Genomic DNA, 144,179 nt, shown 5'->3' with positions numbered 1-144,179 from the left:
GCTTCCTGCATTGAATTTTTTAACTGAAATACCCCCTTAGTGCTTAATCCATGTCCATTCTTACTAGTTTGGCTTACAGTTGTTGCAATATTTAGTTCAATTATTAGGGTGGGCAATTGTGTAGTAAATAGGCAGTAATATTTGAAATATTGTGCATACTATACCATTCAAGAGACAAAGAAAAATAGCATGTTTTCATCCAGTGTTGAGCTATTGGATCTGGGCTTTAGAAAATTAGGATGACTTCTATATGTGTTCTCCATATTTCTTTGATTCCATACAGTAGATGTGTGGATTTTTGTAGGTCAGATTTGTTAGATCTCATCAAGTGGGAAAATAACCCAGTAGACAAAGAATGTGTGGATTTAGTGGGCTCTTGGTAGACTTAAAGGATGAATGAATGGCTGAGCTAAGAATCAATAAACAACTTAATTCCTTTCCAAAGTGATGTCACTCATAAGCTAAGCACTGGCTTGTAAGGGAAAAAAAGCAATAGATAAAATGATGCCAGGAGATCTGAAGAAAGAAGCAGCATAGGCAAGTCAGCAATTTCCCACCTTCTTTATCCCATCATTCTGGTGGAAATTCAAATTTTTTCCCTACTGGTTCTATTAGCGTGGCTTGGTGGGCGTGGCAGGGGAAAGATACTGCAAAATCTTCATTCCCACTCCACTCTGGGGCCAGTCAGAGGTGGTATTTGCCAGTTCTCCGAATTACTCAAAATTTCCGCTACCGGTTTTCCAGAACCTGTCAGAACCTTCTGAATTTCACCTCTGGTGGAAACTTATGGTTTTTGAAAAGATGAGTGGTTTTCCAAACAAGGATTGAGTGCAATTACAATTTAAACATTACATTTATTGAATTGATTTAGTTTATTCCTAATAGTAACAATGATGCAGAAAAATGATATTTTGCTTAAAGGCTTTCCAAGTTCTAATTTTTTAATACCTGAAAAGTTAGCGATAATGACTGGTGATTTGAGAGTTGAGCTCAGGAGAATACTTGGAATGAAAGAGTTTGATCTGTACATAAATCTCAACAGTTTTTTTTTAATCTTATTTATTATTCTGAATAAAATCATTGTGATAATATCTCACAGCCCAGGATTGTGAATATCATGTAGTCACCCAAACATACATACTGTTCTTTTTAGATGATATTAGCAAGAACTATTATCTATTTAGGCACCCCAAGAACTTGAATATGGCCACCTAAGAAAATTTCTTCCAAACACAGTTGGCTAACATGGGAAAACTGAAGAAATCCTCATTGCTCTAGACCAGGGTTGTCAAACTCGTGGCCCATATGCCAGATGCACCATGTGCTGGCCATGCCCACCCCTAGTTTAACAAAGTCACAATACATCACATGATGACAATGTGACGCCACGAATTTGACATTCCTGTTTTGATCAAGAGAGGTTACCAACCACGGTCATTAACCTCATTACTTAGCTCTAAGTAGGAGGGAAACCTAGAAATAGCATTGCACATATTTAGTCAACACTATAGGCTGCACATATATCCTGTAGGAGGATTGTTAATTTTTAAATGATTGGGTAAATATTGGGCAGACACAAAGAAACCTTTGTAGTATTTGTGTACCATCACTTAACAGAAATCTAGAGAGACAGGAAAGTGGAGGAATTCAGCTTGATTAATTGCCTGAATTATCTCATATGACTCAAAATGAAAGTAGTAACTTGGCTTATTTCCTATTAAGAAAAGAAAATCACAAGAAGGCACTGACTGTTGTCAGTTGAATCATTTCCTTTGAACACCCAAAATCATCATGACAACCATCTTTTGCTCAATCCTATCAATTTTGTCTTAGATTGCTCCATCCTTATCCATATATCTACTAACACAATACCCAGCAGCTAAGAAAAAGGAAATTAATATAAGGATGAAGTAGAAAATATTGACTTTTAAATTAAAAGCAAGCCCGATCCCCTAGGATAGTTTCAAAAATATCCAGCCCGGCAGAGTAACATATGTTGGGCATGGAAAATCAGAAGTAATTACTTTATTGTTCCATGTACGGTATTTCTTGAATGCATGTCAAATGTCAAATGAAGACTAAAAACTGAGCATTAAACATATTCTAGATATAGCCCGTCATTTCTCATGACCGTCATTTTATAGCACGACTTCTTTAAATTAAACTCACTGCTTCAGTACAATTTCTACAAAGGAAAAACTCTCGGGTTTCTTACTTTCACTCTCACTCCAGTGTATTCTGCTGATTAAGTTGACTATTAACAGAATTGTTGGCTTTGTCTACTCCAACCTTTCCCCACCTGGTACTGGCTGGGGAATATTGTTACAGTCCAAATTATCTGAAGAGTATTAAGTTGTGGAAGGCTGTTTTATTCCTGATTTCTTAGAAAGTACCTTGATATATCATTTTACCAGAGTGTCACTTGAGAGGTTTGTTCTCCTGCAGATTGCTAATTTATGGGTCATGTTTTGAATATACCCAGCTTTTATTCAATTACACTCTAATTCTTCTTTGCATTGTGGAGTGGCTTATGTTCCTTTTATTTTACATGAGCAGCAGTAAATCAAAATCTCTTTGCATCCTGTTTCATTAAAAACTGATTTCTGTTTTTCCTTGTTGTCCGAAACAAATTGGTTTAACATAGTCCTCTAAATGCCTTTGTTTAACAGATGCTGAGAATACTTTATGTTACAGTTTTGCTTTTTTTTTCCTTGTAAAAAAACAAAAACAAAAACATAATCTTGACAGAGAAAGGCTCTTACAAGGATAAACCATTGTTGCCATGAGGGGAAGCAAATTAAAAAATATGCAAAACCACATTTTCATACAAATGCTGCAACTTCTGATGTATTTGTATAAAATATTAAAACAAAAGAATCTAAGGGATGCATTTGCATAATTATATCACTATGCATGTCATTATTCTGATGTCATCACAGTATGCTATGTATCCCTGTGTTAAGGGCCCTCTTCCTTGGCTTTACTATTAGTTGATTAATCATCCTGACTGCTATTTATAATTATAGTTTATTTTGGGGATATTTTTATTGCTTTAATATTTTTTTAATTATTTTAATTGTTTGATAATTTTAGAACAGTAAGTCACCAGAATCACTTGGTTGCGTTGGGCAGCTATAGATATCGAATAAATAAATCTCAAGGATTGCCATTACAGAAATGATGGGTACTTTACAGGGGTGAAATGCTACTTGTTCACACTGGTTCAGGCAAACCAATAGTAAAAAGAAAAAAAAGCTACCAGTTCGGGAGAACCGGTACCTACCGGTTTGGTTGAACCAGTAGTTTTTAAAGCTGTTTTAAATTTTGCTTTCTAGCTAAGCTAAGCTGTGCAGCACAGCCGATCCGCCACACCCCCACCCACCCCCCGCCATTCTACTTACCTTCCCAAGTCTCTTTTTGGCGCATACTGCGCATGTGCGCACACAGCACACACCAAAAGGAGGCTTGGGAAGGTAAGTAGAACAGCAAGGGGGGAAATCCTGCTTTTTAGCAAAGCTAAACCACGCGGCACAGCTGATCGTCTGATGGTAGCTTTTTTTAACTTCCGGTTCGACCGGCAGTTTTTAAACATGCAGCACTTGCAGAGTGCATGCACAGCCAGCAAACCGGTAGCAAACTGGTTCAGATTTTACCACTGCTACTTGATTGTATTAATGCATCAAGCTGAAACCCATATATTTGGGGTATGAAATGTGAACAGATGAGGGACTAGAAAAAAATGATGCTTGAGAAGAAAGAGGAAAACAAATGAAGAAGACAAAAACTGTGATTTCAGAACAATGTACAAGATTTTACAGGACTGTCCATGGAGAAAGTAGGAGACCAGACAAGATTGTGAAACTGGGAAACTCTGAGCATTTTAAACTAAACCAAATCCACAAACACTATAAAATTCCAGGAAACTTGGCATTCAGACAAATAAGCCATCAATAGATACATATAGATAAATAACATTTACTCACCATTCAAAAGAGACAATAAGAAAGCTAGGAAGGTAACAAAAAAACCAGAACACATTCACTCCAGCAAGCTATATCCAGGTAAGCAAGTATTAACAGCAGACAACCATCAAGCAGAAAATAAGACCCTTATCAAGGTAGTACCACAGAGAAAACCCTATACCCCCAATAGTCGCAGGGGGAAATATTCTATATAAACAGGGAGCAAACCCCACATTCGCTAGAATTGATGATGTTACTTAAATGGATAATGAAATGTCTGCAAGCAAACAACCACATTCAGAAAGCACCAAGGACTCTACCCTTCAACCCTAAACTACATATATTATCTTCTATTCTATTTTACCTATGTTTGTGAGCATTATCCCCACAATTTATGACAAAATGAACACCCATGGTAAATGGATCCTCTGAGTATATAGAGTAGTCAGAGGTTTGCTGCTTCTACATGTTGAACTTTCAATTTAAATGTCAAATGCCCAGGAATGTGCATGTACATTTTTAATGGAAACCAATTAGGTTTAGTGAACATCACCTCATTTAGTTGTTTCATAGATTAATTAGGTACTGTGTGAAGAATCACTTCCTTAAATGTTTCAGAACTTCTGTTGTCCCTTGGTTACATCTTAAGTTCAAGTGATTATCTAGAAGAATTTCCCAATCTCTACTCACTTCTTTCAACCATTCATACAAACCTCTATCATATCACCTCACTTAAAGCAATGTTTTCTAAACAATAAAAGCTTCTAGTTCTTTAGTCCTACTTTGGTGAGATAGTATAAGAAGAACAAACCAATGTGTCATATGATGAGATCACTTGAAGATGTAACCCTGTTTCTCCAATTAGATGCTTTGATTTCAAATAAATTTTCACCAAAGAAAACTTTCACCATTGACATTTTTCTGATTTTCATAGATTTGGCTTCATTATTTTTTTTAAAATGTATAAAATTATCAAGGGTTTAATTTATAGGAGTTATTAATATGATCTCTAATGGAATGGAGCATTTCTGGAACTGTTCTGGTATGTAAAATATTGCTTGCTAAATAGGTGTATGAATATACTATTTTATAAAACCTCTTTTTTTTTTTGCAGAATTAAGTAATGAAAACACACTATGCTTAATATGCTACAGAATTAGTGAGCATGTGTGTATAACATAATATGTGAAAGATAAAAGATCCTGCAACATGATACAATGATTTTGGGTAGGGTCATATTTGTGCTTCCCATTAGGATTCTAATACTTTATCACATTATTCCAAGCAAACTATTTATTTGACTTTGCTATTAAAATAGGGTATTAAAATAGGGTAATTTTCACAGCAAATTTGGAAACACAGCAATAGATCATTAAAGTGATAAAATGTAGAAAAGAGAAAACAGCTAGCAAAGCTGCATAATGTCAACCATGGAAGAGTAAAAAGAATAAGAAAGAGAATAAATTATCTGTTGTTTTATGCAGAACAGATAATAGAATTGGTGCTAATAGGTTAAAGAGTAGCTCAACGCATTGCAAGGCATACATGATGTACTGTATATAGACTCTACATGAGCAAATCCATTTCATTTTGTTTTGTTGTAAGACTGTTACCCTCTTGTTTAATTGTGGGAATGTAGGTTCCTGGAGCTGAAACATAGAGTTATCAGGCACCTTCACAGGGTTGCAGATGGTGGAATAGGCATTAGATATAATGATTTGCCAAATAAGCAACTATAGAAAATAAAAACCAACAACAGCAGAATATAGTGATAACATGTTGGGTGTGAGAGCAATCTGACTGAAACATCTATCATCCCATCTTCAGGCTAGGTGTTTACAGCTTTGTGCTTCTAGGAGAAATGTTTCATTTCTCATTTCTCCCAGAAGCACGAAGCTGAAGCCTGAAGATGACGAATGAGACTTCATCGAAACGTCGCCAAGACACTTCCAATTTTACACGGGAGAAAACCCAAATAACCAAAGACCTACATACAAACACCCGCGAAAACCTCAGAAATATATATATATATGTTTTCTGAGGTTTTCACGGGTGTTTGTATATAGGTCTTTGGTTGTTCGGGTTTTCTCCCGTGTAAAATTGGAAGTGTCTTGGCGACGTTTCGACGAAGTACCTGCTTTCTGGGTGGATGTGCGGTGGTGACAGCAGACCCAAACCCACACTGATCATGAAGCACGACCAAGGACCAGAAGCCAGACCGCAGCTGCAACATTAGCCATTTCAAACCCCTCCAATCCATACATGCAGCAGACTGACACCCACTATGAAGATGTAGCACGACCACAAAGCCAAACAACAGCTATGCAGCTCACCAGCTCAAATCCCCCTGCAACATAGACTAAACTGAGCACAACCAAGCCCCCACCAACACAGGACACACCCTCAGCCAATCAGAGCACAAAAAAACCCCCATCCAATCAGAGCACAGCCAAGCTCCCACCCAATCAGTTCAAACCCCCACTAGCAGTTAAAAGGAAGAAACAGCTGCGATCACACAGAAGCACGAAGGTGAAGCCTGAAGATGACGAATGAGACTTCGTCAAAACGTCGCCAAGACACTTCCAATTTTACATGGGAGAAAACCTGAACAACCAAAGACCTATATATATATAAATAAAAGCCTCCCCCATCAACGAAGAAATCCAACAAAGAATCATTCCCAGAGAGAAATCATCCAGATGCCCTAAGCTCTATGGCCTCCCCAAGATACACAAAGAAGGAACCCCACTCAGACCCATAGTCAGCTCCATAGGCTCACCTCTACAAAACCTAGCCAAATTTCTCGCCAAACAACTACAGCCCTATGCAGAATCCATCACCTCACACGTAAAAAACTCATTCCAGTTCATAGAGATCATAAAGAAACAAAACTTACAGCCCAGCGACCTACTCGTGAGCTTTGATGTCATATCCCTCTTCACCCAAGTGCCAATCAAAGAAGCCTTGACATCTATCCAAAACAAATATAACCCCCCCAAGCACATCCTAGATCTGACCAACCACTGCCTATCCAACACATACTTCATCTATAATGGACAAAAATACAAACAAGTAGAAGGAGCACCCATGGGATCATCCCTCTCACCTGTCATTGCCAATCTCTACATGGAACACTTTGAAACCCAAGCTCTAGAAAAATCTGATCACAAACCCAAACTCTGGCTCAGATATGTAGACGACACCTTCATAATCTGGCCACAACGGAAAGAAAAACTTGACAACTTCCTCACACACCTCAATAGCCTACACCCCAAAATACAGTTCACCATGGAAACAGAAGTTAATAACCAACTTCCTTCCTGGATGTCTTAGTCTACAGAAAACCCAATGGCTCCCTAGGACACACCATCTACCAGAAGAAAACACACACAAACCGCTATCTGCACGCACTCTCACACCACCACCCAGCACAGATCAACTCCGTAGCCAAGACACTCATCTCCAGAACAAAATGCTTAGCTGATGAACAACACCTAAAACCCGAACTAGACACTCTCACTAACGTACTAACATCCAATGGATTCCAAACAAATAAGATTACCAAGCTAATCCAAAAGAACCCCCACTAAAAACCAAGACAGAGAACAAGAAAACGGCACAGCCCTCCTCCCATATATAAAAGGCACCACAGACAGAATCAGCAAGATCCTCCACAAACACAACATCAAGACAGCATTCTGCACAAACAGAAAAATATCCACCATCCTAAGAAACCCCAAAGACAAAATTGAGTTAGAAAATCAAGGAGAATATGAAATCCCATGCACCGCCTGCCCCACCACATACATTGGACAAACCAACAGAAGAATAAGTGCACGATTGAAGAACACAAGAACTCATTCAAAAAGAGGAACTAACTTCTTCCCTGGTCCAACACTTTAAAGTCACAGGACATGATATTGACTTTAAAAGACCAGAACTATCGCCAAAACTGAACACTTTAACAACAGAATAATCAGAGAAGCCATTGAGATAGAAAACGCCCACACAGCATGAACAAACGAGATGACACCTCCGCCTACCAGCCATTTGGAAACCCGCCCTTATTGACAAACGAGTCCCTAACACGAGGAATGACACCAGACCCACACTCACAAGGTCCACACAGGATGTCACCACCGCACATCCACCCAGAAAGCAGACCCAAACCCACACTGATCATGAAGCACGACCAAGGACCAGAAGCCAGACCGCAGCTGCAACATTAGCCATTTCAAACCCTCCACTCCATTCATGCAGCAGACTGACCCCCACTATGAAGATGTAGCACGACCACAAAGCCAAACAACAGCTATGCAGCTCACCAGCTCAAATCCCCCTGCAGCACAGACTAGACTGAGCACAACCAAGCCCCCACCAACACAGGACACACCCCCAGCCAATCAGAGCACAGAAAACCCCATCCAATCAGAGCACAGCCAAGCTCCCACCCAATCAGTTCAAACCCCACTAGCAGTTAAAAGGAAGAAACAGCTGCGATCACACATTGCTCCCAGAAGCACGAAGCTGAAGCCTGAAGATGACGAATGAGACTTCGAAACGTCGCCAAGACACTTCCAATTTTACACGGGAGAAAACCCGAACAACCAAAGATCTATCTACAAACACCCGTGAAAACCTCAGAAAACACACACATATATATATATATATATATATATGTATATATATATATATATATATATATATATATATATATATATATATATATAGGTCTTGCTACATACAGAAAACATATATATATACATTGCTCCCAGAAGCACGGCTGAAGCCTGAAGATGACGAATGAGACTTCGAAACGTCGCCAAGACACTTCCAATTTTACGGAGAAAACCCGAACAACCAAAGACCTATATACAAACACCCGTGAAAACCTCAGAAAACAAATATATATATATATATATATATATATATATATATATATATATATATATATATATATATATATATATATATATATATATATATATATATATATAGGTCTTTGGTTGTTGGGTTTTCTCCCGTAAATTGGAAGTGTCTTGGCGACGTTTCGAAGTCTCATTCGTCATCTTCAGGCTTCAGCTTCGTGCTTCTGGGAGCAATGTGATCGCAGCTGTTTCTTCCTTTTAACTGCTAGTGGGGTTTGAACTGATTGGGTGGGAGCTTGGCTGTGCTCTGATTGGATGGGGTTTTTTGTGCTCTGATTGGCTGGGGTGTCCTGTGTTGGTGGGGCTTGGTTGTGCTCAGTCTAGTCTGTGCTGCAGGGGATTTGAGCTGGTGAGCTGCATAGCTGTTGTTTGGCTTTGTGGTCGTACATCTTCATAGTGGGTGTCAGTCTGCTGCATGAATGGATTGAGGGTTTGAAATGGCTAATGTTGCAGCTGCAGTCTGGCTTCTGGTCCTTGGTCGTGCTTCATGATCAGTGTGGGTTTGGGTCTGCTTTCTGGGTGGATGTGCGGTGGTGACATCCTGTGTGGACCTTGTGAGTGTGGGTCTGGTGTCATTCCTCGTGTTAGGGACACCAGACCCACACTCACAAGGTCCACACAGGATGTCACCACCGCACATCCACCCAGAAAGCAGACCCAAACCCACACTGATCATGAAGCACGACCAAGGACCAGAAGCCAGACTGCAGCTGCAACATTAGCCATTTCAAACCCCTCCAATCCATTCATGCAGCAGACTGACACCCACTATGAAGATGTAGCACGACCACAAAGCCAAACAACAGCTATGCAGCTCACTAGCTCAAATCCCCCTGCAGCACAGACTAGACTGAGCACAACCAAGCCCCCACCAACACAGGACACACCCCCAGCCAATCAGAGCACAAAAAAACCCCCATCCAATCAGAGCACAGCCAAGCTCCCACCCAATCAGTTCAAACCCCCACTAGCAGTTAAAAGGAAGAAACAGCTACGATCACACATTGCTCCCAGAAGCACGAAGCTGAAGCCTGAAGATGACGAATGAGACTTCGTCGAAACGTCGCCAAGACACTTCCAATTTTACACGGGAGAAAACCCGAACAACCAAAGACCTATATACAAACACCCGTGAAAACCTCAGAAAACATATATGCATTTGGAAATACAAAATCCTGGCATATAAATAAATATCAATGCTATAAACAGAAATGCTAAATATTAGAAAATGAGTTAGATGACGATATTAGGTTATTTTGTCTCAGTTAAATTAATTGATCTGTAAAGCACTTTCTGGGTAGATTTCTCCCTTCCCGTCCCACTCAGGGGTACCCTCATCTGCTAAAGGTCACTGGTCTCAGTTGCCATTAAGTTAAATGGTGCTAAAATGCTTCTTTCTTGGCAGTCGTGTGGCTGTTTTATGAACATATTAATTGGGACAACTTTCTCCCCCTGGCTTAGCATCATACATTGACCCAGGCATTCAAAACTACTGACAAAGCTGCACTACCAGCAAAAATACACTATAAGTGGTGTCCAGAAAAAGGAGAGCAACAAAATATTTGTGTTTTACTTTTAATGAGCTTAATAGTTTGAGTCAGACTTCAGACCTACTAGCATATTATGTTACAACTAAATTCAAAGGCATACATTTCTGTGTGCGTGCGTGCATGAATGTAAGAGGCAGTGTGATGTAGTGACTAGGATGCTGAATTAGAATTTGGGCAAGCCAGATTCCAATCCTCTTTGAAGCACAAGACTGCTGTCACACTCATAGAATAGGATCTTTTAAAAAACATCTATCTGCCAAACAGCACTATACTAACATGAAGCATAACCTTTCATAACCTTTAAAGAAAATGCCTTCATTTTGCAGATGATGAAGATGATGACAACCACTACTGCAGGATAGGATGGTGTTTAGCAGCATTAAGTAGCATAAGCAGCCACTATCCAGCACTATTCAGAGAACAATTTTGGGAATAAAACTCTTGAAAACTAGAAGACAGTTTTGATGTAAAGAGTAATCATAAATAAGTGCTGTTCTGCAAATGTTGGTTTTTGAGCTTCACATTGACCATCATGAAACTTCCTCAGCCATAGTACCTGTGGTGGGTTTCAAAAAATTTTAATACCGGTTCTGTGGGCATGGCTTGGTGGGTGTGGCAGGGGAAGGATACTGTAAAATTTCCATCTCCTCCCAATCAGCTGGGACTCGGGAGGCAGAGAATATATGGGGACGGGGCCAGTCAGAGGTGATATTTACCAGTTTTCTGAACTACTCAAAATTTCCACTACTGGTTCTCCAGAACTGGTCAGAACCTGTTGAATATTACCTCTGCTTAGTACAGATCTGTCTTGAAACTGCTGAAATATATCCAAGTTGAATCATTGTGACAATACTATTACCTGTAGTATTATACTGCAATAATACTATATTATTGTATATATTATTGTATTATATATACTATATAGTATATTGTTGTGACTCCGGCTCCCGAGCCTGTCCTCACAGAGGAAGATGACTCTGAAAGTGATGGGGAGGAGCTGACAAGGCCTCCCTCTCCAGGACCCTCCTTTCTGGCAATGTCTCAGGTTCCAGCTGAAGGCCAGGAGGATGGCATGTTGGAGCACCCACTTATAGGGAGTGATAAAGATCAGTCTTGGATTGATCCCAGGCAGCGTCGGAGGGAGAGGCGTGCGCAGCAAAGGAAGAGGCGTGGAAGGGCCAGAGATTGCTGTAACACCGATCCTGCGTGGCTTGCATTGGCTTCCTGTGGTCTTTCGGGTGCGCTTTAAGATTTTGGTTACCACCTTCAAAGCGCTCCATGGCTTAGGGCCCGGGTACTTACGGGACCGCCTGCTGTTACCTTATGCCTCCCACCGACCCGTACGCTCACACAGAGAGGGTCTTCTCAGGGTGCCGCCCCCAAACAATGTCGGCTGGCGGCCCCCAGGGGTAGGGCCTTCTCTGTGGGAGCTCCTACGCTCTGGAACGAACTTCCCCCTGGATTGCGTCAATTGCCTGATCTTCGGACCTTTCGCCGTGAGCTGAAAACGCATTTATTTATTCAAGCGGGACTGGCTTAATATTTTTAAATATTTTTAAATCTTTTAACCGGGGTTTTATTATTTTAGGGTTTGTAATTTTAAATTTTAAATCTTTTAATTGGCCATTTTTCTAATATGCTCCGTCTTAAATTGTTGTTTTAATTGTATATTTTTTATGTTTTTTATCTTTTGGCTGTACACCGCCCTGAGTCCCTTGGGAGAAGGGCGGTATAAAAATTTAATAAATAATAATAAATAAATAATAATAATAATAATTGCTGAGTCACTGAGCCATGCCCCACAGGGGATAAAAGTGGGTGGGGTTGCTCTGCAGGCTCTGTGATGGACAAAAACTGCATATCGTGAGCTTCGGATGGGATATTTTTTGGAATTAAGACTTGGATTTTGTGAATGACTTCAGACTACTCTTTGAACTCTTGGTTGCCCCAGCAACGGACTACAGATACTCTGACTCCTGTTTCTACAGGTGATAAGAAACTTGGCAGGCATTCAGAAAGTAGCTGCCAGAACTTTTATCTGCTAAAGGGATTCAGGTCGGCTTGTAAAAATAAATTACTGGTAGACGTTGTTTGCTTGTGTGTCGTCCTATGTGAGGTGGGGGGACAGAACAATATATAGTAGTATATACTATACTATTACCTCGATAAGTACCTTATTGAGAAAGGTGTGGAAGAGACCTTCAGCTCTGCTTTGGTTGAAGTGTGGGGACTGCAGCACTCCTGAGATATAGCTGGTAGGCTCCAATGTTTTTATGAGCAGTCAGTTAAAAATACAAAATAGATTTTCCCCATTTGAGATTTCAAAAGTGTCAAGAGTGCTAGCTTCTGTCATCTCATCTCTCTTTCCCTGGAGAATGACCTCATTTAACCTCTCATGGTTATCTTGGAAAGAAAAACAAATAAGCACAAGACCCATGTGGTGTGTAACCATCTTGCCGCCCATGACAACTTCAGCATGATTACTGAGAAGTAATAGATATGGAAAATGTACGTTGTCCTTTGATATATCTAAAAAAAATAATTGTCAAGATGTTCTGCAACTCCAAAGAAGTTTTTTTTTAAAATTTTGGAATAATATAGCATTATTGAGGTTACAGCCTAAACAAAGGCTAGGGGCAGCATATAATTCTAGCTTGGGTGCCAGTATACAGTTGATTCACAGCAAAGCTCCATCATATGTATATTCTATGGATAAAAAGATCGGTGAATCATGGTTGTTGCCTTTAAAATTCTTACTTTTATATACTATTGATAATATGAATAACTGAAAAACTGCACATTATCCAGGATGATAAAATGATCAAGTATGTGTACAGAATTTATATTGAAATGTCTTTATTAATATTTTTATTAAAAAAACAAGAACAGAACGAGCACAGCAAAGATAAAACCAATGAATTATTATGAAACTTATTTCGGTATACTACATAGTGTCACAAATTCTATATATTACTTAATAATAACATGTTTATTATTTATATTTCTATGAATAGAAAAGTTCCAAACAATGCAGAATGAATGCTGGTATACTTACAGAATTAGATTTCTCCAATGTGTAATTGAATTTTTAATTTTAATTCAATAGGATTTTTAAGAATAAATGAAGTCCACTCATTAAATCAATTTATCATAGATGCAGTAAAAAAAAATTCCATTTCTTTTTTTAATGCATGAGTGTCACTATGGAAGAAGACCATTATGATAAAACAGTGGAATATGGTGCAATATGAATAAGGTTCATAAATAAGCTTCATGCATTTTCTAACTGTATTTAGAATTAAGATATTAATATTTATGGAGTTACTCATGCTTTTCACTGCTGTTGATGAAGATACAGGTAGCCTCCCCCCCCCTTTTTTTTTTTAACTCCACTTTTGTCTTTGGCCTCAAAATGGAGGCATCAGAATTTTAGAATCTAATTTATTTTCAGGAAGCTGCAATAAAACTTTAGTAGTGTGACCTTTTCTGTATTTCTTACTTTTTGACTTGCCCCTCATTTCCTTTTCTTTCAGTGTACAATCTCATGTAAAGTTTTGCATGAGCAAGAGACCCTTGGAAGAGCCAATCAAAATCTGTAATATTACGCACTCTGACATTTATTTTTTAAAACTATATCAACTTTTATTAACTTTACAAATCAGTAACGTTCTCTGGAGGATGAAATGAAGTAAATTGGAACAGGGATGCAATTTTATTAACTTATTATAAATGTATTCTCTGTAGCTAGGAGCACACAACACTTCAATATAAAAGATCTCATTCTAAGGATATAAACAGAACCTTTAGAAACAGAAATAATTTTCTATACTTATATCTTTGTTTTTATGATGAAAAATAGAATTGATATTACCTAAGTAAGTATTAAAAGTGTTTCACAGATACAGTTTCATGGACCATCATTGAAATACAGTAAAATACATTAGTTGAGGCTAGGGACTTAAGCATTAGAGGGCTATGTACTAAGATCATACAGATGTTATTCCAGTATAGCAATAGCACTTAGACTTATATACCATTTCATAGTGCTTTACAGCCCTCTCTAAGTTGTTTACAGTATATTGCTCCCAACAATCTGGGTCCTCATTTTACTGACCTCAGAAGGATGGAAGGCTGAGTTAACCTTGAGCCTGTCAGGATCAAACTCTTGGAGTGAGCAGTAAATTAGCCTGCAGTACTACATTCTAACCACTGTGCCACCATGGCAGTATTCTTTGAATCTTTAAGGATTTCTGATTGGTGCATTGCCACCAAGTAGACCAATTCTATACAAATATGGAATTATCGTCCACTGAGCAGCCTACTGCAAGGATTTTCAAGAAAAAAAGTAGCAATATAATTTCCAGACATAAACAGTCAACAGCCAGATAACATCTGTAATTATTGGTATAATTTTAATAACTCAATAATAAATCAATCTTGTCCAGAATCCTTTTATCTCCAGTACTACTACTTTTCATCTTACTTGTTTGGGATCACTATGAATCCCTGGACTTAGATCTGCAAATCCCTTTGGAAAATATTGGGCTGTCAATATAACTCTGACTCTTTCACCATGAAAGCTCACATTAGAGAGAATACTCCAATTTAAAAATAGCCGATTAATTTTTGGGAAAGAGAGCAAAGTGAACCTCATAGATGATGATGATGATTATTGGTCATGCAGTAGGCCAAATGTTTAGACTTGGATTTGGAATTTTTATTCACCTATTGAATTCTTCCAAACACATGGGATAGGCAAGAGGCTGCTTGTTGATGGTAATAGTTGATGGAAGCTGTTCCAAATAAAGCTGCATTTTGCAATTAACCAATTTTGTCAATGTCAGTGTGTCTATTATTATTATTATTATTATTATTATTATTATTATTATTATTATTATTATTATTATTATTATTATTATTATTATTAATTATACCAATGTAGTTTTGATAATGCTCTTCAGTTTACCTGCAAGTATTTCTTAGTTTATTCAGTTCATACATTTGTTATTTGACTATTTTATCCCGATACTATTGCAACTTATAAAATTCTACTTCAATTACTATAGATGTTTTGGAAAAATCCTTTCAGCCAGTTGATCATTATTATAAGAGTTTGAAGGAATTTGATGAAATTGGCATTAATTATTTACATCACCTGTGAAATAATGAGCTCAAATGTCCTGTTCTTGTAAATCAATAAAAAGTTGCTTTGAAGAATGTGAGAATAAGATCTTTAGATGTTACAATGAGATGATTAGAACTGAACATTTTGTTTCATGTATATTTCACACCCCAGAAAATGTTGAATAAAGACTGGTTGCAAAAGTGTTGCAAGGTTATAGAATTAACATGGGACTTAACACCTATTTGGTTACCTACTTTACATTCTTAGCATGATATCAATAAATGTGGAAATTTTTATTTACATTATGAAGGATAGCCAAATAAATTATTAACTTCTCTGAAAGGGTGTTTATTTTGAAGTAATAAAATTGCTCATCTGAATTACTTGCCAATATATTTTTATCTTTTTCAACAAAAGAGAAAGGAAGAAGACTTTAAAGCAATTTACTCAAAATTTTGCTTGGTTTTTGTTTCTTTCAGATACCATTTTCTAGGCTTATTTTTCCTTCTGGATGTTAACGATGTATCCCACCCTTAACATAATAAGAAAAATAGATTTAGATATAAATACTACAGGTTCAGATAATTTTTGTTGTTGTTATTTAGTCTGCAATCTTAAAGCAAATGTTAAAAACTTATTTTTAGGAGCCCCCCCAATGAACAGAATTTGAGTCAATGAGCTTGATCTACCTTTGGGTGAATTGATTTGTCATTTATGAGCTAATTTAATGAAGAATGCATTAAGACACAGACTATTTCTGAACTGTTCATAGTCCAGTTGTACATGACCACCCAGATAATTGAAAGAGGATTACCTAAATTGCAGGAAATGATATTGCCTCCAAATCAGAGATAGATTGTCTTTTTTAGACAGACAGCCTCATTCAATGTTTTGCAATGCATCAAGGCCCACAGTCTTTACAGTCTTCTCCACTGATGTGAATATTTAATCATCTTCAGCACAGAAATTGTTACAATTTCTTTTTTACACTGCTAATTATTACTGTTAATGATTCTTTATTTTATTATTATTAAATTATCAAACCAACATAAAAAACCCAACACAAATTATCAAACCACAAACGACTGCAAATTTCAGTCCTCACAAAATTGTCATTTTTCATCCCCAGTAATCATTACTGAAGTAACCATTATTTGCTTAAATCGTGATTATTAACATTTTCTTCAAAGAAAATAAGGTATTTTCCTCAGACAACTGCAACTTATAAAATTCTACTTCAATTACTATAGATGTTTTGGAAAAATCCTTTCAGCCAGTTGATCATTATTATAAGAGTTTGAAGGAATTTGATGAAATTGGCATTAATTATTTACATCACCTGTGAAATAATGAGCTCAAATGTCCTGTTCTTGTAAATCAATAAAAAGTTGCTTTGAAGAATGTGAGAATAAGATCTTTAGATGTTACAATGAGATGATTAGAACTGAACATTTTGTTTCATGTATATTTCACACCCCAGAAAATGTTGAATAAAGACTGGTTGCAAAAGTGTTGCAAGGTTATAGAATTAACATGGGACTTAACACCTATTTGGTTACCTACTTTACATTCTTAGCATGATATCAATAAATGTGGAAATTTTTATTTACATTATGAAGGATAGCCAAATAAATTATTAACTTCTCTGAAAGGGTGTTTATTTTGAAGTAATAAAATTGCTCATCTGAATTACTTGCCAATATATTTTTTATCTTTTTCAACAAAAGAGAAAGGAAGAAGACTTTAAAGCAATTTACTCAAAATTTTGCTTGGTTTTTGTTTCTTTCAGATACCATTTTCTAGGCTTATTTTTCCTTCTGGATGTTAACGATGTATCCCACCCTTAACATAATAAGAAAAATAGATTTAGATATAAATACTACAGGTTCAGATAATTTTTGTTGTTGTTATTTAGTCTGCAATCTTAAAGCAAATGTTAAAAACTTATTTTTAGGAGCCCCCCCAATGAACAGAATTTGAGTCAATGAGCTTGATCTACCTTTGGGTGAATTGATTTGTCATTTATGAGCTAATTTAATGAAGAATGCATTAAGACACAGACTATTTCTGAACTGTTCATAGTCCAGTTGTACATGACCACCCAGATAATTGAAAGAGGATTACCTAAATTGCAGGAAATGATATTGCCTCCAAATCAGAGATAGATTGTCTTTTTTAGACAGACAGCCTCATTCAATGTTTTGCAATGCATCAAGGCCCACAGTCTTTACAGTCTTCTCCACTGATGTGAATATTTAATCATCTTCAGCACAGAAATTGTTACAATTTCTTTTTTACACTGCTAATTATTACTGTTAATGATTCTTTATTTTATTATTATTAAATTATCAAACCAACATAAAAAACCCAACACAAATTATCAAACCACAAACGACTGCAAATTTCAGTCCTCACAAAATTGTCATTTTTCATCCCCAGTAATCATTACTGAAGTAACCATTATTTGCTTAAATCGTGATTATTAACATTTTCTTCAAAGAAAATAAGGTATTTTCCTCAGACAACTGCAACTAATATCAATCTGTATTACCTATATTTTCTGCTTGGGATTGCCTTTGTGTTTAGGAAAAAATCAGGCAAGTGGCTAAGACTAAAGACAAAACCATTTTTAAAAATCTAGAAAAAGTATTAATAATGAGAAAGTGAGCATGTAAAAATAATTCAAAACATCAAGATTCAAGAGATAATTCAAGATATCAAGATTTTTAAATATTCCATATCATGGAAAAGAAACTAGAAACAGAAGGCAAATTTCAGGCAGATCTTTTTCCCTTTATTTTGATCAGTGCATATTTTTAAATAGACTTTGTTATTTGTCTGTGTGTGTGTGTATGTGTGTGTGTTTGTCTACAGCAAATCTTACTTCCTTTATTCATAGCAAAGCTCACTATCTAATTTACTCCTGAATTAGCATTGAATACATTAAATGCTTCCCACCAAAGGTGGTCCCTATTTTTTCTACTTGCATTTTTACCTGCTTTCGAAACTGCTAGGTTGGCAGAAGCTGGGTAACAGTGTTCCGTGCGCCTTTGGCGTTGAGTCATGCCAGCCACATGATCACGGAGACGTCTTCGGACAGCACTGGCTCTTCGGCTTTGAAACGGAGATGAGCACCGCCCCCTAGAGTTGGCAACGACTAGCACATATGTGCGAGAGGAACCTTTACCTTTACTTACATTAAATGTATTTAATTTATTAATTTAAATACATTTAATTTAATGTATTTAAGGACGCGGTGGCTCAGGGGCTAGGACGTTAGCTTGTCAATCGAAAGGTCGGCAGCTCAGCAGTTCGAATCCCTAGTGCTGCCGCGTAACGGGGTGAACTCCCGTTACTTGTCCCAGCTTCTGCCAACCTAGCAGTTTCGAAAGCACGTAAAAATGCAAGTAGAAAAAATAGTGACTACCTTGGTGGGAAGGTAACAGCGTTCCGTGCGCCTTTGGCATTGAGTCATGCCGGCCACATGACCATGGAGACGTCTTCGGACAGCGCTGGCTCTTCGGCTTTGAAACAGAAATGAGCACCGCCCCCATAGAGCCGACAACGACTTGCACATATGTGCGAGGGGAACTTTTACCTTTACCTTACATTAAATGTAAACTGCATGATGTATAGCAAATCTTACTTCCTTTATTAAAATTACTTCCTTACTTAAAATGAATAAATACAGATATAATCAGATTTCATTTCAAAATAGGGAGAATCTTTTAAAAAATCAGGGCACTAAAAGGGGTTGAAATGAAAAAGCACACACATTTTCCTTGCTGGTGCCTCAAAAATGCTAGCACTCACAATGCAGAAAGCACACACACACACACACACACACACACACAAAGATTTGAGGAGCATATTGCCAAAGAAAGAGGGAGAAATTACGGTATATACAAACAGGGATGCCACAAGCAGGGATGCAAGTTGTGTGCTGTACAAAGGCACCATGACACCATATGGTACCAAATGATAGGAATAGTAGTAGGCCAGTGCTACATTGCAGGGCACCTGGTCGGGGGAAGAAGCCTGTCCAGTCACTACTCTGTGCATCAGACCAGGAGCTGTAAAAGAAAAGGGAGAACAAAGCACTGGGAAACTACAGTTGCCATGTGAGATGGCTTGATATTCTGTTGGAAAAAAAACTTGCACAAAAGTGACTTACAGGGCACCTGTGGTCCTATATGTAAACATACCAGTATATAAAAGGAAGGAAGGAAGGAAGGAAGGAAGGAAGGAAGGAAGGAAGGAAGGAAGGAAGGAAGGAAGGAAGGAAGGAAGGAAACCAGAGCATTAGACCAAAGCAAGTTAATTGTACGCTAAAGTAGGATGAGAACATAGCAAAAACAATTGAATAACTTTCTTGTTCCAATTTTTATTGTGACATATTTAGCAGTTCCAGTGCTGCAGTGGCCTAGATTGAAGCATAGTCTGAAGAACTAAGGAAAGTAGTAATGTCGAGAGGTGAAACATTATGCCTTACTGAACAGTTAAAAATGAATAAAGCCTCATAGCCTGGTGGAAAATTAAAAAAATATTTTTCTGCTTTAAAAAAATTGGTAAATATTTCATCAGGCACTGCATAAAAAGTTGATCAGTCCTTCACCAGACACAAAAATTGCTGCAAAAAAATATTGTGATGGCCAACAACTTAGTATAGCTAGAAAAATTAGAAAATTTAGAGATCATCCTTTCAGTGATTCTTAATTATGATGGTTATATGTTACCTCAGAGATAAGTATCAAGATTTTTTTTATTCATTCATTTATTGAATAAATTCCTCACTATGACTTTGGGTGACTCATAAGCAGGGATGAAATGCTCCCGGTTCGGACTGGCTTGTCCGATCCGGTAGCAATCGTGGCGGGTGGTTTGGAGGACCGGTAGCAAAAAATCCCTGGCCCCGCCCACTGCCTCTGCTGAGCCGCACCATCAGCAGAGGGTTTTTTTTCTACTTTTAAAAGCAGTTTTTCTTTAGCCGAAAACATGCCTTTAAAAGTAAAAAAAAAGCCTTTGAGGCTCCCGTGGCTCAGCTGAGATCGGCAGAGCCTTTAAACTCTTTTTTTAAACAACCTCTTCTGCTGAAGAGGTTGTTAAAACAAAAGGTTTTAAAAGGCTCCTCTGGCAATCCCAGCTGAGTTAAGAGCTTCTGGGCTGCTATTAGGCAACTTCAGCTGGGATCCTCAGAGAAGCCTTTTAAAATCTTTTTTTCCTCTGGCCCACCCAACCCCCCCTCCTCACATAATTAAGTAAGCTCCTTTCGGGCTCGCTTTCCTTCAGCTTCTGCAATCAGTTGCATCAGCTGCAACTGAATCTGCTTGCCTGCAATCCATGTCCTCAGTGCCTTTGCTGGCTGAGGAACTCTGGGAGTTGAAGTCCACAAACCTTAAAGTTACTAAGGTTGGAGACCCCTGATCTAAAAAATATAAATAAAATAAAATAATAAAATATTTGTGCAGCTTTCTGAGATTTGGTGTGTTTCTGTAGTGTTTCACTCTAACTACACAAACACACAGAATCTCACAAAGCTGTATGTGGCATTGTGTGTGTGTGTGTGTGTGTGTGTGTGTGAGTGAGTTGTGTTGTGTTGTGTGTGTGTAAAGTGTGAAAGTTGGTTTTTGAGCTTTTTGTGGCTGTGTGAGGTTCCTGCTTGTTGCAGGGGCCATTTTGGGTGAAGTGCAGCTGCTTTTACATTGCGTGTGAGTCTGTTGTGGTGTGTGTGTGTGTGTGTAAAGTGTGAAAGTTAGTTTTTGAGCTTTTTGTGGCTGTGTGAAGTTCCTCCTTGTTGCAGGGGCCATTTTGGGTGAAGTGCAGCTGCTTTTACATTGTGTGTGAGTCTGTTGTGTTGTGTTGTGTGTGTGTGTATGTCCCTTCACAAGGACTTGGAGGCAGGTCCTCTAAGGAAAGAGGAGGCAGCAAATCTCTGGCTGTCCCCCAGGAGAAATCGCCCTGTCTCTGCAGCATTGGACATGTGACTGAGTGGGCGTGGCCAACTTGATGTCATTCACAGCAAGGTGCCGCCCCACCTTGCCCTGAGTGACTTCGTTGGCCATGCCCACTCAGTCACATGACCACCAAGCCACGCCCACTAAATAAGCCATGCTCAAAGAACCAGTAGTAAAAAAAATTGGAACCCACACCTGCTCTGGGCTATTAAACTTGTGACAATATCCATGTGATGAGTACTTGAATGAATTTATGTGTTAATCCCTCTTCTTTCCTATGCTATTTAGCATAATGTTTCAATATATTTTTTAAAAATCTCCCATGGGCAAAGGGAGACAAAGCAAAGGATAAAATGAAGTGAAAGGGTGTTTCACTTCATAAAATGAAGTGAAAGCAAAAATCACTCCAGAAATCAAACCTCAGAGATATCTAAGCAAGTTCTGGGAAATTACCGTTATTTCTCAAGTACCAGCTTTCCAGGACAAATCTGAGCATTCTATATTTACTCAGAATTCCACTGAGTTTTGTGAGATTTCATCCCCGGTAAGAATTTATTAGATTGCAACCTCAAAAATGTTGCATAGTTCCTGATCTCTCTCTGCATTGAAGTGAAGGTATGAATACAATCTGTGCTAAAGCAGGGGACTCCAACCACATGTGAGACTTTTTTTTTTAATTTATTTACATTTATATCCCGCCCTTCTCTGAAGACTCAGGGCGGCTTACAGTGTGTAAGGCAATAGTCTCATTCTATTTGTATATTTACAAAGTCAACTTATTGCCCCCCCCAACAATCTGGGTCTTAAGAACTGCAGCTGAATATATGGAGATCAGTCACAACACGCTTGAAGGAGCAATCTCATTTCCACACACTAACACATTCAGTCAAAAGAAAAGAACTTCAATAAATATGTAAAATTAAGCCCTGTATCTCCATTTGGATTAAAGCTAGGTCCAAGGTCTGTGTGAATCAGGTCAGCACAGAAGATCAACAAAATCTGTTCTACCTCAGCAAATGTTAGGTAGCTCTGGGACTATCTTATAATCAACGTTCACTACATCAGGTAAACGGTCTCAATGGACAAGTTTCCCTGCCTGAAAACGCAATAATGAGAACAAGTGGTTTAAATCAGGATAATTTAAATCACATTTTCATGTAGATGAAAATAATTGATAATACCTGTTCTGTGTATAAATATGCTGTGATCTCACTATTTTGGGAAGCAAGGTATACACCAGGATAAATATATAGTTCTGAAAAAAGAAAAGGTAAAAACTTTGGATGGTAGTATTTAAAAAGCTGATATAGGGGCAAAGAGATTCAATATAGATTAATATAGATATTAATATAGATAATATAGATATTTCTGTGTCTTATTTTATTTTTATTTTCGTCAAGCATGTATTTTATGACAGATACAAGGGTAAACATAATTATAAATACATGAAAAGGATACGAATAAAAAAAACACTAGGACAGGGATGCTAGGCATGCTGGTACGCTTATACACGCCCCTTACAGACCTCTGAGGAATGGGGTGAGGTCTACAGTAGACAGTCTAAGGTTAAAGTTTTGGGGATTTGGGGAAGAAACCACAGTCAGGCAGTGCATTCCAGGTGTTGACAACTCTGTTACTGAAGTTGTATTTTCTGCAGTCTAGTTTGGATCAGTTTACCATGAGTTTGTATCTATTGTGTGTTCTTGTGTTGTTTTGATTGAAGCTGAAGTATTCATTGGCTGGTAGGACATTGTAGCAGATGATTTTATGTACTATGCTTAGGTCACACTGAAGACAGTGAAGTTCTAAGTTGTCTAAACCCAAAATTTTTAGTCTGGTGGCATAAGGTATTTTGTTGCGAACGCAGGAGTAGAGGATTCTTCTTGTGAAATATCTCTGGACTCATTCGATTGTATTAATGTCCGATATGCAGTGCGGGTTCCAGACAGATGAGCTGTATTCAAGAATGGGTCTGGCAAAAGTTTTGTATGCCCTAGTTTGCAGTTCAATTGTTAAGTTCGGGCAATAACGAGGCAGGAGACCAGTGAGTGACAACAGCTCTTTAGTTTATAGTGAACCCAGCAAAAGCATGCGGCAAAAACCCCTCTTTATATACAGTTTTGGCTGAGGCTTCAACCAATCAGCAACGTGCTATTTCCCGCCCAAGTTTCCCTCCAAAACTTTTAAAGATACATTACATCAATATTACTGGAGAAGAAGCTACGCAAGATTAAGTTAACAACTCTTAATGCTTTTTTAGCAATGCTGTTACAGTGAGCTCTGGCACTTTGACAGAGTGAGGGTCGTCTGTTAGGTCGTATCTGTCCAGCTTGTATTTTGTGTTCTGATTTTTTTTGTGTAAGACAAAGCAATTGTTGGTTGAGATTTGGAGTTGCCAATTGTTTGACCATTCGGACACATAGTCAAGGTCTTTTTGTAGAGTAGCAGCATTGTCAGTGGTGTTGAATAGTTTTACATCATCCACAAAGAGAACGCAGTTGTTTATAATATAATTGCAAGGGTCATTTATATAAAGTATAAAGAGTGTGGGTCCTAAAACTCTGCCTTGGGGGTCACCACTGTTAACAGGTGCAGGATTAGATAAGGTGTTCCCTATTTTGACTACTTGCTACCTGTTTGATAGGAATGCAGCTATCCACTTATGCAGGAATCTGAAAATGCCATTTTAGTTTTAGAAGTAGCTTGTCGTGTACCACTGAATCGAAGGCTTTACAGAAGTCTATATAAATTGCATCTATTGATTTACCCTGGTCGTGTTTTGAAGTCCATATGTTTTTGCAGTGTAATAGTTGCAGATTGCAGGACAATTTTTTCTAAAGCCAAATTGCTTGTTAGAGAGTAGGTTGTTAGTCTCTAAGTAGAGGGAAATGGATTGGTTTATGATTGATTCCATGACTTTGCAGGTGATACAACATAATTAGATTGGTCTGTAATTATCAACTAGGCTGGGGTCACCCTTTTTGAAGATAGGGATGACTGTGGCTACTGACCATAAGTTAGGTAAGGAGCTGGTTCTGAAAGATATTTCGTAGATTATGCTAAGTGGTTCTGCTATGGTGGTTGAGAGCTTCTTTAGGAAGTAGGCACATAATCCACCAGGGCAAACTGATAGAGATGGTTTTAGGTTGCCTAGTGCCTTTTCAATGACATCTTCTGTGAAATTGACATGTAGTAGATCACTGTGAGTAGTTGTGGTATGATTGGGAAATGAGGGGCATGAGCAGGGGTGAAATGCTCCCAGTTCGGACCAGATTGCGCGATCTGGCAGCGATGGGGACGGGTAGTTTGGAGAACCAGTAGCAAAAATCCCTGCCCCCCCCCACCGCCCACGCCTCGCTGTTCCTCTTTTCTGTCCCCTGAAGCTCTTGGTGGTGATATAGCTGCAAATGACCTCAAATGACTGCTGTGGGTTTTAAAGGGCCACACTACAGCTTATCAGTGCTGTAGACAGCTAGTAGACCAGTGCCTCTATTTTTAAAGAAGTTAGACCAGTGCGCTCCCAAAAAAAGGCAATTAGTAGACCGTTGCCTCTATTTTTAAAGAAGGTAGACTGGTGTGCTCCCAAGTTTTGTATACTTTGTTTATTATTTTTATTATTTATTATTATTGGCCATGCCCATTCAGTCACCTGACCACCAAGCCACACCCACCAGGTCACCTTATCACCAAGCCATGCCCACCAATTAAACCACACTCACAGAACCGGTAGGGAAAATTTTTAGATTTCACCCCTGGGCATGAGCCATTGCTGTTTACAAAGACTGAATTGAAGAATGTGTTGAAGAGGTTGGTGTCAGGCCTGGAAATGGTCTCATCATTACAGTCTTTCCCATTTGGTCCTTTTAGTGGTGGGATGGATCTTGAGTCTTTATATTTGTCCTTTACAAAATTGTAGAAGGCCCGGCTTCTGATCATACCCAGGAACATACAGTATCTAACTGAGTTCCTTGGATCACTAGAGTTCTAAAATCAACATAGCATGCAGTGTACTGTGCAAGTGAAATTTATTTCTTAATTATAGACAACTAATTCCAATACTGATCATTTGTTCCTGTAGATATGTTCTCTGAGCATATGATTTATTGTGCTTTTTTCTTGCAGGCCACTGATTTAAAATGAAAAATTAACCAACTATAGGGTAGCATGACAATAGTACAGAATCCAAACAGTTTTACTGCTATTAGCTTTTAGTAATTATAGATTATGCTACACGTGGCATAACTCATAAATTAATAGAGTTCACTGAACTTTATGTGATATTCAGATGCATAATTATTTCACTTTAATCTTACCCATCATGAGCTATTCTGTTAGGGCATATATTAAAAATCCAAATATATCTGCAGTAAAAATGCCATTAAATTAAAGCAATAAAGAATTTGATCCCCACTTTTATTTTATTTTATTTTATTTTTAAATCCTTAGTTCTTAGTACTATATTGTAAATCTGACTTGAAATTGGTAATTTCTCAAAGTGAGTTGATTTTTAAAATATAAACGTGATTTAGAATTTTATTGCTAGTATATAGCAAGAAATATGTAAGCTATTTCACATTTTTGACTTTAGCATACAAGGCCGAATTACCTTCTGGAACTTTAACTACTCTGAATTCCAAATGTATTGAATTCTCCATTCATTTGGGAAGCTGAATTGACAGCCTTGGGTAAACCATTATCTGTCAGACTAATTCACCTCACAGAAATGTAAAACTAAAACTGGAGAAATCCACCTAAATCCCTTCTAAATTCCTTTGAAGAAAGGGATAAATACCATAGGCAGTATGATGCAGAGAGGGAACAGGGTAAGTTATAGCTTTATTAGAGCAGATTCACTTTTTTAAAAAAAAACTATTTAGAATGAGGTCTACCAGAGGATGGGTTTTTTTTCCTTGCTTCAATAAAAGATAGTCAGAATCCTGTGTTAAATCTAGGCTGTATCTATTTCAAATTCATATGTGTTAGTTGTTGAACTACTGGAAGACATGAAGCATTGTTTTTCACCATTGAAGATTTGGGTTTCATAAATACATTGTTTTGATCAGTCATTTAATTGCTTCTGAATTTTTGTGATCTAGTGGACATCCTTTTGCCAGAATTGTCTGCCAATAACTCCTTTGGGAACTTGAAAGGTCATGCATGTGTCAGGGTTCCAAGCAACACCCCCAATGGAATCAAACTCCAAGGCTTGACGTTCCTCAAAGCTAATTTTTATTAGAGATGTCATATTGGCACATCTGGGAAAACCCAAATCTGAAGGCTTCCGGGTTTTCCTTACCCAAAAGAAAATTCAAGTCCTTGCCCTTCACCCACATGGCCACCACATGAACCAATCAGATACCCTCCGTAAAAGAAGATACCTCCTCATTCTTCTCAGCACAGATGCAAGCCACAATGGCCTTGACTTTCTAGAAAGAATTTTATTTTGACTACATATCCTCTTCACTTTATACAATCCCCCCTCCCATTTTCCCACAGTAGAATTTGTGGCAGGCCTAAAGCCTGAAGGCTCAAAGGTAGAAAGATGGCTTCTAGGTCTGACTGCATAATATCAATGACATTGCCTTCAGTTGGCCTCTTTACTGATTGCCTCTGATTTTTTCCAACCATTGGGGTTTATACATCTCAGTATATGTCTAAAAGAATGAAGTTTTCACTTCATGAAGTGGAAGCCTACTCCAGTGAGCAGCATTTACTTCATCTGTGTATTAATAATGTTTTCTTGCAATCCAAGATATTTATTTATTTATTACTTTTCATTTATTAAGAAAATACATATGGCCACCCAATTCATTCACAGTGACCCAGGCTTAGAACCCAAGTAAAGTAAAACCCCAAATACAAACTCTGAACAAACCACTTGATGAACTCTGAATGATCCAGAGGTCTTCAAGCCTGTTGGCAAAACTATGTCTTCAGGGCCTTTCAAAAGAATATCAAGGTGGTGGCCTATCGTATCTCCATGGGGATGATTTCCACAGGGAGACAGCCACCATGAAGAGGGTCTTCTCGCCCCCACTAGATGGACCTCCTTAATAGAGGAGACCTGTAACATATCCTACTGGTTCCTCCAACCCTGATGGGTCAAGTAGATACAACTGGGGGAAAAATAGTCCTTCAAATAATCTTTTCTATTTGCTTTGTTTTCGCATTCGTATTACTTTTCTGTTTTCTTCTTTTCTTCAATTCAGAATTTGTATTGTTATTATTCTGTTGAAAACTTCTATAATAAAAATTATTTAAAAAAAGAGAAATCTAACTCTCCTATTTTTTTTCTAGTTTATTGTGTCCTTTTAGAAATAGGGACAAGTTAGTCAAAATTAATCAGCGGAGCATACTAAAACTGAAACACCTTAATGAGGTCACAAATGAAAAAATCATTCCTCATAAAGCACAAATTAGAAGGAAAAAAGAATGGTGTGATTCAGGTCCTAGGTTTTTTAGTACAATTAATTCTATTAAATGATTTACTCATTTTGAAAAAATCAATAAAATTTAAATTGGAAAAGCTCTGACCTTTTGTGGCTGTAATTTTAAAGTTTTGTCTTGTTCAAAGTAAGGAATACAATGAATGTAGAACTCGGATTAGCTAAAAAAATGGTTTCCCCCCCCCCCCTTATATTATAATCCAAATATAGAATTTTGTTTCATGATACAACAACAGTGCATTAACATTCAACATTTCTTGAAAGTCATGTCTAATTGACAATTGAGAAAGTTAACTAAAAATTAATAATAACAAATGGTTGTGCTTTTGCTTAACAATGTCATTGGTTCATCATCATCTTCATCACTCATGGAAAATTGACCATTAAGATGATACAAAAGGTCAGAGCAATAGAACAAAAGTATTTATTGATGGTCTCATTATGTTTTAGAGTGAGATGTATTTGAAGAAAGAAAATTATATTTAAAAAACCAATTCACTATATACAGGCTAATAAAACAAGAACAATTATCTGCTATCCCAACACCAGGAGCGTGGCAAGAGGTAAGATCTTTTTCTTTTGTGAGCTTCAGCTTCATCGTTTGCAGGCAAACAAAAGCTCACAAAAGAAATGCCACGGAGATCTGACCTGGGGCAATGGCATGGGTGGCAATAAAGAGGGCTCTGCATGCAACCTCTGGCATGCGTGCCATAGGTTCGCCATCATGGACCAAGGGATTTGATGTAAAAGAACAGCTCCGTTAACATATTGGCAGTAAGACACTGACAGTGAAATCCAACTGTTCTTATCTACCAGCTTATGGCCAACATAAAGAGGAAGAACAAAAAAACGGGGATGTGGGGAGCAAAATGGAAGTTTTACAGTGTTTATTCCCTGTGCCTGAATAGTAGGATATTCATAAATTCCTAGAACCGATACAATGAAAAACAATAGTAGATATCTGAATTCTGTGAGGCTGATGTTAGCAAATGGCCATTTGAATCATGCAAATACTATTCTTGTTATTTAAAGGAAAATTGAAGAAACAGCACACTTTGTTAACCTACTTCCTGGTGACATAATGTAATTCTGATGATATATCACCAGATGCTGAGACTGCATTGTGAAAACAGAATATCATATTTTAGAATATTTCATAAACTGCCATACATCACAATTCATATAATATTGGTTTCTAGACATTAAGAATATTAGAAGAAAGTTGGCCCTATTTATGTGTCCCCATTAAGATGTAGTCCAAATACTAATCTTCAGATCTCCCCAAAGCTATCCTTAATATTAATATAAAGGGTAAAATAAATGGTAGTCTGAAAAAATCCATGCGAGCAAAAGGAGATGCCATATGTCATTTCCTTTAGCACCTTTCTTGCTATTAATGGTCATTATTGATGATCTGATGGATGGAAACTTATCAAAGAAAGATCCAGTATAGAACTAAGGAGAAATTTCTTGACAGCGAGAACAATAATCAGTGGAACAGCTCGCCTCCAGAAATTGTGGGTGCTTCATCACTGGAGGTTTTCAAGAAGACTTTGGACAGTCCGGAATAGTATAGAGCAGTGGTAGTCAACCTGATCCCTACCGCCCACTAGTGGGCATTCCAGCTTTCATGGTGGGCGGTAGGGGTTTTGTCCGATACTGAAGCACTTTCCTTTTTTTTTTAATTTAATTGACTTTTTTTAAAAAATTCATAGCATTATTTAAAAAACATTTTCATTAGGTTTTCATAAAATTACCTGTGACAATTGAAATTTCTGAAAATATACTATTTGTATTGCCCACGCATAAGTTTAGTTCATGTTACGTAAGTGAAACTAAATGGCGCTATAGTGTGACCGCAAACAAAAGCCTCGTCCCAGAATAGCTCACACATCTCTCCCCACACCACCCAGCTGTAACAGACAAGCAGAGCTGGTAGCCAGCACACACACCCAACCCAATCCATGATGCGCGAGAGGCATGCGCAGACGACGATATACTTTATAAATCACCATTACTGTGGAACCGGTGGGCGGTTAGAAAATTTTACTACTAACAGAGATACAAAAGTGGGCGGTAGGTATAAAAAGGTTGACTACCCCTGGTATAGAGTCTCCTGCTTCAGCAGGAAGTTGAACTAGAAGACCTTCAAGGTCCCTTCCAACTCTATTGTTCTATATTCTATTATAGAATATATGAATAATATGAATCTCAGGTATTCAGATTAGGAATAATTGCAAACAATAGCAAACATCTTGGAAAATATGTTTCATCATCAAAACTAGAACAGAATGCTCATGCCAAAGGAATTCCTGTTTGACGATAAAAGCTAAAGCCATCTAAAAAAAAAGCCATACATACATAGCACTGCATATGTATGTCATTCCATTTGTTTCTAGATATCTGAGAGTAATTGGTTTATAAAAAAGCTATCCATGAGAAACTATATCTGGTTGATTGATGACATACACCATATCCATGGACAAAACCAGACACTTCCATTTTCATTTCCACTGACAGTACAGAAAGATGCATTTCAGCCAAATATTCAAGTGTATCAATAATTCTTATACAGAATAAAGCTGACAAGTACAAAAATAAGACTGATTGTGGAATCCTATGCTGGTTTACTCAGAAGTGAATGAAATTCTGTGAATGAAAGTTCTGCAGGTAAACCTCCTGGCCGTGCAGCACTAATCACCAAAAATTGCTTTAGGATCTGACTTCAATCATATCACTGAAAAAATGGCATTTTTCAGAGAGAGAAATTGTTTCTATTTTGAAGTACAATGCCACGTTGAATCAAATGCAGATATGTGGGAACCATGATTAGTTTATAATGAGACGTGCTGCTCACCTACCCCAAATCTATATTTGTATGTGACTGTGTATGTGTCTCTTTGTGTGCATGAAGCAGCATTCAACAGTTTGCATTAACATCAGAAAAAAGAGCAAGATGTTTAATTGTCTCTAATTAAAATGACCAATCTCAGTCTTTTGTTTCAAACAGAATTCTCTCTCCTCCTTATATAATTGTTATTCAGCAATCCTATACACTTCGTTTTTGTCACAGTCCATAAAACACCTCCAGCTACAAATTATACGTGGCTAAAACAGTATAACCATTCATTCCCAGTAATATATGAGGTTCCCCTTACACAACTATAGTGCAGTATTACTCACACATCAACTTTACTACAGAATAGGTTGATTATTTGCACACCATTCCTTGAGGTCTGGACTGTAGGGGCAGATTTTACAGAACCACCAAAATAGCTGATGATTTGGTTAAAAGGGAAACTGTTCCAGTAGATTGTACGATGGAGTTTTTGGTGCTCTCTCAGCTTGGCTGTTTATTTGTGGACTTTTCATTATCTGACTAGGTAACATCATCAGTGCCAGTGGCTATAAGGCCTGCATCTCCACTAACATGGCAGGGCAAACTATTCTTTATAAACAGGTAGTAAACTTCGTTGGAAATGAAATGGCTGCAAACAAACAAACAAGTTCAGAGAGCACCAAGGACTCCACAGTTCAACCTCAGCTATATTCTATTCTATTAACAGGAGAAATCTGAGGTATGGACATTTGTGTAGCAATGATTGTGTAGCAAAGAGAAATCTCCAGTGTGGACATTTGTGTAGCAATGATGAACCTTGTGTTTAGAAAGACTATCCTACAAATATTACTGCAATAAAGTGCTGAGTCTCTTAATTTGACTCTTCTATGAAACAGAGTTTTTAATTTTCTGCCTGAATAGTTAATTTCCTGGTAATAGAAGAGGGATGGACTTTGAATGCTCACCAACTTTCATATCATCAAAGAAGTAAAACTTTGCAACAGAGTATTGCATTAAAACCCAGACATGCTACTGGAGTTTTTGCTAAATGGGTATGAAAAACAAGTATTAGCAATGGAGAGTGGAGTCCCTTTGCTAATTAGGAATCATTTTCAAATGTTAATTTTTTTCTACTTTCTTTTCTGTCAAATGTAATGAAATCATGGACTCAGAAAAGAGGTCCTCCATGGATTCGTAAGTTATTAAAATATGGGAAGGAGAGAATAGGAATAGATTATTTATTCTTTCAGTGAAGTTACCCAAGAAGCTATGCTTTTCCATTTGTTCCCAAACGAGATGGGTTAAGTGAGAGCCAGGAAGTGCAGATGCCATCACATTATTTGGGAAAGTTAAAATATAAAACTATATCAAGCCAAGGAAACTTTTGCAATCTTGTTATCAAGTGCAGAAAATCAGGGCTCCAGACAGTTCAAGTGAATATATAGAATAGAATAGAATAGAATAGAATAGAATAGAATAGAATAGAATAGAATAGAATAGAATAGAATAGAATTTTTTATTGGCCAACGAAGTTTTATCTCTGGTCAGTGGGTTAATGATCTGGAATTAGGAGATATAGTGAAAGAACCATTGTCATGGTCAGATCATTTTCTCCTTCGCCTAGACTTTCGAACCGCTGCTCACCACCGCAGGGAGACGGAGCCGATGCGTTGGTTCCGTCCCAGGCGCCTGATGGACCCGGAGAGGTTTCTGATGGAGCTTGGGCCGTTTCCTGAGGATCTTACCCACGGCACGACTGAAGAACTGGTTGCGGCTTGGGATCGGGCCGCGGCTGGGGCTTTGGACCGTGTCGTGCCTTTGCGGCCTCTGACCCGGCGTAGATCTCAATTGGCTCCCTGGTTCTCCGGGGAGCTGAGAGAGATGAAACGCCGGAGAAGACGCCTAGAGAGTGTTTGGAGGTCCAGCAGGTCCGAGGCTGATCGGACACTAGTGAGGTCCTTTACCAGGACCTACCTAGTGGCAATGAGGGAGGCGGCGCTCTCGTTTCCACCCTCATTGCGTCGGCAGATAACCGCCCGGCCGCCCTGTTTCGGGTGACCCGTTCCCTCCTTCAACAAGAGGGGTGGGATGACCCCCTGCAGGGTCGAGCCGAGGAGTTTAACGGTTATCTATACGATAAAATCGTTCAGCTTCGTGATGGCTTGGACCATGATTGCGATGATTCAGCCGAGGTGACAGAGACTCGTCTTGTTGAGGTTATTTGGGATGAGTTTGATTCTGTGGCTCCCGAGGACGTGGACAGGTTGCTGGGATGGTTGCATGCGACTACGTGTTTACTGGACCCGTGTCCTTCCTGGTTAGTACTGGCTGCTCAGGAAGTGACACGAGGCTGGTTCCAGGGGATTATAAATGCTTCTTTGGCTGAAGGGGTTTTCCCCACCGCCTTGAAGGAGGCGGTGGTGAGACCTCTCCTGAAGAAGCCTTCCCTGGACCCAGCTATTTTGGGAAATTATCGTCCAGTCTCCAACCTTCGCTTTTTAGCGAAGGTTGTAGAGAGTGTGGTTGCATGGCAGCTTCCCCGGCACCTGGAGGAAGCTGTCTATCTAGACCCGTTCCAGTCCGGCTTCCGACCCGGTTATAGCACGGAGACGGCTTTGGTCGCGTTGGTGGATGACCTCTGGAGGGCCAGGGACAGGGGCTGTTCCTCTGCCTTGGTCCTATTAGATCTTTCAGCGGCTTTTGATACCATCGACCATGGTATCCTGCTGCGCCGGTTGGAGGGATTGGGAGTGGGAGGCACCGTTTATCAGTGGTTCTCCTCCTATCTCTCTGACCGGCCGCAGTCGGTGTTGACAGGGGGGCAGAGGTCGTCCTCGAGGGGCCTCACTTGTGGGGTACCCCAGGGGTCGATTCTCTCGCCTACCCTGTTCAACATCTACATGAAGCCGCTGGGCGAGGTCATCAGTGGTTTCGGGGTGAGTTATCATCTGTACGCTGATGACACTCAGCTGTACTTTTCCACCCCAATGAAGCGGTCGAAGTGCTGTCCCGGTGCCTGGAAGCCGACGGGTCTGGATGGGGAGAAACAGACTCAAGCTCAATCCTCCAAGACGGAGTGGCTGTGGATTCCGGCACCCGGTACAGTCAGCTGCACCGCAGCTGACTGTTGAAGCAGTTAGTGGCCCCAAAGGAGGTGGTTCGCAACTTGGGCGTCCTCCTGGATGGCGGCTGTCCTTTGAGGAACACCTGGCGGCCGTCACCAGGAGGGCTTTTACCAAGTCCGCTTGGTTCGCCAGTTCGTCCCTTCCTTGACCGGGATGCCTTATGCACGGTCACTCACGCTCTGGTTACATCTCAGCTGGATTATTGCAATGCTCTCTACATGGGGCTGCCCTTGAGGTGCACCGGAGGCTGCAGTTAGTCAGAATGCAGCTGCGCGAGTGGTAATGGGAGCCGCTCGAGGCTCCCACGTAACACCACTGCTCCGTGGTTGCACTGGCTTCCTGTGGTCTTTCGGTGCGCTTCAAGATCCTGGTTACCACCTTTAAAGCGCTCCATGGCTTAGGACCCGGTACTTACGAGACCGCCTGCTGTTACCGTATGCCTCCCATCGACCCGTACGCTCTCACAGAGAGGGCCTTCTCAGGGTGCCGTCCGCCAAACAATGTCGGCTGGCGGCTCCCAGGGGTAGGGCCTTCTCTGTGGGAGCACCGACGCTCTGGAACGAACTCCCCCCTGGCCTACGTCAAGTGCCTGATCTTCGGACCTTCCGTCGTGAGCTAAAAACATACTTATTTACTCAAGCAGGACTGGCATAAATAGTTGATTTTAAATTGGGGTTTTAGAGATTTTAAATATTTGTAAATTTTTTAAATTATCGGCCATTTATTAATAGTTTCTTTTAATTTCTTTTAATTGTATATACTCTGTATTTTATTTCGGCTGTACACCGCCCTGAGTCCTTCGGGAGAAGGGCGGTATAAAAATCTAATAAAATAAAAATAAATAAATAAAATAAATAAAATAAGTGTGATTGGACACACAAGGAATATATAGCTTTAACTATATGCTAAAGATCTCTACAAAAATCTGAGCTACTAATGGTCAAAGTGAGTTGGTGGTCAAAGTGGGCTGGACCTAAATCCTTTGCGGGCATGAAGGCACTTGAGACTGATGTGACCCCTTCCTCAGGCTCAGCCTGATCATCTCCTACACTTGTTAAGCAAAAGGCAGAGATTTGGAAAGGTGTGGCCACGAAGTAAGCATTTAGCCCAATCTTAAAAGGCATTGTAAGAGGAAAATGTATATTGAGACTCAAACATGGTATGAGAGAGCAGGTTATTGTAGGCCACTGGAAGGAACATAGCTATGAAATAAATAGTAACTGGATTCACATAATAAGCTAACCCTGGGTTATTAAAAGAAAATCCCATATGTGTATGTCCAAACAGATGCACTATGTTATCGCCTGGTTTACACAACAACATGGGTGGTTGAATATCTATGACCATGATGGTGAAACTATGGCATGCATGCCACAGGTGACATGCAAAGCTCTCTCTGTGGGAACGCCAGCCATCATCCCAGCCCAGCTCCACCGTGCAAGCATGTGCGCCTCCTGACAGCCAGATGGTCTTCGGGTCTCTGCTGTGCATACACGGGGACAGGGCGCATGTGGAGGATGCACACACACATGTGCGGGGAGCACTCACATTGCATTTTGGGGGTTCAGGCATGCAGGCCCCCCCATGCCCCATTTTGGGCCTGGGAGGCCTCCTGCACCAACCTGGAAGCCAAAACGAGAACGAGACCTGCGCCCCATTTTGGCTTCCAGGTTGGTACAGGAGGCTTCCAGGCCCAAAACAGGGCACGGGGGCGCAACGCAAGCTGCATGGGGGACACATGCGTGGGGGTGGGGCACATGCATGGGGGGCACTCGTATTGCATTTTGGGGGCTCGGCCATGCACATGTACATTTGTGCATGCGCCCATGCTTTGGGCACTCAGCATCAAAAAGATTAACCATCACTGGTCTATGACATACTGAATATCTCCTGAATATTAGGATCAAATTTACATTTTCTTCCCAAGATGTTCCATGTTTGTCTTGCAGTTATTAATGCAAAACACTTTTAACTAAAGTTGAAAAGCAATTCCTTGGTAAAATATGTGGGAGCAAGAAAATTGCCTAGTTGTGTTCATCACGATGTTGAGATAAATCATTTTATTTCTGATAAGGTTAATGATACAACTGAAAATTAGAACACTTAAAACTCCATCCCCATATGGAATTCATAACTCAGATCAAGACAACAAAGGGATCTGGTTCCCCCATAAAAACTTTCTCAACATCTAATCATACTCTGTAAAATATTTAACAGGTACTAATATGAGAATCTCTTTAAATTGGCAGCAATTTTAGTTTTTTTTTTCTTTTCTTTTCTTTTTGTTCAGTTTACTGGCTGAAGCAAAAACCTCCTCACCATCTGTTCATTAATATGTAAAAACCAATGATGATAGGCAATTAAACTGGCAACAAATTAACGTTGGCTTGGGGAGCAGTCTTTGGAGAGCTTGTTTTTTTCTTAATAGTAATGTTATTGAAAAGTTACAATTAAAAATACAAACTATTGCAAACTAAAAAATAAAAGAATAAAAATTAAATATACAAAGTGCAGAAAAGATTAATTCCACCTTCATCACAGCTATATGAACAATTTTAGTAACTTTTTTTAAATTACAACAAATTATTTCTTCCTCCATTATATCATTTCTTATTTATAAACAAATCTTTAAAGCCTAATTGTTCAGTCTTGGTCAGCAAAAATCTATTAAAGGTTGCCAGAGATAATAACATACAGGTAGTCCTTGATTTATAATCAGTGGTGGGATTCAGCCAGTTCTCTCCGGATTGGGTGAACTGGTAGCGGCGACTACAGGAGGCTCCGCCCGCCTGCCTAAACATAATCCGTGAGCAATGTGCATGCACAGAAGGCCGCACGCGCTCACATTTGAGAACCAGTAGGAAAGGTAAGTGAATCCACCACTACTTATAATCCCAAAATTTCTGTTCCTAAGCAAGACAGTTGTTAAGTGAGTTTTGCCCAATTTTACAACCTTTCTTGCCACAGTTATTAAGTGAATCATGCAGTTATTAAGTTAGTAACGTGGTTGTTAAGTGAATCTGGCTTCCCTATTGACTTTGCTTGTCAGAAGGTTGCAAAAGGTGACTCCAGGATATTGCAACCATACTAAATATACGCCAGTGGCCAAGTGCCCAAATTTTGATACATGACCACAGGATATTGCAACAGTCATAAGTGTGAAAAATGGTCATAAATCTTTTTTAGTGCCTTTGTAACTTTGATAGGTCACTAAATGAATGGTTGTAAGTTGAGGGCTATCTGTATCTATTTTAGCCTTGATCAAATAAATCAATGTTGTATTCCTTCCTTTTACTTTTAATTATCTTGATCTTTAACATCTTTAAATTATGATCTGGTCTATTCACTGGCTCTTTATTTTGCCACCATCATTGGCTCTGCTTTTACTCTTCAGTTCACCATTTCTTTCCTGCAAATCACTAATACAACAATCCTTTTAAGAACTATTATCAATTTCAAGATAACATTAATTTTAACTGCATTTATTCTATTTGACAGATTCATGAGGATTTATAGCCATCTAGTTATACTAATATTAAACTGAAATAAAACTAACCACTACCAATTTTGAAATCTTTCTAGGAAGTTATAGACTATTAAAACACTTAAGTCTGATTTATTGTTTGTAACCATCAGTTGGTTGAAATGGTGCATCATGGAGCAACATTTTTTGAATCAACATAGCTCAAATGGGCTATTTTAAAGAACACATCCAAAACCTGGGACTGAAAACTCTTGTAGGATTAAAATTTGGGGAAATTGTGGCCACTTCAATGCTGCTGTATTGCTACACTACTGCGGTCAGACATGGTCATGTGATTATCATTTCTAAAGCTTTCTGACAGCTTCCTACAAGAAAATTTATGGGCAACCAGCAAGAAGTCAGAGGTTGCTCCTGTTCTCATTGCTTTTTTGCCCACCCATGACCATGCGGTTTCTCTATTTAGTTATGAAGGCATCTCTGAAATGATGATCCAATGGCCACAGGCTGTCTAGTGCTTATTAATGTGACAAACCCTTTGAAAAAGAAATATCTCCTAATGTTAATATTTAAAAAGGATGTGGCTTTTCAACAATAGCATATTTATGGCCCAGAGATGGACTTTCAGTGGTTTTTCTTTCATTTTCTTTTTCTTTTCTTTGTTAAATTGTAGTCATTAAATTTTTAACAGCTGCGACATTGTTTTAATTTTCTAAATAAAATTCAAAAATCCCTTTTAGGTTGTAAAGTGAAATTGTTTGGTTAACACAGTATAATTCACTTATTAAACTTATAAACTGGGTAAAATTGAACAATAAATAAATAAATAAATAAAGGAAAACAATAAAATGGACAGAAGGCCAGTAAGATAAAACCTGGTGCAAAGGGAGGGTGTCAACAAATCGATAGATGAATAATAAAACCAAAAATATATAAGATCCTGGTTTAGGGAAAGATATAGATATCTATAGAAAAGTGAGAGTGCATAACTCAGTAGTTCGTATACTATTTTCACATGCAGGTTTTGAACAAAGAAGTACCTAAATTGGACAGCATAAATTAGACAGTTTAAATGTACATAAATCTCATGTGCTTTTCCTGAAAAGTAAATCTAACTGAATTTGGTAGGGCTTACATATATAATGTGCTAAGAACTACATTATAAATTATAAAAATGAACCTGTGTGAAATCACTGTTGGATGGAATATGCATTCAGTTTCCTTATTTTTGTCAAACTCATAATTACATACTTCATTCATTACTGTTAGTAAAAAGCTCTACACAAGCCTCTTATAAACATGGAAATCCAGAATGATTTTTTTGAGTTCCATCTATTTGGAGTTGTTATAAAAACAAATATTTGTTTAAATTTTTTTGATCCCTCTTTTATTATTTTTATAAATAACTCAAGATGGCAAACATACCTAATATTTTTCCTATTTCCCCACAACAAACCTGTGAGATGAGTTGGGCTGAGAGAAAGTGACCCAGGTGACTTTCATGCCTAAGACAGGACTAGAACTTGCAGTCTCCTGGTTTCTAGCCTGGTAACTTAACCAAATTGACTCTAGATCAGTGGCCTCCAAGCTTTTGGACACCAGAAACCAGTTCTGTGGAGAGAGGTGTGGTTTCATATGGTGCCTGCATCCCCCGGATGGGGCTTCGCTTGTTTCTGGCATACCATGAACCAGTGCAGGTCCACAGATCGACGGTTGGGGATCCTTGCTCTAAACTATCTTTTGGGTTTTTTCCTCAATTTTTCTTTCTTTTCTTTCTTTTTAAAATAGAGACGAGACGAGACGAGACGAGACGAGACGAGACGAGAAGAGAAGAGAAGAGAAGAGAAGAGAAGAGAACTGAATTGAATTGAATTGAATTCTTGGCTGGCCAAGTATGATTGGACACACAAGGAATTTGTCTTTGGTGCATATGCTCTCAGTGTACATAACGAAAAAATAAAATATATTCATCAAGAATCATAAGATACCACACTTAGTGATAGTCATAGACTGATAGTTGCTATTATCTGCCCTAGAACAATGTCCCAATTGTGCATCTCCAATTCACCTCTTTAGAAGCATCTGATATTCTGATGAAAGTATCTTCTGATCGAAAGAAAGTTGTAAAAGTTGTGTAAAATGCTAATCAAGCATAGCTATGTGCAAAGTTTGGCATAATAGGGAAAGAGAGAAGTGGTAGCATAATTACAAGCAGAGTTTGTTTGCTTGCTTGCCTGCCTCCTCAACTATTAAAATGAAACTCAATACTCCTTCTCCATGCTCATCTTGTTTATACCATAGTTTTGAGAAGGCATCTCATCCACTCCCTGCACGATATATGTTTATAACCAGTGCACATTTTATGGAATAGAGACAATAATAACTCTCCTCAATATCACAGATTTGAGATGATACAAATACGTTATGCATCATGAAGTTTCACAAGCTTTCTGTCACACTAAAAGCATCTCTTCATCCTTTAGTATTTTCTTTGTGGTTTTATGAATAAAATTTATCCTTCATATTACTGCAGAGTTGAGGAGAAGGGGAAAAAAACCATCCTAGATGCTCTAGTCAGCAAGCATTCAAAGTGCAGGATAGTATTGATACCTAGAAATAGAGATCTGGAAAGAAACTTTTGATTTCCAAGTATTCCAAAGAAAATATGCATAAGATTTGCTGATAAATTATCTAATTAACCATACTTGGAATACTGCATCTAGTTTTGGTCAACATAAAAAAGAAAGAGTGCAGAGAAGAGCAACAAAGATGATTAGGGGACTGGAGGCTAAAACATATGCAGAAATTGGGTATATCTATTTTAATGAAAAGAAGGATTAGGGTGATGTAGTAGTAGTGTTCCAATCTCTAAGGGGCTGCCATAAAGTGAGGGGGGGTGTTCAACCTATTCTCCAAAGCACCTGAAGACAGAACAAGAAGCAATGGATGGAAATTAATCAACCTAGAACTAAGGAGAAATTTCCTGAGAGTCAGAACAATTTATTAGTGAAACAACTTGCCTCCAGAAGTTGTGCGTGCTCTAACACTGGAGGTTTTTAAGAAGAGATTGGACAACCATTTATCTGAAATGGCATAGGGTCTCTTGCCTGAACAGTTTGGACTAGAAGACTTCCAAGGTCTCTTCTAATTCTTTTATTTTGTTATCTGGGAATTATTTCAACAAATAAATGTGATGAATGAGATAAATCTGCCAACTCTCAACACCATAACTTCTTATAGCTTGCTATTAGGAAATACAGGGGAATTGATGTCCTAAATTGTAATGCATAATTTAAAAAATTGAAAGACTAACATTAAATACTTCATCTCACCTTCCACATTTTTGGCTGTTCAGTTGTGAGTATATAAATGATTTTTGCAATAATTTATATACTCACTAATTATTATAGATCAAAAATGAAATATTCCAAAGTGTGAAATGTACTATAAACAAATAATATTAAATATTATCCTTTAAATTCAGGGTATTTAATATTAGGAAGTTAATTTTATGCACTAAACTATCTTTTCCATTTTATTTCTTCTTCTTGTTCTTTAGCGTTACTGGTTCAGCTAACATATCTGTTGCACTATTAACAAATCATGATGTTAGAACTAAAGAAACTTGCTAGTTGGAGAGTTTAATAGTTACTGAAATCTCTCTCTAAGCCAGCTTCTGTCAACCTACATACTGAAATTGATACCCTGAGTTTGTATTCAATAATCTAAAACAATTACAAGCTGTGCAGTTGATGTTCTGTTTGATGTAGTCAATTCTGCTTCTGGAGATAACTGCCTTCCTGAGATCAGTACATGATTCAGCAACATGAATCAGAATTGCTAATAAATGGCTTATACAACTCTCAGTAATTATCCATATTCATGCAGTAGCTGGCAGAAAACCAGAACAGGAAGCTGACTGTTTTAGCAAGACACTTAATTTAGAACATATTATAGAAACAATGAGATGCATTTTTTTTATAACTGGTTCATACCTTCCATAGGGAAGAGTACTACATCTAAAATAAAATCAAGCTATGAATCATCAATAGACCACCAGGAAATAAAATAATGGGTTTGGACAAGAAGACCCTCAAGGCCCCTTCCAATTCTATTATTCTGTTCTCATAGAACTCAAAAATCAAATTGCAGGGGATCTCCACCGAGTTCAGTGACAAATATTCACAAAATAAGATTTCATAGTACTCCAGACTTAATCATTAATTCCTAACTACTATTATTTACAAGTATTTTTATAACACTAGTTCAAAAAGATAACCTAGGTAACTTTGCCCTCCAAGGGGATTTCCAAATGTATTTTATCATGAAATGAAGATAAGATTGGCTCAAAACAATAGCATAATCCTAAGCATAATCAATGGGCTCTGAACCCTTTGGCAATATCAATTCTGCTCTCCAAATTCATGGAGACAAAACACAAATATTTGGTGGATTTGCCCCCCATGGGTATTTTCTCATGTATTTTACCAGTAATGGTAGACAAGAAGGCTCGAAAAGTCAGCGGTCTCTTAAACATAATCATGGGCTCCGAATCCATTGCAATGTCCATTTTGCTCTCCGAATTCAGAGACAACTAATCCTAAAGCTAGGAGGATTTGCACCCAAGGGGATATTACAAAAATCTTATCAGGAAACGTAGATAAGGCAGATTCAAAAAGGCAGCGCCCTCCTAAGCAGAATCTAGAGCTCCAAATCCATTCACAATGTCTATTTGGCTCTCCAAATTCATGGAGACCTAATCCTAATCCTAGGTTAATTTGACCGCAAATCGAATTTCCCCATGTACTTTATGACAAAATGTAGACAAGTCAGTGCCCGCCTAAGCATAATAAAGTGTTCCAAATATGTTGGCAATATCCATTTTGCTCACCTAATTCAAGAAGACCTAACCCTAAGTACATTTCCAACCAAGAGGATTTTCACATGTATTTTACCAGTAATGATAGATAAGGCAGGCTCAAAAAATAGTGCCTTCCTAAGCATAAACATGACTCCAAATATGTTGACGATGTCCATTTTGCTCTCCAAATTCCTGGAGACCTAACCCTAAGTTGATTTTTCTCCCAATTTTCCAAAATATTTTACCAAGAAATATAAATAAGGCAGACTTGAAACATCAATGCCCTTCTAAACATAATAAAGTGTTCCAAATATGTTGCCAGGGTCCATTTTGCCCTTTGAATTCATAGAGACCTAAATCTAACTCTAGCTTGATTTGCCCCAATGAAATTTTCCCATGTATTTAACAAGAATCGTAGATGGCAGATAATATCTAAAACTTTGTATTATGCCCTAGAAATGAGGGATATTAAAAGCAAAAATGACTTCAGACTGTTGAGAAATGAAGCTATTTTTAAATGATTTTTGTTACAGCACGAAATTATCAATGAGATTTTTTTAAAAAAAGATAAATCCAGTGCACAGTACCTGTTTTAAAGCATATTAGGGAACATCTATCTTAACTCCTTTCCCCTGCAGTCTCTTTATATGAATGCTTACACTTTTTGTTCAAAACTGAAGAAGAAAAGATTTTATGACAGCTTTTTCCTCCTACAACATAGATTACTTCACTTTAGGAATTACCGGTAACTGGAACAAGTTGTATTCCTGTAGAAACCCTTTCACAAGGATGTGTCAACTACAATGTGAATACAAATATTTCATGAGTCGGAGATTTATATGGAACTTTCATGATAACATGGAATACAGTAGACATAAGTGACACAGTATATTCTAACCAATAAGGCAATATGTTCTTCAGGTCAGGACTTCAATCACCTTGGTTGGAAAATGAAGTCAATGTAATCAGTTCTAGATGTATTTTATTCTTATGCAGAGAGGAGTGTGTTACAGTGGCTAAAAACCACTGATACCAAAGTCAGCTGGGTGACTTTTGGCCAGTCCCTCTCTCTCAGCCCATGGAAGTAATGGCAAATCACTTCCAGAAACCGTTGCCAAGAAAACGATAAAGACTAGTCCAGGCCCTATGCTTGTTAATGAGCATACTAAAGTAAGTTATTTATTGTCCAGGCAGTCACCAAGAGTCAACAATGACTCAAAAGCATTAAAAAAAACCATTTGTATTATGCTGATTCAATACTACCTTGAATACCATACATTTGCATGCAGTGCAAAATAAACCCACTTTGATTTTATGTGGGACCTTGCCTATAAGCACTTCTAGTAAAAAAAAAAAAAAAGCAAAGCAGAAATTCTGAGCTGTAAATTCTAAGAAGGCACTGATCTTTGGTGAAAGCACTTTAAACAGTAGCCATAAGGCACAATCCACCAGATACTGTAATTACAGGTGTTTCATATTGCCCATCAGCAAAAGATATATCCAAATCTAATAACTGCCATATTTTTGGTAGTGAACAGTATGGTAACATCCATATTAGAAACTAGATTTCGAATGTATATATTTTCAAAAGATTATACTGCTATTCTGTATGTGATCCGTATTTGTATACCTTCTGGTGCACACATCATTAGTTTTTACTTTGTGTGCAAGATAAGAAAAGAAAGTGCTTTTTTGCAGTTTCTGCCATTAGCACTAATTGACATTTATTGCTTGCTATGTCACTTCAAAACCCATTTAAGATTTCCATTGTTCTCTGTGCCACTTAAATGGAAAAGCACTTAAGGCTTCTAACTGAATAATAATTATCTTAGCACTCCGAGTCCAATCATCATACCTTTACAACTCTGTAGTCTGTTCCCATTCTGGAGAATGATATTACTCAATGAGGGATAAACACTTAGATTTAGCTTTATAACGCAGTTCATCCTTTTTGTTTGCCCATATTTGCCCACGTAGCTGCTTTGTCATCCACTCACTATTGATTCTTGCATCTTGTTAAGCATTTTCTGAACCAAAGAATTAATGAGCCAGCCAAATAACATCATTTGCTGCCTTTTCAGACCTACGTTTGCATTTTAATTCTTCAATTTCGGTTTAATTATAGCTGTTGTGGTGGTGGGTTAAATCTCTGTTTCTGGCATTTTCTTATTCTAAAGCAGTGTGTGGAGTTTTTTTTAAATAAAAACAATCATTTTTATTGTTATATTATTTTATAAAAATAAAAACTAAGAGGGCCGGATGCGGGTGAAGAAGGAGAGTGTAAAAGTTGGCTTGAAACTCAACATTAAGAAAACTAAGACCATGGCATCCGGCCCTCTCAATTCCTGGCAAATAGATGGGGAAGAAATGGAGGTAGTGACAGATTTTATTTTCCTGGGCTCCAAGATCACGGCAGATGGGGACTACAGCCAAGAAATTAAAAGATGCTTGCTTCTGGGGAGGAAAGTTATTGCAAATCTAAACAGCATACTAAAAAGCCGAGACATCACCCTGCCAATAAAAGTGTGTATAGTCAAGGCTATGGTTTTCCCAGTTGCAATATATGGCTGTGAAAGTTGGACCATAAGAAAGGCTGAACGCCAAAGAATTGAGACCTTTGAACTATGGTGTTGGAGAAGATTCCTGTGAGTCCCATGGACTGCAAGGCAATCAATCCCGTCAGTCTATGAGGAAATCAACCCCGACTCTCTTTAGAAGGCCAGATACTGAAGATGAAACTCAAATACTTTGGACACCTAATGAGAAGGAAGGACTCACTGGAGAAGAGCCTAATGCTTGGAAAGACTTAGGGCAAAAGAAGAACGGGACGACAGAGAATGAGGTGGCTGGATGGAGTCACTGATGCAGTAGGTGTGAGCTTAAATGGACTCCAGAGGATGGTAGAGGACAGGAAGGCCTGGAAGAACCATGGGGTCGCGATGGGTCAGACACGACTTCGCAACTAACAATAAAAACAATTATTGGAGAAATAGGGTTCATTTCTTTCTTCGCAGTCTCATGTCTCTTTGATTCGATGGAATCCATTCACAGAGTTCCTGATCAAATATTAGTCAAATATGGGGAAGCCTAGCACTTTAAAGGAGGATTGGAGGTAGCCTTCAAAAATTCCCCATAAAAGGCAGCGGCAATAGTAGATGTTCAGCAATAGACAGATGCTAATGGAGCAAGGGTGATCGAGGGAGCTCCTCGTTGCTCCCGGGTAACACCGCTCCTGCGCAGTCTGCACTGGCTACCTGTGGTCTTTCGGGTGTGCTTCAAGGTTTTGGTTACCACCTTCAAAGCGCTCCATGGCTTAGGGCCCGGGTACTTACGGGACCGCCTGCTGTTACCTCATGCCTCCCATCGACCCATACGCTCTCACAGAGAGGGTCTCCTCAGGGTGCCGTCCGCCAAGCAATGCCGGCTGGCGGCCCCCAGGGGGAGGGCCTTCTCTGTTGGAGCACCTACGCTCTGGAACGACCTTCCCCCCGGTTTGCGCCAAATATCTGACCTTCGGACCTTTCGTCGGGAATTAAAAACTCACTTATTTATTCAAGCGGGACTGGACTGATTTTTTAAATTCCAAATTTTAAAGTTTTAATCCTTTGTAATTTTATATGGGGTATTTTAGGTTAGGTCAATCTGACAGTTTTAATTCGGCCACTATTGAATAGGTATTTTAAATTGGTATTTTAACTTTGTATACTTGCTGTTTTTATTTTTGGCTGTACACTGCCCTGAGTCCTTCGGGAGAAGGGCGGTATAAAAATTTAAATAAATAATAATAAATAATAATAATAATAAAAGGGATGAACTACTAGGCAAAAGTAGGGACTGAGATTCTGTCAACTTCATTCTAGTCTGTTGCAAGATACTATCACAGGTTCAAAGCATCTTTTGAAAAGAACGATAGGAGCTACAACTTTCAGCTGGCCTTTCCTTCCTATTATTTTATCTCCTTGATTCTTAAAAACAAAGAATATTGGATGTATTGCATATATTCTGAGGGTTTAAAATCTCAGCATTTGATAGATCATGCCACTATTAATATTGGGCCAGTTCACTGATGTCACTGAAAAAGGAAGAGGAGAAATAGTGGCACATGTTATGATAGTATTTTTATGCAATTCTTAAACATTGCATCAAACATCAGGGCACAAGAACATAATGTGAGCATTTGTGGGATGGTATCATAAAATGCAGGGAATGTGGTGGCTCAGCAGCTAAGACACTGAGCTTGTCAATCGAAAGGTCAGCAGTTCAGTGGTTCAAATCCCTAGTGCGCTCCCTTTACTTGTCCCAGCTTCTGCCAACCTAGCAGTTTGAAAGCACGTAAAAAATGCAAGTAAAAAAATAGGGACCACTTTGGTGGGAAGGTAACAGCGTTCCATGCTATCCACGCCTTCAGTATTGAGTCATACCAGCCACATAACCACGGAGACGTCTTCAGACAGCGCTGGCTCTTCGGCTTTGAAATGGCGATGAGCTTCCCACTACAGCCCAAAACAATTAGCATGCATGTGCGGGGGAACCTTTACCTTTACCTTATCATCAAATGAACGGCATCATTATGATTTGCTGCACACATCACTGAGCCAGTTCACAGCTTCTAACTATCTAGGATAGCTTCTATACAGAGATTATGTAGAGAGAATCTACCTATATAAAGCCTTTTAAAATAAGAATGGATTGATCGGGTGAATACATCTGAAAACCTCACAGACCCAGCATAAATTGTTTGATGTTTGCTAAATCCCATCTCCACCTTGTCTTCCTGAATTAAGCAATCAATGGTGTGTTTTTAAACTAATAGGCAGCAGGATCAAGCCCTCAACAAGACTTGCTGAATATAAAAATCCTTACTGTTTTCATTTCTATCAATTTGACAACTATAATACAAAATATTATAGGGCTAGGCTGGTTACACAAGTATGTTTAAAATATTAACATCTTTCAAGCTGCATAATTGCCTTGCATTCTTTTATTTAGGGTTAAGTTCTCTGAATTATAGGCAGAATTATTAATCAGTGACAAATAAAAAATAATGTGTGTTGTCAGCTCAAAACTAATGTCTCTCATTTTGAGCCAAAACAACCCAGGTGATAGGCAAGAAAAATAGAGTGACAATAAACCTAGAGCAACTAGAATTGAAACAACTGATACTGATTTTAATCAAAACATTTATTAAATTTCAGAACACAGCACCACCATATATTGTGGTGGAGAAAAATTTCATTACTTCGTCAATGCTATTTTCAAGACTCCAGCTCTACCAAAAAACCAAGAATGATTGGTCTCTGTGCTTCAGGCCCTCTTGTTTTCTGTAAATGACATTCTTTTGAAATCTCACTATAAATTGATCCTGAAAATGGATACAATATGCTTGTAGAGAAAGAAATGCAAGAATTATCCATGCTATTTTCACAGCCATTTTGTCATCATTAAATATTCCAGTTTCTAGGACGATTTTTATGATCAGTGGTGGGTTTCAAAAATTTTTATTATCAGTTCTGTGGGTGTAGCTTGGGTGTGGTTTGGTGGGTGTGGCATGGCTTGATGGGCGTGGCTTGGTGGGCGTGGCAGGGGAAGGATACTGTAAAATCTCCATTCCCACCCTATTCCAGGGGAAGGATACTGTAAAATCTCCATTTCTTCCCGATCAGCTAGGACTTGGGAGGCAGACAATAGATGGGGCGGGGCCAGTCAGAATTTTTACTACCGGTTGTCCAGAACTGGTCAGAACCAGCTGAAACCCACCTCTGCTTATAATATAATAGTTTACCCTGAACAACCAGTCTGCCATATGTTTGTTTGCTTGCTTGCTTGCTCCTTTGTTTGTTTGTAAAATTCATTGGCCATCCATCTTACCACAGGGTAGCTTTCAGCAGCTTACAGTATTAAATATTCTACTTTAGAGAAATGCTGAATCATCATTTTAGGAAGTTTCATCTTAATCAGACGTGATACCTACCGTGTTATTTCAGAAGCATATACTGTACTTCACAACATAGTAATTATTTTTGTATTTGGGGGGTCCTGTTTTGTTTTGTTTGATAAATATTGCTTATATAAGGTCATTTTACTCTGGGCTACTTTGTGTTTTATCTCTTTTTATGGATTTTTCTGGTTTTGCTCCCTGCCCAGAGTCTATCGAAATTGGGCAGCTATAACAAATTTGACTAAGTAAATAAATAAATAATACTAAAAGATTCAACATGGAGCTGTTGGTAACAGGTAAAGCTGCTTACTTTTCTCAAGGCACAACAATGTAAATTTTTTAAGATGTTCCCGTAATTATCTGGAGTTTAAGCAATAATATGACATTGCTTAATAGTTTGCAATAGTTTGTGGCTCACAAACTTTGACTTGGAAATGCAAGTGCAATTCTTCCAGATTAGGAATAGGTGATTCCCTGGCTCTCTGCATGTGATCCTTTGGCTGATTTCAAGTGGCTCTTTCTCTATTTTCATAGCTCTGTGCAGAAAATTTGTTTAGACCTCAAATACAATCTATTTCTACCTTCCCGCCAGCTTTCTTCTTGGGAAATAAAGGAATCAAATATAGAAGTAATGGAATTCAATTTCATAAAAAAATGGTTTTAGATGCCTACAAACTATTGGTTGTAGATATCCTAGATACAGAGATAAATGGCAGAACTCTGCACTTTTATCTCCTTTTCTTATTTAAAATACTGACTTTACATTTCTCTGCTTAACATTTGTCATCATTTAGAATAATAACCTCAAGTTTTCATCACTTTCTTCCTCTCTCACTTCAGTTCTCTTTTTCTTCTGACCCTGATCTATACTGTTCAGATTTTCATCTGGCTCTCCTTATAATGGAGACCATACTGAAGGCTCTTAGATATAGGTAGTCCTCAACTTACAACGCTTCTCTTAGTGGCAGTTCAAAGTTAAAATGGCACTGAAAAAAGGGACTTATGACCATTTGTCACACTTATGACCATTGCAGCATCCCCAGGGTCATGTGATTTACATTCAGATGCTTGACAACTGACTCACACTTATGACAGTTGCAATGTCCCGGCATCATGTGATCGCCTTTTGTGAACTTCTGACAAGCAAAGTCAACGGGGAAACCAGATTCACTTAACAGCCTGGTTACTAATTTAACAACCACAGTGATTCCCTTAACAAATGTAGCAAGAAAAGTCGTAAAATGGGGCAAAGCTCACTTAACAAATGTCTCACTTAGCAACAGAAATTTTGGGCTCAATTGCAGTTGTAAGTTGAGGGCTACCTGTATACATAAACTTAATTCACCTGGACTTTTCTACTATCATATTATTTCCTTAGTAAAGTTTAACTTTATTTTCATTCGTATAACCATTAGTCTTCTTTATTATTATTATTATTATTATTATTTATTTGATTTTTATACCGCCCTTCTCCCGAAGGACTCAGGGCGGTGTACAGGCAAATTACGGTATGTATGTGATATTTCTAACATTAGTACTGCTTTCTCCATGCGTTCTTTCCACTTGATAGCAATAGCAATAGCACTGAGACTTATATACCACTTTACAGTCCTTTACAGCCCTCTCTAAGCACTTTACAGAGTCAGCATATTGCCCCCCAACAATTTGGGTCCTCATTTTACCCACCTCGGAAAGATGGAAGGCTGAGACAACCTTGAGCCTGGGGAGATTCGAACTGCCAAATTGCAGGCAGATAGTATAAACCTATGTTATCTAGCAAAAAGAAGAATATTTAGTGGACTAAGATATTTCCTGATGCAAAGTTGCCCCTGACACCCCTTGATGCTTGCTTGTATGGCCCTGAAGAAAATACTCTAGAGGAAATCCAGCCTAAATAGGAAAAAAAAGTCACTTCCTGTTCCTCTGCTTTAAATAGACTGGTACAGAGGAGCTTTCTGGACTGAATCAACAAATTCTGTGCTCCCACCATTCTTAAGATATTTCTCAACCTCAACAATTTTAAGATGTTGCAGTCCACACATCTTAAAGCTGAAGCAGAGTTATAGAGTTGAAGTCCACACAACTTAAACGTTGCTGAGGTTGAGAAATGCCTCCTGAGGAAGTTATCTTAATCCTTTACCCTCTGAGATAAATCTAGCCAAGATTCTTGGGGAGCTCTTTAGGTTCTTGGGAAATATTCTACTTCCTACATGAGATTATGAATTTTATCTGGCTTGGCTGGCCTTTTAAGCAGAAAACGAAATGGAAATTGTGTTTTTATGGCCCCTTATCTTCAGAGTTTCTTTGTGACACTGCTTGTTTGTTTCTCAAATCCCTTTCCTTGTTTTGTTTTTTTTAATTCTATCAGCTTATTTTTATAGTATAAAGTTAAAGGTGGAATATTAATATTTCTAATCATTAAAAAGGGTGCAACTTTTAGCACATTCAACTTTTAAATAACGATGTATCATATTTTTCGGAGTATAAAATGCTCCGAAAAATATAAAATAAGACGCACATTAGTTTTTGGGGAGAAAAACAAGAAAAAAAATTCTGCCTCTGCCTACCAGCATCCATCGGTATTCATCTGGCTAGCATCCTTGCAGCAAACAGCAAACAGCCTGGTCAGCTTCAGCACGTTATCGCAGCCTGATTTAGCATGAACAGCTGATTGGCAGTTGGATCGGCCTCCCAGAATACTGCCAATCAGCTGTTCCAGGATGCAGGGATCGCCAGAGCCCATCGCCACCTCCACACGTTGCATTTTTGGTCTTCGCATGCTCTGTTTTAGACCCATTCCAGGCTGCGGGGATCCCAGAGCACATTGCCACCGATCGCTGCCTCTGCATGTCACGTTTTCAGACTCTGCATGCCCCATTTTTGGCCTCCGCGCATTGCATTTTCAGCCGGTTCCAGGCAGCGGGGATCAGCGACAGTGGCAGCGGCAATCCCCACTGTCTGGAACTGGTCAAAAATGTGATGCAAGGAAGCCAAAAACGGGGCATGCAGAGGCCAAAAACACAACATGTGGAGGCAATGATAGGTGGCAATGTGCTGTGGCGATGCCCGTAGCCTGGAATGGGTCTAAAACAGAGCATGGCCGAAAACGTGACACAAGGAGGCCGAAAATGGCTGAAAGTGGAGGCCGGGGGGGTGGGACTTCAATAACATTCAGCTACTGCACCACAATTTTCACCCACTTTTGCGGGGGGAGTGCATCTTATACTCTGAAAAGTGTGGTGCATTGTACCTTCTCATTTTGGTTCAGAAGGCCAAAGATTCTGCTTATTTTCATGATGAAGAAGCAGCAGCACTAAAGTTGCATTTTATTTGACAAAGTTAAGTATCATTAAGAAACAGCATTTTTTATGGATGCATACAATGGTGTCTCCTGGGTGAGGAGGAAATTCAAAATGGAGTCACAGCAGTGCAATCTAAGCCCTACCCTTTTTTGCTTATAAAAAGAGGTAGATTTTTGATACACAGCACAACCATCATCTTGAATTTTTTGACTGACCATTCCCCACTTCTGTACACCACTAGAACAGAGGTCTCCAACCTTGGTCCCTTTAAGACTTGTGGAATTCAACTCCCAGAGTCCCTCAGCCAGCAAAGCTGGGAGTTGAAGTCCACAAGTCCTAAAGGGACCAAGGTTAGAGACCCCTGCACTAGAATGTGTATGCCCATCACTTGCCAGCTAAAGCAGTTCCTCAGGAAAGTCTGCTCTTTAGACTGACAATTGCAAAGATTCACAGCACAGAGAAAATAGTGGAAGGAAAAAAGAAAGAAATCAGGAGGATGGAAATTGGTTCAATTTTTACAAATAGGTGGAAATGTATACTGTATATTCCAATCTGATTATACTCAAGTTTCCACAGCACTTGTCTTCTGCATCTGCTGTTCTGTTTCTCTTATAAAAGTTCTTGTTACTTTTATTTCTGAATCTAGGAATCTCTAGGAATCAAGAGTAAAAGAATACATCCATCTATGAATTTATCTTGCAGGATATATAAATTGGAATTGTTATACAGGTAATCCTCAATTTACAACCACAATTGAGCCCACAATTTCTGTTGTTAAGTGAAACATTTGTTAAACGAGTTTGCCCCATTTTATGACTTTTCTTGCCACAGTTGTTAAGTGACTCATTGCATTTGTTAAGTTAGCAACATGATTGTTCAGTGACTCGGACTTCCTCACTGACTTGGCTTGTCAGAAGGTTGCAAAAGGTGATCACATGACTCCATGACACTGCAATCATAAATCATAATTGTCGTAAGTATGAACCAGTTGCCAAACATCTGAATTTGGATCACATGACCATGGGGATGCTGCAACAGTCATAAGTGAAAAACAGTCATAAGTCACTTTTTTTAGTGCCGTTGTAACTTTGAACAGTCACTAAATATACTGTGGTAAGTCGAGGACTACCTATATTGTATATTGTTTGTCATTCCATGGCAAAATGCAGGAATCAAAATATAAACAAAATTTATCAGCATAAATGCATACAATATCATTTGTTTCAAAGGAATCACCTCCCAAATACAAAAAGATCATTGACCAATCTCTCAGAAAAGTCTTCGTTATCGCTGAATTACACAAATGGGTTAAAAAGAGATTGTGTTGCTGTAGCAGCTGCTTAAATACTAAGGATTCTTCTTCAATTGATATGTCAGGGTTTTCATTAAATGAAAGCTGCCAGTTCCTCTTTGGGGTAATAATATTTTATTATTATTACTTTTCTAAGGAGCTGCACACAGGTTCATTTCTTATATGAGATTTGTAGGCCAAGATGCCACCTTGCAAGTAGTTCATCAAGAGTTAGATCAGAGCCAGAAATTCATTTTAGACCCACTAGTCAAAGGCCATTAGTGTCTAATAGTCACTCAAATTCATTCTCTTTCCAGTCTTACTTTCAAATGACCTTGGCACAAAGCTTTTCTAAGCGGATAAGTGACTCACTGAGTCCTTTAGTCCCATCTCGAAGTCATCTTTTATCTGCAGTAAATTTGGTTTAATCTAGGACACGAAATCATTCCACACATTTAGCCCTCCCAATAGATTTGCCTTCATTTAAAGATGTTCTTTCTGCTGGCACCTTTTGAGCAGCTCAGAAAAGGCCTGCAATATATTCATTTTTATGCATGCATTTACTACAGATAAGGAGATAGATTAGGAGGCTATAGATCCGTGATAGCGAACCTATGGCATGCGTATCACAGGTGGCACACGGAGCCCTCCCAGCTCAGCTCCACTGTGCATGCGTGCACGCCTCCCACAGGCCAGCTGGTTTTTGGGTCTCTGCATGCATGTGCAGGGGGCAGAGCACATGTGTGAGATGTGCATGCATCCAAGGGGTTGGGGGCATGTAGGGGGTGCCCACGCATATGCAGAGGGCGGGGCCTTGTGGGGGTCACGACCACATTGTATTATGGGTGTGTGCGTGTGTGTTTTCGGCACTCGGCGCTGAAAAGGTTAGCCATCACTGCTATAGATACTAGGTTCTATTCTGCCAAAGTTATAGGCATGTAAGAATAATGGGGGGAGATGGGCAAGAGAGAGAAAGAAAAGGAGGGAGATTTTGAAGAAAACAATAATAATCAGGGGGCAGGAGAGAAGGAGTCTAACAATCTGACAAAGACGTAGAATTGGAAGAGATATTGTGAACTATCAACCCATTCCTCACTTGATACAGGTAATCCAGAGGTGCCAAAAAATCCCTTCTGCTTGAAGACCTAAACAGGTGCGACAGAAATTTTAAACTCCCTTCTAGAATATGAGATGGTCCTGTCCTTTGTCTTTTTTTTTTTTACACTGAATTATTATCATTTAAGTGCTCCGATTCAATATTGATTGGGATTATAAACTGCATTGAACAACAAATATGCTCTTCTAGAAGTAGGAAGGTTATCATGAACTTTCTTCTGGATAGATTCAAGTAACTGCATGAATCTTCACAAAGATTTAAAAGCATCAATGTGTACTCTTAGGGATTCAAAACAAGGCAACATTTGTGTTTGCAAATTAGGCTAAAACGGATTGGAGTTTCCCCTTACCTTATTATATCAGCCCAAGCATAAACTATGGGTCATTTAATACTATCTGATCCTATTTAGTCCATCTGAACCTAAACCATTTTTATAGGCTCGTTTGTCCATACTTGTTTTTGTGGACTTTTCATGATACTGTACTACCGTATGATCACATTTTTATTCTAGATTGTTTAGCTTTATTGATAGGTCTCTTTAATACTGTATTTTACATTTGGAATTTTTTTCCCAAAATAACAGAGGATTCAGTGAACGTTAAGAGGTGTCCCCATTTTCAGGTGGGATGAAAGTTGCACATATTTCGTGATGCTTATCAGGAAACTCATGGTACAAGTAACACTAAACTTTATACTTTCCTCTCCCTTTCTCATTTCAAAAAGAAAAGTTCTCAACCACTTTATAGGAAAGGAGCAGCAACATATGGCAAGCTGTAAGGATGCCTTGTTTGAACAATTCCAACTCACATTGTAACATTGTTCTAGCTGCCAGTTTTCAATGGCGATGGTGCCTCCACTACATAGCCAACCCAACCAGAAATATACACTTTAAGCAGTTTGAAATAATTTGGATTTTAAACTTTAAACTTTAAATTTAAAGAACTTAATTAATTTACAAAAATAAGGGCAAAGAGGGAAGAATCAGGGAAATTGTTTTCTTTTAGACCAGTGGTCCTCCACTTAGGGGACTCTAGAGATCGGTCTTTCTGGTGACATTGACTCTGAAAAAATCTCTAAATTAATCTATATTTATGACCTCAATGCTTGCTTTTAAATAAGCCTTTAAAAAACAATTTCATCTAACATACTTTAATTAAGATACTGAGTCTTATAATGTTTTGTCTTATTGTTTATCTATTCGTTTTAATTGTTCATTAGCTTTTTATGCTCATTGTGCTCGGGTGTGAAATGTGTTATTTTAAATTGGAGCAAGCAAAGCCATCCTAATTCTCCAAAAAGAAGAAAGGGCTGGTGGTTAAAACATCATTAATATCAGTGGAAACAGATTAAGCCCATGTACTTACAAAGCCAATGGGAGAACCTTGGGAAAACAATCCCATTATGATTTTCAGGAGCCATGATTCCCCACACCCATAACATCTTTAGAATGCACTGCTCTCATTCTGCATTCTGTAGAATGTAGGATCTACACAAGAATGTAGGACATTGAGGGTGATGAGCCACCATAGGAAAGATTTCCACATGGGAATCTCATAGACCAGTGATGGCTAACTTTTTTCCATTGCGTGCCAGCAGGTGGGCGGGCGGGGGGAGTCACGCACGTGTGTGCCCACATCATAATTCTATGCACCCCACCCCGCGCATGCGCTGGCGATCCCCCTCCCCCTCCACTCCTGGCATGCAATGGCCTGGTAGGCCCGTCTTCCTCTCTCACCTAGCTCCAGAGCCTCTCTATGAGTCTGAGGAGGATGAAAACGGCCTTCCCCACCCCCTCGGAGGCCGTCCGGAGGCCAGAAACTGCCAGTTTGCCAACTTCCGGAAGTGACTTTTTTGCTGTCCCCAGCCTCCAGAGACTCTACTGATATGGCTATGCGTGCCACCTGTGGCACACATGCCATAGGTTCGCCATCATGGTCATAGACATTTCTTGCTACCCAAGGAAATAGGACTTACCTAATGTTACAATCCCTTATCAGCAGTACTGATAGACTTCCGGTTGTTCTTTTCTTGAAGTCATGTTTTTACCCATTTTATGAAAGCCACTTGGAGAAGGCTTTACCTTGAAATGGCCATCAATTTTTTTAACTAACTGTTGAGCCTTTTATATAGACACATTAACAAAAATAAATTCCCACCTCACAAAGCCTGCTAAACAGTTTCCAGTTGTCTTCCTTTCATGTCCCAGGAGCATTATCTAACTTCTTTTATTTGACTTTAATCTGTGCATGTGGACAACAGAGACTGAAGCTCCCCAAATGCAGTCAAATATTTATTACAAAAGCATTAAATTTTAAACCTGAGGCTTTCAGAGGAGGTATCTAAGCCTAAATCATATCCTTTCTGTCTAAAGATAAAAAATCTTCCATGCCAGGCAGTTCTTGTATTAAACGTATTAAAGAAATTTAAGCCTTGAGTACACAATCATTTTTCTTCTAATATCGGATATTGAACACAAATCTAAAGCTAAACTGACAGATTTTCTGGATTGCAGCTAACAGGGCAAGGAAATAGTCATTGCCTAGGTCATTTATCTAATCGTGGCAAGAAAAACACCCTAGATATTTCTGCCATGAGGCAAACTCATATCCCATCAAACAGGTTATAATATCAGACTATCGTAGCATTTTTTTTTTTGAAATGGAAAACGGGAACAGTGATATTCCAGAAAACTAATTATTTCATTGTATCATGACCTTCCCCATCACACACTCAAACCAATATAACCCTTTCTTTTTATCTCATGTTTTATGTATATTATATTGTGAAGCTTTCTAAAATCTGACTTGAATAGTAGTGTTGCATTTCAATAAGGCTGCTCTGCCAATAAAGGGTTGGAGTTTCTTTGTCCTTAAACTAATTAAAATTCCAGGGTCTGAATAACTGATCATGCCTAGAGACAGAGATAAACGGATTAATAGATAGATCCATATACCACAGGCGTGGAATAACATTTTGCATTAGCAGGCAAGAGGAGGAGGAGTTAATAACTGTTCCTTGAATGATAACACTTCAAAAATGCCAGTTGTGCTCTGCTTTCACGCACAAGTCTGCTCTTTTGTTTGTGCATGTGTGATTCATAAGAGAACAGTTAATTTTAAAACTACTCAAGGAGAGATTTTCCAAGTTTGCATTAAAGAGCTTATGAAATGCTAAATAGATCTTCTTTGTATAACTGGTTCAGGGCATTAAAGTATTATAAATGAGGGGAAGCCGCATCTATCGAGCTGATAGGGTGTTTTTTTTACCTGACCCTCAGATAGAGTATTCAGAGGGAAGGTCAAACAATGTCTTCTATTTTCTGGGGGACTTATTGGAACTGTTGTCCAGTGTAGTGAAGATTATCCTTTTTGCTCCAAGATATAAAAAGAAAAATAATGAGAGATGTTGCATACTTAAGCCTCATTCTAAGCAACTGAGACTGACAATGTAGCAATTAAGGGAAGTTATTTAAGGATAACATAAAAACTATCTACTCCCAACCAATTTGAAGTAATAAAATGGACAAGATCTACAAGTATGAATCTTTTAATTTTATAATGGGGATCCTGAAAAGTCCTGATCGCACTGGTTCATAAACTGCATTGCACTTGAGAGAAATTGCAGTAGATTGGGCCAGGGGTGAAATCCAGCAGGTTCTGACAGGTTCTGGAGAACCGATAGCAGAAAGTTTGAGCAGTTCAGAGAACTGGTAGTGGAAATTTTGAGTAGTTCGGAGAACCAGCAAATACCACCTCTGGCTGGCCCCAGAGTGGGGAGGGAATGGGGATTTTGCAGTATCCTTCCCCTGGAGTGGGGTGGGAATGGAGATCTTGTAGTATCTTTCCCCTGCCACACCCACCAAGCTACGGCCACAGAACCGGTAGTAAAAAAAATTGGATTTCACCACTGGATTGGGCCTTTAAAAACAATACAACATAGAGTGGCACGAAGTACAGAAATTACATAGCCAACTATTCACCCAAATACAGGTAATCAACAACTTACCACCACAACTGAGCCCAAAATTTCTGTTGCGAAGTGAGACATTTGTTAAGTGAGTTTTGCCCCATTTTACAACTTTCCTTGCCACGTTGGTTAAGTGAATCATTGCAGCGGTTAAATTAGTAAGCCAGTTGTTAAGTGAATCTGGCTTTTCCATTGACTTTGCTTGTCAGAAGGTGATCACATGATCACATGACCCTGGGACGCTGCAACCATCATAAATATGAACCAGTTGTCAAGCATCGGAATTTTGATCATGTGACCATGGGGATGCTGCAATGGATGTTAAATATGAAAAACAGTCATCTATTACTATTCGTGCCATTGTAACTTCAAATGATCACTAAATGAACTGTTGTAAATTGAGGACTACCTATATGTCACTTATTGTTCACTTGCCTGAGACCTTGAGCAAAACAAAGTATTTACCTGTTGGTCTGTTCCCTTATTCCCTACTTTATCTGCTACTCCCCTCAATCTTTGTGCAGAGCTGACTTGGCAAAACTATTAGAAAATGAAAAGGTAGAAAAATGGGAGTGAGATTCATTAAATTAAAACTAAGCTTATTTTTTTTAAATTAAAATTAAGATTTCAATTTATGTCATATTGACCTTCAGACGAAACCTAAATATATCATGTGTTTTATATTGAATTTACCCCCAAAAAAATCTAAAGGCATATTATTGCCAAAAGTATTTACCAGACTTCTTTGTTTCGTGGCATGCTTTTATAATAAATCAATTTTCATCACGCATGTCTATTCTCCAGTGGTTCTCCTGATTTCATTTGGTTTCTATGACTCCCTGGTGAAATGCTCTCTGAACAACCTGAATGCAGTTTCGTATCAGATTTTTAAATGAAGCTGGCAGCCTGTCATAGAGTGCACAATATGAACCAGGTTATATTGCCCTCCTATTTGAAAGACAAGTTCATTGTGCCCAATTTCAAACTAACTCCAGAAAAAATGATATGTTGTTAAGTGCCAAACATTTTCCTGTTTGGGGTTACTTTTCATCTTTTTTCATGCTCTTCCTCTGCTTATAATACTTTCGTCCCAATACATCAGTTTCCAAATTCTGCATTTTACAGTGAACACATACAATAATGAAACTTTGCACAAAGTATCTGACATGTCAGATTCCCAAATGACCAAATTAATATTACGTTTCTCAGCTCTTCTGTTCCCTTTCAGAAATAGCCATTGCAAAGCAATAAAGTTGAGCCCAAAAATTAAGACAAGAGTACAACCTCATTATTCCAAATCAGATAACAAGTATATATATCCCCAAAAGATTTCTCAGAAGATATTTCAAGTTTCTCTGCAAATTCCATTATGGATCTATGGAGATTCTCAGTCATCCAGGTCATGATTGTCTCAAAGGTGCTTTTTCAAGATGCAACTGGACTTTCTGGTTTTTCTTTGAAGATGTTTCACTTCTCACCCAAGAAGTTCCTTCAGTTCTGACTGGATGGTGGGGAATGGAAGGATTTATATTCCTTGCAGACAGCTGATCATTTGCATTCTTTTAGAGAGTCATTGAGGTCACCTGGAGATTTGTCTGTGACCTCAGGGTCACCGGTGTGGAGCCTTCTTGGAACTGTTGAAAGGACTGTGTTGTAGATTGGAGATAGATGCAGTTGTATCCCTGCCCCTCTGTTGAGACGGCTGTTCAATTTTGACATAGATGGCCTCTTTAACTCCTCTTTCAAACCAGCGGCCCTCTCTGTCCAAAATGCGGACTTTGCTGTCTTCAAAAGAGTCACCTTTGTTTTTTAAATGCAGATGGACTGCTGAATCTAGTTCTGATAGGTTTGTTTTCATTGGATTGGGCTGCTAGAGTAGGATTTTTTTTTCCAGAGAAGAAGGAAGGGGAGAGAAAAAAGAAGAAGAAAAGGAAGACATAGTTCATCTCCAAACATACAACACAATGACTCATGGATAAGGAAATACTGGAGTTATGAAGTCTGTTTTGGCTATATCACTTTAACCTTCAGATAAAAAATGATAAATTCTCTGCAACTAGAAAAGTAATTTACAGTAGAACCTCTGGTCATGACTATAATTTGTTCCATAACTTTGGTCGCAAACCGATTTGGTCATGACCTGAACCTAAATTTGGATATTTGGCGCTTACAAAAAAAATGATGCAGAAGGGGAAATTGGCCATGGGGGAAAAAAAATTGTGAACATTTTGTTCAGAACCCGATTTGGTCGTGGTCAGAAGCATTTGTGACCAGAGGTTCTACTGTATAGGGGAGTTGAGGTGGAGTTTTTTATTATTATTATTTATTTATTTTGTCACAACAGTATATATAAGCATAAGCATGAAAATAACTATATAATATATAAGCATATATATAAGCATAAGTATGTAAAAGGGTCCTTGAGTGGCTCAGACTGCTAAGACAGTCTGTTATTAACAGCAGCTGCTTGCAATTACTGCAGGTTCAAGCCCCACCAGGCCCAAGGTTGACTCAGCCTTCCATCCTTTATAAGGTAGGTAAAATGAGGACCCAGATTGTTGGGGGGGCAATAAGTTGACTTTGTATACAATATACAAATGGATGAAGACTATTGCTTGACATAGTGTAAGCCGCCCTGAGTCTTCGGAGAAGGACGGGATACAAATGCAAATAAATAAAAAAAATTGGATATAATGAAAGAAAACAATAGGACAGGAATGATAGGCACATTTGTACTCTTATGCACGCCCCTTACAGACCTCTTAGGAATGGGGTGAGGTCAATAGTAGACAGTTTTTGGTTAAAGCTTTGGATTTCTCTCTAATGTACTTGATGTTTATGTCTAACAATTTTCTTTTTTTTTTTTTTTTTTTTTTTTATCCAAAAAGTTTTTATTGGTCAAAAAAGGTTTATACAAATACATATCAGGTATGGTAAATTTTCATTTTTCTTATACAAGATAAGAATTTTACTCAAAATTTTAAACACATACAACAGCCATATGGCAAGCAGGTGATACGAAGTAGCTAAGTTTATCAATCTTACATACGCAATAAAGAAGGGTCAAGAATAATCAGAATATCATACAAAGGAGAATAAGGAAAACCAACACAATACCAAATATCATTGTCACTTCCTAGTTTTGGATCTCAGAACTCTGGGTTCAGCCTGACCCAACTCCAGGGCCGCAACAGCGGCAGCCGCCTCCTCCCCATGGTCTATAACCTCCCCTTCTTCAACTCCTGGGTCATCTAATTCCAGGAGGGCTTTGTGTTCCTCCACGTAGGCCGCAGCCTCCGCAATTGTACTAATTTTTTCGTAATGCCCTCCCGGAAAATCATCAATCCCTCTGGCATCAGCCATCTGAAGCCTACTCTCTTCTGGTACAATTTGCTTGACAAAAAGTAATATTTCTTTCTCATTTCACGTACCTGTCTGGGAATCTGCCTCAGAATGGCTATCTCCCTGCCCCTATAAGTCAGTGCCCCACTCCTATGTTTTCTAAGAATTTCATCTCTCGTCTCTCTTCTCACAAATTTGACATGAACCTCTCTAGGAACTGCATGCGTGCGTGCATATTTTGAATTAACTCTATAAGCTCGATCCACATCCCAATTCATAAAGTCAACACCTCTCCCAAGAAATTCTCCCAACAGTTAGTCACAACATCTCTCAAGTCTTCTTGGTCCACTTCTTCCAGATTTTGAAACCTAAGGAAATAAGACATTTTATCCATCTGTAGTCCAAGCACAGCATTGCCTGTCGTCTCCTCTCTTTTCTGCACTGCCGCATCTCTCCTCAGACCTTCCACTTTCTGCTTGTTTTCTGCTGAGACTTGTTGAGTGTTCTTTAAATCCTTTTGGATAGTCACAATTTCTGCTCTTATTTCATCCAGTTTCTTGTCCATATTAGATAACTTTTCCAAAATTCTCTCCATTTCTCCAGCAGTTGGTCTCTGACCTTTTGCCATTTAAAAATTTTTAAAATCCTCAGGCAAGCACAGTATCCTTGTAATTTCCTCCGGATCCACCAGGGGCACTCACAGGAGCAACGAGTCCAGAGTACAGTTAGTCAACCAGGAAGCCGAAGGAAGTGATGTCATCAAGATTCTCATAGTGAAGGCGGAAGCTGGGCGCCACCATTGTTCCCCAGAGGAGGGGCCTCAAACCCTCCCTCCTAAATTTCTCCATCACCTCTTCTCTCCAGAGCTCCACAAAACCGGTAATCTTGTTATTTTAAGTTCTCCTCTCTCCAAAGTGATTCGTGCTCCTTCCAGTCGCAGGGGAGAAAACCCCCGCACTCCGGAGCACTCCACTCACATTGCCGATATCTCCTTCCCTTCTCCCTTCCTCAATTCTTCTCCGTTCCCTGTTCGCCACCAGGCTGCTGCAATTATAAATCCAAAGCCCCGGTGTCACCGGGCACAGCGGCCCAGGCGACGACCAAAATAATGGCCGCGGCCTGAGGCCTCCGAACCCCTCCGAGCCTAGGACGCGCCAGCATCGGTCCCCCCAGTCCTGTATGTCGGCTGGGAGACCCCTGGCGAGCCGTCCGTGCGGCAGGTGTCCTTTTCGGAACACCTGGCCCCTAAGGGCCTCGGAGGCGGCCGGATTCGGACACTGGAGGCAGGAGAGGCACCTCCAGATGTCCGTTGCCGCCGGATACCGGAAGTCGTCTCCCCAACAATTTTCTTTTTTATGCAGGTGCCTGCAGAGAATTAAGTGGAAGGTACAATCCTTTTTTAATTCCTAAAGGTTTAGTTCTGTTATTCAAAGGGTGTGCAACACAAATACATTTAAATCAAAAGATTCAATAGGGATATAATGCAATTTATTCTCAACATTCATCTGAAGCACAATGTCAGATAGCGCATCTGATTCAACATGATCAGTCTTGGAATTTCTATCATCCAGTATCTGTAGAATATCCTGAAGGGATGGTACATTGTAATGAGACTCATTTTATAAATTACATAGAGTACAAAATCCTCTGATCACACTGTTGATACCTTTGTTAGATTTTTTGACCTGCAGTTTACCCGGTATAACATTATTCATTATGATGCTGTGAACATTTATTTTTGCATTAAAAATATGCTCTGGAACAAATCAGTGTTAAAAACCTTCTGCTTCTCAGTTATTATCTGTTTGCACTACTGTTCTTATAATTATGGGAGAAATACCACGTTTATATGAATTACAGAGCATAAGTAGAAATAAAAATATAATTTAAGCTTTCCTAGGTATAATATTTAAACTGAGCTGAAAAGGCCTTGATATATAAGAGGAATTACATTGTTTAAACAACATGCATGGGAATTCAAATGTTGAAAACGTGAAGTAGATTAAAATTTGTAACTACACAACTGAGGAGGAAGTTATAAAGACGAATGCATGCATCTTTCTATTGAAATAGCAATAGCATTTAAACTTATATACCACTTCACAGGGCTTTACAGCCCTCTCTAAGCAGTTTACAGAGTCAGCCTATTGCCCCCAACAATCTGAGTCCTTATTTTACCGACCTTGTAAGGATGGAAGGATGAGCCAACCTTGAGCCTGGTGAGACTTGAACTGACAAACTGCAGGGAGCCGGCAGTCAGCAGAAGTAGTTTGCAGTACATAGTTTGTGCCTTTTTCTATTCTGTGTGCAGTTGGATAGTCTAACAATCTGATCATGCCTCTGCTGCATTTTTTTATCTATTCCCTCTCCTTTCAGATCATTAAAATGATAGTAACTCATCAAGTTTTGATACTGTATGGAACACTTGCACTAAAATATATGACAGTTATGCATTAGAAATGGCCTCATCAGATGAAAATCTAGTTGTAAATGTTCAGATCAGAAATGGAGAACTTCTATTAGTAGGAAAAAAATCTGGAAGACTTTATTACTTTTATTTTAACAGTGCACTTACTTAGTAACTGCTTTTCCTGAAAGATTTGTGGGTTTTACCCAAAAAGACAGCCTGATAGCCACATGCAATCTACCACACTGCCTCCCTTTCCCACCTAAACTGTGTCACAGCAAATTTTTCAGAATATGTTTTGAAGATTGGCACTTAAAGTTGTTAAGCCTTGTGGGAATTTAAAGCACTCATTTTACCCCCTAAAAGCTGCAGCCCTTAACCCAATGCAAGTTGTTCACTCCAATTCCTCTGATATTCTTTTTTTACATTCAATTTTCAAAATCCATGTGGATTATACAGAAAGGAAACCACTGACTAACCATGACACTTTCAGAAGCAGTGTTCATTGAATTTCCACTACTATGAACAGCGGTGGGATTCAAAAAATTTTACTACTGATTCTGTGAGTGTGGCTTGGTGGGTGTGGCATGGCTTGGTGGACGTGGTAGGGGAAGGATGCTGTAAAATCTCCATTCCCACCCCACTCCATGGGAAGGTTATTGTATAATCCCCATTTCCTCCTGATCAGCTGGGACTCGGGAGGCAGAGACTAGATGGGGGCAGGGCCAGTCAGAGGTGGTATTTACCAGTTCTCCAAACTACTCAAAATTTCCACTGCTGGTTCTCCAGAACTGGTCAGAACCAGGGGTGAAATCCAGCAGGTTCTGACAGGTTCTGGAGAACCGGTAGCAGAAATTTTGAGCAGTTTGGAGAACCGGTAGTGGAAATTTTGAGTAGTTCAGAGTACTGGCAAATACCACCTCTGGCTGACCCCAGAGTGGGGTGGGAATGGAGATTTTGCAATATCCTTCTCCCAGGAGTGGGGAAGGAACCAGTAGTAAAAAAATTGATTTCACCACTGGTCAGAACCTGCTGAAACCCACCTCTGACTATGAGTAGATACAAATGGATAACCACTGCCTATTCTGACCTAGGCTTCCCCAGCAGCACAAAGGCAAATCCTTGTCCCAATAAACCCCTTTTATTTAATTTACAGTGAATTCCTCTCCAGCAAAGTCTTTCCTCTCCCACAGTCTTTCAAGATAGTTCACAATTACTGATCTTTATCAGGCTTGGAGCATGGCCAAGCCGATATCTTTCAGACACTGCAATACTTGGCAAGAATGCAGTAATGAACTAATTGTCTCCTGCAAATTCCACTCCCCTTTCACTCCTCTTTTATTCCATCTGGGAGGGGGCATTCATTGTCCACCTGTGGATTTACTCCCAAGTTGACCCTTGTTCTTTAGTTCCCTTTGTCTGGCAACTCTGCGCATGTGCACACTGGGAACAGGCTCCAGCTGTTCGTCAGCCTGACTGATGTCTGACTCCAAAGGCAACTAATAACTGGCATACGACCCTGCCTCTGACACAGAGCCCTCATCAGAGCCTTCCTCAGACTCCAGGACTGGCACATGTTCCTTCCCAACCTCCACACCGTCTGAATCTGCTGCCTGATCCACTGGCCACTGGCGGGCCACAACACTGTCATCATGCTCTGCTTATGACCATTCCAGGACCTCTCATGGGTTACTGCCGGTGAACTGCTATAAATGGATCTTTGTTAGCACTAGCAGATCCTTAAATTGCATGAAGATTCTTTTGTTTAGAATACTGTACAAAGAGGAAACTGTACTAAATACTACAATAATGAATATATAAATATGATGCTTCTAGAGACACACTAAGAGACCCACAGAAAAAGCTAGAGTAGCTAGTTCACTAATAACATATATGTTTGTTGCACTAACAATGAAAGAAGAAAACAAAAAAAAATTGTGGCCCTCTGTATTGGAATGGAGAATGAATACATTTGTAAAGGCAACAAACAATCAATTTGGATATTTTCAGCTTTTTTCTTGGTTCAATATTGGATATTAGTTAACAAGACTAATTCATCTCATTTTTCTAGAAGGAATTTGTGGAAGTACTTCTTGTCGTAAAAATAAAGGTTTCAGATTTATAGCTAAACAGGTTTAGAATTAGCCTTTATTAACCACACTAGATATTACAGTCACGCGAAATTTGGGCAGTAGAATAATTTCAAAATATATCCAGACTTTATTGACTGTAACAAATGGAAAACTGTTTGGGCTTAGGAGGAAATGTTTCACCATACAATTTGAATAGCTAATAAAGTTGTATGGATTTCAAACTGAATATGGCCATCTTCAATCTAACACAAACCCCACAACCAAGTTTTGATGAAGTTTCATCAAAATGGCAAATTGTGTCTCATGACATTGCAATGAAAGTTCCACCTCTTAGATAATTAAATGAGATATTACAACACTTGCTGCCACCCAGCACATGCACACACACACATGCACACACCCACCTGATGGACCACCATGTTCGTCACTTTTGCATTTGCTAGATCAGGGGTCTCCAACCTTGGCAACTTTACAACTTGTGGACTTCAACTCCCAGAATTCCTCAGCCAGCAAATTTCCTGACAGAATAATTGATAGTGGAATAACTTGTCTCCAGTAGTTGTGAATGCTCCAACACTAGAAGTTTTTAAGAAGAGATTGGACAACCATTTGTCTAAAATGGTATAGGATTTCCTGCCTGAGCAGGGGGTTGGACTAAAAGACTTCCAAGGTCCCATCCAACTCTGTTATTCTATATTCTGTACATCAGTGCACACACACATGCATAGTATCCTCAAAAGCAGGAGTGAAATGTAAAATTTGTTACTACTGGTTCTGTGGGCGTGGCTTGGGGGGTAATGTGACTGGGTGGGTGTGGGCAACTTTTTTTTTAACCTTAAAAAGCATTTTTTCTAAACCTCTTCAGTCAAAGAGGTTGTAAAAAAATGCTTTTAAAAGGTTCTGACGATCCCAGCTGAGCCACACAATCATAAGAAGCATTTTTTTTTTGTTTAAAAGCATTTTTTCGAAAAAATGCTTTTAAAAGTAAAAAAAACCACCTCTGATGATCGTGTGGCTCAGCTGGGCACGGGCGAGGGGGGGCAGGGATTTTTGCTACCGGTTCTCTGAACCACCCGCCGCCATCGCTACCAAACCAGGAGCATTTCACCCCTGCCAAAACTCAGTCAATAGTTTTTAGGGATTTGGATGTGGTAAATACTGAGTGTATTTGTAACTACAGCTCCTCCTTCCCTTTCATCATGCCTTAACAGGTTTTAAACTGTATGATTTCTTATTTTTAATACAATGAAAAATGTAGTTATTAGCTTTTTAAATTCAGACTTAGATTGTAATCCTCTTTAAAAAGAGGATTTAATGAACAAAAATGCAGGATATATTCTGGAAGGAAGTTGGACATAAACATCTACTTCTTCCCAACAATGGTCATTGTTTGTCTTTGAACATTTTGCTCACTTCTCTTTAGCACATTCAAGATTTACAGTAAGCATAGGGACACATTAACAGACTGAAAGATTGTTCAACTATCATAAATAAAGCACATGGTATTTTTAAAAATTCACATAAAACATTTAGGAAAGCTAGGTATACTGTGCTCCATTCCCATTCCTTATTATCTTTATATAATTAGTCATATAGAAGTAGCCCCAATCCAACATAAACATTTTGAAAAGTGTAGTGATTTCTAAAGCATAAATATTTGGGATGCAGTGTGAACCTTCCTAACCAGTAAGCTCAAACTGCCCAAGGAGCTGCTGATTCAGTTCTACAGAGGAATTATTGAGTCTGTCATTTGCACCTCTATAACTGTCTGGTTCGGTTCTGCAACCCAACAAGAAAGACACAGACTTCAGAGGATAATTAGAACTGCAGAAAAAATAATTGCTACCAACCTGCCTTCCATTGAGGACCTGTATACTGCACGAATCAAGAAGAGGGCCGTGAAAATATTTACAGATCCCTCACATCCTGGACATAAACTGTTTCAACTCCTACCCTCAAAACGACACTATAGAGCACTGCACACCAGAACAACTAGACACAAGAACAGTTTTTTCCCGAAGGTCATCACTCTGCTAAACAAATAATTCCCCCAACACTGTCAAACTATTTACTAAATCTGCACTACTCATTGTTCCCATCACCAATCTCTTTCCACTTATGACTGTATGACTGTAACTTTGTTGCTGGCAATCCTTATGATTTATATTGATATATTGACCATCAATTGTGTTGTAAATGTTGTACCTTGATGAACGTATCTTTTCTTTTATGTACACTGAGAGCATATGCACCAAGACAAATTCCTTATGTGTCCAATCACACTTGGCCAATAAAAAATTCTATTCTATTCTATTCTTTAAGATGTGGGAGGGATGTATTATGTTTGTTTGTTTTATATTTGTTTACAATTTAACTTTATACCACTGTTACAATTCAGAGGGGAAAAACAAACAATTTGCTCACATTCTCATAGCATTAGATTAAGCTGACCCTATGATTGACACTGAATAAAAGCGGGATTGACCCCACAGAGTATTTTAGTCTTTTTTCCACTTGGCTGAACTGTTATAAGACCCAGCTGGTAGTTGATTGAAACTCTACCTTGAGAATGGGGGAAAATAGGATTCTTTGTACTCGCAATGAATCAAGAAATTGTGAAGCCACTGGATATCTTGGCCACAACCACAGTAGCGAAATACAATCAAGGAGCATAGATCTGTATGTGCCTTTTCACTTTCATTCTCTTATTATTAAATACATAATTCACTATCCGTTGTTCTTGTTTCGTGTACCTGCAGATTTTGAGATACTGAGAGATAAATATGGATTTTGGTATCAGGAACTGAAATAAAAGTTTGGAAAGAAGGGAATTCAAATGGATGAACATAATGGGAAAAGAAGGAATATCAGATACTAGAAAAATGCTTTTGCAAATACAAAAGTTCCTCCTTTTTAATATATACTATGCCATGACATGACATGACGTGTTCCTTAAAGAATCTTACAAGCATTTTATAAAAATAAATTTCAAATACTAGGACAAGATATAATAATGATGAAGGAAATTCCTCCTAAAATGTTAAGAAAGAGAAAAGAATTTGCTTTTTAATGGATGAACTTAAGAAATATCAGATACAGTTTAGATGGGATGTTCCAACTGGTTTAACAGTGAATTATAAAGGAAGAAAGTATTACCTCAGTACAGTTCTTAAAGCAAGAGACTTTTATTATGTATTAAAGGCTGGAAATCCTTTGTTGCTAGAAGCTAAGTTGATTGGTATTGAGATGGCAAAAAAAATGAGATAAGGATGTAATACAAATTAATGAAATTAATACAAATGAAGGGCCTCTGTGGCTCAGGCTGCTAATGCAGTCTGTTATTAACAGCAGCTGCCTGCAATTATTGCAGGTTCTAGTCCCACCAGGCCCAAGGTTGACTCAGCCTTCCATCCTTTATAAGGTAGGTAAAATGAGGACCCAGATTGTTGGGGGCAATAAGTTGACTTTGTATATAAATATACAAATAGGATGAAGACTATTGCTAACATAGTGTAAGCCGCCCTGAGTCTTTGGAGAAGGGCGGGATATAAATGCAAATAAAAAAAAAATACAAGATAAGGGGAGGGGAAGAGAAATATTGGAGAATTAAAAGAACAAGGAGAGACTCATGTAGCTTCTAAACTAAAGGGTGTTTCTGTCTATGGGAAAGGATAAAAAAATTTTGGAATATAATAAAAGAAGAAAGTTAAAATAATAATTTAAATCTTGGACATGTGATTGTAATGATGGGTTAAGGATTTAGAAAATGCTTATTAATTTAAATGTTGGAATTATATATGTCGAGATTGTTTAGAAAATGTTTAGAATACAATGTTAGGAATATGGGAATGAACTGGAGTTAAATGTTAGATTTAAACAAATTAAAAGGATGATATTTATATTTGATGGACATACAAATATGGACTATAAGGTATATTTCCTAACTGACTTTTGATCGCAAATACATTTTAGAAAGCAAACATGGATTATATTGAAGAATAACTCTTGATGGTGTAATATCAGAAGTTGGAATACCGCTTATTATTGAAGAATGGACAGTAAAATTTATGAACTTAGATGGCAATGTGGAAATATCATATTTGAAGGACTGTTTATGCAAGATATATATAGGAATGGAGAAAATAGACTGATATTTAAAAATTGGACTGAAAGACTAAAAAGTTAAATAGTTTATGAATGGAAAGATTGTAAATGAGGACTCAGATTGTTGGGGGGGCAATAAGTTGACTTTGTAAAAAAAAATATACAAATAGAATGAGACTATTGCCTTATACATTGTAAGCCGCCCTGAGTCTTCGGAGAAGGGCGGGGTATAAATGTAAACAAAAAAACCCTTTCTTCATTTTTATGGAAAAGGGGAGTTAAGGGCTTAGAGAGGGGTGGGAGCTTTTGGATGATTAGTATATTTTAGTTTGTGATTGTTGACATTATACCCTGTATTTGCTCTGGGAAGTCTGGGGGGGGAGGGAGTGGGGGAAGGAGGGAAGGGGGAGAGAAGAGGGCCAGGGTGGGAGGGATAGGGGGGATGTATGGGGGGGAAATTTTGTAAAACTTTTTTTAATATAAAAAAAAAGAATACTGGCAAATGAAAGCAAGTCCAGAAGAAGATTTGCCAGTATAATAAACAGCCGGAAAGGAAAAGAATGGTTGGAGTTATACGGTAGGTTTAGGCTGGTAAAGAGAAGATTCTGGAGGGACATAATAGCAGTCTTCAAGTTTTTCAAGGATTTTAATGTGAGGCAGAACTCTTAACATAACATAACATAACATCAGAGTTGGAAGGGACCTTGGAGGCCTTCTAGTCCAACCCCCTGCCCAGGCAGGAAACCCTACACCATCTCAGTCAGATGGTTATCCAACATTTTCTTAAAAATTTCCAGTGTTGGAGCATTCACAACTTCTGAAGGCAAGTCGTTCCACTTATTAATTGTTCTAACTGTCAGGAAATTTCTCCTTAGTTCTAAGTTGCTTCTTTCTTTGATCAGTTTCCACCCATTGCTTCTTGTTCTACCCTCAGGTGCTTTGGAGAACAGCCTGACTCCCTCTTCTTTGTGGCAGCCCCTGAGATATTGGAACACAGCTATCATGTCTCCCCTAGTCCTTCTTTTTGTTAAACTAGACATGCCCAGTTCCTGCAACCGTTCTTCATATGTTTTATCCTCCAGTCCCCTAATCATCTTTATTGCTCTTCTCTGCACTCTTTCTAGAGTCTCAACATCTTTTTTACATCGTGGGGACCAAAACTGGATGCAATATTCCAAGTGTGGCCTTACCAAGGCATTATAAAGTGGTACTAACACTTCACGTGATCTTGATTCTATCCCTCTGTTTATGCAGCCCAGAACTGTGTTGGCTTTTTTAACAGCTGCTGCACACTGCTGGCTCATATCTAGATGGTTATCCACTAGGACTCCAAGATCCCTCTCACAGGTACTACTATTGAGCAAGGTACCACATATACGGTACTGGTGCATTTTGTTTTTTTGGCCTAAATGTAGAACCTTACTTTTTTCACTGTTGAATTTCATTTTGTTAGATAGCGCCCAATGTTCAAGTCTGTCAAGATCTTTCTGTAACTTGAGCCTATCTTCTGGAGTGTTGGCTATTCCTGCCAGCTTGGTGTCATCTGCAAATTTGATGAGTTCCCCATCTATCCCCTCGTCCAAGTCATTGATGAAGATGTTGAAGAGTACTGGGCCTAAAACAGAGCCTTGGGGTACTCCACTGCATAAAGTAAAGAGTTGAAGTGGGCCCAAAAACCCGGTGGTTTAAATTACAATGAAGCAGATTTCAGTTGGAAAACAAACCCCCCAAAAAATCCCCCCTAATGGCATAAACTGTTCAAAAGTTATCAGATTGCCTTGGGGACTGGCTGAACTCTCCTTCACTGGACTTGTTTTAAACAGAGGCTGGATGCCATATGTTGGGAATACCTTAATAGTGAATTCCTGCATTAGAAGGTGACTGGACGAGGATGTTTCCAACTCTTACTTCTGTGATTCTATGCCATGAGAAAACTGTGGAACTTTTCTCCATCACCAGAAAAAAACAGAATCAAGATTTCCTTCAGTTAACACTAAAATTCTTGTTATTTTGTTCACATCCCCATATTCTACATCAGAAGTGCACAAGTTTGGGGAAATAAAAGCCACAGTGGGTTTTGGGGGGGGGGGGAATCAGACCATAAGCTACATTTTAAAAAGGAGGTGGAGTTAAGAAAACAGCCCAATTTGATGTCAATGATTATATTCAATTATATGTCATTAAGATTGAGCTGATTTAAATATATTTATTATTATGCATTTAATAATGTCATTATGATTAAGTCGATTTAAATATAGCCACTGTCCTTCTCTGTATGCCTTTAATAATGTCCCTGTCATTTTGAGAATTATGATTTGATGGCAGTTTTTTCCAGGGATTCTTGAAGGTATTAAAGGGAGGTAAATATATCCTTCAGTCCTCAAGTGGTTCTATTGTTGAATTCCACTGAATGTTTGCCCAAGATTTGAAATTTAATGAGAAACACAGGTGGGGTTGTCTTGCTTTTCTCCTCTGCATCTACAATGATTTTCCAAAACAGAACTAGAACAGTTGGAGGCGTGCTTTGAAATATATGTTTTTGTAGACAAAGTCAAATGGTCTTCATTGGGACTCCAATGTTGGGGAAGATCAGGGTTAAATTCTAAATTGAGCACTTCTTGTTCTGCTGAAATGAATTTCTTCCAGCTTATATATATTTCAAAGATATGGGCAGCGTATATGGACAGGTGAATACTTGAGAGCATTGAAATTTGGAGTAGGAAAAAAGGTAAAAAGGTAAAGGTTCCCCTCGCACATATGTGCTAGTTGTTGCCAACTCTAGGGTGCTCATCTCCGTTTCAAAGCCGAAGGGCCAGCGCTGTCCAAAGACGTCTCCCTGGTCTTGTGTGCCGGCATGACTCAACACCAAAGGCGCACAGAATGCTGTTACCTTCCCACCAAGGTAGTCCCTATTTTTTCTACTTGCATTTTTACGTGCTTTCAAAACTGCTAGGTTGGCAGAAACTGGGACAAGTAACAGGAGCTCACCCCGTTACACGGCAGCACTAGGGATTCGAACCGCTGAGCTGCCGACCTTTCGATTGACAAGCTCAATGTCCTAGCCCCTGAGCCACCGCGTCCTTTTTTGGAGTAGGTACCAAGGTTAAAAGAGGTGATTGGTATGTCTTTGAGTGTGGAATGTTTCAAAGGAAGCAGTTATAAGGCCTTTGTTTTTTTTTTTGGGGGGGGACCCTTTTTTCATTACAGGCTAGTCTCAAATAGTGCATTCTTGGGTAAAGTCTTTGAAAAATTGGTGGCCCTACAGATCCAGATATCATCATCATCATCATCATTTTAGCAACTGTCTATCCACTATCGGATGAAGGCCTCTTCTGCATGTTTCCAACCAATATGCTCCAGGGTTTTCTTTTGTCAATTGGGCCAGCAATACTTACTAATGGCATTGATCCATCTTGTTTTAGGCCTCTTTTGTAGATGCTTTTTATCAAGTGGGATCCATCCTGCGACTGCCTTGATCCACCTGCCATCAGTTCTTCTTCCTATGTGACCAGCCCATTTCCATTTCAATTCTTTTGATGATAACATATATTTTTTCTTTGTTCTCTAATCCATGTGCTGCTCTTTCTGCCTTGTCTTGTAATGCTGAGCATGTATCTTTTCATAGCTCTTTGTGCCACTTGTAGCTTTTGTATCGATCGTGAAGTTAATGTCCATGTTTTACCTGCATATGTTAGAGCAGGTAACACATATGGATCAAAAAAATTTCTCTTCAGGCATAGGGAGAAGTTGTTCTTGAAAATTATGCTTAGCTTGCCAAATGCCTGCCAACCACATTTAACAGGTCCAGATATATTTGGATAAAACTGATTATGTAGACCCATTACCAGTTACAATTAGGATATGGTACTGAGACCACATTCTAATTGATCCTTGAAGGATGATTTTCTTTGAAAAATGGTGGGGGACTGCAATCATTTTGACCTCCTGAACCAGGGGTGGCTTCTACTTACCTTTACTACCAGTTTGTATCGTGCCCGCCCGCATGCGCAGAAGAGCTTTGATGACGTTTGGGTCAGTGGGCGGAACTTCCTGCCGGTTTTATTACCAGTTCTATAGAACCAGTATGAACCAGGGGCAACCCATCACTTTCCTGAACCTTTTGACCATTTTGACACCATAAGACAGGCTTTATCTGAAATGGTATAGGGTTTTCTGCTTGAGCAGGAGGTTGGACTAGAAGACCTCCAAGGTCTCTTCCAATGTTGTTATTCTGTTCTGTTATCTGTTTTTTTCTGTTGGTGGGGGGAGCATCTACAGTTTGGGTCCTTGGGGGCACTGCAGTGCAGTGATTCATAAGCATGCATAAGAGCACAAGAGTGCCTACCGTTCCTGTCCTATTGTTACCTTTCATTAGATCCAATTAATATAGTTAATTCATACTCATGCTTATATATATACTTATATATTATATAGTTATTTCATGCTTATACTTATATATACTATGTGACAAATAAATAAATAAATAGATAGATAGATAGATTCAAGTCGTCCTTGTCAGGACATGTCCAGAAGGTAGTTGTGGGTAACAATCTTTGATACACAAGTCAGTGGCCTTTGCTTTCCCCAGCATTCTGATCTGTTTCTTATGCTGTTTATCTCCATAAAAATGCTGGCAGAACTCATCTGGGAGCTTTGGAGTAAGATAACCTCAGGATGTTGGTGACATTCTGTTCCACTGCTCCTTCCCATCAAACTCAATGCTGACTTATTTAAATAATGGAATGGTTGTGAGAGAACAGGTTAAAATTAAGTTTATACAAGGCAGGTGCAGTTGATAACAAGCAAACTGAAACAGCAATTGACGTGAAGCCTTTGGGTGTGGAGCAGATTCAGAGCTTAAGGTGCTCCTTGTTCCCAGCTGTCATTGGATTTGATGAGAAAACTGTTTGCACAACCGCAGCTAGTGTACCAGCTACAACATTTCTTGAACTAACCTGCCTTTGGGAAAGTTCAATACATCTTCACTTCTGCAACATGTTTTATTCAAGGCTTCCATGAAAAGTGTCTGGAAATCATAATTGGTGCACCAGGCAGTCTCCTTCTTGGTACATTAATAACATGATGCTGGTACAAGAAATCTGCTCTAGATTTTGATCTTTTAAAGGCTCAAATCGTTCTCTGATGAGGAACTAGAGGTCCTGCAGGCAGCAATGCAAGAACTCTGTTCTAGATAAGCTCTTTTTATTCAGATATTAGAAACTGAAAAGTGTAAGATGCAAAATGTATAGAAGGGTTCAATGAAAAGTAATGTTTCCATAACTGTAGATTTAGTAGTTTAAATAGAAATATTTTATTACATGGAGCAAGAAAATAATTATTGAAATAAGCTCCTGTGGCCTACAGATACTTCTCCATATATCTACCACCATTTGGTATACACTTATACCAGCGATGAGCATGCTTCTTAAAGCCATCATGAAAGAATTCCATACTTTGTCTCTTCAACCAGATCCTAACTGTCCTTCCTACTTCTGCTTCTTAATCAACACAGATGCCCATGAAGGCAGTTCTTCAGGTTTGGGGAAAAGTAGAAGACACATAGTGCCAAGTTTAGAGTATATGGAGGATGGGATAAAACCATAAAATCCAACTTCACACTTGTCTCTTGGATAGCATGTGAGGTGTGAGGCTTAACAACGATGCGTTTCTCCAACATTTCCTTCATGTACATTTGAACTCTACTTTTTTTTTTATTTGCATTTATATCCCGCTCTTCTCCGAAGACTCAGGGCGGCTTACACTATGTACTTGAAGCTATCATCTTTCCTGTGAAAAATCTATCTTGACCAAAGCTTCCAATATTGAAGAACATCAATAATGTGACCCACACATTCCTGTGAAATGCCAAGCTTGAAAGCAATTTCCATTTGAGTGATCTGCCAATTATCCTTAATCAGTTCATCAGCCTTTCTCATATGAAAGTCATAGGTTATCCATTTCATTCTTGATCACATAATTCAACTCTTTCTATTTTTCCCCTGCACGTCTGCCCCATTTCTGACATCAACAGGAGAAGCTGTTTTAAAGATATTCCTACTGCCAGAAACTTGGCTATAAGAAGCAGGCAGGAGAAAGCTTCCTCCTGCATGGCTCCTATTGTAGGCTACTACATGTGTGTTCCTTTCCCGTTCTCCCAGCAAGCTGGAAAATAACAAAAATATCTCTTTTGATTTAGAGTGGTCTGATTTTATTACTGTTTTATGCTTTATATTAATTTTATTTTATAAGATATTTATATACAAAATGCATGGAAAAGGAAGGAAGGAAGGAAGGAAGGCAGGCAGGCTGGCTCATTGGACTGGTCAAATACTGGTTATGTTAACATAATTTTCAAAATTGAAGGCAAGTAAATGTCAATTGTTTTTATGTTCTTTCAAACAGAATAAGTCAGAAATATTTTAAACGCAAAGTGTGCACTTCAAAATTGAGCTGTAGCCCATCCTTGAAACTGACAAAATAAAGGTCTGCCTGAAAGACATATAACATCTGTGTCCCTAAATGGTATTTATTTCCAGCATTTCTATTCTTCCCAGTAACAAAAATTTGTAGGCAGCATGCAATGATAAAATATTAAAATATAAATCAAAACAATAACTCCAAAATATAAAATACAGCATAAAAACAGCAAAAGGAATCAAACCAAACAACAGGACATGTGCAACACAAGACATGGTTAAATTGATATCTTTAATTTTTAATAAACGTTAAATTATTTTTAAAGCTTTCAAAAAAAACACCCTGTTTTTTCCTACAGGCAACCTCCCAATTTACCCAAGCCTCTCAAAAGGCCATTAACAATATGGGTGCCAATATTGAAAAGATACACCACTGGATCTCATTTGGTGAAAATAACAAGCCCTGAACATGGCTCATCTCAGAAACAGTGCAAGAGCAGATCCTTTAAGCAACCTCATTCCAAGTCATGAAGGCTTGTAAATCTTAAAAACAGCTTGAATTAGATTTGAAAATGAACAGGAAGCAATGTTGGTTTTAGAAAATTGGAGAACCAATTCTATACCATGTTTGGAGCACTCCACTTGTCACTTCATCAGATTAATGTGGCAAACAGATTCCTGCAAAGGATATGTTAAAAATATGTATTCAAAACAGAAGATTCACAGGAAAAAAAAGATTTAAAAAGATGTATCTAAAAGAAGCCTATTGGATACTAAAATAATTCACAACAAAATTGTGATCTACCCATTGGCTAGCAAAACTATGTTAGCCTATGAATGACTTTGCCTGCCCTAAAGTCCATTGGCCTGTGGTGAATATGAGACACTTTCTCAGAAGAGTGATGTAGACACAGAACCATGGGTGGTTTTCTTTTGAACCATACTTACGGTATTCATAATCTCCTTCAGCCTGCTATTCTGCAAGGCACTGGGAGAGAGAGGGGATTTTTCTGGTGCCAGCACATATGCTACAACCTATTTAAACTGACCCTGAGAAGTAAATATAGATTATGAAGGATTTGTGCCTGGTTAAAAAAAATCTGGCAACCTTATTGTGGCTGAAATTAATTTCCTAGACCATTTCACAGACAGCCACATTATAAAACATTGCAATAGTGGCACGACTACATTTGCAATATATAATCATAACTGACATATCTTATATGTAGAATTATAAAAAGTTTTTTGAAAAAAATTGTTATGTATTCATGTTTGTACCTTTAAATATTTGAGCGGGAAATCAGCACGTTGCTGATTGGACGAAGCCTCCAGCAGAACTGTATAAAAGGAGAGGTTTTTCCCCCAGCCTGTTGCTGGGTTCACCCTATATTAAAGAGCTGTTGTCACTACCCTGGTCTCCAGCCTCGTTACTTCCAGAACTTAACATTGGCGACGAGGGTGGGATCTCGAGGCTAAGGAGAACCAGGACCGAGCTGAAGCACGATAGACCCGAACCCAGCAAAATCAGGGCAGAAGCGCGGAGATGGCCAGTTACACTCCGCCCGCACCGTTTGACCCGGCTAAAGAGAAATGGGGAACGTATATGACCCGTTTCGAAAGCTTTCTAGAAGCCAACGAACTGCAAGGAGTTCCAGATAACCGGAAAAGGGCTTATTTCTTAAGCCACTGTGGTCCGGAGGTCATCGATATCGCGGAAGCCCTGGCAGAGCCAACGCCGTTGCAGTCGGTGTCGTGGCCAACTCTACAGACTTTACTAAAAAACCACTTCGCACCAACGCCGTCCAAATACGTGCGGCGGTTTGAATTCGGAGAGCGAAGGCAGATGGAGGCGAAACCGCCGGTGACTACATGGCCGCCCTAAGAAAAGCGTCCAAGGACTGCGGATACCGCGACCTGGGCGAGGTGCTCTCGAGCAACTCATCCGAGGGGTCAAAGACATCCGGTTGTGGCGGTGGCTGCTAGCAAAGAGCAACCTAACGCTGGCCACCGCTCTGGACGAAGCCAGAGCACATGAAATGTCCACCCAAGCGGCGGAGACACTGCAAAAGCCTGTCCCACTAAAGGCGAGCGCGGCAACCCCGTGCACCAGGAGGAGGTTCAGACCGAATCCGGCGGTGAAGATGAGGAAGGGTCTGCCGAACCGAGAAACGCGACAAAGGGGACCGAGACGAATGCGGAAGCTGCGGTGGTCAACACCAGCGCAACGCTGCAAGTTTAAGGACGCGACATGCCGGCGGTGTGGAAAGAAAGGGCACCTAGCTCAAGTTTGTCGAGCGGCCCAACCTTCCCGCCGAAAATTCAAATCGGCCAATCAGAGCGCGGAATCGGCAAGGCGACCCGCGATTGGCTCAAACAAAAAAGGTGCGGATTCCAACCAAACAACTGTGGTCATAGGCCGCGCCTCGACCCGAGTGGAGAAGAAGATCTTCACCAAACCAAAAATAGAGGGAGTACGGTGCCGGCTAGAAGTAGACACGGGGTCAGCGATCACCATCATGTCCTGGGACACTTTGGCGAAGTCGCTGCCGTCCGTCGCGAAGCGCCACCTGCAAGCACAACGGCTACGAGTCCACGACTACCAAGGGAATCGCATCCCTGTTCGAGGGACCACCTCCGTCCGAGTCGAGTACGGACCACACAAGAAGACCCTGCCCATCACGATCGTCGAGGGGACCCTGCCCAGTCTGTTGGGGCTAGACTGGTTTCGTGCCCTGGGCATGGGAGTGACTGGCATCTACAGAAGTGACTGTAACCTGAAGGACATTCTCTTTAACGAGTTCGAAGATGTCTTCAAGGACTGCCTGGGCAAGTACAAGGGGACCCCTATTTCCTTCAACTTAGACCCCCAGGTAGCCCCCATTAGGCTTAAGGCGAGGAGAGTCCCTTTTGCCCTAAAACCAAAAATCGATAAGGAGCTAGATAAGCTCATTAATCAGGGGATTTTGGTGCCAGTCGATCACGCAAAGTGGGAGACGCCAATCGTCACCCCAATAAAGCCGGACGGGTCAATTAGAATTTGCGCTGACTACAAGGCGACGCTTAACAAAGCCTTACAGAAAAGCGCTTACCCGGTTCCCGTGGTGCAACACTTATTGCACTCTTTGGGGCAAGGGCAAGTCTTTGCAAAGTTAGACTTGGCCCAAGCCTACCAACAACTGCCCGTAGACGCCCGCACAGCCGAAGCCCAAACGATTGTAACGCACAGGGGGGCCTTCAAGTGCACCCGATTGCAATTTGGGGTCAGTGTGGCACCAGGGCTGTTCCAAAACCTAATGGAACGACTACTGCAGGGGCTCCCAGGGGTAGTCCCCTACTTCGATGATGTCCTAATTTCAGGGGAAAACATAGAGGAATTGGGGGAGCGGTTAAGAAAGGTTTTGGGCATTTTCCGGACAGCCGGATTAAAAGTCAAGGCAAACAAATGCCAGATAGGGGTCGAATCCGTCGATTTCTTGGGCTACCGGATAGACAAGAAAGGAATTCACCCTACTGAGAGCAAGGTCAAGGCAATTAGGAAGGCTCCAGCGCCCAAAAACAAAGCAGAGCTGCAGGCATTCCTGGGGTTGGTGAATTTTTACGCAGTCTTTTTAAAGAACAAAGCAACCGTTGCGGAACCGCTGCATAGGCTCTTAGGAAAAAATACTGTTTGGTCTTGGGGAAAGTCGGAAAATAGGGCTTTTGAAGCAGTAAAGAACCTGCTCTCAAGTGATAGCCTGCTCGTCCAATATCACAACTCATTACCCCTAGTGCTGGTTTGCGATGCCTCCCCTTATGGGGTGGGGGCTGTACTCAGCCATAGACTTCCAAACGGCACAGAAGCCCCTATAGCTTTTTACTCTAGAACGATGTCCTCCCCAGAGAGAAACTACAGCCAGTTAGATAAAGAAGCACTAGCCATTGTGTCAGGGGTTAAAAAATTCCACGAATATGTTTTTGGGCGGGATTTTGAAATCGTGACTGACCACAGACCGCTACTAGGAATACTGGCTGGCGACCGCCCAACGCCTGTGGCACTTTCGCCACGCCTGACCCGATGGACTATATTCTTAGCCGCTTATTCGTACAAGCTGCAGCATCGACCAGGAAAAGAAGTGGGGCATGCAGACGCGTTAAGCCGATGCCCACTACCAGGGGCGATCGAAGACCCCACTCCGGGAACGCCTGTCCTACTTATTGACTCTTTGGACTCTGGCCCAGTCACATCTAAGGAAGTGGCTCGGGCATCATACCGGGACATTGTGTTAAGGACTGTACTCGGTTGGGTACAGAGAGGGTGGCCGCTGCGCGGGCGAGCAGTCCAAAGAATTTGTTAAAAAACGCGATGAGCTCTCGGCTCAAGGGGGGTGCCTGTTATGGGGTGATCGTGTAATAATTCCTGATAAATTAAGGGGAAAGGTATTGGACCTCCTCCACGAGGGTCACCCAGGGATCGTAAGGATGAAGGGGTTAGCTAGAAGCTATGTGTGGTGGCCACTCATGGACGCAGAGATTGCTGAGAGGGTAGGGAAATGCCAGGCTTGCCAAGAGTCCAGACCTCTACCCCAACGGCCCCAGTCAGGAATGGGAAAAGCCCCAAGGGCCCTGGTCAAGAATCCACATTGATTTTGCTGGCCCTTTCCACGCCAAACGCTTCCTAGTGGTTGTTGATGCATTCTCTAAATGGTTGGAGATCATACTCATGAAATCCACTACGGCCGAAGCAGTAATCGCAGCCCTGCGCCACCTATTCGCAACTCACGGGTTGCCGGACACTCTGGTGTCCGACAATGGGCCGCAATTCACGGCAGCCCAGTTTGAAGAATACCTGGCAGAGGAGGCATCCGACATGCCCTCTCTGCGCCTTTCCACCCTGCGTCGAATGGCCTTGCAGAGCGTTCCGTCCGGAGCGCTAAGGAGGCATTGTCCAGGCTCAAGCCAGGTGACTGGCAAACAAAGATAGATTTCTTTCTGGCCGTTCAGCACAGAACCCCAAGCACGGCTACAGGCAGAAGCCCAGCCGAATTGTTGATGGGACGGAAACTCCGGTGCCCGCTTGACCGTTTGAATCCCCATTACACACCAGAGGGTTACAAGGGGGAACTAGAAAAAACAAGGGAAATGGGAATAGGCGACCGGGTGTGGGCCCGAAACTATGGGGACGGCCCTAGTTGGCTCGCAGGACAAATCATAAAGACAACCGGCCCAAAATCGTATTTGGTAGAGCTACAAGACAACCGTGTGTGGAGGCGCCACATAGATCAGATAAGGAAACGAATAACTGATCAAACCGAATCAAATGAAACAGATCATGATCAATACCCATTTGAATTCACAGCTGACAATGACCCGGGGGAGGCGCAAGACTTAGCTGAGGTCCCAGAGTTCCAGCGACGCCATCAGGTTCCCGAGGGAAACAGCAGGGAAAATTACAAAAGTAATCCAAGGCCGGATGGCCAAGAAAAAGAGTCTGCCAATAATCCGGGGCCCGTTGGCCCAGAGAAAGAGCTGGGAGGAGAAAACAGCCCCTCCGACCAGCTCAAAACACCACCCAGAACTGAACCGCGCAGGTCTGAAAGAACTAGGAGACGCCCAGGTTATTTGCGTGACTACGTCGAAAAATAACATGTAAATAAATATGTAAATAGAGGCAAAGTGTTTTCTGGGAGGGGAGGAGTGTTATGTATTCATGTTTGTACCTTTAAATATTTGAGCGGGAAATCAGCACATTGCTGATTGGACGAAGCCTCCAGCAGAACTGTATAAAAGGAGAGGTTTTTCCCCCAGCCTGTTGCTGGGTTCACCCTATATTAAAGAGCTGTTGTCACTACCCTGGTCTCCAGCCTCATTACTTCCACAACTTAACAAAAATGATGTCCACATTTATATAAAATAGGGTCACTCTACAACATCTAGAACAGGGATGTCAAACTCGCAATGATACATTGTCGTCATGTGACATATTGCAACTTTTTGGGGGTGGGCGCGGCCAGTGTGTGACACATCTGGCCCATGGGCTGCAAGTTTAACACCCCTGATCTAGAATATCTGGTCACAGAAGCAGCAGTAAGCATTCCCAATTGGACAAACTGCCAAACTATTCCCAAACACAATAACAACAAACCTCAGATAAGCATAATACGGTCTCTTGAAAATACCTTTCAGCTGTAGTGTGTGTGCATGCTAGGTAATCAAACCAGTTATGTAAGCCTGTTTAGTTTTATTTTTATTTTATTTTATTTATTTTTATTTGTCACAACAATATATATAAGCATCACACAAAAAGATTATATAGTATATAAACATATATATGAGGGAATATTAGGAGGTATAAACATATATATATATATATATATATATATATATATATATATATATATATATATATATATATATATATATATATATATATATATATATATATATATATATATATATGAAAAAAAAAAAGGACAGGAACAGTAAGCATGTTTGTGCTCTTATGCACGCCCCTTATGGTCCTCTTAGGAATGGGGTGAGGTCAATAGTAGAAAGTTTTTGGTTAAAGCTTTTGGGATTATGGGAAGAGACCACAGAGTCAGGTAAAGTGTTCCAAGCACTGATGATTCTGTTACAGAAGTCATATTTTCTGCAATCTAGATTAAAGCGGTTAACTTTAAGTTTAAATCTATTGGTTGCTCTTGTAGTATTGCAATTAAAGCTGAAGTAGTCTTTAACAGGAAGGACATTACAATAGATGATTCTATGAGTTAAACTTAGGTCTTGTCGAAGGCGACGGAGTTCTAAGTTTTCTAAGCCTAGGATTTCAAGTCCGGTGGGATAAGGTATTTTGTTTTTTTCAGAGGAGTAAAGAACTCTTCTTGTAAAATATTTCTGGACACGTTCAATTGTATTGATGTCAGAAATGTGGTGAGGGTTCCAGACAGGTGAGCTGTATTCTAGAATTGGTCTAGCAAATGTTTTATATGCTCTGGTTAGTAGTGTAGTGTTTTTGGAAAATAAGCTACACAAGATTAAGTTTACAACTCTTAGAGCCTTTTTTGCTTCAGTTCAATGGTTAAGCACCAGACTAGAAACCAGGAAGACTGTGAGTTCTAGTCCTGCCTTAAGCATGAAAGCTGACTGAGAGACTGAGCCAGCCTCTCAGCCTAATTCCCGTCACAGAGTTGGAGGGGAGGATAGGAGGAGGAAGGAGTATGTTTGCTGACTTGAGTTATTTATAAAAATAATAAAAATGGAATAACAATGAAAATAAATCTATTTGCTGACTTGCATGGGGCTCACAGACCTGGGGGTTGATTAGCACTTTAAAGATCTCCCCACCCCCCACTTCTTCACTTCTAATTTATTCTATTCTTGTTTTACCTGCCTTTTATGGAAATATAGTATTTTTATATGGTTTTTGTTTTTAATGGTACACCACCCAGAATCACTCTGCGAGTGAGATGGTCTCCATATGTAGTAGACAAATAATTTCCAACGTGTGCAATCTTCAGATGGGAGTCTATCTCTCATGGCTGTTGGGCTAACTTTGTTCTGCTCAGAATTGTACTTTGAATACAAATGCACTGCATCAGTCTAAAGAACAAGAATGGCTGCCATTAGGAGCAGGAATGAAAGCTACATTTAAACAGAGAGAGAGGATCATGCTGATTTCCCCATAAAATGCTCAGCAGGTTCACCAATAGAAACTGATGTAGCAATGACCATGAAATCCCAGTGGAACTGATTAAATTGGATGTTTGCACAGTAGTTCAATGTTCAATAGTTTGCTATGGCAGTTTTATTTCAACTCTCCAGGATGTTGTACAAATATAGGAAATCATTTTCAGACTCCAACATGACCATTTTTATATATAGACATATACAATAGCACACATTCATTCATTCATTCATTCATTTCTACCTGTAGTAACAAGTGCATCAAGGCATAAGTCACCATTGATACCAGCTTTCTGATAGATTGATGAGTTTTGAGCATTAGAGGAAGCAGGTCCTGATGGCATCAATGAACCAAGGTATCAACCTGCAGTTACAGTAATGACTGTGGAGTCAAATTCTAGCAGTGAGGCTGACAAATGCTTAATGGTGTGTGTGTATATGTTCTTCCTTTCTTCTGGTTAGCCAGCAAAAAGGAAGACTGGTTGGTTGACTGGTTGGCTTAGTTGATTTATGTGGCCACCTAGTTCCGTAAGAGCAAATTTGGGTGACCTATTGTTTGAAGAGGCAAAACAACAAGGAATGAAAAATAAAATAAAACAAAATGTCATCAGAATATTTTTTAAAAACCAGAATTAATAAAAAGAAAATACAATAAAAACAGACACAACTGACACCAACCAAATCATATTTATTCAAGGGTGTTATATCCTGTGGATTTGTTCCATGCTCTGACCCAATGCATGGGGAGAAGTCATGTCTTTGGGGCCATCTACTGGGTTGTGCTAATTGTTCAATACAAGTGTTTAGCACATATAAAGGTCTTCCCTTGAATACGATTTTTCTAAGCAAAGTTGAAAACAAAACAAAAAATGATAATTGAATTACAAATATAGTACTTCTGGTTCTCATGAAACACTCAAACAAAATACAGAAAAAATCAAAACAAGAAAAAAACCCAAATGTTAATGATGTTTATAAAAATCAACAGGGCAAAGAACCATCAGATCTGGGGGGGGGATGGGATATGCTGTTCCAAAAAAAGATAGGCTGTGGTTCAGAAAGTAATCTTTAAGAGAGGTGGTTCAGGCAAAACTCAATCTGCTAGAGCTAATTGGATTGGCAGAAACTATTGGGAGAACATGTCCCATGGAGATCTTGATTTTAAATCATAAACAGTTTCAGAACAAGAATACTACCACCTTGAATTCCAACAAAACGTCCTGTTCATCAAATTCAAACTCTTTCCACATAATATCAGACTGCATAGTCTCTGTCATTACAATAGAATGTGTCCGGTTGGCCTCAAATTCAAAGCAGATCTGAACTATTCTATCCTCCAGGTGACACAAAAAAAATTCACAGAAGTGTGAGAACTATTCTTCAAGCCCATTTTTCCTTAGCAGGATCCAGGTAATTTTAAACATAGCTAACAGATATCAGATTGCAGAGACAACACAAGTGGAGATATATGGAAGTTTTCATTACCATAGTGTGGTCTTAAAACTGAGTTCTTACTAGAAGACCACCAAACCCCTTCCAATCATAGGATTCGATGAGTCTGTCTGGGAATTCATACCACAATATGATAAAGGAAGATAGACAGATGCAGATATTTTTCCCTCATGCCCTCCCCATGCTCCCAGGATTCATATCAATTTCTAGGATAGATTTCTGACTGATGAGGTTATAAGGAAGGATTACTTCTTCTTCATCACGGTATACATAACTAAATCATCCTATCCAATAGTTTAGTTAGCTTAAAACTTGACTTCAAACTTTTAAAAAGTGTCATTGGAAGGTCTAATTCCTTTAAACTGTGAATCAATCCTAAAAAATATACATCTGACTTGAATTTTCTAGTGCTTGTTCTTATTTGTTCTGATCTGTGACTGACAACGTGTTTGCCTTAGTTATTAAAGTATCTGCTACAACATATCTGTTGGTCCTTAAGGAGATACCCAATTCCCATAGTTTGATTCAGATCTGCTTTTTTAAAAATTTAAAGACTCCCCTTTTTTTTTTATTTACATTTATATCCCGCCCTTCTCCGAAGACTCAGGGCGGCTTACAGTGTGTAAGGCAATAGTCTCATTCTATTTGTATATTTATATACAAAGTCAACTTATTGGCCCCCCCCAACAATCTGGGTCCTCATTTTACTTACCTTATAAAGGATGGAAGGCTGAATCAACTTTGGGCCTGGTGGGACTAGAACCTGCAGTAATTGCAAGCAGCTGTGTTTAATAACAGGCTTCTTACAGCCTGAGCCACACCGCGGCCCTAATGAATCCCTTCATTCCTAAAAGAGATTCAGAGCCAATAACAACTCCTTCCCTGCAGAAAAAAATAAGTTCTCAGCAATTCCCTTTTTCCTCAGCACTACGCTGTTAAATCTTTGAGCTTCTCGAAGTCTCCAAAGTAACTTTTGTTGTACAAAGATAACTGGGAAAGCAGGAATCAAGAGAATCTTGTTTCCTCCAGCAGTCACCCCCTGATGGAAATCAGTTCACATTATTTCTGGATCCAAATCTTTATTGGTTTTGTACTGAACATACATTTTATAAATTAAGCTAGTTTTAGCATTAACCATAAAGGACTACCTTTAAAATCTGGACCAAACAAGAGGTAAAAGTTGTTCTCTCTAATTATGCAATCAAAACTATTCCTACATTCTTAAGAAGGGTCAATAATTATATAAGTGTATGAAATAAATAAGTCACTTAAGAAATAAAATTAAACCTGAACACCTCAAATGATGTTTATCCAAGCAGGCATTATCTTCCAAGGCTGGCAGATAACTCAGATTCAATGCCAGAGAATATTACCAACGGTGGGTACTATCAACCTATAAATATAGCAAATGCATGTATTTGAATGAAAAGAACATCAGCCAAGGAGGTTTCATTAAAATAAAATGCCATCCCCATGACATAGTCATAAAAACAGCAAATGGCTGCTAAGTCTCCAGTAATCTAGTGTGTCACATATGGCAGAACAGATTTCTCGTTAGACTCATAAAATGAATTAAAATCAAACAATTGGGTATTTTTTTCTTTTCAAATGAGTCTCTATATAGAGGGTGGGTGAGTGGGTGGATTTAATTGTTTTTCATCAACAAATTCAAGTGACCTAACTTTCACACAAGCAAAAAAAAAAAAGCTCTCTATATAAAAAAATAAGTGTATGGTTTCTGGTTTATTTGACAGAATTAAAATTGCATTGAAATAGGAATATATTCTAAGACAAATTACCCCTATTACCAATAAATTTGGGGGTACCTGCAGAAAAAAACTTTATTGGTTACAAACAGTAACCTTACTTAGTCAAACAATACAGTTAGATACTGGGAAAGAAAAACACTGGGAAACAGCCAACCTACTGTACTATAGTTGTTGTTGTTAGTTGTGAAGTTGTGTCCGACCCATCGTGACCCCATGGACAATGTTCCTCTAAACCAGTGGTTCCCAACCAGTGTGCCGCGGCACTAAGGGGTGCCGTGAGATCTTTTGAGGGTGCCGGGAACTTTTGAGCTACGGAGATTTTAAATATCTATTTCCTTATAAGGGTGCCGGGAACTTTTGAAAGGCTTTCCAAGGGTGCCTCAAACAAGAAAAGGTTGTGCCTCAAACAAGAAAAGGTTGGGAACCACTGCTCTAAACCTTTCTGTCCTCTACCATCCTCTGGAGTCCATTTAAACTCACACCTACTGCTTCAGTGACTCCAGCCAGCTACCTCATTCTCTGCCATCCCGTTCTTCTTTTGCCCTCAATCTTTCCCAACATTAGGCTCTTCTCCAGTGAGTCCTTCCTACTCATTAGGTGGCCAAGGTATTTGAGTTTCATCTTCAGGATCTGGCCGTCTAAAGAGCAGTCAGGGTTGATCTCCTCTAGGACCGGTTTGATCACCTTGCAATCCAAGAGACTCACAGGAATCTTCTCTAGCACCATACATACTACAGTATGTAAGTCAAAATGCATGTGAAATGTTAGGGCTTGGCAGTAAATCTTAGGTCTTCAGACATTCAACCCATTATTAAGCACTAGGCTTGACTTGACAGAAGATTTTCAGCTACAGCTCAGCCAAATTAGAATGATTTGTCCTCAATGATTTAAAAAATAAAGGCTTTTTTCAGTAGCACCCACAGGCTCTCCTTCTTTCATCTGAATTACAAAAAAAAACCAGCATTGTGGCATTACACTGCAAATTCCCTCTTTGGGACATGCCTGAGGCATTGCAATGCATTTAGAAAAAGGAGCAGGGCTTGTGTCACAACACTGCAATGCAGCTTTTACTCTGCCCCCTTTTGCCTGGTCTCCCCAGCTGCTGGCTAACATAATGATCTGTGCTTCACAGTTTAAACCCCATGGTGTTTTTTTTTCTTTGTAGTTCTGGGAGATGACCAGACTGCATTTATATAACTGTTCTCTCTAGCCTGGGAACTGTTGGTTTCTGCATTACTAGCTGATGTTTTCAGACTCTGAATGACCACAAATCTATTCTGTATTATTTTAGCAGTATAACAGCAGCTGCATTGTAGCAACAGTTAAGTGTTGTTCAATCGTTCTAGAAGTCCAAATTCACATGATAGATTAGGAACCTACACTAGGGTTTGTTTCCACATCAACTTTGGGAAAGGGAATAACTCTAGTGTAGAGAGGTACCAGGAGACAAATTACAGCCTTGAAGCAGAGTGAAGCATGTATGAAGCTGAATGTCATGAATGGCAGCCAATAGTCAGGTTATTTCACTTTTTGTGTGTGTATGTATTTAACACCAGAAAGGAGATGTATTTGGGCAGTTTTATGAGTGATACAAAAATGGCCTAGATCAGGGGTCTACCAACTTGGCTCTTTTAAGACTTGTGGACTTCAACTCCCAGAGTTCCTCAGCCAACTTTGCTCGCTGTGGAACTCTGGGAGTTGAAGTCCAAAAGTCTTAAAAGAGGCAAGTTTGCAGACCCCTGGCCTAGATGGTTAGGATATTCTGCATTTTTCTTGAGCTGGGATGATTGTTTCCCATTTGGACATTGCATTAGCAGCAAACTGGATCAGCCCTGCAAGTGTTTATGTTCCTATCCGGCTTGGATCTTCTAATGTTTCTATGCAACTCAGCAAACTAAAACCAAATGTGTCTGTAAAGTTTAGATTCCCATCTTCAAGGTTGTTTTTTAATACTTTAATTATCATTAACCCTAAATTAAAATGATTGTCATCTCTCCAACTTTTCAATTAGCCTAAGTGGGAGATTAACGCATCTAATGCTTGAAGCAACATTTTAATGTAAATTTAACAAAAGGAGAAGAGTCATACCATCATGAAAATGGTTTTTACATTCTTCAAGGTATGCTTAAATAGAATAGATTAATCCTGGAAGAATGCAAAAACCATAAGCTTATTCAGTTGGCAAATACAATAAAAACAGCTTATCTAATCGTTATCTTGGATTTGTTTTGTTGGGAGAAATAACCATCTGGTTCAGTTCCAAGCCAAGAGAAAAACACTGGAAACATGGAGGCTGATTGGAAAGATGGTTTAATGATGAAGCAGAACCACCAAGCATGTGTGATTCTAGGTAGCTGACCACATGGAGTTGAGAGTGAGGGGTTTTTATACCTTCTCTTGGGCTTTGAACTTGAGCTTCCTGTTCCTGTGCAAGAACATGTATTCTATTGGCTGTTGTCAGACTCCCATGGTGCCATGTATAAATCCTAGGAGTTTGGCTGAGCTAACCTTGGTTGGAGTTTGGCTGATGCAATGAAGAGGTTTGTTGGGCAATTCCTATTATGGCTGAGGGCTAACCCTACTTTTGTTCAGACCTTACTGCAAGGAGTAATAGATTACCAAATCTGCATTTCTAAAAGCTGGTCTCAGCTTAGTAGCTGCTTGGGGGCAGGGAGCTGAGGCTCTTAGCTTCTGTCTCCCTTAAGATTTTTATTTCCCTTTTAGGGGAAATATTTTATCCTGCCTTTTTTAAAAATATTTCTCAGAATATTTCATTCTTCTAGGAGAGAGGTGGGTGCTAACTTTCTACAGTTTGGATGGGGTTCTTTGATGGAGTTTAGTATTATTGTTGTTATTTTTTTGCCTTCAAGTGAATCTTGACTCTGGCAATTTCATCCATGCAGTTTTCTTTTTGGAAATAGTTCACCATTACCATTTCCCTAAGATTAAGAGTGAATGACTGGCTCAAGGCCATCCTGTTGGCTTTGTGACTTAAGCAGGACTAGAAGTCAGACTCCTTGAAACACAGTTACCAAGCTAGCTCTCTCTGGTTACATACTGCATCAAATAACAACATTCATGTCATTTTAAAAAGTTTATTTTTCCTGAAAATCTAATTATCTAAGAAAAATAATGCAATAGAGGGTCTTTAAGAGATGCAGTATTATTATAATCTATTAAAGATTACTTGTAAATGCTTGATACAGACCTGTGGTGTACTGCATAATCTGATAAGATTAGAAAAATCTTCCAGATGTTATCATAGTGAAAGTGACCATTAAATTCATCCTTATAGGTTGCGGATCCAATAAGAACTCACTATGAGCTGTCTCACTGCCAGCTGATCAGGTAATACCAGTAATAATGCCACTGCTGGTAGTTTGTGAAGACCATTCTTTCCTAATCTTTCTGTCTTTTTGAGAACAGCTGTAACTATGCAGTATTATGGCATAAATGACTAGGCTTCATTTCTGTTCTTGCCCTGGCATTCTTTTTTAGTGACTGCATAAAGAGAGCAAAAGAAATTCAGTGTATTCTGCTTCTCTTACATTCTGCTTAAAGGATGTTACAAAGTGAATAAATACTGTACAAATGCTATCCGTTTCTAAAAGGTTTATAATATGATTTAACAGGTTTAATAACTATCCAGCTTTCTTTTTCCTAATTCCTAGATCTTTGTGTAAAAGAAATATTTTTTCTTAAATCTGCCTAGATTACCCCTCAAAAACTATTGTTTCATCATTAGAAATGTACTGAGTTGTCCTGCTTTCAAAGAAAGAAAAGCGCTCTCTCTCTCCCTCTCTCTCTCTGTCTTTCTCTCTCTCTATGTCTCTCTCTTCCTCTCTCCCCTTCTCTCTCTCTCTCACACACACACAAACACACATTCTCTCTGGCAAATTATTGCCATTTCTCAGGGAAGAAAGTTCTAAAACCAGTCAATGATTAGAATTTGTGGAATATGTCATTTCCTAGTCAGATTCTTGTCATTGAATAAAAAAGTAACTTTTTGAAATCTCGTATCCAGCCATTTTATGTCAATAATTGAAGCACAAATAATATCTCTGTACTTTTGTTCTCTTTTTAGAAATGCTGATATGGTCAAGAAACTCAGTAAATATTAAGAATAATTGGAAGAATTCTGATACATAAGTAGTGTTATGGAAACAAAAGTTTGGAATGAATATTTCTTATGTTTATATTTAGGAACTCTGGAAGCAAGAAACCAGACATCAAGAATAGCCCTTTAAATTAAAAATTAATACTAGGCAAATTTAAGAAAACTGAATCTCCTTCAAATCCAGCTGGACCCTGATGGCTTTGTGGAGACATTGATGTAGTTTTCTTGCCGGGAATGTGGAAGACTTTTACAATGTTTTGGCAACCCTATATGGATTTTTTGTTGACCAGGATTGAAAAGTTAATATTTTATGGATTTGTTTATAGATAAGGGAAGAAACATAAGATAAAGAGATATTAATCTTATAGGGAATAAAAAGTTTAAAAAAATGTTTCTACCCATTGTGATTAAAGTTGGAAGTCACTTCTTTGTATATTTTTCTTTTTTGTTACATTATTTATTTTATCTTAACAAATTTCAATGTTTATAGACTTTAAATTAAACTCTGAAATTAAAAAAAATATTTCCTTTTAAATAGTTCTTTAACCTAATTAAAATCCATATCCTTCCCAATTCTCATCCATCCAATCCCAATTAGACTACCTTCTAATTTATTTTTAAAAATGGAATAGCATGAAAGAAATTAGATCTGGTTAGATAATACAAAAAAAGTCAGAGTGGCTCACCTTTTTTTTTTCTGTACAGATACTATTTGAAACATCCCTCAATGCATTCAAATCTCTTAAGAAATTCTGTGGCAATAGTTAATTAAAATATGCATTAAAGAAATGTATTAAGTACATCGATACAAATCTAATGCATAGTATTAGATTATTATTAGTATAATAATAAACTCCATTTTTTGACCTATATACTCTTACTTTGAACAAATCATGTCAGACTTGCATCTGGTGAAATTCTGATTTATCTCAGAATGATAAGAAATGATCCCCCCCAGATCACTTCAGTCTATGTCCACAAGATAGGCTTGTCTACATTAAAATTTAGCAGAAACAGCAGGATAGGATTAAAACTGAGAATGGATGCAAGAGAGGAAACTTCTCACAGTTTTCCTTCTGCAGTTCCTCAAAACCAATTCAACAATGACTCCTGGTCATCTTAAATTTTACGTATTTCAGAATCTGGGGTTAAATCAGTGTTGAATCACAATTGAATGTAAAAAAGAAAGTATGATCAGTACAGTGTCCTGTCTGCTACACTGGAATAACCTACCGTACATCTTCTCAGGCGCTCCATTTGAAGAAAAATAAATAGGTAGTGCTCTTCCCTCCTGTTATATGGCCACATCTGTCTGGTCATTTGCCAGAAATACAAAATCGAGACCCATGATGGCGAACCTATGGCAGGCGTGCCAGAGGTGGCACACAGAGCCCTCTCTGCTGGCACGCGCACCATTACCCCAGGTCAGATATCCGTGGCGTTTCTTTTGTGAGCTTCTGTTTCCCTGCAAATGATGAAACAGAAGCTCACAAAAAAAAAAGATCTTACCTCTTGCCGTGCTGCCAGTGTTGACCAGCTAGTCTTTCGGTCTAAGCTGCGCATGCGCGCATACCTGTGCATGCACGCATGTGTGCGCACGTGGGCACCTTTCAGTTTGGGCACGTACATGTGCACAGTTTGGGCACTCGGTGTCTAAAAGGTTCACCATCACTGATCTAGACAATTAATAGAAGGGAACTTATCAGCTACAAATGCACCATTCCTTGTATTTTATTTAAAAACCACTGAGAGCTACCAATTCAAAAGGGTTGGCATTTTTGTAGCCAGGTGCTTTTCACAATAATTCACCCAAGGCTGTTCACTGCTGCAGTCCAAATAAAGGAGAGAACTTAACAAGCTTTTTATTTTGTCCATTTTCCCATCCATTTAGTTGGGGGACGGTCTGTTTCCTTGTCCATCTGTCCCCAAATGCACACCCAAAAACATAAACACCAGAGCCTTGAAATAGACTTTGTCTGAAATTCTGCAGAAGGAAAGACTTAATATTTGCCTTGAGTTCAGCTGGTTTGTTATTTTAAAATGTTGTAAAATAAAATGCTAGTATCCGTAAGTTTCAAATACATGGCTCAACTCCCAAACACTGTTAATATCATGGGATCACTAAGATCCAGAAGTATTTTCAAACTGACATGGTATCCTTGTGTGGAGGTACCAGAATGCATCCTAATTTCTTAAAGAAAATTGCAATGAGCTAGACATTTTCTAAATGTTTTTATCCTTTCCCTTTTATCTGATATTTCTAGTCAGTGTCATTCCATTAAGAAATCATAGAGTTTCAGAGGTCTCCCCAAAAGTTCTTTGATCATTTCAAGTAAGCAAATTAAGAAATCTATCATTCTCATCCTACTTGAATACATGTTTTTCCTTTCTTTACAAGTAGCACACCCAAAAAAAAAAACCCCACCTTTTTAAAAGACTCTTTTGGCCAATATATTCAGAGGTTGAGATGCTCAAAATTTCTCCTTTTGCCTGCTCAATCTGCTGGGGCTCTTCCTGTTTATTTCTGCTTTTCTGCAGATGATGATACAGGACTTCTGAAAACTCAAGGCCTGTCCAAGGTTAATATAGCACAATCAGGGTCACATTCTAAACTGGAATGTCTTTAATCTTGGCTTTCATTTTATGTTATTGTACTTTATTTTATTTTATTATATAATACATTGTTTTAGAATTTTATTATTTTTCTGGAAGCCACAGTAATAGCAAGATTTTTCTGCCTCAGGTACATACACACTTGAATGAGCTGCAACCTTTTCTTGTTCAGCGAGATTCTCTCTTCCTGTACAATAATAGCTCCCTCAAACTGATAAGCAAAGGGGAAAACCCCTGCTAAAGGCAGCATTAATTGTTTGTTTCATTGTGGACAGATGGAAAAGAAAGTTGAAGAGGAAAATCAGCCCAATTGATAGGGCTGAGGGGTTTGTTTTGTTTTGTTTTGTTTTGTTTTGTTTTGTTTCGTTTCGTTTCGTCTCGTCTCGTCTCGTCTCGTCCCGTCTCGTTTCGCATTATCGGCAGAAGGGTTTGTTTGCCCTGCTTTGCCCCAGACCAGCAGAATTGAGTTACAACTTTTTGGGATTTGGAAGCAATGACCATATTGATATGAATAGTTAATGCTTTATTCCAAGATGGTGTAAGAAAAAAACACAGCACAGCAATTAAAGAATATTGAAGAAAATAATGAGACAGAAAACAAGAAACCCCAAAAAGCTGGCAGCAGACAGATCCCTTCCCAGCCAGCAAATATGCAGTCTTTCCAGTTAGGTCTGCATCCAAGTTGCATCCCATGGAGGGTTCAACTCAGGGGTGCTATTCAGTAGGTTCTGACAGGTTCTGGAGAACCGGTAGCGGAAATTTTGAGTAGTTCGGAGAACTGGCAAACACCACCAGATTTGTCAGATACGCCTGTCCCAGAGTGGGGTGGGAATGGAGATTTTGCAGTATCCTTCCCCTGGAGTGGGATGGGAATGGAGATTTTGCAGTATCCTTCCCCTGCCAAGCCCACCAAGCCACGCCCACAGAACCAGTAGTAAAAAAAATTGAATGCCACCACTGGTTCAACTGTCTTACTTTATATAGGCTCTGAAACATTAAACTAAAGATGTGAAAGGTCATCCTCCTCTGCATTGGTGCCCTACTAAGGGCAGGCCAAGTGTGGCCTGCCCTTAGTAGGGCACCAGTGTAGAGGTGTATTTATTTATTTATTTATTTTTATTTTATTTGATTTTTATACCGCCCTTCTCCCGAAGGACTCAGGGCAGTGTACAGGCAAGATAAAACCACCAATACAATGTACAGGTTAAAATGCAGTTTAAAAAACTTATTTAAATTAGCCTGAAAATTAAAATTTGCCCTAAACTAAAAAACCCCGTTTAAAAATTTATAAAATCTAACATTAAAATTCCCTTTAAGCCAGCCCCGCGCGGATAAAGAGATATGTCTTCAGTTCGCGACGGAATATCCGAAGGTCAGGTATTTGGCGTAAACCCGGGGGAAGTTCGTTCCAGAGTGTGGGAGCCCCCACAGAGAAGGCCCTTCCCCTGGGGGCCGCCAGCCGGCATTGTTTGGCAGGTGGCACCCTGAGAAGTCCCTCTCTATGGGAGTGTACGGGTCGGTGGGAGGCATGTGGTAACAGCAGGCAGTCCCGTAAGTACCCAGGTCCTAAGCCATGGAGCGCTTTAAAGGTCATAACCAACACCTTAAAGTGCACTCGGAAGGCCACAGGCAGCCAGTGCAGTCTGCGCAGGAGCGGTGTTACATGGGAGCTACGCGTACCTCCCTCTATCACCCGCGCAGTGCATTCTGGACTAACTGAAGCCTCCGAGTGCACTTCAAGGGGAGCCCCATGTAGAGAGCATTACAGTAATCCAAGCGAGAGGTAACGAGCACATGAGTGACTGTGCATAAGGCTTCCCGATCAAGGAAGGGGCGCAACTGCCGAACCAGGCGAACCTGGTGGAAGGCCCTCCTGGAGACGGCCGTCAAATGATCGTCAAACAACAGCCGATCATCCAGGAGGACACCTAAGTTGCGCACCCTATCCTTTGGGGCCAGTAACTCGCCTCCAACAGCCAGCCGCAGCTGCAGCTGACTGAATCGGGATGCCGGCATCCACAGCCACTCCGTCTTGGAGGGATTAAGCTTGAGCCTGTTTCTCCCCATCCAGACCCGTACGGCTTCCAAACACCGGGACAGCACTTCAACAACTTCATTGGGGTGGCCCGGGGTGGAAAAGTACAGCTGGGTGTCATCAGCGTACTGCTGGTATCTCACCCCGAAACCACTGATGATCTCACCCAACGGCTTCATGTAGATGTTGAACAGCAGGGGCGAGAGAATCGACCCCTGTGGGACCCCACAAGTGAGGCACCTCGCGGTCGACCTCTGCCCCCCTGTCAACACCGTCTGCGGCCGGTCGGAGAGATAGGGGGGGGACCACCGATATACGGTGCCTCCCACTCCCAATCCCCCCAACCGGCGCAGCAAGATACCATGGTCGATGGTATCGAACGCCGCTGAGAGGTCTAATAGGACCAGGGCAGAGGAATAACCCCTGTCCCTGGCCCTCCAGAGATCATCCACCAATGCGACCAAAGCTGTCTCCGTGCTGTATCCGGGTCGGAAGCCGGACTGGAACGGGTCTAGATAGACATCTTCATCCAGGTATTGGGGTAGCTGTCGCGCCACGGCACTCTCTACAACCTTCGCAACAAAGCGAAGGTTGGAGACTGGACGATAATTACCCAAAATAGCTGGGTCCAGGGAGGGCTTCTTAAGGAGGGGTCTCACCACCGCCTCTTTCAAGGCAGCAGGGAAAACCCCTTCCAACAAAGAAGCGTTGATAATCCTCTGGAGCCAGCCTCGTGTCACCTCCTGAGTGGCCAGTACCAGCCAGGAGGGGCACGGGTCCAGTAAACATGTCGTGCTGTGAAGCCTCCCCAACAACCTGTCCACGTCCTCGGGAGCCACAGGGTCAAACTCATCCCAAATGGACTCAACAAGACGTGCCTCCTCTCCCTCGCTTGGATCATCCCAAATTCGGTCCAGACCGTCCCTCAGCTGAGCGATTTTATCGTATAGATAACCACTAAACTCCTCGGCTCGTCCCTGCAAAGGGTCATCCCGCACCTCCTGATGTAGGAGAGAGCGGGTCACCCGAAACAGGGCGGCCGGGCGGTTATCTGCCGACGCAATGAGGGTGGAGGCGTAGGAACGCCTCGCTTCCCTCATTGCCACTAGGTAGGTCCTAGAATAGGACCTAACTAGTGTCCGATCAGCTTCGGAGCGACTGGACCTCCAGGTGCTCTCTAGGCGTCTTCTCCGGCGTTTCATCTCCCTCAGCCCCTCGGAGAACCAAGGGGCCGGACGAGACCTACGCCGGGTCAGAGGCCGCAAAGGCGCGACACGGTCCAAGGCCCCGGCCGCGGCCTGTTCCCAGGCCACGACCAGTTCCTCAGCCGTGCCGTGGGCCAGATCCTCAGGGAATGGCCCAAGCTCCGTCAGGAACCTCTCGGGGTCCATCAGGCGCCTGGGACGGAACCAGCGTATAGGTTCCGTCTCCCTGCGATGGTGAATGGCGGTTCGGAAGTCTAGGCAAAGGAGAAAATGATCCGACCATGACATTGGTTCTGTTACTAAATCATCTAACACCAGATCATTTAACCACTGTCCAGAGATATAAATCAGATCCAGCGTGCCTCCCCCAGTGTGCGTAGGGCCATCGTTTACTCGAATCAGGTCCAAGGCCGTCATGGAAGCCTGGAACTCCCGAGCTGCCGTCGATGACAAGCCAACTGATGGCAGGTTAAAATCCCCCATGACTATAAGTCTGGGGGTCTCAACCGCCACAGCAGCAAGTACCTCCAACAGCTCAGGCAGGGCTGTGGTCACGCAGCAAGGAGCCAGGTACGCGATCACCAAGCCCAACTGATTCCTATAGCCCCACCGCACATAGAGGGATTCACAGCCGGCAATCTGAGGAACAGTGGTCTCCCTCGGCTCTAGATCTTCCTTAATAACAACCGCCACCTCCCCACCCCTACCTTGGCCCCTCGGTTGATGAAATGCTCGGAAACCTGGTGGACACATCTCAACAAGGGGGACCCCCCCCTCTGGGCCCAACCAGGTCTCCGTAATGCCCATAAGGTCCGCGGACTCCCCCTGAATAAGATCGCAAATCAGGGGGGCCTTATTAACCTCGGACCGGGCATTACATAACATCAGCCGAAGATCCAAGCTCTGAGGATCATGGCCACCCGAGGAACGGGTAGGGACTGAGGGGCCGGAGCACGTGATCGCTCTCAGACATCGAACACATGCTCCCATAACTCGATACGGCCCCTCCCCCCCACCATATCTGCCTCTCCCACTTACAGTACAGATCGAACAACCCTCTAAACCTGGAACGTCCTTCCCCCCCTGCCTTCAGACAAGATGGAGTAGTGTCGCGAACTATATAATCCGTTAGTGGCTAAAATAAATGCTTGCCTAATTCTGTATTATACACTGAACCATTACATGGGAATGTGAAGTTCTGTGCATCATGCATCTAGGGCAGGAGTGTCAAACTGGTGGCCCATGGGCCAAATGTATCACGCACAGGCCGTGCCCACCTCAGCTCCATGAATGGGAAAAACGTCACGTGATGGCAATGGGACGTGGCAAGTTTGACACCCGTGATCTAAGGGAAAGAAGTACACACCACATCCAATTCTTCCTCACCAATCTTCCAATGAAATTACTAGTCATTAGGTTGGGAAGCTAGGTGGATAACTTTAAAGTTTAAAGTTTGAAATATCTTAAACTTTAAACTTTCCCAGTCCTAAAAAAAAGTCTAAAAATCTCAACCTACTGTATCCACTCAATGGGCTCAAAGAGATTGAGGATCCCTTCTTTTTCATTTCTGGTAAACAAGAGTTTATCCTAATATGGCCTAGAATGCGTAAAGGGTATTCTTAAAAAATATAAGGTTTCCAAACAAATTAATTCTTACAGTGAAGATTAATGGACAAAGAAGAATCCTGTTTTATACTTTCTCCTGAAGAGGCAAACTATTTGAACGAATGAAATAATGAGGAACCTGAATGACCAAACAGATCTATAGAGCCTGTCTAGGGCCAGGAATCAAGATAATTTAGACATAAATCTTCAAATTTTTTCTTTAAAAAATAAATAAATCATAAATCCTATGTTTCCCCAATGGTTTGTAATCATAATTAGCCATGTTTTGAGGAAAAGACCCCACTGTGTTCATACACACACACACACACACACACACACACACACACACACACATATATATATATATCATATATATTTCTGCATTCTGTTAAAAAGTAGATTTCCATTTATCTTTTAAACCAGCATTCAAGGTTGTTAATGAATTAATAATTAAATACTATATAGTACACTTTGTAATAGATAATAGATAGATTTGGATACACTATATGTAAATATAGCTGCATACTGTATATAACAACAAATTTTAAAAGATGTTTCCTTGCTCTTCTGTTCTGTGTATCCCATACATGCTCAAATAATCCCTATCTCCCTAATGGATGGAGAAGGAAGGGGATATACCAGGGTGCAGCGGGAGACAGAATTCACTATCTTGGCAGACATTTTTCCATCCATCCATCAGAGATGGATACAATTTGGTGCAACTCATAACATGAGAGTTGGGAGGGGACCCCAGGGGTGAAATCTAAAAATTTTCCCTACCGGTTCTGTGGGCGTGGCTTAATTGGTGGGCGTGGCTTGGTGGTCAGATGACTGGGTGGGCGCAGCCAATAACAATAAATAACAACAATAACAATAAAGGTTCCTGACGGAGCTTGGGCCGTTTCCTGAGGATCTTACCCATGGCACGACTGAAGAACTGGTTGCGGCTTGGGAACGGGCCGTGGCTGGGGCTTTGGACCGTGTCGTGCCTTTGTGGCCTCTGACCCGGTCTTTTCCTCAAAACATGGCTAATTATGATCTCAATTGGCTCCCTGGTTCTCCGGGGAGCTGAGAGAGATGAAACGCCGGAGAAGACGCCTAGAGAGTGTTTGGAGGTCCAGCCGTTCCGAGGCTGATCGGACACTAGTGAGGTCCTTTACTAGGACCTACCTAGTGGCAATGAGGGAGGCGAAGCGTTCCTACGTTTCCACCCTCATTGCATCAGCAGATAACCGCCCAGCCGCCCTGTTTCAGGTGACCCGTTCCCTCCTTCAACAGGAGGGATGGGATGACCCCCTGCAGGGACGAGCCGAGGAGTTTAACGGTTATCTATACGATAAAATCGTTCAGCTTCGTGATGGCTTGGACCATGATTACGATGATTCAGCCGAGGTGGCAGAGACTCGTCTTGTTGAGGTTATTTGAGATGAGTTTGATTCTGTGGCTCTCGAGGACGTGGACAGGTTGCTGGGGAGGTTGTATGCAACTACGTGTTTACTGGACCCGTGCCCTTCCTGGTTAGTACTGGCTGCTCAGGAAGTGACACGAGGCTGGCTCCAGGGGATTATAAATGCTTCTTTGGTTGAAGGGGTTTTCCCCACCGCCTTGAAGGAGGCGGTGGTGAGACCTCTCCTGAAGAAGCCTTCCCTGGACCCAGCTATTTTGGGAAATTACCGTCCAGTCTCCAACCTTCGCTTTTTAGCGAAGGTTGTAGAGAGTGTGGTTGCATGGCAGCTTCCCCGGCATCTGGAGGAAGCTGTCTATCTAGACCTGTTCCAGTCCGGCTTCTGACCCGGTTACAGCACAGAGACGGCTTTGGTCGCGTTGGTGGATGACCTCTGGAGGGCCAGGGACAGGGGCTGTTCCTCTGCCTTGGTCCTATTAGATCTCTCAGCGGCTTTTGATACCATCGACCATGGTATCCTGCTGCGCCGGTTGGAGGGATTGGGAGTGGGAGGCATTGTTTATCGGTGGTTCTCCTCCTATCTCTCTGACTGGTCGCAGACGGTGTTGACAGGAGGGCAGAGGTCGTCCTCAAGGTGCCTCACTTGTGGAGTACCTCAGGGGTCGATTCTCTCGCCTACCCTGTTCAACATCTACATGAAGCCGCTGGGTGAGGTCATCAGTGGTTTCGGGGTGAGTTATCATCTGTATGCTGATGATACTCAGCTGTACTTTTTCACCCCGGACCACCCCAACGAAGCGGTCGAAGTGCTGTCCCGGTGTCTGGAAGCCGTACGGGTCTGGATGGGGAGAAACAGACTCAAGCTCAATCCCTCCAAGACGGAGTGGCTGTGGATGCCGGCATCCCGGTACAGTCAGCTGCACCCGCAGCTGACTGTTGGGGGCGAGTTAGTGGCCCCAAAGGAGGTGGTTCGCAACTTGGGCATCCTCCTGGATGGTCGGCTGTCCTTTGATGAACATCTGGCAGCCGTCACCAGGAGGGCCTTTTACCAAGTTCGCTTGGTTCGCCAGTTGCGTCCCTTGCTTGACCGGGATGCCTTATGCACAGTCACTCACGCTCTGGTTACGTCTCGGCTGGATTATTGCAATGCTCTCTACATGGGGCTGCCCTTGAGGTGCACCCAGAGGCTGCAGTTAGTCCAGAATGCAGCTGCGCGAGTGGTAATGGGAGCTGCTCGTAGCTCCCATGTAACACCACTGCTCCGTAGTCTGCACTGGCTTCCTGTAGTCTTTCGGGTGCGCTTCAAGATCCTGGTTACCACCTTTAAAGCGCTCCATGGCTTAGGACCCGGGTACTTACGAGACCGCCTGCTGTTACCTTATGCCTCCCATCAACCCGTACGCTCTCACAGAGAGGGCCTTCTCAGGGTGCCGTCCACCAAACAATGCCGGCTGGCGGCCCCCAGGAGTAGGGCCTTCTCTGCGGGAGCACCGACGCTCTGGAACGAACTCCCCCCTGGCTTACGTCAAGTGCCTGATCTTCGGACCTTTCGTCGTGAGCTAAAAACATATTTATTCATTCAAGCAGGACTGGCATAAATAGTTGATTTTAAATTGGGGTTTTAGTAATATTTTAAATTTTTAAATCTTTTAAATTATCGGCCGTTTAGTAATAGTTTATTTTAAATTCTTTTAATTGTATATATTCTGTATTTTATTCTGGCTGAACACTGCCCTGAGTCCTTCGGGAGAAGGGCGGTATAAAAATCTAATAAAATAAATAAATAAATAAATAATAAAAATAATAAACAAAGTATAAAAAACAATAAGAGGTACCAAAAACCAACTTTCACACTTTACACACACACAACACAACAGAACAGACTCACACACAGTGTAAAAGCAGCTGCACTTCACACTTCACACAGCCACAAAAAGCTCAAAAACCAACTTTCACACTTTACATACACACAACTGATACACACACAAAATGCCACATACAGCTTTCTGAGATTTTGTATGTTTGTGTAGTTAGAGTGAAACACTACAGAAACACACCAAATCTCAGAAAGCTGCACAAATATTTTATTTTATTTTATTTTATTTTTATTTTATTTTATTTTATTTTATTTTATTTTATTTTATTTTATTTTATTTTATTTTATTATTTTATTTTATTTTATTTTATTTTATTTTATTTTATTTTATTTTATTTTATTTTATTTTATTTTATTTTATTTTATTTTGGACTTCAAATCCCAGAGTTCCTCAGGCAGCAAAGCCAGCCAGTTGATCACCGAGGAAATAGATTAGCTAAGCAATTGATTCTGTCTGGCTGAAACTGAAACTGCTTTTGGGCTGGAAAAAGAGCCATGCGTTCATCAGTAATCAGGTAAGTGCCTTAGAATCTCTACTCTTACTTGTAGAAAACATGTTTTCTACAAGTAAGAGTACAAGTAAGGTTCTGCTGATGAGGAACTCAGGTGAGATCACCAGAGGAGACTTTAATTTTTTTTTTTTAAAGTTTAAAGTCTCTGCCAATCTCAGCTGAGGGGCGGGATCCTCAAAGGCTTTTTTTTACTTTTAAAGGCATGTTTCGGCTGAAGCAAAACCTTCTTTTAAAAGTAAAAAAAAAACCTCTGCAGATGGTGCAGCTCAGCAGAGGCAGGGGGGCAGGGCCAGGAATTTTTGCTACCAGTCCTCCGAACCAGCAGCCGCCATCGCTACCGGATCGCACAAGCCGGTCCGATCCGGGAGCATTTCACCCCTGGGGTGACCTTTATAGATCTGACTTTCACATGCTTAACATGCTAGTTGCCCTCAACATAATCAGACAATTGACCTACGGAAATACCTTTAGTTATATGGCATGTATAAACTGCTTTTCTCTAAGAAACCACTTGTTCAAGTTGCCTAAGATAGTGGTCCCCAACCTTTTTCGGCACCAGGGACTGGTTTCATGGAAGACCATTTTTTCCACAGACTTGGGAGGGGAAGGAGCACACAATCTGCATCCCTTGCATACTCAGATTACAATAAGGTTCATGATCCTATGAGAATCTAATACCTGATAATGAGAGGTGAAACTGAGTTGGTGATGCTAGTGCTGGGTAGCAGCTGCAAATACAGATGAAGTTTTGCTCACTTACCTGCCACTCACTTCCAGCTGTGCAGCTGTGGCAGTGGTGAAATATTCTCCGGTTTGTCACCAGTTCGTTGCCTGCACATGCATGGTGTGCGCAAAGTGTGTGCTGCATGCACGCATGCGCAATATGTGCCAAACGCATGCTGCACATCTGTGCATGTGCAGTGCAAGCCAAATGCACACTGTGCACATGTGCATGCACAGTACACACCAAACGCGCACTTCGCACAGAAAAAGGAGGCTTGGGAAGGTAAGTAGAATAGTGGGGGGGGGAACAGCTGTGCTCCGCAATTTAGATTCACTAGAAAGCAGGATTTCTTGCTTTCTAGCTATTTTAAATTGCACAGCACAGCTGATTGTCAGAAATACCAGTTCAGAGCAACCGGTAGCTTTTTCTTTACTACCGGTTCACCTGAACCGGTAGTTTTTATCACTGCCAGTTTGCACGAACCAGTGCACTATCAATAGCATTTCACCGCTGAGCTGCAGCCTGGTTTCTCAGGAGTTGGGGACTTCAGGCCTAAGACTTTTAGTCAGATGTTACATGTATTTACATGCACACAAAACGTAAGATGGAAAAAATTTTAAGTGTCTCTGTGTGTCTCTCTCTCTCTGCAATGCTGGAAACTCAGGATAAATCAGGTGCATGCAAAGGGTGACATCCAGTGGAATTCCTCTTGTATAGTCACTCTTTGATGTTTCTTCACTTAGACTTTACCACAGGAAAGGACAAAAAAAAATAGCATAGCTATTTTTATATGTACTATAAGTAACCTAGAAGGAAAGAAAACACTAAAAACAAGTAGCGGAATCTCCAATTAGAATTTAAGCTTACTTTCACAATTGGCCATTTCACATCCATTATTTAGAAAGAGTCCGGCAGCACCTTTTCAGATTAACACATTTTATTAAAAGGGATAAACCTTTGTGAGCTGCAGCTCACTTCATCAGATGCCATGAAATAACTAAGCTGATGTTAAGACTTAAATTGGGATCAAGTAGGGGTCAGTGAAAGGAGGAGAAGACAAAATGGTTATGCAAATGTGGGTTAGATGTGAGACAGATTAGAAGCACCTTATTTATGAACAATTATAATGAGTTAAAAACCACATTGTGTTTACTGAGACCTTCAGAAGTAGCTTGAAATCTTTTGATGTATGTAGAAATCTGTCCTTCAATAGTGCTGACAAAAATTCTTTTTCCAAGATGGCTACTTTGAAATCTGTATCCTAGGAGGTTCTAACATTGCCTTGTCCTTGTTTGGACTGCTGATGTGAAACTTGTTTTCATTAATTCTTTTATGAAAAGTCTGGCCTGCTTGCCGTTATGTGAAATCCAGAAGGGTACCCTCGGCAGATGACCTATTCACATTAGACAATCAGCATGTATGTGAAGTTGCTGGGGCCTGTGATAGTGCTGTTAGTATCAATGGGTGGCAAAATAGATATATGGGGCTCTTACACTGTCTATATCACCTACATAGAATGCTACTTCATTGTATCTGAAAAGATGATACCAAACTCCTGATTTTTGGATGCCATCAACTAACACAACTTTCCTCCTACAAATACATGACTATGGAGGTTTATTTTATCTTGTTCTGAATGCAACTGTACAATAAAATAGCAGATTCATTAACATTTTACATATTCATTAACCTTTTACAGATGTTGTATAACTACTTTTCAAATATGCACAAACTACACCAAATTAGATCTGCCTTCCAGCATATTATTAGTCATATATCAGTTCATTTAAGTTAGAAATTAAACACTGAATTCCAAATACTAGTTACAACACCAAGACATCAATGTTTGGTAAAACCATTTCTAACTATAAAAAAAATTGTTAAATTCATAAAAAAAATATTACTAGGACTCAAAATAAACAAAATAATTTTGTGCAAGAAAAAAGATGAAAATATAATTTGCCTCAGCTAATTAGAATCAAAAGAAAATTCAAAGGTTTTGGGGAAGAAACAGTGTCTGCACAGTTCATCTGAAACCCTGGTGGCTACCTGGAAAAAGAGGACAGGCACAGCTTCGGATTAGATTGGATTGGATTGGATTGGAATGGAATGGAATGGAATGGAATGGAATGGAATGGAATGGAATGGATCATACCTATACAATCTCTACCCTCTTATGGATCCCATCTTTTCCATAGATCATGGAAGACTTGAGGAAGATGACATGAGAGAAAAGAAATAAAGAGTGCCACTGGCATTTAACAAAGGGTGAACTCAACTGAACATGAGTCAGACCCACTATTAAGATCTATTTCAGGGTGGTAAGAGAAATAAAATGCCAGTATTTCTCCACCCTTATTGCATCCATATATAGCAATAGCACTTAGATTTATATACCGCTTCCCAGTGCTTTACAGAGTCAGCATATTGCCCCCAAAAATCTGGCTCCTCATTTTACCATCTTGAAAGCATGGAAGGCTGAGTCAACTTTGAAACTCGGTGAAACTCGAACTGCCAAACTTGCATGACCCTAGTAGGCCGCAGCCTGGTACTGGCCCATGGCCCAGGGATTGGTGACCCCTGTTCTAAGAAACTAGATGCAGCGGGCTCCAGAAGGCAGACTTTCTCTTTCATAACACCTGCCTTTTGAAATATTCTCCTCCCTGAGGTCTAATGTTTAATGTTCCAGAGGTCCCTTAAACCTGGCTATGTCATCAGGCCTGGGGGTTCTGATGCAATTCTAAGATGACTCCTCTATTGTGATTAACATTAACTGTCTCTTGTGCCTTACAGGATTTTTTTAAATTTTAATTATTGTTTGTATTATATGTATGATATCAATTAGTTAATGCATACCACCCAGAATCATTTTGTGTGCAGAGAAGTGGCAACTGTGGTCACTTGTATTTCCTCATTTTGTTGCTTTCTATAGTGTTTTTTTTTTATTCTTAGCAGCCAAAGTAAGATACCACCCCAGCAATTAACCCATGGTACTGGGCCTGGATATTATTTGGACCACCTTTCCCCAAGTGTCTCTGCTCTTCTTACTAGATCTGGCAAGTTTGACATGCTCTGTGTCCAATCAACAAAGTAATATCATCTCAGAGGATCTAAGAAACATGCCTTCTATGTTACTACAATTGCCTTTTGATACAGCACACAAATATCCCTGCTACCAGTGGTGGGATTCAGCCAGTTCGCATCACTTCGGGAGAACCGGTTGTTAACTTTCTGAGCAGTTTGGTGAACTGGTTGTTGGAAGAAATCATTAGGGCAAAGAACCAGTTGTTAAATTATTTGAATCCCACCACTGCCTGCTACCATATTTGGATGGCCTCAACCCTGTCAGCTTTTAGGAAAACCTTGAAGGGCTGACTTTTTACTCTGCTACTTGGCCTGACACTGTGTGGACCTGTCCAATAATATGTATTTGGAGTTTATTTATACCCAACCAGTAGTGGGTTTCAATTTAGTTTGCTACTGGTTCGCATGCACAGAATCATCCGGGCAGGTGGGTGGAGCCTCTCGCCACCGCTACCGGTTCGCCCAATCTGAGGTGAACCGATAGCAACCTGCCACTGTACCCAACATTGTGTTTTTATGAATATGTGAGGAAGCATTTATTTTGCTAGCAAGTAGGTAGCCTAAGAAATCAAATAAATAAATAAATTGAGCAATAGCAGAATTGCTGTTTCAATTGCTTTGGGAACTGTTTGTGGTGATGTGTAAATGATTACAACCTTTTTCCCTCTGATATGCAGTTCAAATATGATCCAAGCGGTCAATTCCAATAAAAAGGAATTGAAAAAGGGAAAAGTCTTTAATTTTATATTTGGACTTTCCCAGAAATCAGAAATAGCAAAGGATTGTTTTGTTTTTTTAGATTTCATTTTTTACAAACATCTGCCAGGCTTGATTAACTTCTTCTTTACCTGACATTCTTCACAAATGATAGATGAGTAGGAGTGAATGGGTAGCAATGACTAAAATTTAAATCTGCCTCATGAGTCAAGACAAAATATATGAATCTGTAGCTTTGGGGAATAGAACATGCCCAGATGTCTATTTGTTGAAAGGATTTACAAATGTGCTCATAATTATAACAAATGACACCGTCTTGAGGCATAGGTATTATCTCCATCTATAATACGCACACCAAGATATATGTTGCTGAAAAGAGGAAGAAATGCCTTGGTATGCTTATAAACCAGTGGATAAATGAAGATTTTTTTTATTATTTTAAAAAAAGGAAGAGTTGGGCAGAATTCCCAGACAGTATATTTATAAGCTAATGTTATATAGCAAAATATAAAAGTAGAATAAAATGAACCTGGAATTAAACATCAACAACATGAAAATACTTAAATTATAACTTCGCAGAAAGTAAATGATTAAAGAGTCCAAACCAGCTACTTTATTGCTTAGTGCCTAGAATAGAATAGAATAGAATTTTTTATTGGCCAAGTGTGATTGGACACACAAGGAATTTGTCTTGGTGCATATCCTCTCAGTGTACATTTAAAAAAAAGATACATTCATCAAGAATCATAAGGTACAACACTTAATGATAGTCATAGGGTACAAATAAGCAATCAGGAAACAATCAATATCAATATAAATCATAAGGATACAAGCAACAAAGTTAAAGTCATATGGTCATAAGTGGAAGAAAATAGGTAATGGGAATGATGAGATTAACAGTAGTGCAGACTTAGTAAATAGTTTGACAGTATTGAGGAAATTATTTGTTTAGCAGAGTGATGGCGTTCGGGAAAAAATTGTTCCCATTGTTACTATTTTGTTGTTCTGTTGTTTGTAATCAGTCTGTCCAATTATTATTGTTTTATTGTATGCCACCCAAACTCATGTTGATGAGATGAGCAGTAATATAAATTCAAAAAAATAAATATTTGCATTTTATTATAAACATAGAATAGTAATGTAAGCCTTATCCCTACTATTTAAGATACACAAACCTGACTTGCAAATCATGAAAAAGGGGACAACAGACATCAAAATTCTCTATACTATGTACTTACATAGTGTTCCCAAACAGCATCATTTGTACCTGTAATGCTACTGGAGAACATTGAATGGAATGGAATGGAATGGAATGGAATGGAATGGAATGGAATGGAATGGAATGGAATGGAATGGAACTGAATTAAATTGAATTTTAATTTAATTTTCCTGTATACACAATGGCACACAGTAAAATGAAATTTTGATGCACCACTCTTGAAATAGGGGGAAAAAACAACCATCCACCAAAGAATATCACCATCCTAAGGATATAATAATAATTATAATAACAGCAGCGGCACCCCCAAAATGCCAAATTATACAAAAATGACACCAACACGTGTGTGCCTATATCTCTGTGTCACAGTCCATTTAGAATACATAGTGGAAAAAAAGAGTCTTGAGAATTTACAAGGTTGACACTATATAGTACAAAACTACTACAGAATCTAGTTGTTCTCCTTTGGATACCTCCTCCCAGAAGGTAACAAAGAAAACCGGTCATGGAGACAATGTGTAAAGTCCCTGGCAATATTACGGACCCTGATCAAGCAGCGCTTATATGCCATGTCTTGGATAGAAGGAAGTGAACATTTATTTATTTATTTATTTATTTATCTATTTATTTATTTATTTATTTTTATTTTGTCACAACAGTATATATAAGCATAAGCATGAAAATAACTATATAATATATAAGCATATATATAAACATAAGTATGTAATAACTATATTAATTGGATATAATGAAAGGAAACAATAGGACAGGAATGGTAGGCACGTTTGTGCTCTTATTCATGCCCCTTACAGACCTCTTAGGAATGGGGTGAGGTCAATAGTAGACAGTTTTTGGTTGAAGCTTTGGGGATTTTGAGAAGAGACCACAGAGTCAGGTAGTGTCTTCCAAGTATTAATAACTCTGTTACAGAAGTCATATTTTCTGCAATCAAGATTGAAGCGGTTAACATTAAGTTTAAATCTGTTGTTTGCTCTTGTATTGTTGTGATTGAAGCTGAAGTAGTCTTCAACAGGAAAGACATTGCAATAGATGATTCTATGAGTTAAACACAGGTCCTGTCGAAGGCGGCAGAGTTCTAAGTTTTCTAAACCCAGGATTTCAAGTCTGGTGGCATAAGGTATTTTGTTGTATTCAGAGGAGTGAAGAACTCTTCTTGTAAAATATTTCTGGACATGTGAGAATAAGCGTCATGTGAGAATAATAACGTGAGAATAAACGTCAAAGTTTTAAGAATTTAGGTACAAGAGGCTGCATCCAGAGCGTTTTTTCCCTCTTTGAAATCATTACAGAAAAAAAAAATACCTGCAAACAATCTGTCAATGATGTCATGTTTGTGGAGACGACTTCCGGTGTCCGGTGGCAACGGACGTCTGGAAGGCTTCTCCTGCCTCCAGTGTCCGAATCCGGCCGCCGCCGAGGCCCTTAGGGGCCAGGTGTTCCGAAAAGGACACCTGCCGCACGGACGGCTCGCCAGGGGTCTCCCAGCCGACATACAGGACTGGGGGGACCGATGCTGGCGCGTCCTAGGCTCGGCGGGGTTCGGAGGCCACAGGCCGCGGCCATTACTTTGGTCGTCGCCTGGGCCGCTGTGCCCGGTGACACCGGGGCTTTGGATTTATAATTGCAGCAGCCTGGTGGTGAACAGGGAACGGAGAAGAATTGAGGAATGAAGAAGGGAAGGGGATATCGGCAAGCGTGGTGGAGTACTCCGGAGTGCGGGGGTTTTCTCCCCTGCGACTGGAAGAATCTGAATCACTTTGGAGAGAGGAGAACTTAAAATAACAAGATTACGGTTTTGTGGAGCTCTGGAGAAGAGGTGATGGAGAAATTTAGGAGGGAGGGTTTGAGGCCCCCTCCCTCTGGGGAACAATGGTGGTGTCCAGCTTCCGCCTTCACTATGAGAATCTTGATGACATCACTTCCCTTTGGCTTCCTGGTTGACTAACTGTACTCTGGACTCGTTGCTCCTGTGAGTGCCCCCTGGTGGATCCGGAGGAAATTATAAGGATACTGTGCTTGCCTGAGGACTTTGAAAATTTTTTTAAATGGCAAAGGTCAGAGACCAACTGCTGGAGAAATGGAGAGAATTCTGGAAAAGTTATCTAATATGGACAAGAAACTGGATGAAATAAGAGCAGAAATTGTGACTATCCAAAAGGATTTAAAGGATACTCAACAAGTCTCAGCAGAAAATAAGCAGAAAGTGGAAGGTCTGGAGGGTGAGATGCGGGCAGTGCAGAAAAGAGGGGAGACGACAAGCAATGCTGTGCTTGGACTACAGATGGATAAAATGTCTTATTTCCTTAGGTTTCAAAATTTGGAAGAAGTGGACCAAGAAGACTTGAGAGATGTTGTGACTAAACTGTTGGGAGAATTTCTTGGGAGAGGTGTTGATTTTATGAATTGGGATGTGGATCGAGTTTATAGAGTTAATTCACAATATGCACGCACGCATGCAGTTCCTAGAGAGGTTCATGTCAAATTTGTGAAAAGAGAGACGAGAGATGAAATTCTTAGAAAACATAGGAGTGGGGCACTGACTTATAGGGGCAGGAGATAGCCATTCTGAGGCAGATTCCCAGACAGGTACGTGAAATGAGAAAGAAATATTACTTTTATCAAGCAAATTGTACCAGAAGGGAGTGGGCTTCAGATGGCTGATGCCAGAGGATTGATGATTTTCCGGGAGGGCATTACGAAAAAATTAGTACAATTATGGAGGCTGCGGCCTACGTGGAGGAACACAAAGCCCTCCTGGATTTAGATGACCCAGGAATTGAAGAAGGGGAGGTTATAGACCATGGGGCGGAGGCGGCTGCCGCTGTTGCGGCCCTGGAGTTGGGTCAGGCTGAACCCAGAGTTCTGAGATCCAAAACTAGGAAGTGACAAAGATATTTGGTATTGTGTTGGTTTTCCTTATTCTCTTTCGTATGATATTCTGATTATTCTTGACCCTTCCTTATTGTGTATGTAAGATTGAAACTTAGCTACTTCGTATCACCTGCTTGCCATATGGCTGTTGTATGTGTTTAAAATTTTGAGTAAAATTCTTATCATGTATAAGAAAAATGAAAATTTACCATATCTGATATGTATTTGCATAAATTTTTTTTTGACCAATAAAAACTTTTTATATAAAAATGATGTCATGTTTGTCTGCCTTAGATATATGTTTCAGTAGCTGCCAATGTCACAGCACTGAACAAAACCCAGCCTGGACTGAAAACAGTTAATCCCAAGAAAAAGTATCTCAGAGTCCTGATTGGTACAATTTATTAAGAAGAAAGTAACAAAAGAATTCCAATGAGTCCACTAGGTGCACAGGAGAAGCCTATATATATGCAAATTAGTGCAGAAAAGTTCTGCTTCTTTTCTCCTGTGCTGTGTAAAAGGAAGGACACATATCCTCCCCCCCTCATTCCCCCCCCCCCGCCCCGTTTTCTTTTTTATGAAGGAGTGACTGGGTAGACTGACTGCACTTATTGTTTGTTTTGGAAATAGCTACTTCTGATCAATCTGGGAACTTTGATGAAGCTGGGTAAATGTGCCAGTCTTGACTGAGCTGTAGGTATTTACAAAGCAGATCTAACTGGAAGAGTTGTTTCTGTTAAATCGGTCTTCTCTAACTCCGTAGCTACAGTAATTGGATTTAGATGTTTAGTTGACTTGTTAATCCTGCTCAAGTCCCAGTTCATCATGCTGCACAAGCATAGCTATTAAACCAAATGTAAGTTGCATTTTAAGCAGAAAAGACAATCCATTGGATTCTTACCCTTTACGCCTTGCTTCTCTCCAAAGAACACAGAGGCTGATTTCAAATGTAAAGGTTTTGAGCATACATGTCAAGATAAAGGAAAAACACCTGGAAGGAACTATGACACACTTCCAAGCTGCCAGAAAGAGAATATAAAGTGTTCTTCACTTTCAGTCAAGGACTTAATATTATAATTAAACAGAGAAAAGAGGATTACATAGTTAAAAATCGTATTAAATTCATAGTCATGAAAAAGTAATAATTTGTGCTTAAGTAAAAAAATTGTCAAAGAAGCAAAAAAATTCAACTAATCAGCAGAGCGGGGGGGGGGAGTATATATTTTTAAAACAGAATATATAAATATTCATAAAGAGCCAGCTAGCCTGGTTCAAAATAGTCTGGTGCATATTAGCAGCGAAGAAATTTTATAGTTAAGCAAAGCTTGAGAACTTTTTTTAAAACTCCAATTCAATATTTGATATGTCTTTGAAACATCCAATTAATAAAAATAAAATGTGTCCTACAAATTTTCAGGATTTTACTTTATTTTAACTGGAGGAGATGGATTGATTTTTTTAAAAATCCAATTTGTCAAGTTCTCAGTGTGAAGCTGTAACTCACAATTGGGTTACATCTATTATCTCCTTTCCACTTTAAATCCATCACATAATAAGCTTTTTCCAGTACTGGGGGTGGGGGGGGAAGCTTAATCCCCTAAAATCAACTTTTCAAATGTTATTCTTCTCATGGTTCTCTGATTATAATGGCTCTGAGGAAGACAACTGCCAAAAAGAAAAAAAGAAAAAAACCTCAACTTCTGTTTCAACTCTCAGCCAATCAATATCTGAAACAAGTGAAAAACTTCAGTAAAATTAATAGAAAGAAATCATAAATCAGTTTTGGTTCATTATGAATTATTGAATAAGTATTTCATTACCAAAATTTTTCATTAACCCATCTTCAAAACTGACTCTATTACTGTAGCCTTTGGGGGGGGGGGAAATTTAAATAAAACTCATCTTAAATGTAGTTTAAGAATGTAACAGTTAAAATTAAATAGCTAATTCACTGCTGAATGTTGTTCTGTTTCTTTTCATATTTGCTGGGAGAAATATTGCTTGCAGATCCATCTGTAAACATTTATGGCACACAAAAATGGAAATTGGGCCTGCATCCCAAACTCTCTGTGCATCATGCTCCTTCTGGCACCTTCCTCCTAGTATGTTGGAAAGGAGCAGGTCTGGTTGCTTAGCAACTGCAGGTTTCAGTTTCCCTACTACCATCCCTTCAGATGAATGGGGGAGGGAGGACACCTGGAGGGGAAATGTTGAAAAACTTATTGACAGTAGAAATCAAAGAAAAACAACCTTTTACCAACACCTCTTTCATAAATCATCTTAAAGGTGACACTGTTGCTTTCCATAAAGTCAGACAATTTGCATATAGGAAGGAGTGTGTGAGCTCACTAAATATATTTCTGTCTGATGGTCAAAAGTCTGAGGTCCTTTTTTTTTTTAAGTTAGCCCAGAGAAAACACCTATGTTTAGATATTTTACTCAAGTTTGTGGTGGTAGCAATGTTTACCCGTAACTGGCTTAACCATTGATCCTGGATTTGGGAATGCAGAAAAGCAGTTTGAAGCAATTGACTGAAAGAAGACAAGGCTTAAAATTTATATGGCCTTTTTTCTTATTGAGAACCCATAATCCTGGCTTTTTATACAAATAGGGCAGGTGAGTGAATAGATGTCTGATATTTCTGAACAAGCTTCTCTGCTATTTACATCATGATACATGTTTTGTAGACTACCAGAAACAACATGGAATGTTCATCATTTATTATTTTTAAGCAGCTGCTTTTCTGTATGGAATGCAAGACAAGTAAGGTGCCTATTAGCAGCAAAGAAATATATTTCTGTCCCATTATACATGCTGTAGAAGTACCGTATATACTCGAGTATAAGCCGAGTTTTTCAGCACGTTTTTTGTGCTGAAAAACGTCCCCTCGGCTTATACTCGAGTCTACGTCTTCGGGAACCCCGCACAGGAGGGGGTACCGAACGGACTCCCATGGGAGGGACGGGGAGCGGGCCCGCCGAGGTCTCGCGGGATTTGTCGCCCCCAGGCCGGCCCCCATTCCCGTGTCTGGTGGGCGGACGGCGCAAACTTGGCGGACTGTGCATTGGCGCGGGGAAGCCCTGGTGGTGCAGTGAGAGGGCTGGGCAGGGGAGCCGCCAGCCTTCTCGGCTGAGGGAGGGAGGGTTTCCCCGACCGCGAGCTTCGCCGCGAGCCACCCAAGGCCAGAAGAAAGGTCATTCCATCGAGTAATGGGCGGCTCCTTCCTCTCCTTACCCATGCTGTGCGAGCCCGGCTGGGCTGCAACCCCGCCGCCGCCGCTCCTTCCTCAGCCTCCCGGGGCTCGCGCTCTAGCAGCCGCCAAGCTCAGGCGGACTCGGCAGCTCCCCATCAGCACTCGCACGGCGCGATTCGGGCAGGAGGTCGGGCTCGCTCTGTGGCGGTGGCGCGCTGCCGCCGCCGCCACCACCGCCACAGAGCGAGCCCGACTCCTCCTGCCCGAATCGCGCCGCGGCGAGTGCTGATGGGGAGCTGCCGAGTCCGGCCTGAGCTTGGCGGCTGCTAGAGCGAGCCCCGGGAGGCTGAGGAAGGAGCGGCGGCGGGGTTGCAGCCCAGCCGGCTCGCATAGCATGGGTAAGGCGGGAGAGGAAGGAGCCTTCGCCCATTACTCGATGGAATGACCTTTCTTCTGGCCTTTGGGTGGTTTCGCGCGGCGCAGAGCGCAGCGCCATCCCGCCAGCGACCCTCAAACTCGCGTTCCGCTTTCTGGTAAATTGAGACGCCCGGTGAACAAACAATGCAGCAACTCAGAGCAAGCCGGCGATTGGCCAAGCTCAACCAGTAGAAAAAGGTTCTCCCGTGTCGTCATTGTTGCTAGGCAGATGTTCAGGCGCAACGGAGAGAAGAGGGGAAAACCCTCCTCCCTCAGCCGAGAAGGACTGCACCGCCAGGGCTTCCCGCGCCAATGCATAGCCTGGCGGGAGTTACTGCAGCTCACCCGGCCCCGCCCCAACTGGTGGTGTTGGGGCAGCAGCTGCCGCTTAGCAAAAGGTCGCCGCCCAAAACTCCTCGCCTTCTCCTGGGAAGGGCTGGATGGCTAGCCGGGAAGGGTTGAATAAGCAAGCCAACCTCCTCCCTCCCTCCTCCTCTCCCCAAGCGAAAGAGCGTTTTCCCGTTGGAAGAGAGAGAGAGAGAGAAAGGAGGGCCGTTCCTCCTTCTTTCATTCTTTCTTCTCCTCCGTGCTTCAGAAGCTGGGCGTGTGTGCGCGCCTAGTCCCCTTCTGTTCCGTGGCGCTGGAAGAGAGAGAGAGAGAAAGGAGGGCCGTTCCTCCTTCTTTCATTCTTTCTTCTCCTCCGTGCTTCACCGTGCTGGGCGACCTGGAGCAGCTGCTCTTTAGCCAGATGCTCGGTGAGTCAGCCCGTCCCTTCCTTCCGTGGGGTCTGCCTTGCTGGTGAAGGTTATTGGGGCTTTTGAGCAAGGGAGGAGGAACGCGAGCACCGCCTTCGCTGGCATTCCGGGATTTCCTTTGTTTAGAGCTGGGAATCCTCCTTCCCCTTTGCACTCCCTCCCTCCCTCCCTCTCTCTCTCTCTCTCACACACACACACACACACACACAGACTTCTAAAGTCGATTGGCACAATGCTAAGCAAACACAGCAGTGGGTCAAGGGTGAAGGGCTAGGAACCTGGCAGGTGAAAGGTTGAGCGACATGAAAGGCAAAGACCACAATTGTTTTAAGAAAGAAGCTTTAGCAGGGAGGGGGGGATGGGAGGGTGTTTTAAGTTTTGGCAAACAGCCAGGCCAACTGTATTGGAGAAGGTCACACAACTGGCCTTAACATTTTAGCTGCTGTCTTTTTCCTCACACTTGGGTTTAATGATATTAGAGATCCTTATTGCCCTGCCAAAAAAAAAGAGCCACCCCAACGTCTATGAAAATTAACCTTCTCTGCCAAGAGACACTGTGCAGGGTATTTTCACTATTGGTGTGCATACAGGCTTAGATTTGTGCTGGGTTCTTAGTGCTTAGAGCACTGACCTTCAGAGGCACCCTGGTCCCTTGGAAGCTAAAGGAGGACTCATTTTCATGCTTGCAGTTGTATTGTCAATTTCTGTGAGACAATGTTGTTGAAGTAACTCACTCACTCATTCATTCATTCATTCATTCATTCCTTGTGTGTCCAATCACACTTAGCCAATAAAAATTCTATTCTATTCTATTCTATTCATTCATTCATTCATTTTATTTTGTCAAATACATATTAAATAATTATATAAATATAAGCATGAATTGAATACATAAAAGGAATACAACTAAAGGGAACATTAGGACAGGGACGGTAGGCACGCTGGTGCTCTTATGCACGCCTTACAGACCTCTTAGGAATGGGGTGAGGTCAATACTAGATAGTCTTTGGTTAAGGCTTTGGGGATTTTGGGAAGAGATCAGAGTCAGGTAGCACATTCCAGGCATTAACAACTCTGTTACTGAAGTCACGTTTTCTGCAATCTAGATTGGAGAGGTTCACTTTAAGTTTGAATCTATTGTGTTCTCGTGTATTGTTGTGGTTGAAGCTGAAGTAGTCATTGATAGGAAGTACATTGTAGCAGATAATTTTATGGGCTATGCTCAGGGCATACCAAAGGTATGAGTTCTAAATTTTCTAAAGCTGGGAATCCTCCTTCCCCCTTTTGCACTTTTATTGTTTTTCGTTCAAATAAATATTCATGTTATTTTACTTGGCTCTATCTTTATTTTTTACATTGACCAGTAGCTGCCTCATTTCCCACCCTCGGCTTATACTCGAGTCAATAGTTTTTCCCAGTTTTTGTGGTAAAATTAGGTGCCTCGGCTTATATTCGGATCGGCTTATACTCGAGTATATACGGTAAATAGATGCACAGGACAGAGAATAAATACGCTCGGTATGACCTCATAAAATCATCTGCTACAATGTCCTTCCTGTTAATGGCTACTTCAGCTTCAACCACAACAATACACAAGCACACGATAGATTCAAACTTAAAGTGAACCACTCCAATCTCGATTGCAGAAAATATGACTTCAGTAATAGAGTTGTTAATGCCTGGAATGCACTACCAGACTCTGTGGTCTCATCCCAAAATCCCCAAAACTTTAACCTAAGACTGTCTACTGTTGACCTCACCCCATTCCTAAGAGGTCTGTAAGGGGTGTGCTTAAGAGCACCAGCATGCCTACCATCCCTGTCCTAATGTTCCCTTTAGTTGTATTCATTTTATGTATTCAATTCATGCTTATACTTATATATATTATTTAATATGTATTTGACTAAATAAATAAATAAATAAATAAATAAATAAATAAGACTGCATGAGTGCTAAAATTCTCTCCATCCATTTTCATCATAGGAGGGTACTATCCAGTGGTGGATTTCAAAAAATTTTACTACCAGTTCTGTGGGCGTGGCTTGGTGGGCGTGGCTTGGTGGGCGTGGCTTGGTGGGCTTGACAGGGGAAGGATACTGCAAAATCCCCATTTCCTCCCGATCAGCTGGGACTTGGGAGGCAGAGAATAGATGGGGGCGGGGCCAGTCAGAATTTTTACTACCAGTTTACCGAACTACTCAAAATTTCCGCTACCAGTTCTCCAGAACTGGTCAGAACCTGCTGAAACCCACCTCTGGTACTATCTCTAAAGGGAGTTCAAGTCAACTCACATGTTAGAGCTAAGAAGGGTGTTTGTAAGTATCCTAGCTTCTCAGAGGATGGGAAAATAAAATTTCTGTCAAAAATTCATCCAGGGTCAGAGGATGTTGGCAGGATTGCAGTTTCCCAAGAAATCACTCTTATTTTACTCATTTATTTATTTTTTTCCTCTGGCAATCCCAGCTGAGTTGCCTGATCATCACAGGCTTTTAAAAGCATTTTTTTACAACCTCTTTGGCTGAAGAAAAAATGCTTTAAAAAGTTTTTTTTTAAGTTGGCCACGCCCACCCAGTCACATTACCCCCCCAAGCCACGCCCACAGAACTGGTAGTAGCAAATTTTACATTTCACCCCTGGGTGAGGTCCACAGTAGACAGTTTAAGGTTGAAGCTGTGGAGGTTTGAGGATGTAACAATGGAGTCAGGTAGAGTATTCCAGGTGTTGACCACTCTGTTGCTGAAGTTGTATTTTCTGCAATCAAGTTTGGAGCAGTTTATCTTGAGTTTGGAGCGGTTTACCTTGAGTTTGTATTTATTGTTTGTCCGTGTATTATTAAGGCTGAAGCTGAAGTAGTCATTGACAGGTAGGACGTTATAGCAGACAATTTTGTGTACTATGCTTAGGTCAGACCGTAGGTGGCGTAGTTCCAGGTTGTCCAAAATTTCGAGCCTGGTGGCACAAGGGATTCTATTTTGAGCAGAGGAGTGGAGTACTCTTCTCATGAAATACCTCTGGATCCACTCAATTGTATTAACATCCAATATACAGTGAGGATTCCACACAGTGTGGATTCCATACACTCTGAGCTTTATTTCACCAGATTTTTTACACACCAGGTATAAAATAAAAAATTGAGGAGACACAAAAGGAGATTAGTACACACAGATTAGTAAGAGAAAGAATTTTTTTTTGTATCATTATTTAAAACCTTATTCCTTTGAAAGTGAAATCTGCTAATCCTAAAATACCATTTGTGTTCCATCTATCTGAAACGAACATGGGGGCAATGTTAGCAACAACCAGTTTAGTTTGAATTATGAAGTTCTGATTCACACAAAATAGCTTTCATGATCAATACCAGATAATGGTTAGGTTAAATATGGAAAGTCTGAAATCTCTTTAGGAAAATATTTGGTGCTCTCTATTAAAAGATTAAAAAATGGAGTTGGAGAAACCAACTGCTTAAGACATTGTCAGCTGAAATCAAGTAATAATAAAATAACCCATAGATGACATTATGAATTAATCCTGCTCCATCTGCTCAGTGAGGGAAAGGCGTATAATGGTATTTGACTCCTCTTGTAGTGGATTGGTTCAGTAATCTCACATTTTGGGCTAAACACGTTTGAAATAATCTCAGAAATTGCACTTTACAATATTAAACTCCAATTCTGATTAGTGCTTTTAAATATTTTTGATGAATCCACAAACCATATCCCATATTTTAAAAAATGATTCTATTCTGACAATGTGCAATCTGTGGGGATAGAATTCCAATTCCTAGATAACAAATGGGAAGATGGAGATAGATCTCTTCATTAAGATTGGCTTACAAAAGATCGTCATATACCGATTTCAAATGCATTTCAAACAGATTAATACATAAAAAAGTTATTCAAAGTTAATAGAAAACTGACACCTTTTGGAAATTTGCTTTTTATTTGACAAAATAGAAACACTCATCAATTTAAGACACCAAATTATTATGAATCCATGGGGAAGAATTTAATATGCTGATATTCTAGATGTGAAAAACAAATAGAAAAGTCAGAGCATGGAACATGATTTTTAGTTGTTGTTATTTAACCTCTAAAAATAGTTTAGGGTTATTTTTTATCACTAGATATTACATTCAGTACTGTTTTAAGCTGTATACTGGAAACCTGCCAAATGTTCAGACTAGAATTTAACCTTGCTGATTATTCTAGAATAAACTCCAGATAATTGGAAGATACCCCTACTGGGGAAAGCTATTTTAAAACATTGATTAGGGAATTCCCTTCCCATTTAACATCTGAGGGCTATTTTTTTGTGAAGATGAAAAGGACTGGGTCTTTCTGGGTCCTATTCAACAGATTTCTTTTAGCTATGTTTTTATCTGTATAGAACCAGTTCTTAATTCCACTAAGGATCAGGGCTAGATGTGAGTCACCTATATATAATTATTAAGGAGTTTGGATCTCCATATTCACATACCAAATGTAATTCCTGAAAATTTAACAATTAACAAAGAATCATCACACGTCTAATCACTAAAGCGATTGATAAAGTGATATCCTTATTAATCCCAAAATGTTCTGTTCGAGTTCCTTATTCCCAAGCCCATGGACATTTAATTTTCCCATATACATATGATCTTTTTTGTTCTTCAGACTAATGAAGCTTATGATAATTTGAACTAACTTCTCTTTAAACATCTACTGAACAATCTGGAGATAGTGACTTCATAATTCATGACATCACGGAATTGGCTGTGATGAGGAAAATACCTCATTACTAAGTTAAGCAGGATTAGGTTAGGTTAAAGGAGAAAGATAGCACAGTTCCTGGGGATAATTCAGTGTGGCTGGCTGAGAAGACCAACAACAGTTAAAAAAAACAAAAACGGTAAGAGGGCCTGATGCCCTTTAATCTGAATGGAAGTTTGTTAGCGTCATGATAGTCAAATGTGCGTTATACAGAGTTTTGTAACAATCTACTTAGGTTGAAAATGAAAATTAGACCATAGAATAAAGATGTCTTCTGCCAGATAAAGACTTTTTCCATTAAGGATGCTACAATGAACTGACTTGCACTTGATTTAACCATGAGGAAACACTTTGGGAGCTATTTAATTTTTGAAATCTATATTGTGTTTTAGAAGATACAAAAGACTATCACTTAATCTGTCACTTGTCAAAGAGTATTGGTGTTAATTAAGATCAATATATCACCTTGGCATAACCAGAAGAGTGTACGTTTGTGTTATATTTTCAAACATTTGACAAATTATTAGAAAATATCAAAATAGCATTTACAGATATTTTGATGTTTTCTGCAATTTATAAACCCAGATGAGCATAAAATATAAACAAGCAAGGATTCTTTATTCTGCCTCACCAACTTGAAGCTGATTGTCATGTTCTTATCTTTTGTTCTACCTTTCCCACCCCTAAAACCTTTTCCAAAGAGCTAAACCTTAACATAATGTGTACAAAGTAGAATAATTTTAATTTTATCATTGATGCCTCAAGTATGCCTCTGGACTATTTTTTTTTCCATTTAGCCAGTTGCAATTAGGAATGGCTATTTTGTAAGTAAGATTATGATATGCATAACAATATTGAAATATTGAAATATCCGCAAGGGACGATTGGATTGTGAAGGTGGCAAATTTGCAGAATTTGCAAAATTGAGCTGTTTGATCAGGGATAAAAACAATAAGTATTGTATTAAAGACTAGAAACCCTTTATAATTTTTTTTCTGAAAAAAAGAAAAAAAATGAAATGTGATTTCTGAACTTGCTGATTAAAAAAGATTGAAAATGGCAGGCAGAGGTGGGTTTCAGCAGGTTCGGACCAGTTTTGGAGAACCGGTAGTGGACATTTGGAGTAGTTCGGAGAACCAGTAGTAAAAATTCTAACTGGCCCTGTCCCCATCTATTCTCTGCCTCCCAAGTCCCAGCTATTCAGGAGGAAATGGAGATTTTACAGTATTCTTTCCCTGGAGTGGGGTGGGAATGGAGATTTTACAGTATCCTTCCCCTGCCATGCCCACCAAGCCACACCCACCAAGCCATGCCATGCCCACCAAGCCACACCCACAGAACCGGTAGTAAAAATTGAAACCCCCCACTGATGGCAGGGTTCCCCAATCCCCAGGCCATGAACCAGTACCATGGCCTGTTAGAAACCAGACCATGCAAGTGAATAAAGCTTCATTTGCGAATGGCCAGGAGCTAGGTAGCATGTGAAACCATCTCCCCTCCCCAGCCCCCAGCCCCACCCCTGGGCCTGTGGAAAAATTGTCTTCCATGAAACTAGTCCCTGGTGCCAAAAGGGATATGGACCCCTGGAATATGGGATAGAAAGGAACTATGCAAGGTAATTTTGAAAAGGGAAGAAGAATACTAAGTTTGAGAATGCTGTAAAGATCAGAAGCAACTTCAATTATCTTTTTTTTTCTATTCTTTGCATTTAGTTTTTTTTTCTTTTTCCTAACTTTTTAATATATTTTCATATTTATCTTTTGCTTGTGAATTTTAATATATATTAGATTTAAAATATATTTCATTTAATGTATTATTAAAAAGGAATGGCCAAATATATGTGCACTGGGGGGAAAAAACCTCTTCTTTTGCTCCAGACAAAATTCAGAGAAAATTGATTTTCAAAATCCAGGATTAAATCCTATGCTAAAAAGGAAAGTCTTTGTCTCAATTTATGACTGCAAAAAAGCATTTTAATAGGGTGATTGGAGACAGTAATTAACAGGAATTATCTAATACTTGTTCTTAAAAAAAACTAAGAAAAATAAGGTGTGTTGGACAGATTTCGGAATGACATTCTCATAAATAGGAAAGGAAAAGGCAATCCTACCATCACCCCTTCTATCAAATTTCTTTTCTCAAAGTTGTACTCCCTTTATTCCATTTCATCTTATTTTTATTCACAGAATAATTGTTCTCTTTACACAATATTAGTGGTACTGGTTATTTTATATTTCTGGACTTTAAAAGTCTTTCGTCTCCCTTTTTCCAGATAGCAATTCCTGCATACTTCTATCAAGATCATCTTATTTAACTTCTATACCTGCCATCTGGTATAGAAGGGACTTTGATGGGACTTGGTTCCTAAACACACTGTTTGCTACTGATCCACTCATGACAATGAGTTTGGGTCATTTTTCCCTCATCATTTATTATTTCTATTTCTGTTTCTTTTTCTGCCATGTATTCTGCTGGTGTGTCTGTGATAGTCTACTCACAATTAGCTTAACTCACCCTCTTGGCTGCTATTCAATTCTCTCAGTATATTAGTAACACAATCTGGAAAGTTGTTTCGCTGACTCATAAGGGTTTCATTAGCCTCTGAGCCCAGTAAGTGACCTGTAATCACTTGACCCACAGAGTAAAAATCTGGAAGTATCAAACTTTGTCTTGCCTACATACCCTGGCCCCACTTTCCTGCCTCAGGTGTAGCTACTGCTACCAATTATCTTCAAAGAAGCACCTGCCCAACTCTGCCTAAATCTCAAAGATAGTGTACAGGTAGTACGTCACAACAGTCACAAAATGGGTCTCACTGTGACCAGATCTGATTTTACGACATTTCTCGTGCAGTGATCAGCAGTCATTAAGCAAATGTTGTGGTTGTTAAGCAAATCCATTGTTACTATGGGCCAGTTCTTTGCCAGAAACCAAAAGTAAACACTGGTTTCCAGCAAAACTATCCAGAATCATGGTCCTATGATTGTGGGGTGCTGTAAATGGCCATAAAAGTAGGAGGGTTGCTGAGCATCCAAAATGCAGTCATGGGGAGGCTGATATCAGAACTTCAAATTTAGGTCATACCTTGAAGGAGAGTGTAGTAGCTTTGAAGACATTAGTTGTAAGTTGAGGACTACCTGGATATGAAACCCAATTTACAAAAAAATGAATGCAATGTTCTCAGCAGCCCACAGAATGTCTATGATTAATGAATGAGATTTCTGTTTCCAGATTAGATTTCAGTTTACAAGAAGCTATTAAAGAGAAAAATAAATCTCCTGGAAAACAAACCGAAATTACACTGAATGTGCAGAGAAAAAAATAGCAAGAAACTAAAAGGCCTAATTATCCCACATAGACAAAAAAGGTACAATTTAATGCCACTTCTGACTAACACAGTTAGCTATTCTTTAGAAACTGAGTGCTGAGACTGAGGTGACTGAGTTTATCTTGCCTTAGGCACAAAGACAGATGGTTGATTCTGGCCCAGTCACTCTCTCTGTCTCTGTCTCTGTCTCTGTCTCTGTCTCTGTCTGTCTCTCTCTCTCTCTCTCTCCCAGTTCTAGTAAGGAAGCAATGGCGAACCACTTCCAAAAAATTTTGTAAAGAAAACTGTTAGGTTCGGGAAGTAACGAGGCTGGAGACCAGGGTAGTGACAACAGCTCTTTAATATAGGGTGAACCCAGCAACAGGCTGGGGGAAAAACCTCTCCTTTTATACAGTTCTACTGGAGGCTTCGTCCAATCAGCAACGTGCTGATTTCCCGCTCAAATATTTAAAGGTACAAACATGAATACATAACACTCCTCCCCTCCCAGAAAACACTTTGCCTCTATTTACATATTTATTTACATGTTATTTTCACGTAGTCCCAAATAACCTGGTCTCCTAGTTCTTTCTGACCTCGCGGTTCAGTTCTGGTGGTGTTTTGAGCTGGTCGGAGGGGCTGTTTTCTCCTCCCAGCTCTTTCTCTGAGCCAACGGCTCCGGATTATTGGCCGACTCTTTTCTTGGCCATCCGCCTTGGATTATTTTTGAAACTGTCCCTGCTGTTTCCTCGAACCTGATGGCGTCGCTGGAACTCTGGGACCTCAGCTAAGTCTTGCGCCTCCCGGTCATTGTCAGCTGTGAATTCAAATTGGTATTGGTCATGATCTGTTTCATTTGGTTCGGTTTGATCAGTTATTCGTTTCTTATCTGATCTATGTGGCGCCCACTCGGTTGTCTGGTAGCTCTACCACGTACGATTTTGGGCCGGTTATCTTTATTATTTGTCCTGCGAACCAACTAGGCCGTCCCCATAGTTTCGGCCCACACCCGTCGCCTATGCTCATTTCCTTGTCTTTTCTAGTTCCCCTTGTAACCCTCTGGTGTGTAATGGGATTCAAACGGTCAAGTGGGCATCGGAGTTTCCGTCCCATTAGTAATTCGGCTGGGCTTTTCCCGTGGCCGTGCTTGGGGTTCTGTGCTGAACGGCTAGAAAAGTCTATCTTTGTTTGCCAGTCACCTGGCTTGAGCCTGGACAATGCCTCCTTAGCGCCCGGACGGAACGCTCTGCAAGGCCATTCGGCGCAGGGTGGAAAGGCGCAGAGAGGGCATGTCGGATGCCTCCTCTGCCAGGTATTCTTCAAACTGGGCTGCCGTGAATTGAGGCCCATTGTCGGACACCAGAATGTCCGCAACCCGTGAGTTGCAAATAGGTGGCGCAGGGCTGCGATTACTGCTTCGCCGTAGTGGATTTCATGAGTATGATCTCCAACCATTTAGAGAATGCATCAACAACCACTAGGAACGTTTGGCCGTGAAGGGCCAGCAAAATCAATGTGGATTCTTGACCAGGGCCCTTGGGGCTTTTCCCATTCTCTGACTGGGGCCGTTGGGGTAGAGGTCTGGACTCTTGGCAAGCCTGGCATTTCCTACCCTCTCAGCAATCTCTGCGTCCATGAGTGGCCACCACACATAGCTTCTAGCTAACCCTTCATCCTTACGATCCCTGGGTGACCTCGTGGAGGTCCAATACCTTTCCCTTAATTTATCAGGAATTATTACACGATCACCCCATAACAGGCACCCCTTGAGCCGAGAGCTCGTCACGTTTTTAACAAATTCTTTGAACCGTTAAGCGCAGCTGACACCCTCTCTGTACCCAACCGAGTACAGTCCTTAACACAATGTCGGTATGATGCCGAGCCACTTCCTTAGATGTGACTGGGCCAGAGTCCAAAGAGTCAATAAGTAGAATGGGCGTCCCGGGTGGGGTCGTGGTTGCCCCTGGTAGTGGGCATCGGCTTAACGATCTGCATGCCCCACTTCTTTTCCTGGTCGATGCTGCAGCTTGTACGAATAAGCGGCTAGGAATATAGTCCATCGGGTCAGTCGTGGCGAAAGTGCCACAGGCGTTGGGCGGTCGCCAGCCAGTATCCCTAGTAGCGGTCTGTGGTCAGTCACGATTTCAAAATTCCGCCCAAAGACATATTCGTGGAATTTTTTAACCCCTGACACAATGGCTAGTGCTTCTTTATCTAATTGGCTGTAATTTCTCTCTGGGGAGGACATCGTTCTAGAGTAAAAAGCTATAGGGGCTTCTGTGCCGTTTGAAGTCTATGGCTGAGTACAGCCCCACCCCATAAGGGGAGGCATCGCAAACCAGCACTAGGGGTAATGAGTTGTGATATTGGATGAGCAGGCTATCACTTGAGAGCAGGTTCTTTACTGCTTCAAAAGCCCTATTTTCCGACTTTCCCCAAGACCAAACAGTATTTTTTCCTAAGAGCCTATGCAGCGGTTCCATAGCAGTTGCTTTGTTCTTTAAAAGACCGCGTAAAATTCACCAATCCAGGAATGCCTGCAGCTCTGCTTTGTTTTTGGGCGCTGGAGCCTTCCTAATTGCCTTAACCTTGCTCTCAGTGGGTGAATTCCTTTCTTGTCTATCCGGTAGCCCAAGAAATCGACGGATTCGACCCCTATCTGGCATTTGTTTGCCTTGACTTTTAATCCGGCTGTCCGGAAAATGCCCAAAACCTTTCTTAACCGCTCCCCCAATTCCTCCATGTTTTCCCCTGAAATTAGGACATCATCGAAGTAGGGAACTACCCCTGGGAGCCCCTGCAGTAGTCGTTCCATTAGGTTTTGGAACAGCCCTGGTGCCACACTAACCCCAAATTGCAACCGGGTGCACTTGAAGGCCCCCCTGTGCGTTACAATCGTTTGGGCTTCGGCTGTGCGGGCGCTCACGGCAGTTGTTGGTAGGCTTGGGCCAAGTCTAACTTTGCAAAGACTTGCCCTTGCCCCAAAGAGTGCAATAAGTGTTGCACCACGGGAACCGGGTAAGCGCTTTTCTGTAAGGCTTTGTTAAGCGTCGCCTTGTAGTCAGCGCAAATTCTAATTGACCCGTCCGGCTTTATTGGGGTGACGATTGGCGTCTCCCACTTTGCGTGATCGACTGGCACCAAAATCCCCTGATTTATGAGCTTGTCCAGCTCCTTATCGATTTTGGTTTTAGGGCAAAGGACTCTCCTCGCCTTAAGCCTAATGGGGCTACCTGGGGGTCTAAGTTGAAGGAAATAGGGGTCCCTTGTACTTGCCCAGGCAGTCCTTGAAGACATCTTGAACTCGTTAAAGAGAATGTCTTTCAGGTTACAGCCACTTCTGTAGATCCCAGCCCCTCCCATGCCCAGGGCACGAAACCAGTCTAGTCCCAACAGACTGGGCAGAGTTCCTTCGACGATCGTGATGGGCAGGGTCTTCTTGTGTGGACCGTACTCGACTCGGACGGAGGTGGTCCTCGAACAGGGATGCGATTCCCTGGTAGTCGTGGACTCGTAGCCGTTGTGCTTGCAGGTGGCGTCGCCGCAAACGGATGTCTTTGACGCCTCGGATGAGTTGCTCGAGGAGTACCTCGTCTAGGTCGCGGTATCCACAGTCTTTGGACGCTTTTCTTAGGGCGGCCATGTAGTCACCGATGGTTTCGCCCTCCATCTGCCTTCGCTCTCCGAATTCAAACCGCCGCACGTATTTGGACGGCGTTGGTGCGAAGTGGTTTTTTAGTAAAGTCTGTAGAGTTGGCCATGACACCGACTGCAACTGCGTTGGCTCTGCCAGGGCTTCCGCGATATCAATGACCTCCGGACCACAGTGGCTTAAGAAATAAGCCCTTTTTCGGTTATCTGGAACTCCTTGCAGTTCGTTGGCTTCTAGAAAACTTTCGAAACGGGTCATATACGTTCCCCATTTCTCCTTAGCCGGGTCAAACGGTGCGGGCGGAGTGTAACTGGCCATCTCCGCTTTTCTGCCCTGAGTTTGCTGGGTTCGGGTCTATCGTGCTTCAGCTCGGTTCTGGTTCTCCTTAGCCTCGAGATCCCACCCTCGTCGCCAATGTTAGGTTCGGGAAGTAACGAGGCTGGAGACCAGGGTAGTGACAACAGCTCTTTAATATAGGGTGAACCCAGCAACAGTCTGGGGGAAAAACCTCTCCTTTTATACAGTTCTACTGGAGGCTTTGTCCAATCAGCAACGTGCTGATTTCCCGCTCAAATATTTAAAGGTACAAACATGAATACATAACAAAAACCACAAGAACTAGTCCAGATAGTCCAGGAATCAACACTGGCTCAAAGGCACAAAAAATTTCTCAGAGATAACCTGAATTCCAGCACAATCTTCTTTGCTTCTTTTCTTTGGACCTTCCCAATTTCTTGGAGCAATCCTAACCGTCCATCAGAGCTGATGGGAAGGTGATACCCTCTATTTATTTTCTCAGCTCAGGTACAATATCTTATTGCTCTGTTATCTCAGATTCTGTTCCCTATAATTCCACCTCTTTTTTAAAAAAGAAAAATAAACAGAAAACCTCTTCTCTATCAAGGAGGGATGGATAGAATTAATCTCTGAGGTGTATGAGTTAAAAGTCATGCTGGAACACAGGATAATTATTGAAATACATATACTGTTTATCATTTAGACTAGATAAATGTCTGGTTTAAAAAGATTGTGAGTGCAGGCTGGGTATTCACAACCAAATTAATGTCACACAGTTTCTGGGATATAAAACCCATCAGAATGTTTACATAAGGTAAATGCAAAACCCTTAGCTTAGCTAGTATATTCTACTCAATTTGAGCCAAATCCTTCTTATGCTAGACAGTCCAGTCAGATTAAAGCCAGTAATGGTACATTGTAATAACCACATCATATACAGCATCGTTAGATTGGTTTTGTTGATTGCTTTCTCTGACTGATTGATTGAAAAGTAAAACTGTTGCTCTTGCTACTTCTTGTGAATTATAGCAAGCTCTCTATCGAGTAAGCTAAATACAAAAGCGCATTCCTTTCTCTTTCTTCCTTCAATAATATTGAGTAAAATATATCCATTACAGAAGGTTTCTGGCACCATTCTTATCAACAGGGCATGGCATAATTTGACTGAGCATGCCTTGAGGCAGAATTGTAGTCTGAAAGATGACATTTACATACCGTATAGCTTTTGCTGTCAGCTTCAATCTATATGCCTCAATGAAAACTAAATTGATAGCTGGACCTTCTGCAATAGCCCAGGGATACGTGTTCAGGTTTCAAGTTATTTTAGAAAGGCTTCTAACACAACTGGGATGAAGATGATGACATCACTCCTAGCATCCTAGAAGAATTTTAAAAAATAATTAGGGCAACCTTCTATCTAAAAATTAACATGGTAGCTCATCTCTCTCAATTTACTTTCTCTTTTCGGTCAATCACAGAAATGCAGCTCCCTTTTCATTCTTTCCAGCCCCTCAAAAAGGAATTAAATATTTTCACAGGTATGGAACCTTGTTAAGGAGACAGTGGGGTAAAGTTTCCTCAGCATCGTTTTACAAACTGCATTTATATCTCCAGTCTGGGAGTAGAAAACCTGTATGATTGCATGTGTCTCTATTACTATACAATTAATTCATATATAGCACATATCAGGTTTGCTTTTTATTGTTTTTTGTCTGAAAACAGAAAGGTAACATTTGTCAAAATGCAGTTATTATTGGTTTAGAATTTAAATTTTTTTGTCAGGTATATTCACTAGCCAAGCAATACTTGCTACTTCTCTACTAGACAGTAAATGCTATAGGCACTACATAAAATTAGCATAAAAAATGGGAAGCCACAAACACTGCTGTTAGTCTTTCTATTTTATATTAAACATTGTTATCTTTTTTTTTAAAAAATACAACTTTTTGCTATTTTGGGGGAGTGAGGTGACAATGATGTAAAATATAAACACTTCTATAGCCAACTGGATGACTTTGGGCAAGATCCTCTGTCACAGCCCAACCCATCTCACAAGGTTGTTATTGTTAGGACACCTCACCTCACAGACTTGTTTTGTGTTTCATTGTGATAGCTATCCTCCTCTACAGAGGACTCTTTTCATCTTCCCAGCCTAGCTTATCACATACTAACAAAACCAGCTCTGCTTTGCATCTTAACACAGACAAGTTCAGCTGCATCCTATCATCTGTTGAGATTGCTTTCATGAAAACAATTGTATATCTGCACACATGCAATACTGATAAAAATGAAGTATCAATACCTTGTAATACTTAAAAAGACAACACAGCAAAAGTTTGATTTTTATAAATGTGTATAAGCAACTCTTCAATGAAATTATGATATAGAATTTGCTAACTATATCTGGCTCTAGTACTTGGTTTTTGTTGCCTTCTGCTGCTATAATTAAGATTCCTCAGAGACTGGATGGGTTGGAGATCTCTTACTGATTTCTCTACATTGCAAAAAAGTATTTACTGCAACAAATAACTACGGTATTTATATCTGTGTTCAATACAACTCTATAAAACTCGCTATTAAGAAATGCCTGCGCTATTGCTACTGCTTGGCATATAGCAATGCTTTCTATTTTTATTTACTCTTTTTGAGGAGGATGGAATTCTGTCACTCAATAATTTCAGGATAATTTTATCTCATTTATCCACATTTATTTTTTCAAACTGGCTTAATTTTCATGTCAAAACAAAATTTGCAGATGCACTAAATTAAGAGTTGTTTTCTTCCTGAATGGAATGTAATTTAGCCACAGCATTTATATAATTATCTAAGAAGATTTTTGCAAAAGACATCTGTCATCTGAAAACTAGGGTGTGCACATGTGAGAAGGCTTTTATCAAGTCATTATATTCCCCATTTATGAAAATTTACAGGAGTTGAGATGGCAATGATTTCTACTTTCTATCGTCCGACATTTCCACTTTGACTTCCATGTTTTCCTGATGGTGATGATATTGTATGTCATTTGATTACCTAGGATTTGGTTACCTAGAGGCATTCAGACTTTCATTTCTAATGGAGTTCCTTATTCATTTATTTCACTTTTTATTGTCACCAGAAAACTAAGGTTTTTCCCTTCTTGTTTTCTCTTTTATGTTCAGTTTAGATAGGAATTTTTATATTTCTAATTTTTATAGCTAACAAATAAGAGTTTAAGCAGTGGAACAGGGAACACCACAAATAGAAGTATGAGTACTTAACTATGAGTGTTAGGGAGTACGGTATTTATATTCTGTAAGTGAACTACCAAAAGGCAAGAAAAGTCTGCATATTTTATATTTGAATTCAGACAGTCAGCATTGTTGAAATTGCTGAAATGCAGACTGGTCTAATTAATAAGCAGCTTTCTTATGGCTTAAGTGACACTAAGAAATTGCATGAGATGACACAAAACTCTTTTGCAGACAGAGATGTAAAAAATATAATCACACAGGAAAATACAGTATACCTCCACAGATTTGTCAAAGCACTTTAAATGTTAGCTTAGGTTAGAGGGACATCAAGTGGCAGGATTGTGTATGATAAGAAAAAAAAAAGGAAAATTAAAAGCCTACAAATTTCCAGCTACCTTTTAAAAAACAAGTAAATTGTATCTCTAAAACGCTGGTTTTGGAGCTATCAAACTTCTTTATAAATTATAAACTATAAGTCATGCAAATACTCTTAAATTAACTCTTACGGTTCTGAACTATTGTCTTACTTTGAGTGAGAGTGTTTCCAGATACTCTTTCTATCAATCACTCTACTTTCTTCACTGAACACTAGAAGGTCCATATGATGTCATCACGTTCTGTCCTTAGCTCCTCTTTATTTAGTTCTTAAAATAAAAGACAAAACAGAATAGTTGCATAATACAGTGTAAAGAAATGTCCTTATTGATTGCCTGATTGCCTTTAAGTCTTGTGAAACATTGTTCCTACTCGTGTTCTTGGGCTACAGTTCTAAGGCTGAAAGTCTCATATTCATTGCACATTATGTTCAACTCCGTGAGACTTGTTTTTGGATAGACATGAGCAGATATGTACTGTTAATCTTACAATTATTTTTTAAAAAACAAGATTATACAAATTACGACTATCAAGTTTTAGATTAGACTGGGAAGACAGAAAACACACATTAAATGACAAAGAAAGAGCCCTGGTAGAGCAGTGGTTAGAATGTAGTATTATAGGCTAACTCTGCCCATAGCCAAAAGTTTGATCCTGATAAGCTCAAGGTTGATTCAGCCTTCCATCCTTCCGGTAAAATGAAGACACAGATTGTTGAGGCTATATGCTGACTGTGTTAACTATTTAGAGAATGCTGTAAAGCACTATGAAGTCATATATAAGTCCAAGTCCTGGGCACAATTAAGTAAAATTTTATTCTTACAATATATAAAAAAGTCCTGCAGGTGCATTAGGTTCTAATCCAGAGTATTGGAAAGAAACAGCAAATTGTAGATAAAACCCTGTCATGCCTTTACTCTCCTCACCAAAAACATGCCAAATTTTCCTAAACACTGGTGTTAATTCCCCCCATTTGCCTTGAAGTCTCCATGACTCACATCTATCAGTCTAGAACAGTGGTCACCAACTGGTGGTCCATGGACCGCTGGTGGTCGGTGAGAACATTTTGGTGGTCTGCAGAAAAATTATTTGCATTTTTTATATTGCACTAAATCAGGGGTCCTCAAACTACAGCCCTTGGGCCGGATATGTGCAATAAACATTTGTGTTGCTGCAGAGAGTCTCCCCCTTTGGGGTCTTTTTGTGTGAGTCAGAGAGGGGCAGAAATTCTGACTTCGGGTCTGCTTTGGCCTCCTGGTGCAGGACTTTGGGCAAAGGCTAGAGGGAAGTGCTGCTGGTGGCGAAAAGCTGGAGGGCCTCATTCCACTGGGACTATATCATGGCCTGGAAATGAGTGACCATTTCAGCCAACTGAGCCTCCAGGCGCTGGTACCTAGCCTTGTACTCCCACAGGTCTTCCCTCTGCTTGGAAAGCCTATGCTCATAATCCTCAGTGAGGTGCTTCTGCTGAGCCTCCTTCTCCATCAGGTCCAATTTGAACTGAGCTGTTTGCCAATTCTTTCTCATGGTGGCTGCTTAGCTCCAATAATTGCTTCCTCTTGGGTCCCTAAGGAGCCCAGGCAGGCAGGCGAGGAGTGGCTGGGAGGGGTAAGGAGAGCCACTCCTCTCCTGCCCGCCTGGGCTCCTTAGGGACCCACTCCTTAGGGGTTAGTGACATCATGTTGGCCACGCCCGCCCAGTCACATGACCATCTAGCCACGTCCACCCAGCCGGTCATTAGGCAGATCATATTAGTGGTCCACAGGATTTAAAATTATGAATTTAGTGGTCCCTTAGGTCCAAAAGGTTGGTGACCCCTGGTTTAGAAGATCTCTTGATTAATGACCTGGTTGGGGCCAGAGGGGGGGGTTCCCTCGTTGAACTGTGCCCCCCAGGTTTCCGAGCATTCCATCAGCCGAGGGCCCAGGGTAGGGGTGGAGGGGTGGCGGTTGTTATTAAGGAAGATCTAGAGCCGAGGGAGGCCACTGTTCCTCAGATTGCCGGCTGTGAATCCCTCTATGTGAGGTGGGGCCATAGGAATCAGTTGGGTTTGCTGATCACGTACCTGGCTCCTTGCTGCGTGACCACAGCCCTGCCCGAGCTGCTGGAGTTATTTGCCACTGTGGCAGTTGAGACCCCCAGACTTATAGTTATGGGGGATTTCAACTTGCCATCAGCTGGCTTATTATCGACTGCAGCTCGGGAGTTCCAGGCTTCCATGACAGCCTTGGACCTGATTCGAGTAAATGATGGCCCTACGCACATGGGGGGAGGCACGCTGGATTTGATTTATATCTCTGGTCAGTGGTTAAATGATCTGATACTAGACGATTTAGTAACAGAACCAATGTCATGGTCCGATCATTTTCTCCTTCGCCTAGACTTCCGAACCGCCACCCACCATCGCAGGGAGACGGAACCTACACGTTGGTTCCGTCCCAGGCGCCTGATGGACCCTGAGAGGTTCCTGACGGAGCTTGGGCCATTCCCTGAGGATCTGGCCCACGGCACGACTGAGGAACTAGTTGCGGCCTGGGAACAGGCCGCGGCTGGGGCCTTGGACCGTGTCGTGCCTTTGCGGCCTCTGACCCGGCGCAGATCACGTCCGGCCCCTTGGTTCTCCGAGGGGCTGAGAGAGATGAAACGCCGGAGAAGACGCCTAGAGAGCACTTGGAGGTCCAGTCATTCCGAAGCTGATCGGACACTAGTTAGGTCCTATTCTAGGACCTACCTAGTGGCAATGAGGGAGGCGAGGCGTTCTTACGCCTCCACCCTCATTGCGTCGGCAGATAACCGCCCGGCCGCCCTGTTTCGGGTGACCCGCTCCCTCCTTCATCAGGAGGTGCGGGATGACCCTTTGCAGGGACGTGCCGAGGAGTTTAGTGGTTATCTATACGACAAAATCGCTCAGCTCCGGGATGGTCTGGACCGAAATTGGGATGATCCAAGCGAGGGAGAGGAGGCACGTCTTGTTGAGTCTGTTTGGGATGAATTTGACCCTGTGGCTCCCGAGGATGTGGACAGGTTGTTGGGGAGGCTCCATGCCACTACATGTTTACTGGATCCGTGTCCTTCCTGGCTGGTGCTGGCCACTCAGGAGGTGACACGAGGCTGGCTCCAGAGGATTATAAATGCTTCTTTGTTGGAAGGGGTTTTCCCTGCCTCCTTGAAAGAGGCGGTGGTGAGACCCCTCCTTAAGAAGCCCTCTTTGGAGCCAGCTATCTTGGGAAATTATCGGCCAGTCTCCAACCTTCGCTTTGTTGCGAAGGTTGTAGAGAGTGCTGTGGCACGCCAGCTACCCCAATACCTGGATGAATCCGTCTATCTAGACCCGTTCCAGTCCGGCTTCCGACCCGGTTACAGCACGGAGACAGCTTTGGTCGCATTGGTGGATGATCTCTGGAGGGCCAGGGACAGGGGTTATTCCTCTGCCCTGGTCCTATTAGACCTCTCAGCGGCTTTTGATACCATCGACCATGGTATCTTGCTGCGCCGGCTGGGGGGATTGGGAGTGGGAGGCACCGTTTATCGGTGGTTCTCCTCCTATCGCTCCGACTGGTCGCAGACGGTGTTGACAGGGGGGCAGAGGTCGACCGCGAGGTGCCTCACTTGTGGGGTCCCACAGGGGTCGATTCTCTCGCCCCTGCTGTTCAACATCTACATGAAGCCGTTGGGTGAGATCATCAGTGGCTTTGGGGTGAAGTACCATCAGTACGCTGATGACACTCAGCTGTACTTCTCCACCCCAGGTCACCCCAATGAAGTTGTTGAAGTGCTGTCCCGGTGTTTGGAAGCCGTACGGGTCTGGATGGGGAGAAACAGGCTCAAGCTCAATCCCTCCAAGACGGAGTGGCTGTGGATGCCGGCATCTCGATTCAGTCAGTTGCAGCTGCAGCTGACTGTTGGAGGCGAGTTATTGGCCCCAAAGGATAGGGTGCGCAACTTAGGTGTCCTCCTGGATGAGCGGCTGTCGTTTGAAGACCATTTGACGGCCGTCTCCAGGGGGGCCTTCCACCAGGTCCGCCTGGTTCGGCAGTTGCGCCCCTTCCTTGATCGGGATGCCTTGTGCACAGTCACTCACGCACTCGTTACCTCTCGCTTGGATTATTGTAATGCTCTCTACATGGGGCTCCCCTTGAGGTGCACTCGAAGGCTTCAGTTAGTCCAGAATGCAGCTGCACGGGTGATAGAGGGAGCGTCACGTATTCTCCCATGTAACACCGCTCCTGCGCAGACTGCACTGGCTACCTGTGGCTTTTCGGGTGCACTTTAAGGTTTTGGTCATGACCTTTAAAGCGCTCCATGGCTTAGGGCCTGGGTACTTACGGGACCGCCTGCTGTTACCACATGCCTCCCACCGACCCGTACGCTCTCACAGAGAGGGACTTCTCAGGGTGCCGTCCGCCAAGCAATGTCGGCTGGCGGCCCCCAGGGGAAGGTCCTTCTCTGTGGGGGCTCCCACACTCTGGAACGAACTTCCCCCGGGTTTACGCCAAATACCTGACCTTCGGACCTTTCGCCGCGAACTGAAGACACATCTTTTCATTCGCGCGGGGCTGGCTTAAATTTTATGGATTTTATAGTTTTTATTAATTTTAAATGGGGTTTTAGTTTTCTATATATTTTAAATTTTTAGGCAAATTATAATAAGTTTTTTAATCTTGCATTTTATATAATATTGTCTTGTCTGTTTTTATTTGCCTGTACACCGCCCTGAGTCCTTCGGGAGAAGGGCGGTATAAAAATCAAATAAATAAATAAAATAAATAAATAAAATCAGGAAAGGCTTAGGGATGATTTTCTTGACTTCCTCTATCTGTCAGGATAGCAGAAGAGATAAATTAGAGAATCATTTTCTATTCATTCTCTTCTGATGGAAGGAAAGGAATTATATACTGTGTAAATATAAACATAGCAGTAGAACTCAACCTCAATCAGACTTATGTAAATCAAGATACATAGAACTGGAAGTGATAAACAGTTTTAACCTAGCAAATCTACAACTATGTTATTGGGCTTTTAATCTAACACCTATATTCTTTCAGAATGAATATGAATATTCTATGAATATTTCTGTCTTGGATTTACCCAGAGAATGTGTGTAACACCTTAAAATCTTAGCAAATTTTAAGGTCCAGGTATATTAAACACGCATCTTCATTTCCAGCCTTGAAAGCTGCCAGACACATATTTATTAATAGGTAAGCATTTATCTTTTGATCCCAAATTATATGAGAAATTGACATTGTGGAATAACCCAAATTAGAAAATAGCAGGGAAGATATTGTATTGGGCCAAAGAAAGAATCTATTATTTGATTCAGTGGCTTTCTAATGTATGTTGCTGGTGTATGCATGTATTTTTGTACTGTTTTTTGTGTCCATTAAGCACAGTGAGAAAACTGTTTATTTCAATTATTTATATTACATTATATTTGCTCATACCTATACTTCATGCCACGAGGGTAAACAACAGAAATCATTACATTAGTTCAATAAGGACAAAATAGTGAATTAGCAAATAAATGCAGTTAAAAACTGATAATACTTTAGAGTGTTAGATAGCTTGCTGAGGCTCTTTCCTGGTTGTCTCTGGAAAGAAAAAGTGGGTCCACAAAACTGACTATAATTGAAGTGAGCATCCTGTTTTAAGCACAAAGCCAGCTGGATGACCTTGGGGTAACCACTCACTCTCAGCCTTAGGAAGAAGAAGCAAGCCAATTCTGAAAAACCTTCCTAAGAAAACTGTAGGGACCTGTCTAGGCATGGTCACCAGGAGTAAAGACTGACTGGAAAGCACTAAAAAATATACACACTTTGGCCTTGAAAGCTATAATTCTTCTGGAAAATCCAAAATGAAATTCTTAACATTGGTAGAAAACATTACAAACAGTAATACAACATGCTCACAAAAAAGGAACCATATTTGCTTAAGGTGGGAACTATGACTACTTTTACAAAAGACTGGAAAGCCTTTATAGATTTTTTTTTTTGGCTGAAAATGAATAAAATGAATAAAAATCAACTATCGATTTCGGGATATATTAAAAAGATTTTTTTACCATTTTATAATCTTTTCCTTTTTTTTGTATATTTTTTCTTCTATGGTTCTGTAGTGTTTTTTTTTAATCCTTGCAAAAATCTTCTAATGAAAATTACTCAAAAAAAGAAAAACGGAATGATAAATCTCAATATCAATGAGATGGCATGTAATATCCGTGCTAGGTGATATGCTTTAATTTTGATTCTTGCAATGAGTAGAGAGTTGGACTTAGTGGCCCTTTCTGTATTTAAGGTTGCATGAAGATTTGTAGTTAATTCCTATTCTCCCCCACCCCCAAAATAGTTTGGAAAAATTTTCAATATGGAATTATAAGATGCATTATTCAAACACAGAAAAGATGGGGCCCTCATGAGGATTCTATAGTAGCACAGAAATATGCTATATGATTTACTGTCTCATGTTTTGTCACTTCAGTTCATGTATATGAAATATAAATGTCATATGTCCTTATGTCGTAATGCTGTAGGAGCCATTCTATTTGTATTTTTCGTACTCCACTCTACTAGGGTTATATGCTAGAAATCATAAAGTAGGAACTAACAATGCATTGACCTCCTACGCCAGCTATATCACTCCTAAATGAAGTTAGCATGGGTATACATACATTCCTGACAATAGATTAAGACAATCATAGATGTCATCATTCTTTGCTGCCATCTAGTGATTGAATTTTTACAGCCCAAGTGTGGTAGCGTTTGAAAATACAGTATTTGTGCTATGGGTTTCTCATGTGTAACCAATTTACCTCCACACATTTCCTCACTATAGATCTAGACAACATTCTCCTTGCTACTTCACAGTTGTTATTGATAAAGATACTGCACATGATTACTTAATCTGGGGCATCGCTCAAAGAAAGTATCTTATTCCAAAAGCCAAAGGCATCTACAGAGATCATGCAATCATTGATATACAAATTTAATTTAAATAAAGTATATATGGCTCCATATTATGATGATTTTATTATAGTTTCATCTTAATTTAATATTTTATCTTCTATATTGTACTGTCTACATATTTTATATATATAATATGTGGACAATACGATATAAAAGATAAAATATTAAATTAAGATGAAACTATAATAAAATCATCATAATATGGAGCCATAGAACTGCAATGAGATGTTAAAATTCAGTATCTAAGGAAGCTAACCATCTAACAGTTTTAGGTGTGACTGTGATGAGATCATCCCAGCTACCTTGAAATTTCCTGAGGAGACATTCTTAAACTATATGTGTTATAGTAGCACCATAGTCACATTGGAGACTCTCAGCCAGTGGTGAAATGTAAAATTTGTTACTACCAGTTCTGTGGCTGTGGCTTGGTAGGGGCGAATGTGACTGGGTGGGTATAGCCAACTTTTTTTTTTTACTTTTAAAAGCATTTTTTTTTACAAGAAGTTGTAAAAAAATGTCCCAGCTGAGTTGCCTGATCGTCAGAGGCTTTTCTTTTCTTTTAAAAGCATTTTTTTACAAGAGGTTGTAAAAAAATGTCCCAGCTGAGTTGCCTGATCGTCAGAGGCTTTTCTTTTCTTTTCTTTTCAAACCTTTTTTTTTTTTTTTGCCTCTAAAAGAAAAAAAGCCTCTGACGATCAGGCCAGATCATCGCCAGAGCCTTTTAAAAGCATTTTTAAAAGCAGAATCTCGGCCACTCCTCACTTAAAGAGCTTTGCCTTAATTCTGGCACAGCTTGCCTGATTCTATTCAGGTGGCTCTAACAGAATAGGGTCACTCCAGTCTCACAATTTTTATAAAAATATGATTAGGACAAATATTTAAAAGTTTTATGTCTCCAGCAGCAGTCTGCATAAGGCTTCTTTGATAGAAGTATTCATCATTCCTTAAGGAGTTTAATTGTGTTCAATTTCTTAAATGGATAAGAAAATTATTTTCAGCCAGAAACTCAATAAGAAGGTTCAAATTATGAGGGAAAATTCACTCTTCTTATGAACAAAATCACTTGCTTTTGTTCCTCCAGCTCATTTCTTTCAAAAATATTTAATTCCCAGTGCGTATTTTTAACTCTCAGTTGCTGCTAATAGAGAGAGATGTGGAAGTGGAAAGATACAAGAAGCCAGTCTGGGAGTTGATAAGCCTGCAAAAAAAAAAAAAAACTGCAGGGAATTAATTAATGCTTGTAAAGTAAAGCTCAAAGTATGTACAAACAGCCTTGTTAAACCTGTTATTTCAAAGTGAACAGACAGTGGGAAGTAGTAAAACAAGCAAGCTAAATTTTCTGAGGAGAAAGGGTCACAGTAACTTGCAGGGGAGTTTCAGACATGTCAAAAATGGGGAAGCACCACTACATTCAGCCTGGGAAGCCACTGCTGCTAAGAAATAAACATATAATTCTTTTGCATAGAAAATTGGTTGTTTTGAATAGGATTTAAGCACAGTTCCTCACAAAGAATAATCACTGAATTGTTATGTTTTCATTTTGCATCTTCTTTGATTGTGGTCCTTCTATTATTGTCATATTGGGAATAGATAATAATCAAAGCCTAGTCCTCAAACCACAATATATATGTATTTTGTATCAAGTAACCATTCAGATTTGCTGTATAGGCTCTACAATTCCATAATATGTTGATTATTTATAGCCACAAAGAAGAGGGAGTCGGGCTGTTCTCCAAAGCACCTGAGGGTAGAACAAGAAGCAATGGGTGGAAATTGATCAAGGAAAGAAGCAACTTAGAACTAAGGAGAAATTTCCTGACAGTTAGAACAATTAATAATGGAACGACTTGCCTGCAGAAGTTGTGAATGCTCCAACACTGGAAACTTTAAGAAAATGTTGGATAACCATCTGTCTGAGATGGTGTAGGGTTTCCTGCCTGGGCAGCGGGTTGGACTAGAAGGCCTCCAAGGTCCCTTCCAACTCTGTTGTTATTATTATTATTACTGTCTCTTTAACTAGCATTCAGTTTGAATATATACACATATAAATGTTTCTGTTTCTCTAACACATACATTTGAATATTTGTCTATATTATATAAGATTATTATTATATAATATTACCAGATCACACCCAGAAAACATATGCATTGATATTTTTCAGTCTGTGCAGTACTAATGGTCTGGCTCACACAAAATGAAAGTATAGGTTATTTACTGCTTTAGGTGATACATTTTGTGTGGGATGCCTATGATCTATTCAAAAAATATAGTTTCAACCATCCTAGTTTAGGACTATATCTGAATGTAGCCAGTGGTGGAATTCAAGTAATTTAACAACCGGTTCTCTGCTTTAATGATATCTTCCAACAACCAGCTTGCCAAACTGCTCAGAAAGTTAACAACCGGTTCTCTCAAAGTGGTGCGAACTGGCTGAATCCCATCACTGAATGTAGCTAATATGTATAATCCAATCACTGTGTGAATTCAAAGCATTAACTGAACAGACTTTTGATGACTTTGAAATTGTAACCTTTGAAATTGTAAGCTTTTGACTAACAGTTGCGATTTCTCCAGATTCTGACCTGTCCATCCAGTGATGCATATATAGTTTATACTATAGTTTTATAATAAATAGTTTTTATATTATAGTTTATATTATAGTTTTTGAGTATATTTCCTGCCATTTCAGTTTTAGAACATCTATTGTTAAATGGTGACCGTTAGTACTACTCATCAAGTTTTATTTCCATTTTCTATTACTAAATCTTCCTTTTTGGTAGATTTACCCAGCTGGGTAACATGTTCAGTACTTAGAAGGGAGCAGGGTTTGCTTTCTGTTTATATATAATAATAGCTTATTCTGTCAATGTTGGTGGAGTGTTATTTTATCTTTGGTAATTTCTTGATTAGGCTACTTCTTGACTGATACCATAATTCTTTAATTAGGCTGCTGTTTATTGTTTAATTGTTTGTCTTGTGTTAATCCCTGCTTATTTGGGTCTTGATTGCTAGCAAGAAGATGTTCTGCTCTTTTTTGTTTCCATTTTACCTTTTTTATTGCCTCTTCTGAATGATGTAGTAAATGTTGTTTATCATTATTATCCTTGTGGGTGGCTGATTTGTCTGAGTGTCAAGCTTCAGGAATTCCCAAGTGATTTAGCTTGTACTAGGTTACTCAGTTTCTCATTTAAAACTATAGTTAAGTCTACCCAGGAATTGTGAAACTAAGAAGTTTTCATTTCATTTCTTCTGAGTGCTAGTTGATGTTTCATGTAGGCACTCTTCCCATCGATTCCAAATAATGGCTGCAGTTGAGTCCTGTTTTTTTCTTCTTGGACCACTGGTCTTTTGTTTTCCTTAAGATATTATGGAGTGGTTTAATTGGTTGTGCTATGATGATAGTGTGTGGTTGTAATAGTCTGCTGGTTATTTCTGAAATATTTCTGATGTATGGCAGTGTTATTTTTTGCATACTTTGTCTTGGTTGTGCTATTAAATACCCTAGTGTTCTAGCTTGTGCAGTGGATTGAGTGGTCAGGCCAGGGGTGAAATCCAACAGGTTCTGGAGAACGGGTAGTGAAAATTTTGAGCAGTTCGGAGAAGCGGCAGTAGAAATTTTGAGTAGTTCGGAGAACCGGCAAATACCACCTCTGACTAACCCGAGTGGGGTGGAAATGGAGATTTCGCAGTATCCTTCCCCTGCCACACCTACCAAGCCATGCACACCAAGCCACACCACGCCTACCAAGCCATGCCCACAGAACCGGTAGTAAAAAAAAATTGGATTTCACCACTGGGTCAGGCACTTTTTGATACATTTGTGTGGATATCCAATTTGTTGGAAGGTGTTGCATAGGCAGTCTGTTTCCTTTTTTTTTATCTTCTGGTTTGCTTCAGTGTGTTTGTGCTAACCTGAATAACATTCTTACACAATTCCTTTTGTGTGAGTTGGGTGTTGTTTCCATACTGGAGCACTTGGTTCGTGTGATGCGTTTTTGATAGACTAATTTTCTGCCACTTCCTCTGCTGATTATGACATCCAGGAAGAGCAGTGTATTGTTGTTTTCTTCCTCCCTTGTGAATTTTATTCCCTTGAAAATGTTGTTCATTGTTTCATGTGTCTTTTCTAGTTCAAAATGCCATCTATGTACATGATCCATACTTGTATGCATGGGATTGCATTGGTTTCTAGATTCTGCATTATAATCTCTGCTAAGTGTCTTAAATGTAATGATCCCATGGCTATGCCTCTGATTTGTTTGTATACTTGTCAATGAAATATACACCTTCAGATATACATCATCAAATATACCCTACAATGTCAGGCTCCAAACCAAGAAGACTTGCAGTGATTTTTTCCAAGCTGAATTCTTTCCTGTTTCATACCTATAGACAAAATCTTGCCAGACTGAACATTCTACTATCTGCATCTATAATACACCCTGTGAACTATTATGGAGGGGCTGTCTTCACCCTCTTTCTCACACAGTTAATATCTGGGCTACGTTGCCTCTTACTCCTCTGGAATTCACCTCCTTACAACACTCCATCACATCCAATATACCTTCAATTCAACTCAAATATACATCATCAAATATGTATAAGATATACATAATCAATTGTACATTTTCACATCTATCAAACACACATCTTCAGGGTGGCAGACTTTCAACAGTGAAAATTAAAGAGAATTCTTTCTCACTTTAAAAACAAGCCAAATATTCCACAACATATTTATGTATGTATCTATGTATGTATGTGTATATATGTATGTATGTACTATTATTAAGTGTTGTATCATTAAGTGTTAAATTTGTATCCTATGACTATCATTAAGTGCAGGTTAATTACTGCGGGTTCAAGCCCGGCCCAAGGTTGACTCAGCCTTCCATCCTTTATAAGGTAGGTAAAATGAGGACCCAGATTGTTGGGGGGGGCAATAAGTTGACTTTGTAAAAATATACAAATAGAATGAGACTATTGCCTTATACACTGTAAGCCGCCCTGAGTCTTCGGAGAAGGGCGGGGTATAAATGTAAACAAAACAAAAAAAGTGTTGTAAGTGTTATAACTTGATGAACGTATCTTTTCTTTTATGTACACAGAGAGCATATGCACCAAGACAAATTCCTTGTGTGTCCAATTACACTTGGCCAATAAAATTCTATTCTATTCTATTCTATTCTATTCATGTATGTGTGTGTGCAAGGGTTGCTGATAAAGAATTAGACTAATATAGATCTATTTCAAGCTATTTATATTTGATTTGAACTTGGGCTGCCTGCATATTAGGCAGTTAACCCCTGAGCCACAAGGGAAGCAGTATGCTCCCTCCTATATTGGGGCAGACCAGGTGCTTCGACAGAAAAACACTTAATCTCTCCCCTGGCTCAGCTGATAAACGGAGGAGAACTTGTGGCTCAGAGGTTAATACAACTGCCTAATATGCAGGCAGCAAAAATACAAATTTGGTACAAAATAGTTTGTTGTGAAAGCAACTGCCTGAGGGCTCCTGGATTGGAGTTGAAAGGCAAAAGGGAAGCAGTATGTTCCCTCCCATATTGGGGCAGGCCAGGTGCTTCAACAGAAAAACACTGTGTGTGTATGTGTGTGCTTATGTATGTGTGTGTAAATCCATCCATCCCAGGGGCAGGTTTCAAAACCCATCGCTACCAGTTTGCTCGTGGGCACGCATGTACTCACACATAGAAGCATCTGGGTGGGTGGCCAGAGCCTCCCTCTGCCCCTACCAGTTCATCCGATCCAGTGCGAACCAGTAGCAACCCACCACTGATATATCCTCACAAGATTCTATATTCATGTTTTAACAGTATTAAAACTATCTCTACAACTATAACAGCAAAAATAAATACAATTACACACGTAACATAGGATAAACTGTTAACCTGGCATAATGGCTTAATAAAATTTCTGAAAGAAGTGGCATAAAATATATTACTTTCAGTACTTCCTCCAGAAGTCTTTGTACTACTATAGACTCTGTTCCAGACATCTGCATTTTCACACTGCCATCTGAGCCAATTCATGTATGGCTCTACTGCAATGTATCCCATCCCCCCCCCAAAAAAGAATTTTTTAATTTGCCACATT

Source organism: Ahaetulla prasina, chromosome 1, assembly GCF_028640845.1.
Source record: "Ahaetulla prasina isolate Xishuangbanna chromosome 1, ASM2864084v1, whole genome shotgun sequence".
Classification (NCBI taxonomy): domain Eukaryota; kingdom Metazoa; phylum Chordata; class Lepidosauria; order Squamata; family Colubridae; genus Ahaetulla; species Ahaetulla prasina.
This window is presented reverse-complemented; position numbering follows the sequence as displayed.